This window comes from Somniosus microcephalus, chromosome 3 (genome assembly GCF_052327205.1).
Source record: "Somniosus microcephalus isolate GS21.2 chromosome 3, FLI_Smic_1.0, whole genome shotgun sequence".
Taxonomy (NCBI): domain Eukaryota; kingdom Metazoa; phylum Chordata; class Chondrichthyes; order Squaliformes; family Somniosidae; genus Somniosus; species Somniosus microcephalus.
The window spans coordinates 380,644,251-380,788,429 of NC_140989.1; the positions used below are offsets into that span (position 1 = coordinate 380,644,251).

At 51.0% G+C, this 144,179-nt stretch overlaps 1 protein-coding gene across 1 annotated transcript; it reads right to left on the minus strand.

The window, feature by feature from the left end:
* Positions 1–27,008: 27,008 nt before the first annotated feature.
* LOC147122466 (netrin-G1-like) lies at positions 27,009–103,275 on the minus strand. The gene is made up of 7 exons (XM_085983624.1): positions 101,918–103,275; positions 52,517–53,160; positions 41,371–41,543; positions 39,719–39,745; positions 35,462–35,629; positions 30,421–30,555; positions 27,009–28,272 (listed from the first exon to the last, which is right to left on the minus strand). The coding sequence occupies exons 1-7, from the start codon at positions 102,158–102,160 to the stop codon at positions 28,043–28,045; spliced, it is 1,620 nt and encodes a 539-aa protein (XP_085839750.1). The 5' UTR covers positions 102,161–103,275; the 3' UTR covers positions 27,009–28,042.
* Positions 103,276–144,179: the final 40,904 nt, after the last annotated feature.

A 144,179-nucleotide genomic window follows, 5' to 3' on the forward strand; every position in this document is an offset into this window, starting at 1 on the left:
AGATTACCCCAGACTGATATATTACTGGGACATGACAGAGATCAGATTACCCCAGACTGATATATTACTGGGACATGACAGAGATCAGATTACCCCAGACTGATATATTACTGGGACATGACAGAGATCAGATTACCCCAGACTGATATATTACTGGGACATGACAGAGATCAGATTACCCCAGACTGATATATTACTGGGACATGACAGAGATCAGATTACCCCAGACTGATATATTACTGGGACATGACAGAGATCAGATTACCCCAGACTGATATATTACTGGGACATGACAGAGATCAGATTACCCCAGACTGATATATTACTGGGACATGACAGAGATCAGATTACCCCAGACTGATATATTACTGGGACATGACAGAGATCAGATTACCCCAGACTGATATATTACTGGGACATGACAGAGATCAGATTACCCCAGACTGATATATTACTGGGACATGACAGAGATCAGATTACCCCAGACTGATATATTACTGGGACATGACAGAGATCAGATTACCCCAGACTGATATATTACTGGGACATGACAGAGATCAGATTACCCCAGACTGATATATTACTGGGACATGACAGAGATCAGATTACCCCAGACTGATATATTACTGGGACATGACAGAGATCAGATTACCCCAGACTGATATATTACTGGGACATGACAGAGATCAGATTACCCCAGACTGATATATTACTGGGACATGACAGAGATCAGATTACCCCAGACTGATATATTACTGGGACATGACAGAGATCAGATTACCCCAGACTGATATATTACTGGGACATGACAGAGATCAGATTACCCCAGACTGATATATTACTGGGACATGACAGAGATCAGATTACCCCAGACTGATATATTACTGGGACATGACAGAGATCAGATTACCCCAGACTGATATATTACTGGGACATGACAGAGATCAGATTACCCCAGACTGATATATTACTGGGACATGACAGAGATCAGATTACCCCAGACTGATATATTACTGGGACATGACAGAGATCAGATTACCCCAGACTGATATATTACTGGGACATGACAGAGATCAGATTACCCCAGACTGATATATTACTGGGACATGACAGAGATCAGATTACCCCAGACTGATATATTACTGGGACATGACAGAGATCAGATTACCCCAGACTGATATATTACTGGGACATGACAGAGATCAGATTACCCCAGACTGATATATTACTGGGACATGACAGAGATCAGATTACCCCAGACTGATATATTACTGGGACATGACAGAGATCAGATTACCCCAGACTGATATATTACTGGGACATGACAGAGATCAGATTACCCCAGACTGATATATTACTGGGACATGACAGAGATCAGATTACCCCAGACTGATATATTACTGGGACATGACAGAGATCAGATTACCCCAGACTGATATATTACTGGGACATGACAGAGATCAGATTACCCCAGACTGATATATTACTGGGACATGACAGAGATCAGATTACCCCAGACTGATATATTACTGGGACATGACAGAGATCAGATTACCCCAGACTGATATATTACTGGGACATGACAGAGATCAGATTACCCCAGACTGATATATTACTGGGACATGACAGAGATCAGATTACCCCAGACTGATATATTACTGGGACATGACAGAGATCAGATTACCCCAGACTGATATATTACTGGGACATGACAGAGATCAGATTACCCCAGACTGATATATTACTGGGACATGACAGAGATCAGATTACCCCAGACTGATATATTACTGGGACATGACAGAGATCAGATTACCCCAGACTGATATATTACTGGGACATGACAGAGATCAGATTACCCCAGACTGATATATTACTGGGACATGACAGAGATCAGATTACCCCAGACTGATATATTACTGGGACATGACAGAGATCAGATTACCCCAGACTGATATATTACTGGGACATGACAGAGATCAGATTACCCCAGACTGATATATTACTGGGACATGACAGAGATCAGATTACCCCAGACTGATATATTACTGGGACATGACAGAGATCAGATTACCCCAGACTGATATATTACTGGGACATGACAGAGATCAGATTACCCCAGACTGATATATTACTGGGACATGACAGAGATCAGATTACCCCAGACTGATATATTACTGGGACATGACAGAGATCAGATTACCCCAGACTGATATATTACTGGGACATGACAGAGATCAGATTACCCCAGACTGATATATTACTGGGACATGACAGAGATCAGATTACCCCAGACTGATATATTACTGGGACATGACAGAGATCAGATTACCCCAGACTGATATATTACTGGGACATGACAGAGATCAGATTACCCCAGACTGATATATTACTGGGACATGACAGAGATCAGATTACCCCAGACTGATATATTACTGGGACATGACAGAGATCAGATTACCCCAGACTGATATATTACTGGGACATGACAGAGATCAGATTACCCCAGACTGATATATTACTGGGACATGACAGAGATCAGATTACCCCAGACTGATATATTACTGGGACATGACAGAGATCAGATTACCCCAGACTGATATATTACTGGGACATGACAGAGATCAGATTACCCCAGACTGATATATTACTGGGACATGACAGAGATCAGATTACCCCAGACTGATATATTACTGGGACATGACAGAGATCAGATTACCCCAGACTGATATATTACTGGGACATGACAGAGATCAGATTACCCCAGACTGATATATTACTGGGACATGACAGAGATCAGATTACCCCAGACTGATATATTACTGGGACATGACAGAGATCAGATTACCCCAGACTGATATATTACTGGGACATGACAGAGATCAGATTACCCCAGACTGATATATTACTGGGACATGACAGAGATCAGATTACCCCAGACTGATATATTACTGGGACATGACAGAGATCAGATTACCCCAGACTGATATATTACTGGGACATGACAGAGATCAGATTACCCCAGACTGATATATTACTGGGACATGACAGAGATCAGATTACCCCAGACTGATATATTACTGGGACATGACAGAGATCAGATTACCCCAGACTGATATATTACTGGGACATGACAGAGATCAGATTACCCCAGACTGATATATTACTGGGACATGACAGAGATCAGATTACCCCAGACTGATATATTACTGGGACATGACAGAGATCAGATTACCCCAGACTGATATATTACTGGGACATGACAGAGATCAGATTACCCCAGACTGATATATTACTGGGACATGACAGAGATCAGATTACCCCAGACTGATATATTACTGGGACATGACAGAGATCAGATTACCCCAGACTGATATATTACTGGGACATGACAGAGATCAGATTACCCCAGACTGATATATTACTGGGACATGACAGAGATCAGATTACCCCAGACTGATATATTACTGGGACATGACAGAGATCAGATTACCCCAGACTGATATATTACTGGGACATGACAGAGATCAGATTACCCCAGACTGATATATTACTGGGACATGACAGAGATCAGATTACCCCAGACTGATATATTACTGGGACATGACAGAGATCAGATTACCCCAGACTGATATATTACTGGGACATGACAGAGATCAGATTACCCCAGACTGATATATTACTGGGACATGACAGAGATCAGATTACCCCAGACTGATATATTACTGGGACATGACAGAGATCAGATTACCCCAGACTGATATATTACTGGGACATGACAGAGATCAGATTACCCCAGACTGATATATTACTGGGACATGACAGAGATCAGATTACCCCAGACTGATATATTACTGGGACATGACAGAGATCAGATTACCCCAGACTGATATATTACTGGGACATGACAGAGATCAGATTACCCCAGACTGATATATTACTGGGACATGACAGAGATCAGATTACCCCAGACTGATATATTACTGGGACATGACAGAGATCAGATTACCCCAGACTGATATATTACTGGGACATGACAGAGATCAGATTACCCCAGACTGATATATTACTGGGACATGACAGAGATCAGATTACCCCAGACTGATATATTACTGGGACATGACAGAGATCAGATTACCCCAGACTGATATATTACTGGGACATGACAGAGATCAGATTACCCCAGACTGATATATTACTGGGACATGACAGAGATCAGATTACCCCAGACTGATATATTACTGGGACATGACAGAGATCAGATTACCCCAGACTGATATATTACTGGGACATGACAGAGATCAGATTACCCCAGACTGATATATTACTGGGACATGACAGAGATCAGATTACCCCAGACTGATATATTACTGGGACATGACAGAGATCAGATTACCCCAGACTGATATATTACTGGGACATGACAGAGATCAGATTACCCCAGACTGATATATTACTGGGACATGACAGAGATCAGATTACCCCAGACTGATATATTACTGGGACATGACAGAGATCAGATTACCCCAGACTGATATATTACTGGGACATGACAGAGATCAGATTACCCCAGACTGATATATTACTGGGACATGACAGAGATCAGATTACCCCAGACTGATATATTACTGGGACATGACAGAGATCAGATTACCCCAGACTGATATATTACTGGGACATGACAGAGATCAGATTACCCCAGACTGATATATTACTGGGACATGACAGAGATCAGATTACCCCAGACTGATATATTACTGGGACATGACAGAGATCAGATTACCCCAGACTGATATATTACTGGGACATGACAGAGATCAGATTACGGTGAACAGCCAGTGGTCGTGGTCCACATTGGTACCAACGACATAGGTAAAAAGAGGGATGAGGTCCTGCGGCAAGAATTTAGGGAGCCAGGTGAAGGATTAAAGAGCAGGACCTCAAAGGTTGTAATCTCTGGATTACTCCCGGTGCCACGTGCTAGTAAGTATAGGAATAGGAAGACAGAACAGATGAATGCGTGGCTAAAGGGATGGTGCAGGGGGGAGGGCTTTAGTTTCCTGGATCACTGGGTCTGCTTCTGGGAAAGGTGGGACTTGTACAAGTCGGACGGTTTACACCTGAACCAGAGGGGCACCAATATCCTTGCGGGGAGGTTTGCTAGCACTGCTGGGGAGGGTTTAAACTAACTTGGCAGGGGGTTGGGGTACAGAGTGGAGCTATAGTAGGGGGTGATTTACAGCCAAATACAGAGGGAAAAACAAGTCAGCTGGGAAGGCAGAGCAAATATGTGAAGGCAAAAGAGAATATGGCAGGGCTGGAAGGCATTTATTTTAATGCAAGGAGTCTTGCAAATAAGGTGGATGAACTGAAGTTGTTGTTGAACACATGGGAGTACGATATTGTTGCTATCACGGAGACATGGTTGAGGGAGGGTCAGGACTGGCAGCTCAATATTCCAGGGTATAGAATCTTCAGGCGAGACAGAGGGGGGTGTAAAAGGGGAGGGGGTGTTGCAATATTAATTAAGGAGTCAATTACTGCTGTAAGGAGGGATGATATATTAACGGGTTCCTCTAATGAGGCCATATGGGTAGAACTTAAAAACAAAAAGGGGGCAAGCACTTTGCTGGGAGTGTACTATAGGCCCCCAAACAGTCAGGGGGAGATAGAGGAACAGATATGTAGGCAAATATCAGAAAAGTGCGAAAATAATAGGGTAATAATAGTGGGGGATTTCAACTTCCCCAATATAAATTGGGACAGTAAGAGTGTGAAAGGCTTAGAGGGTGCAGAATTCTTAAAGTGCATCCAGGAGAGCTTTTTGAGCCAACATGTAGAAAGTCCTACAAGAGAGGGGGCGGGACTGGACCTAATTCTGGGGAATGTAGCCGGGCAAGTGGTGGAAGCGTCAGTAGGGGAGCATTTTGGCGACAGTGACCATAATTCGGTGAGATTTAAGGTGGTCATGGAAAAAGACAAAGACGGCCCGGAAATAAGGGTTCTAAGTTGGGGGAAGGCTGATTTTAATATGATAAGGCAGGATCTGGCCAAAGTGGACTGGGAGCAGCTGCTTATAGGAAAATCCACATCAAAACAGTGGGAGACTTTCAGAAGGGAAATAGAGAGAGTACAACGCCAACATGTTCCTGTAAAGGTCAAGGGTGGGACCAACAAGCAAAGGGAACCTTGGATGACAAGGGATATACAAAAATGCATTAGAAATAAAAGGGGGGCTTTTGGCAGTTACAAAAGACTAAAGACGGAAGAAGCCCTAGAGGAGTATAAAAAGTGCAGGGGCATAATTAAAAAAGAAATTAGGAGGGCGAGGAGGGGCCATGAAATAACACTGGCGAGCAAAATAAAGGAAAATCCTAAGATGTTTTATAAGTATATTAAGGGCAAGAGGATAACCAGGGAAAGGGTAGGGCCCATTAGGGACCAAAGTGGCAATCTGTGTGTAGAGCCAGAGGATGTAGGCGGGGTTTTAAATGAATTTTTTGCATCTGTGTTCACTATGGAGAAAGACGATGCAGACATAGAAATCGGGCAAGGGGACTGTGACATACTTGAACATATTAGCATCGAGAGGGAGGAGGTGCTAGCGGTTTTAGCAGGCCAAAAAGTGGATAAATCCCCAGGCCCGGACGAGATGTATCCCAGGCTGCTGTGGGAGGCAAAGGAGGAGATTGCAGGGGCTCTGACACAAATTTTCAGAACCTCTCTGGCCACAGGGGATGTACCAGAGGACTGGAGAACAGCTAATGTAGTACCATTATTCAAGAAGGGTAGCAGGGATAAACCAGGGAATTACAGGCCAGTGAGTCTAACATCTGTGGTGGGGAAATTATTGGAAAAAATTCTGAGGGACAAAATTAATCTCCACTTGGAGAGGCAAGGATTAATTGGGGATAGTCAGCATGGCTTTGTCAAAGGTAAATCATGTCTGACAAATCTGATTGAATTTTTCGAGGGGGTGACTACGGGGGTGGATGAGGGAAATGCTGTGGATGTGGTTTACATGGACTTCAGTAAAGCTTTTGACAAAGTCCCGCATAGGAGACTGGTCAAGAAGGTAAGAGCCCATGGGATCCAGGGTGCCTTGGCGCGTTGGATCCTAAACTGGCTGAGTGGCAGGAGGCAGAGGGTGATGGTCGAAGGTTGCTTTTGTGACTGGAAGCCTGTGTCCAGTGGGGTACCTCAGGGATCGGTGCTGGGTCCCTTGTTGTTTGTGATCTACATAAATGATTTGGATGAGAATGTAAAAGGTATGATCAGTAAGTTCGCAGATGACACGAAAATTGGTGGGGTGGTAAATTGCGAGGAGGAAAGCCTCAGGCTACAGGACGATATAAACGGGTTGGTCAGATGGGCGGAAAAGTGGCAAATGGAATTTAACCCTGAAAAGTGCGAGGTGATGCATTTTGGACGGACAAATAAGGCAAGGGAATACACAATGAGTGGTAGGACCCTAGGAAGTACAGAGGGTCAGAGGGACCTTGGTGTACATGTACATAGATCCCTGAAGGCAGCAGAACAGGTAGATAAGGTGGTTAAAAAGGCATATGGGATACTTGCCTTCATTAGCCGAGGCATAGAATATAAGAGCAGGGAGGTTATGATGGAGCTGTACAAAACACTGGTGAGGCCACAGCTGGAGTACTGTGTGCAGTTCTGGTCGCCTCACTATAGGAAGGATGTGATTGCTTTGGAGAGGGTGCAGAGAAGATTCACCAGGATGTTACCTGGGATGGAGCGCCTCAGCTATAAAAAGAGGCTGGACAGGCTGGGGTTGTTTTCCTTGGAGCAGAGAAGGCTGAGGGGGGACCTGATTGAGGTGTACAAAATGATGAGGGGCATAGATAGGGTAGATAAAGAGGAACTTTTCCCCTTAGTGGGGGGGTCAATAACAAGGGGGCATAGATTCAGGGTAAGGGGCAGGAGATTTAGAGGGGATTTGAGGAGGAACTTCTTCACCCAGAGGGTGGTTGGAATGTGGAATTCAATGCCTGAAAGGGTGGTAGAGGCAGGAACCCTCACAACATTCAAGAAGCATTTGGATGAGCACTTGAAATGCCATTGCATACAAGGCTATGGACCAAATGCTGGAAAATGGGATTAGACTGGACAGGGATGGATGGGCGGCGCAGACACGATGGGCCGAAGGGCCTCTTTCTGTGCTGTCAAACTCTATGACTCTATGACTCTATGATACATTACTGGGACATGACAGAAATCAGATTACCCCAGACTGATATATTACTGGGACATGACAGAGATCAGATTACCCCAGGCTGATATATTACTGGGACATGACAGAGATCAGATTACCCCAGACTGATATATTACTGGGACATGACAGAGATCAGATTACCCCAGGCTGATATATTACTGGGACATGACAGAGATCAGATTACCCCAGACTGATATATTACTGGGACATGACAGAGATCAGATTACCCCAGGCTGATATATTACTGGGACATGACAGAGATCAGATTACCCCAGACTGATATATTACTGGGACATGACAGAGATCGGATTGCCATCACCAGAAACTATTAACACAAAAACCATGAAGAGGCTTGTCTAATTTATACTGACAGTCCAGCCCATCACAGATGTGTGTGTCCATGACGGTATTAGTAGGAGTGACCACCGCACAGTCCTTGTGCAGACCAAGTCCCATCTTCACACTGAGGACCCCCTCCATCGTGTTGTGTGGCACTACCACCGTGCTAAATGGAATAGATTAAGGACATAGAAACATAGAAACATAGAAGATAGGAGCAGGAGTAGGCCATTCGGCCCCTCGAGCCTGCTCCGCCATTCAATGAGATCATGGCTGATCATCCAAATTCAGTACCCTGTCCCTGCCTTCTCCCCATATCCCTTGATCCCTTTAGCCTTAAGAAATATATCCAACTCCTTCTTAAATATATTTAATGAATTGGCCTCCACTGCCTTCTTTGGTAGAGAATTCCACAGATTCACCACTCTCTGGGTGAAGAAATTCCTCCTCATCTCTGTCCTAAATGGCTTACCCCTTATCCTTAGACTGTGACCCCTGGTTCTGGACTCCCCGACCATCGGGAACATCCTTCCAGCATCTAGTCTGTCTAGTCCTGTTAGAATTTTATAAGTTTCGATGAGATCCACTCTCATTCTTCTAAACTCCAGCGAGTACAAGCCCAATCGACCCAATCTCTCCTCATAACTCATTCCTGCCATCCCAGGTATCAGTCTGGTGAATCTTCGCTGAACTCCTTCCGTGGCAAGAACATCCTTCCTCAGATAAGGCGACCAAAACTGCACACAATACTCAAGATGTGGTCTCACCAAGGCCCTGTACAACTGCAGAAAGACATCCTTGTTCCTGTACTCAAACCCTCTCGCTACGAAGGCCAACATACCATTTGCCGCCTTAACTGCCTGCTGCACCTGCATGCTTACTTTCAGCGACTGGTGCACAAGGACGTACAGGTCTCGTTGCACGTCCCCTTATCCCAATCTATTGCCATTCAGATAATAATCTGCCTTCCTGTTTTTGACACCAAAGTTGATAACCTCGCATTTACCAACGTTATATTACATCTGCTATGCTTCTGCCCAATCACCCAACCTGTCCAAATCATCCTGGTATTTTTTCGGCATCCTCCTCACAGCACACACGCCCACCCAGCTTTGAGTCGTCTGCAAACTTGGAGATATTACATCTAATTCCCTCGTCCAGATCATTAATATATATTGTGAATAGCTGGAGTCCAAGGACCGATCCCTGCGGTACCCCACTAGTCACTGCCTGCCACTCGGAAAAAGACCCGTTTATTCCAACTCTTTGCTATCTGTCTGACAACCAGTTCTCTATCCAAGTCAATACCTTGTCCCCAATCCCATGTGCTTAACTTTACATGCTAATCTCTTATGCTGGACCTTATCGAAAACCTTTTGAAAATTCAAATACACCACAACCACTGGTTCTCCCTTATCTATTTTACCAGTTACATCCTCAAAAAACAGATCGAGCAGCTCAAAACTGGGCATCAGTGGGGCACTGTGGGCATTCATCAGCAGCAGAATTGTATTCCACTACAATCTGTAACCTCATGGCCTGGAATATCCCTCAGTCTTCCAACACCATCAAGCCAGGCGACCAACCCTGGTTCAATGGGGTGTGTAGAAGACCATGCCAGGACCAGCACCAGGCGTACCCAGAAATGAAGTGATTACATGCTAAACAGTGGTCTTATCTGATGAAGGAAGTTCTTGCCTTGGAGGGAGTGCAGCGAAGATTCACCAGGCTGATACCTGGGATGGCAGGAATGACGTATAAGTAGAGATTGGATCGACTGAGCTTATACTCGCTGGAGTTTAGAAGAATGAGAGGGGATCTCATTGAAACTTCTAAAAATCTAACAGGACTAGACAGACTAGATGCTGGAAGGATGTTCCCGATGGTCGGGGAGTCCAGAACCAGGGGTCACAGTCTCTAAGGATAAGGGGTAAGCCATTTAGGACAGAGATGAGGAGGAATTTCTTCACCCAGAGAGTGGTGAACCTGTGGAATTCTCTGCCACAGAAGGCGGTGGAGGCCAATTCATTAAATATATTCAAGAAGGAGTTAGATATATTTCTTAAGGCTAAAGGGATCAAGGGATATGGGGAGAAGGCAGGGACAGGGTACTGAATTTGGATGATCAGCCATGATCGCATTGAATGGCGGAGCAGGCTCGAGGGGCCGAATGGCCTACTCCTGCTCCTATCTTCTATGTTTCTATGTTTCTATGGAAGCAGCATGCTATAGACTGAGCTAAGCAATCCCACCACCAACAGATCAGATCAAAGCTCTGCAGTCCTGCCACATCCAGACGTGAATGGTAATGGACAATTAAACACCCAACGGGAGGGGGAGGCTCCATGAATATCCTCAGCTTATCAATGGCGGAGCCCAGCACGTGAGTGCAAAAGACAAGGCTGAAGCAAACATCTTTAGCCAGAAGTGCAGGGGGATACTTAAAAAAGAAATTAGGAGAGCGATGAGGGGCCATGAAATAACACTGGTGAGCAAAATAAAGTAAAATCCTAAGGTGTTTTATAAGTATATTAAGGGCAAGAGGATAACCAGGGAAAGGGTAGGGCCCATTAGGGGCCAAAGTGGCAATCTGTGTGTAGAGCCAGATGATGTAGGCGGGGTTTTAAATGATTTTTTTGCATCTGTGTTCACTATGGAGAAAGACGATGTGGACACAGAAATCGGGCAGGGGGACTGTGACATACTTGAACATATTAGCATTGAGAGGGAGGAGGTACTAGCGGTTTTAGCACGCTTAAAAGTGGATAAATCCCCAGGCCTGGACGAGATGTATCCCAGGCTGCTGTGTGAGGCAAAGGAGGAGATTGCAGGGGCTCTGACACAAATTTTCAGAACCTCTCTGGCCACAGGGGAGGTGCCAGAGGGCTGGAGAACAGCTAACGTAGTACCATTATTCAAGAAGGGTAGTAGGGATAAACCAGGGAATTACAGGCCAGTGAGCCTAACATCAGTGGTAGGGAAATTATTGGAAAAAATTCTGAGGACAGAATTTGTCTCCACTTGGAGAGGCAAAGATTAATTAGGGATAGCCAGCATGGCTTTGTCAAGGGAAGATCATGTCTGACCAATTTGATTGAATTTTTCGAGGGGGTGACTAGGTGTGTGGATGAGGGTAGTGCAGTGGATGTGGTATACATGGATTTCAGTAAGGCTTTTGATAAAGTCCCGCATAGGAGACTGGTCAGGAAGGTAAGAGCCCATGGGATCCAGGGTGCCTTGGCACATTGGATCCAAAACTGGCTTAGTGGCAGAAGGCAGAGGGTGATGGTGGAAGGTTGTTTTTGTGACTGAAAGCCTGTGTCCAGTGGGGTACCGCAGGGATCGGTGCTGGGTCCCTTGCTGTTTGTGGTCTACATTAATGATTTGGATGTGAATGTGAAAGGTATGATCGGTAAGTTTGCAGATGACACGAAAATTGGTGGGGTGGTAAATAGCGAGGTGGGAAGCCTCAGGCTGCAGGACGATATAGATGGGTTGGTCAGATGGGCAGAACAGTGGCAAATGGAATTTAACCCTGAAAAGTGTGAGGTGATGCATTTTGGACGGACTAACAAGGCAAGGGAATACACAATGAATGGTAAGACCCTAGGAAAGCCAGAGGATCAGAGGGACCTTGGTGTGCATGTACATAGATCCCTGAAGGCAGCAGAACAGGTGGATAATGTTGTGTATGTAACCTGTTCCACCTTAAGAGAGCTTAAGCCTGTTCCACCTTAAGAGATGTACTACTTTCTCAGGCTGCTGTAGACGTAATACCGGGGGTGAACACACCGGTATATAAGCACTGTGCAGTAATCTTGTATTCAGTGTAGTCCCTACCTCCAACCAGTAAAGACCTGTTTTATTGTTACTGATTAAGTCTGAGTATTAATTACTTGAACAACTCACAGACTTAACACTGGCGACGAGTCAGGTTCTTACCCTGCGGCAGTTATTCCACGGCAGTTGAAGAGAGGTTTCAAACCTCACCACTCACCACCCCACTGGAAGTGACAGGCATTAGGACCCTGAAGCCTCCATAAGCTTGTGAACCGGAGTAGAAGACAGAACTGGGGAAGACAGGTACAGGGCGATAGCGATCGGCAGATAAGGGCCGGGCCGCTTTCAAGTGCGAGGCACAGCCGGGCCATCGATCGCATCCGCTGATAAGGGCCGCACTCGGGCGATCGCGGCGAAGATAAGGGCCGCACTCGGGGGCTGAAGGGAGATGGCGTCGGGGGACGGGTGAAGACCGCCAAGCGCGGGAAAACCGCCATTTTGTGGGCGGAGGACGACGGCAAGAGCGGGAAGCCGCCATCTTTGATAACAAGTAAAGAAAAGAAAATCTGAGAAATTGCAAATCTACAATGCCTAAACACGGGAATATTAGCACCTTTGATAGTGACCTCGAAGATTGGGCCATATATGTTGAAAGAGTAAAAAATTATTGTAAGGCCAATAAAATTCGTGACCAAGATAAAGCTCTAACATTATTAAATTTAATGGGTGCGAAGACATACGGGCAATTGAAACACCTGTTATCACCAGATGAACCGGCGGATAAGACGTTCGATGAGATTGTTACTGTCCTGAAAGATCATCTAAACCCCACGCCGCTGATGCTAGCGGAATGATTTAAATTTTACGATAGAAGGCAGCTACAGCATGAAAGCAATGCTGAATATTTGCTGGAATTGCGTAAATTAGCGAAATATTGCCAGTTTGGAACGGGACTGACAGATGCACTACGAGACAAATTTGTGTGTGGTTTATTTAAACAGGATACACAAAAGCGACTGCTCGAGGAGAATGAGCTGACGCTTGAGAAGGCGGTCACTATGGCAGCAGCACACGAAGCCGCAGCGAGAGGCACGGCAGTAATGCAGCTACGGTCACCGGAGCTCAGTGCACACAAATTGGGTGTGAGTTCTGGCAAATGTTATCGTTGTGGAAAGACAACGCATGATCAGAACCAGTGTTGGTTTAAAAATCAAGAATGTAGAACTTGTGGTAGGCTTGGACATATAGCTAGAGTATGCAGGTCAGGGAAGAAGACCAGCAACAAGAAGTCACCGCAAGGAAAATACGCAAAAGTACACAAGGTGGCCAAACAGGAGTCCGATTCAGACGCTAGCAGTAATGAACTGGCTGGCTTAAGCAGTATTGAACTGGCTAGCTTAAGGGTACTCAATGTTGGTAAGGGTGCAGACCTCCAGACAATTTGGGTTACTCTTCAGATAGAAGGAGTCCAAGTAAAAATGGAATTGGACACTGGATCGGCATTGTCGGTCATGAATAAGAAAGATTACAGAAGGTTATTCCAACATATTCCCCTACAGGATACGGAGATTATATTGACAACCTACACGGGGCAGAGAGTGTACCCCATCGGGACAATAAAGGTTGCAGTGGCCAACAAGGGCGAAGGAAGTCAAATAATGGACTTATATGTGCTACCGGAGGGAGGTCCACCACTACTAGGCCGGGAGTGGTTTAGAAACATAAATATGGACTGGCATTCGCTAAAAGCCATAAAGAGTGAGAACTCGGTGCAGATAATCAGCCCAGACTCTAGAACTGATGATGGTAAGACCAACCCATGTGCAAAAGACAAAGTTCCAGCACAGAATTCCACTGAGCAACAACAACATAGTTTAACAGAGAATTCTGAGTCTGTCAAGTCTACTGATATGCACATTTTTGAGGGACACTGGGCTCGAACTCAACTCCATTTCAAACTACAACAGCAATTAGAACAAATGATTCACCGTTTTGAGCAAGAGATGAATGAAATAAAAAAGTTCTTTGTTACAGAGTGGGAGAATCTGGAAAGGCAACAGAAGCAACTGATGGAGAAAATGGAGCAGGAGCACACCAATCATCTGCGCGAGGAGGCCGAACGAATCAAAGCTGATTCAGGTTCTGAAGGTGCGTGCCATAATCTGGTGTCAGAAGAGTTAACGGTCAGCCAACTCCTTCATATGCTGAGGGACAAGACTCTGAAATGGGAAAAACTTGAACACGAGCTGCGATCTTCAAAGGAAAAGGGTTCGGAGCTCTCAAAAGTCATTGAGATGGCTGATGTGACGACACAGACTGAAACGACTGCAACAGAGCAGCCATTGGATGCCAAAAGTACGCTGACTCACGTCAATGTAGAACAACAGACCGCTGAAACAGCTGCTCCGGTAGAGGGATTGCATAGTCCGATCAATCAATCTCCAAAGGAAGTTGAAGTATTAAAATCACAAATGAGGTCACTAGTAAACGACTTGCTGAAAGCCCAGAAAAAGCTGGATGCAGAGGTACACATGAAGAAGTCTCTTCAGGAAAGATGTCTGGATTTGGAACAAGAGCTGGCTAACGTCCAGCTGGGTATGGAGGAAATAGACGACCCTCTCACTGGTCTAGCTCAGGACGACACCGAATATTACCATGACCTGGTGGACGACACCGAATATTACGATGTCCTGTCCTGCCCAGCTTGTAACTTCGACTCCCAAAGTGCAGAAATCATGGAGGAGCACCAAAAGTCTACGGAACATCGGGAGAAGCTGGCTCTACGACGGAAACAGGAGGAAGAGAAGGAGGAACTGCGCATGCAGCTGGCAGCTGTGGCAGCTGACAATGGAGCCCAGAGAGTCTCCAAGAAGCAGAAAAGGAAAAGTAAAAACAGAAGATGACCCATCTGAACCATTATCACCTCTACCAGATCACACATGTGGTCCCTCCGAACGGAGCCAAATCAGTTCGGAAGTTCAAGCTGTTAAATCCATGAAAGGACCATTGAATGAGTAACGTGAACCGACTACACCACAGAGATTGAATCTGTGAACTGTTTTCCGCAGAGACTGAATCTGTGATATGTTACGTTAAACATGAAGTTATATGTGTATATATGTTATTACGTTATGTTAAATGGGGGGATGACTATAAAGCTAAGAAGGGAGGAGTGTTGTGTATGTAACCTGTTCCACCTTAAGAGAGCTTAAGCCTGTTCCACCTTAAGAGATGTACTACTTTCTCAGGCTGCTGTAGACGTAATACCGGGGGTGAACACACCGGTATATAAGCACTGTGCAGTAATCTTGTATTCAGTGTAGTCCCTACCTCCAACCAGTAAAGACCTGTTTTATTGTTACTGATTAAGTCTGAGTATTAATTACTTGAACAACTCACAGACTTAACAGATAAGGTGGTTAAAAAGGCATATGGGATACTTGCCTTCATTAACCGAGGCATAGAATATAAGAGCAGGGAGGTTATGATGGAGCTGTGCAAAACGCTGGTTAGGCCACAGCTGGAATACTGTGTGCAGTTCTAGTCACCACACTATAGGAAGGATGTGATTGCTTTGGAGAGGGTGCAGAGGAGATTCACCAAGATATTACCTGGGCTGGAGCGCTTCAGCTATGAAGAAAGACTGGACAGGCTGGGGTTGTTTTCCTTGGAGCAGAGAAGGCTGAGGGGGGACCTGATTGAGGTATACAAAATTATGAGGTGCATAGATAGGGTGGATAGAAAGGAACTTTTCCCCTTAGTAGAGGGGTCAATAACAAGGCGGCATAGATTCAAGGTAAGGGGCAGGAGGTTTAGATGGGATTTGAGGAAAAACTTTTTCACCCAGAGGGTGGTTGGAATCTGGAACTCACTGCCTGAAAGGGTGGTAGAGGCAGGAACCCTCACAACATTCAAGAAGCATTTGGATGAGCACTTGAAATGCCATACAAGGCTATGGACCAAGTGCTGGAAAATGGGATGAGATTAGACAGGGCTTGATGGCCGGCGCGGACACGATGGGCCGAAGGGCCGCTTTCTGTGCTGTATAATTCTATGACTCTAAGTGCCGAGTGGATCATCCCTCTTGGCTTCATCCTGAGCTTCCGCTGACAGTGCGGTGCTCCCTCAGTACTGCTCCACAAAGAGTGCAGCGCTCCCTCAGTACTGCCCCTCTGACAGTGCAGCGCTCCCTCAGTACTGCCCCTACGACAGTGCAGCACTCCCTCAGTACTGCCCCTCCGACAGTGCAGCGCTCCCTCAGTACTGCCCCTTTGACAGTGCAGCACTCCCTCAGTACTGCCCCTCCGACAGTGCAGCGCTCCCTCAGTACTGCCCCTCTGGCAGTGCAGCGCTCCCTCAGTGCTGCCCCTCCGACAGTGCAGCGCTCCCTCAGTACTGCCCCTCCGACAGTGCAGCACTCCCTCAGTACTGCCCCTCTGACAGTGCAGCGCTCCCTCAGTACTGCCCCTCCGACAGTGCAGCACTCCCTCAGTACTGCCCCTCCGACAGTGCAGCGCTCCCTCAGTACTGCCCCTCCGACAGTGGAGCACTCCCTCAGTACTGCCCCTCCGACAGTGCAACGCTCCCTCAGTACTGCCCCTCCGACAGTGCAGCACTCCCTCAGTACTGCCCCTCCGACAGTGCAGTGCTCCCTCAGTACTGTCTGTCTGACAGTGCTGCGCTCCCTCAGTACTGACCCTCCGACAGTGCAGCGCTCCCTCAGTACTGCCCCTCCAACAGTGCAGCGCTCCCTCAGTACTGCCCCTTCGACAGTGCTGCACTCCCTCAGTACTGCCCGTCCGACAGTGCAGCGCTCCCTCAGTACTGCCCCTTCGACAGTGCTGCACTCCCTCAGTACTGCCTCTCCGACAGTGCAGCGCTCCCTCAGTACTGCACCTCCGACAGTGCAGACCTCCCTCTGTCCTGCCCCTCCGACAGTGCAGCACCCCCTCAGTACAGCCCCTTCTACAGTGCAGCACTCCCTCAGTACTGCCCCTCCTACAGTGCAGCGCTCCCTCAGTACTGCGCTCCCTCAGTACTGCCCCTCCGACAGTGCAGCACTCCCTCAGTACTGACCCTCCAACAGTGCTGTGCTCCCTCAGTACTGCCCCGCCGACAGTGCAGCGCTCCCTCAATACAGCGTTCCCTCAGTACTGCCCTTTGACAGTACAGCACTCCCTCAGTACTGCACCTCCGGCAGTGCAGCGTTCCCTCAATACTGCACCTCCGACAGTGCAGCATTCCCTCAGTACTGCCTCTCTGACAGTGCAGCACTCCCTCAGTACTGCCCCTCCAACAGTGCAGCACTCCCTCAGTACTGCCCCTCCAACAGTGCAGCGTTCCCTCTGTACTGCCCCTCCGACATTGCAGCGTTCCCTCAGTACTGCCCCTCCGACAGTGCAGCACTCCCTCAGTACTGCCCCTCCGACAGTGCAGCACTCCCTCAGTACTGCCCCTCCAACAGTGCAGCGTTCCCACAGTACTGCCCCTCCGACAGTGCGGCGCTCCCCTAGTACTGCTCCTCCGACAGTGCGGCGCTCCCCCAGTACTGCCCCCCGACAGTGCAGCGCTCCCTCAGTACTGCCCCTCCGACAGTGCAGCGCTCCCTCAGCACTGTCCCTCCGACAGTGCGGCGCTCCCTCAGTACTGTCCCTCTGACAGTGCAGCGCTCCCTCAGTACTGCCCTCCGACAGTGCGGCACTCCCTCAGTACTGCCCCTCCGACAGTGCGGCGCTGCCTCAGCACTGTCCCTCCGACAGTGCGGCGCTCCCTCAGTACTGTCCCTCTGACAGTGCAGCGCTCCCTCAGTACTGCCCTCCGACAGTGCGGCACTCCCTCAGTACTGCCCCTCCGACAGTGCGGCGCTGCCTCAGTACTGTCCCTCCGACAGTGCGGCGCTACCTCAGTACTGTCCCTCCGACAGTGCGGCGCTCCCTCAGTACTGCCCCTCCAACAGTGCGGCGCTCCCTCAGTACTGCCCCCCGACAGTGCGGCGCTCCCTCAGTACTGCCCCTCCGACAGTGCGGCACTCCCTCAGTACTGCCCCTCCGACAGTGCAGCGCTCCCTCAGTACTGCCCCTCCCACAGTGCAGCGCTCCCTCTGTACTGCCCCCTCGACAGTGCTGCGCTCCCTCAGTACTGCCCCTCCGACAGTGCAGCGCTCCCTCAGTACTGCAGTCCCTCAGTACTGCACCTCCGACAGTGCAGCGTTCCCTCAGTACAGGCCCTCCGACACTGCAGCTTTACCTCAGTACTGCCTCTCCGACAGTGCAGCGCTCCCTCAGTACTGCACCGCCGGAAAAACAGCACTCCCTCCGTTCTGCCCCTCCGACAGTACAGCACTCCCTCAGTACATCCCCTTCTACAGTGCAGCACTCCCTCAGTACAGCCCCTCCTACAGTGCAGCACTCCCTCAGTACTGCCCCTCCAACAGTGCTGTGCTCCCTCAGTACTGCGCCGCCGACAGTGCAGCGCTCCCTCAGTACAGCGTTCCCTCAGTACTGCCCTTCGACAGTACATCACTCCCTCAGTACTGCACCTCCGACAGTGCAGCATTCCCTCAATACTGCACCTCCGACAGTGCAGCGCTCCCTCAGTACTGCCTCTCCGACAGTGCAGCACTCCCTCAGTACTGCCTCTCCGACAGTGCAGCGCTCCCTCAGTACTGTCCCTCCGACAGTGCGGTGCTCCCTCAGTACTGCCCCTCCGACAGTGCGGCGCTCCCTCAGTACTGCCCCTCTGACAGTGCGGCGCTCTCTCAGTACTGCCCCTGCGACAGTACGGCGCTCCCTCAGTACTGCCCCTGCGACAGTGCGGCACTCCCTCAGTACTGCCCCTCCGACAGTGCGGCACTCCCTCAGTACTGCCCCTCCGACAGTGCAGCGCTCCCTCAGTACTGCACCTCCGACAGTGCGGCACTCCCTCAGTACTGCCTCTCCGACAGTGCGGCGCTCCCTCAGTACTGCCCCTCCGACAGTGCGGCACTCCCTCAGGACTGCACTGGGAGTCTCAGCCTGGATTTTGTGCTCGAGTCTTTGGAGTGGGACTTGAACCCACGACCTTCTAACTCGGAGGCGAGAGTGCTGCCCACTGAGCCACGGCTGACTCTGAGGAATGGAATCTTTCTCTGATGAAACATGATTATTTCAAACTCCGTGTGTCAGTCGGAACCAGCTGGAGTTAATCTAATCGTGTGGATGGTGGACAGAAACATCCCGGTTTATCTGTAATTGGGAATGAATTTAATTGCAGCAACTTCCTCCCCTTCTGCTCCCAAAGCGTGCTGTATTTGCAGAATATAATACTTGTATTAATCAGACTATTTGATCCCGACTGCACCAGCCAACTTATCCAATTAATCTCCCGCTCACTGTGAAAAGGCCCATTAACAGGTGTCCATTATTCTAATGGTGGAGGTTCCCCGGGGGGTTCGGGCGGGGGTTTTGGGGATTCCAGGAGTGGGTTTGAACCTCCCCCCACGGCCTCTTTCTCTGTCGGTTCCCCGGGGGGTTCGGGCGGGGGGTTTGGGGATTCCAGGAGTGGGTTTGAACCTCCCCCCACGGCCTCTTTCGCTGTCGGTTCCCCGGGGGGTTCAGGCGGGGTGTTTGGGGATTCCAGGAGTGGGTTTGAACCTCCCCCCGCGGCCTCTTTCTCTGTCGGTTCCCCGGGGGGTTCGGGCGGGGGGTTTGGGGATTCCAGGAGTGGGTTTGAACCTCCCCCCGCGGCCTCTTTCTCTGTCGGTTCCCCGGGGGGTTCGGGCGGGGTGTTTGGGGATTCCAGGAGTGGGTTTGAACCTCCCCCCGCGGCCTCTTTCTCTGTCGGTTCCCCGGGGGGTTCGGGCGGGGGGGTTTGGGGATTCCAGGAGTGGGTTTGAACCTCCCCCCGCGGCCTCTTTCTCTGTCAGTTCCCCGGGGGGTTCGGGCGGGGTGTTTGGGGATTCCAGGAGTGGGTTTGAACCTCCCCCCGCGGCCTCTTTCTCTGTCGGTTCCCCGGGGGGTTCGGGCGGGGGGGTTTGGGGATTCCAGGAGTGGGTTTGAACCTCCCCCCGCGGCCTCTTTCTCTGTCAGTTCCCCGGGGGGTTCGGGCGGGGGGTTTGGGGATTCCAGGAGTGGGTTTGAACCTCCCCCCGCGGCCTCTTTCTCTGTCGGTTCCCCGGGGGGTTCGGGCGGGGGGGTTTGGGGATTCCAGGAGTGGGTTTGAACCTCCCCCGCGGCCTCTTTCTCTGTCGGTTCCCCGGGGGGTTTGGGCGGGGGGTTGGGGATTCCAGGAGTGGGTTTGAACCTCCCCCCGCGGCCTCTTTCTCTGTCGGTTCCCCGGGGGGGTTCGGGCGGGGGGTTTGGGGATTCCAGGAGTGGGTTTGAACCTCCCCCCGTGGCCTCTTTCTCTGTCGGTTCCCCGGGGGGGTTCGGGCGGGGGGTTTGGGGATTCCAGGAGCGGGCTTGAACCTCCCCCCGCGGCCTCTTTCTCTGTCAGTTCCCCGGGGGGTTCGGGCGGGAGGTTTGAGGATTCCAGGAGCGGGCTTGAACCTCCCCCCGCGGCCTCTTTCTCTGTCAGTTCCCCGGGGGGTTCGGGCGGGGGGTTTGGGGATTCCAGGAGCGGGTTTGAACCTCCCCAGATGTTGTAGCATCTGTCAGGGGCCTGGGAGGGAGTTACAAGTCCAGCCTCCCATCCAGTCAATGTTGGGCAGTGAGAGGGAGGGAAAGGGAAGATGAAATGGTTGTAACAATGAAGGAGGAAGAAGGGAGAAGTTTACAAATAAACATCTGCAATGATAAAAAGGTCAGTGGAAAGTGAACACACAGAAACCCAAATACTGTCCACAGACTCTCCCTGTCCCGGGTGCCCGGGGCTGAGATTTATATTCCAGCTGACTTCAGTCAGAAATAAGAAACACATCTTTGAATTATTGATCTTTCCGGCCTGTTTATTCAACTTGTTTTAACTCTCACTCGACATCCTGTCAACAGAGGCAGTCAATATTTCATTGGGGAAGTCAGTTGGCCCCTATACCTCCCACCTCCCCACTGTCCAGGGCCCCAAACACCCCTTCCAGGTGAAACAGCGATTTACTTGTACTTCTCGCAATCTAGTATACTGTATTCGCTGCTCACGATGCGGTCTCCTCTACATTGGGGAGACCAAACGCAGATTGGGTGACCGCTTTGCGGAACACCTCCGTTCAGTCCGTAAGGGTGACCCCGAGCTTCCGGTCGCCTGTCATTTCAATTCACCGCTCCATTCCCACTCGGACCTCACCGTCCTTGGCCTCTTGTAGTGTTCCATGGAAGCTCAACGTAAACTCGAGGAACAGCACCTCATCTTCCGATTAGGCAGTCTGCAGCCTTCCGGACTCAATATCGAGTTCAACAATTTCAGATCATAACCTCGGCCCCTATTTCATTTTCACTTATATTTTTCCACTCCTTTCCTTTCCCCCCCCCCTTTCCTTTTGTTTCTCTCTCACACCTGGCAGCTATCTGTTGCCCTGCCAGTACACTTTACACCTAATCACAGCCTATTACCATCTCGTCTAGCTTCTAATCTCTTTTACTTCTTTTGGTTCTTTTATTCTTTTGTCCGATCGCAGCCCTGCCTTCGATTTAGTTCCTTTTCTCTCCAGTTTTGAAGAAGGGTCAAACCCGAAACGTCAACTCAAATTTCTCTCCACGGATGTTGCCTGAATTGCTGAGTTTTTCCAGCATTTTCTGTTGTTATTTCGGATTTCCAACATCTGCAGTATTTTGCTATCGTACTGGTGTCATTGTTTGCTCAGGTTTCTGGCTGATAGTCGATGAGAAACAGGTTCGGAGAAATTTGAAAGAGTTTTAAATGAAAGTTGAAAGTTAGGTGTCAGAGTGTCTCAGTGGGCAGCACTCTCGCCTCCGAGTCAGAAGGTCGAGGGTTCAAGTTCCACTCCAGAGACTCGAGCCCATAATCCAGGCTGACTCTCCCAGTGCAGTACTGAGGGAATGCTGCACTGTCAGAGGGGCAGTACTGAGGGAGTACCGCACTGTCGGAGGGGCAGAACTGAGGGAGTGCTGCACTGTCAGAGGGGCAGTACTGAGGGAGTGCTGCACTGTCGGAGGGGCAATACTGAGGGAGTGCTGCACTGTCGGAGGGGCAGTACTGAGGGAGTGCTGCACTGTCAGAGGGGCAGTACTGAGGGAGTGCCGCACTGTCGGAGTGGCAGTACTGAGGGTGTGCTGCACTGTCAGAGGGGCAGTACTGAGGGAGTGCTGCACTATCGGAGGGGCAGTACTGAGGGAGTGCTGCACTGTCGGAGGGGCAGTACTGAGGGAGTGCTGCACTGTCCGAGGGGCAGTACTGAGGGAGTGCTGCACTGTCGGAGGGGCAGTACTGAGGGAGCGCTGCACTGTCGGAGGGGCAGTACTGAGGGAGTGCTGCACTGTCCGAGGGGCAGTACTGAGGGAGTGCTGCACTGTCGGAGGGGCAGTACTGAGGGAGCGCTGCACTGTCGGAGGGGCAGTACTGAGGGAGCGCCGCACTGTCGGAGGGGCAGTACTGAGGGAGCGTCGCACTGTCAGAGGGGCAGTACTGAGGGAGTGCTGCACTGTCGGAGGGGCAGTACTGATGGAGCGATGCACTGTCGGAGGGACAGTACTGAGGGGGTGCTGCACTGTCGGAGGGACAGTACTGAGGGAGTGCTGCACTGTCAGAGGGGCAGTACTGAGGGAGTGCCGCACTGTCGGAGTGGCAGTACTGAGGGTGTGCTGCACTGTCAGAGGGGCAGTACTGAGGGAGTGCTGCACTATCGGAGGGGCAGTACTGAGGGAGTGCTGCACTGTCGGAGGGGCAGTACTGAGGGAGTGCTGCACTGTCCGAGGGGCAGTACTGAGGGAGTGCTGCACTGTCGGAGGGGCAGTACTGAGGGAGCGCTGCACTGTCGGAGGGGCAGTACTGAGGGAGTGCTGCACTGTCCGAGGGGCAGTACTGAGGGAGTGCTGCACTGTCGGAGGGGCAGTACTGAGGGAGCGCTGCACTGTCGGAGGGGCAGTACTGAGGGAGCGCCGCACTGTCGGAGGGGCAGTACTGAGGGAGCGTCGCACTGTCAGAGGGGCAGTACTGAGGGAGTGCTGCACTGTCGGAGGGGCAGTACTGATGGAGCGATGCACTGTCGGAGGGACAGTACTGAGGGGGTGCTGCACTGTCGGAGGGACAGTACTGAGGTAGTGCCGCACTGTCTGAGGGGCTGTACTGAGAGACCGCTGCTCTGTCAGAGGGGCAGTACTGAGGTAGTGCTGCACTGTCTGAGGGGCAGTGCTGAGAGAATGCTGCACTGTTGGAGGGCAGTACTGAGGGACTGCTGCACTGTCTGTGGTGCCGTGTTTCAGATGAGACGTTTAACCGATGCCTCTTCTGCCCTCTCAGGTGGGTGTAAATGAACCCACGCCTCCACTTTCCCCTTTAAGCTGCGAGGCCGCGCAGTGGTCTGGAGGTCCCGCGCAGTCCGCTTGCTGGGCATGCGCGGAAATTTGAATTGGTCGCACAAGCCCGTTAAAGGGACCGTGCACCCCCCAAAATATTAGCGGGACATTGCACGGCGATAATCTGAAGAGGAGCAGGGGAGTTCTCCCTGGTGTCCTGGCCAATATTTATCCCTCAATCCAGGACAATCTAAAACAGATTATCTGGTCATTGTCACATTGCTGTTTGTGGGATCTTGCTGTGTGCAAATTGGGTGCCGCGTTTCCTACATTACAACAGTGACTACACTTCAAGAAATGTACTTCATTGGCTGTGAAGCACTTTGGGCCGTCCTGAGGTGGTGAAAGGCGCTATAGAAATGCGAGTTCTTTCTATTGCCGGCGATCCAGGTCCTCGACACGGGCTGAATCTGTAAATGTCACGGCCTGGGTTTGGCTGCTCAGTTCTCACATCAGTGTCTTGGTTTCTGCCCCTGACAGAATGGACTGTTTCCATCACTCAGAGGCTCCTTCACTGACCCACAAATCATCATTTGACCGATAACACCGACACGCTGCCAGGAATTTAAAGGTTGAATCCGTCAGCTGTCGACTGTCTCAATCTGAGGAGAACAATCCCAGCTTCTCCAGTCTCTGCCCGCAACTGAACTCCCTCATCCCTGGTACCATTCTCGAAATCGCCCCTTAACCTTCCCTGATACATAGATACATAGATACATAGAAGATAGGAGCAGGAGTAGGCCATTCGGCCCTTCGTGCCTGCTCCGCCATTCGATGAGATCATGGCTGATCCTTTAATTCAGTATCCCGTCCCCGCCTTCTCTCCGTAACCCTTAACCCCTTTTGCCCGTAGAAATATATCTAATTCCCTCTTAAATATATTTAATGAGCTGGCGTACACTGCCCTCTGTGGCAATGAGTTCCATCGAAGGGAACAATCCCAGCTTCTCCAGTCTCTGCCCGCAACTGAACTCCCTCATCCCTGGTACCATTCTCGAAATCTCCCCTTAACCTTCCCTGGTCGAAGGGAACAATCCCAGCTTCTCCAGTCTCTCCCCGCAACTGAACTCCCTCATCCCTGGTACCATTCTCGAAATCTCTCCTTAACCTTCCCTGATCGAAGGGAACAATCCCAGCTTCTCCAGTCTCTCCACATAACTGAACTCCCTCATCACTGGCACCATTCTAGTAAATCTCCTCTGCACCCTCTCCAAGGCCTTGACATCCTTCCTAAAGTGTGGTGCCCAGAATTGGACACAATACTCCAATGGGGACGAACAATTGTTTTATAAATCTAATGTAGATCGAGTAAATAAGGAGAAACTGTTTCCAGTGGCAGGAGGGTCGGTAACCAGAGGACACAGAGTGAAGGGAATTGGCAAAAGAACCAGAGGGGAGATGAGGAGAATGTTTTTACAGCGAGTTGTTGTGATCTGGAATGCGCTGCCTGAAAGGGCGGTGGTAGCAGATTCAATAGGAACTTTCAAAAGGGAATTGGAGAAATACTTGAAGAGAAAGATTAGCAGGGCTGTGGGGAAAGAGCAGGGAGTGGGACTAATTGGAGAGCTCTTTCAAAGAGCCGGCACAGGCACGATGGGCCGAATGGCCTCCTTCTGTATAAAACATTATAACCCTTTATAAATAATTATGACCATTACTAAAACATTATAACCGGTTATAATTTATATGAACATTAATACAACATTAACACGAGGGTCTCGCTCTCCCTGGGGGCGTGAGGGGTGGGATTTTTCTCACATTCTCATTTGGTAAAGAACCGGTGATCAGACACACCGAGCCACATAGGGAGCTATTAGGACAGGTGACCAAAAGCTTGGCCAAAGAGGGAGGTTTTAAGGAGCGTCTTAAAGGAGGAGAGAGAGGCGGAGAGGTTTAGGGAGGGAATTCCAGAACTTAGGGCCCAGGCAGCTGAAGGCACGGCCACCAATGGTGGGGCGAAGGAATTGAACACAAGGCTTTACTCTATTTCTAACATTTCCTCTACCTGAACTAACACTCCTCACTTTGATAAATAAACCTTGAAATGTGTTTTGAAATCTTCACCTTTCCCTGAGCCACAGTGACTGTGTTTATTGTGTGTGTGGAGCTTTGAGACATTTCTGAGAGATGTGGTCAGGTTCTGTTTCAATACTCGTCACTCTGAAACCGGGAAATCCATTTAAATAGAGGACGGCAATCCATCTTTAAGAGACTTGGCCCAGATTTATCTTGAAGGTGAGTTACTGATAATGCTGAATACAAATTGATTCACAGATTCCTGAACTCTGAGTGAGCTGGTCTGAAATGAACAGGAGCCTCTCCAAATGAGAAGATGTCCCTTTAATTCATTACCAGGTGTTTTACCTTGAGTGTAAAGTTCAGAACAATTTATCTTTAAAGGTCAATTGGATTGTAACGTCTGTATAATAATTCAACCCATCTCCAAACCGCAGTTTGCTAATCTGGTGTAGAAATGTGACATTCCCAGATCTCCCGAATCCCTTCAGTGAATCTGCACACACGTTCCAAGATATCCACACATCACTTCACATTATTGCTAAACACACTGGAGCCCAATAAATAACTCATATCCAGAAATCTCTCCACGGTATTTTACTGAAATGATCACCGAGTGATTAAACCTCATTGAGAGATCGACCAATCATTTTGAGATGTTTTGAGAGGAGTTCCAGATCTTTCTCTATGATTGGCCTTTGTGCTGAAGTTGCCTGACTGTGAATCAGAACCAGTGATGTGTGTGTGGATCTAAGGGGCGATGCCAGTGGGGAGATATTCATGCCGGGGACAGGGCTCAGAGTTAATGCTACTCCCCGTACCCCCGATTCCCCACCACACCCTCCCTGGACTCGGGTCCCCAACCCTCCGGGATCGGCCTGGAGTCTCCAGTACTGAGGGAGCACTGCACTGTCGGAGGGGCAGTACTGAGGGAGCGCTGCACTGTCGGAGGGGCAGTACTGAGGGAGCGCTGCACTGTCGGAGGGGCAGTACTGAGGGAGCGCTGCACTGTCGGAGGGGCAGTACTGAGGGAGCGCTGCACTGTCGGAGGGGCAGTACTGAGGGAGCGCTGCACTGTCGGAGGGGCAGTACTGAGGGAGCGCTGCACTGTCGGAGGGGCAGTACTGAGGGAGTGCTGCGCTGTCGGAGGGGGCAGTACTGAGGGAGTGCTGCACTGTCGGAGGGGCAGTACTGAGGGACTGCTGCACTGTCGGAGGGGCAGTACTGAGGGAGTGCTGCACTGTCGGAAGTGCCGTCTTTCGGAGGAGATGTTAAACCGAGGCCCCGTCTGCACTGTCGGAGGGAGACAGAGAGAGAGAGAGAGAGGGAGGGTGAGAGACAGGGAGAGAGAGAGGGAGAGAGGGACAGCGGGACGGAGAGAGAGCAGGTGGGAGGGTGAGAGGCAGTGAGGAAGAGAGAGAGAGAAAGGGAGGGAGTAGGTGAGAAAGGGAGTGAAGGAGGGAGAGAGGGAGTGGATGGAATGAGAGTGATGGAGTGTAAGATGTCTGAATGAGCGAGAGAGTGCTGCACTGTCGGAGGGGCAGTACTGAGGGAGCGCTGCACTGTCGGAGGGGCAGTACTGAGGGAGTGCTGCACTGTCGGAGGGGCAGTACTGAGGGAGTGCTGCACTGTCGGAGGGGCGTACTGAGGGAGTGCTGCACTGTCGGAGGTGCCGTCTTTCGGATAAGCCGTTAAACCGAGGCCCCGTCTGCTCTCGGGGATGTAAAAGATCACAGGACACTATTTGGAAGAAGAGCAGGGGAGTTCTCCCCGGAGTCCTGGACAATATTTATTCCTCCAGCAACATCAGTAAAACAGATTGTCTGCTGATTCTCACATTGCTGTTTGCTGTAAAGTTCTTCATTGTCTGTGAAGCGCTTTGGGACGTCCTGAGGGGGTGAAAGGCTCTGTAGAAATCCAAGTCCTTTCTTTCTTTCTTTGTCCCAAAGCTGGACATGGGCCGAGCGGCTGGCGATTGCAGAATGAATATTAGCAGCTGCCTCGGGCCCGCGGGGCGGGGAGTCAGAGAGTCCAGTCCCCACTGACTGCCCATTCCTTCCGGGCTCTCAGATCCAGTCGGGCTGGGTGGGTGGCTGGGCTCCGGCCTCGGCTCCAGTTTGCCTTTCCCGGGGGGTCGGGGGAGGGGAGCGTGTTCTAACGGCGACGCAGTAAAGGCTGGATTCTCCTGCGCTCTTCGCACCTTCCTGTGAGCGGCCATGGCGCTGGAAGCGGGTCAGAGCGGCGGACGGCCATTAGCGGAGGTTAGCAGCGCAGTCAGCGACAGCAGCAGCCGGTGTAAGGTGGGCTCCCGCGGGGATTGGGAGACGCACCCTCCCGCTTCCTCCCCGCACTGGCCTTTCTCACACAGGAGCCCGGTGTAGGGAGCGAGGCACCGACACCTCCCATTGTCCTCACACACTCCTCCGTTCTGACACCGTGTCAGCAAGTTATCGCACACGCCCGCTGCAAGAGGCCAGAGAAAAGAAAGATCAGCTCATTGACCATCTCCCCACCTTACAGATTGGTTCAACTCTCGCCGCTCCCAGGCTCTCACTGTCACAACATTTTATTAGAGAAACATCTCGAAACCCAGAATATAATAAAGAATAGTCAGCCCGGATTGTAAAGTATTCTCCAGACACATAAATAACAAAATGAAAATCAGGATTGGGATCGGGCCACTGATGGATACACACGATAAACTGACAGGTAATGACAGCGAAATGGCAGCAATATTGAATAATGACTTTGCCTCGGTGTTTCCCAGGGAGATTAACATGGTGGACATGGCACTAGAGGAATAGAGCAAAAAAGATAGAAAGACATTGAAGATGGAAAGGGGGAGATAATTGATAAACTGATCAAACTCAGAGAGGATAAAAGCCCTGGTCCGGGTGGATTGTATCCGTGCATATTAAAAGAGGTTCGGGAAGAGATAGCAGGGGCACTGTTACATATATATATATAAAAGATTCATTAGAAAAGGGAACAGTGCCAGAGGACTGGCGGACAGCTGATGTGATTCCTAGATTTAAAAAGGGAGATAGAACAAGTCCAGGGAACTATAGACCAATTAGTCTATCGTCAGGGGTGGGAAAGATTCTTACTCAAAGACGTAATAGAAAACCATCTAGAATCTGAAAATATAATAAAGATTAGTCAGCAAGTATTCCAAAAGGGAAGGTCATGCTTGACCAGGCCAATTGAATTATTTGAAGAAGTAACAGAAAGGGTAGACAAGGGTAATGTAGTAGATGTAATATATTTGGATTTTCAAAAGGCCTTGGATAAAGTATCATGTAGTAGAGTCTTGACTAAGGTCAGAGCATGCGGAGTCCGGGGAGAAGTAGCCGAATGGATAGCAAGCTGGCTACAAAACAAAAAACAGAGAATTAAAGGTAATTACTCAGACTGGCAAAAGCTGGGAAGTGGTGTTCCAGAAGGATCGGTGCTGGGACCACCGTTGTTCACTATTTACAGAAACGATTTGGACTCGGGAATCGGAAGTATATTTTTAGAATTTGTGGATGACACCAGATTGTGGGGGTGTAGTTAATACAGAGAATGACTGCGACAAAATACAGGAAAACATGAATAAACTCGTAGAATGGGCGAGTAAATGGCCAATGAATTTCAATATCGATCAGAGAGCTGTAGATTCTATTTAACAACAACTTGCATTTATATAGCGCCTTTAACATAGTAAAACTTCCTAAGGTGCTTCACAGGAGCGTAAATAAGAGAAAAGTTGGCGCAGAGCCACATAAGGAGCCAATGTAGCTCAGCGAGCACAGGGGGGATGTGTGAAAGGTATTTAATCATTCATTTATTCCCAAAGGTGAGACTGAGGATTAAAGTCTGTGTCCAATTATTGTGGCCAATTCTGGGCACCACACTTTAGGAAGGGTGTCAGGGCCTTGGAGAGGGTGCAGAGGAGATTTACTAGAATGGTGCCAGGGATGAGGGACTTCAGTTATGTGGAGAGACTGGCGAAGCTGGGATTGTTCTCCTTAGAGCAGAGAAGGTTAAGGGGAGATTTGATAGAAGTGCTCAAAATTATGTTGAGTTTTGATCGAGTAAATAAGGAGAAACTGTTTCCAGTGGCAGGAGGGTCGGTAACCAGAGGACACAGAGTGAAGGGAATTGGCAAAAGAACCAGAGGGGAGATGAGGAGAATGTTTTTACAGCGAGTTGTTGTGATCTGGAATGTGCTGCCTGAAAGGGCGGTGGAAGCAGATTCAATAGGAACTTTCAAAAGGGAATTGGAGAAATACTTGAAAAGGGAAATTGTCAGGCTATGGGGAAATAGCAGGGAGTGGGACTAATTGGAGAGCTCTTTCAAAGAGCTGGCACAGGCACGATGGGCCGAATGGCCTCCTCCTGTGCTGTGTGATTCTATGAAACGCCCCTCACTGAACTCCAGACCTCCCTTTGCGAGGAGCTGTGCCACTAATTGTGTGGCGGGTGATGGGAGGGTCCAGGAGGGTTCACTCACTAAAAGCCTCTGTGATTCCCCCCACGGTATCTCTGCTATCGGATACTCTGCTGACCCTGACACACAGAAGCTGGGGCGGAGTGAGGGGAGGGGCTGGTGCTGGAACGGTTACTTACCTCGACAGCCCCTGTGCCAGTAATATCCGAGCAGGCACTTGTCACACTTGGGCCCTGTTGCCCCCTCCTTACAGTCACAATATCCCGTGTCATTACAGCGATGGTGGAGCGAGCCATCAGGGTGACACCTACAGTCTGCAGAAACAAGACAACACACACACTGCACACGGCTGTTCCCAATAAAACACATCGACACAACCTCAGCCACAGGAATGAGTGCGAGCCAGGACAAGGGAGGGTCAGACTCTGGGGGTGAAACAAGTCTCCAACACTTTACAAACAGCTTCAATCCCCCACACACTGACTGCACACGGCCCGTGTTCCACTCCCTGGGGCCACGGCACAGAATTAACACAGGTTAACAAGGCCCGAAAAAGCAAACCAAGCACTGGGTTCATCACTAGAGGGTAGAATTCACAAGCACAGAAGTGATGTTAAACTTGTATCGAACCTTGGTTTGACCGCACTTGGAGCACTCTGCACAGTTCTGGTCTCCATATTATAAAAAGGATATAGAGGCACTGGAGAAGGTGCAAAATAAGATTCACACGGATGATCCCAGAACTGCGAGGTTATAACTATCAGGAAAGACTGAACAGGCTGGGGCTCTTTTCTCCAGAAAAGAGAAGATTGAGGGGAGACCTGATTGAGGTCTTTAAGATTATGAAGGGGTTTGATCGGGTAGACGTAGAGAAGATGTTTCCATTTGTGGGGAGTCGAAAACTAGGGGCGATAAATATAAGATAGTCACTAATAAATCCCATCGGTAATTCAGGAGAACCTTCTTTACCCAGAGAGTGGTGAGAATGTGGAACTCGCTCCCACAGGGAGTGGTTGAGGAGAATAGCACAGATGTATTGAAGGGGAAGCTGGATAAACACATGAGGGAGAAGGGAATAGAAGGATATGGTGATAGGGTGAGATGAGGAAGGACGGGAGGAGGCTCGAGTGGAGCAGAAACACCGGCACGGACCAGTTGGGCTAAAAGCTCGTGGACAGGTACAAAAACTAATGAGAAAGGCTGATGGAATGTTGTCCTTTCTCTCGGGGGCTGGAACACAAAGGGGAGGAAGTTATGTTCCAGCTGCACAGAGCTCTGGATAGACTGCATCTGGACACTGCGTTCAGCTGTAGACTGCAGGAAGATATCAATAAATTGGTCAGGTGGGCAGAACAGTGGCAAATGGAATTCAGTCCGGAGAAGTGTGAGGTAATGCATTTGGGGAGGGCTAACAAGGAAAGGGAATACACGTTAAATGGTAGGACACTGAGTAGTGTAGAGGAACAAAGGGATCTTGGAGTGCATGTCCACAGATCACTGAGGGTAGCAGGCCAGGTAGATAAGGTGGTTAAGAAGGCATACGGAATGCTTGCCTTTATTAGCTGTGGCATAGAATACAAGAGCAGGGGAGTTATGCTTCAACTGTATGAAACACTGGTTAGGCCTCAGCTAGAGTACTGCGTGCAGTTCTGGTCACCACATTACAGGAAAGATGTGATTGCACTAGAGAGGGTACAGAGGAGATTTACAAGGATGTTGCTGGGAGTAGAGAATCTTAGCTATGAAGATTCCCTAGAAATAGTAGATGCATTGCTGATCATCTTCCAACATTCGATGGAATCTGGAACAGTACCCATGGATTGGAGGATAGCTAATGTTACCCCACTATTCAAAAAAGGTGGTAGAGAGAAAACGGGGAATTACAGACCGGTAAGCCTGACATTGGTAGTGGGGAAAATGCTAGAGTCCATCATAAAAGGTGTAATAGCAGAGCACTTGGAAAACAGTGACAGGATCGGACAAAGTCAACATGGATTTACAAAAGGTAAATCATGCTTGAATAATCTACTGGAATTTTTTGAGGATGTAGCTGGTAAAATAGATAAGGGAGAACCAGTGGATGTGGTGTATTTGGACTTTCAGAAGGCTTTTGATAAGGTCCCGCATAAGGGATTAGTGTGTAAAGTTAAGGCACATGGGATTGGGGGCAAGGCATTGACTTGGATAGAGAACTGGTTGGCAGACAGAAAGCAAAGATTTGGAATAAACGGGTCTTTTTCCGAGTGGCAGGCAGTGACTAGTGGGGTACCGCAGGGATCGGTCCTTGGACTCCAGCTATTCACAATATATATTAATGATCTAGACAAGGGAACAAGATGTAATATCTCCAAGTTTGCAGACGACACAAAGCTGGGTGGGCGTGTGTGCTGTGAGGAGGATGCCGAGAAACGCCAGGATGATTTGGACAGGTTGGGTGATTGGGCAGAAGCACGGCAGATACAATATAACATGGATAAATGTGAGGTTATCCACTTTGGTGTCAAAAATAGGAAGGCAGATTATTATCTGAATGGCAATAGATTGGGAGAAGGGGAAGTGCAACGAGACCTGGGCGTCCTTGTGCACCAGTCGCTGAAAGTAAGCACACAGGTGCAGCAGGCGGTTAAGAAGGCAAATGGTATGTTGGCCTTCGTAGCGAGAGGTTTTGAGTACAGGAACAAGGATGTCTTACTGCAGTTGTACAGGGCCTTGGTGAGACCACATCTTGAGTATTGTGTGCAGTTTTGGTCGCCTTATCTGAGGAAGGATGTTCTTGCCATGGAAGGAGTGCAGCGAAGATTCACCAGGCTGATACCTGGGATGGCAGGAATGACGTATGAGGAGAGATTGGGTCGATTGGGCTTGTACTCACTGGAGTTTCGAAGATTGAGAGGGGATCTCATTGAAAGTTATAAAATTCTGACAGGACTAGACAGACTAGATGCAGGAAGGACGTTCCGGATGGTCGGGGAGTCCAGAACCAGGGGTCACAGTCTAAGGATAAGGGGTAAGCCATTTAGGACAGAAATGAGGAGGAATTTCTTCACCCAGAGAGTGGTTAACCTGTGGAATTCTCTACCACAGAAGGCAGTAGAGGCCAATTCATTAAATATATTCAAGAAGGAGTTGGATATATTTCTTAAGGCTAAAGGGAGCAAGGGATATGGGGAGAAAGCAGGGACAGGGTACTGAATTTGGATGATCAGCCATGATCGCATTGAATGGCGGAGCAGGCTCGAGGGGCCGAATGGCCGACTCCTGCTCCTATCTTCTATGTTTTTATGTTTCTATGAGGAAAGACTGGATAGGCTGGGTCTGTTTTCCTTGGAACAGAGGAAGCTGAGGGGAGACCTTATTGAGGTGTATAAAATTATGAGGGGCATAGATAAAGTGGATAGAAAGGACCTGTTTCCCTTAGCAGAGGGGTCAAAAACCAGGGGGCACAGATTTAAAGTAATTGGTGGAAGATTTAGAGGGGATTTGAGGGGAAATTTCTTCACCCAGAGGGTTGTGGGGGTCTGGAACTCACTGCCTGAAAGGGTGGTAGAGGCAGGAACCCGAACCACATTTAAAAAGTACTTGGATGTGCACTTGGGATGTTCTAACCTGCAGGGCTATGGACCAAGAGCTGTGAAGTGGGATTAGGCTGGATAGCTCTCTGTTGGCCGGCGTGGACACGATGGGCCGAATGGCCTCCTTCCGTGCTGTAACTTTCTATGATTCTATGAGTTCAGGGCCCCGACCCTCAGGAAGGATAGACTGGCCTTGGAGGGGGAGCGGCCCAGATTCACCAGACTGACACCGGGGCTAAAAGGGTTAAATTCTGAGGCCAGGCTGCACAGACTGGGCTTGTATTCCCCGGAGTTAAAGGGTGATCTAATCGAGGTGTTTAAGATGATTAAAGGAGTTGATCGGGTCGATGGAGAGAAACTATTTCCTCTAGTGGGGGGAGTCCAGAACAAGGGGGCAGAACCTTAAAATTAGAGCCAGGCCGTTCAGGGGTGATGTCAGGAAGCACTTCTTCACACAAAGGGCAGTGGGAATCTGGAACTCTCTCCCCCAGAGAGCTGTTGAGGCTGGGGGTCAATCTGGGGGTCAATTGGAAATTTCAGAACTGAGATTGATGGATTTTTGTTTCTGTGTTCCTATGAATGGCCTGTTTCTGTGCTGTACATTCTGTGTAATTCTGTGTGGTCATTTACCGAGATTACAAACAACATACAAATTCCTGAAAAACACTGGAGACAGGGAGGCAACGATTATATCGGCAAAGCACAGGGCTTTCGATTCACCTCAACAAAGCAAGGGCCAGGCCTCATCGCTAGGGAAAGGCTGGACCAGGCCTCGTTGCTAGGGAAAGGCTGGACCAGGCCCCATCGCTGGGGAAAGGCTGGACCAGGCCTCGTCGCTAGGGAAAGGCTGGACCAGGCCTCATCGCTGGGGAAAGGCTGAACCAGGCCTCATCGCTGGGGAAAGGCTGGACCAGGCCTGGTCGCTAGGGAAAGGCTGGACCAGGCCTCATCACTAGGGAAAGCCTGGACCAGGCCTCATCGCTAGGGAAAGGTTGGGTTGGGGCCTAGTCACTGGGGAAAGACTGGACCAGGCCTCGTCGCTAGGGAAAGGCTGGACCAGGCCTCGTCGCTAGGGAAAGGCTGGACCAGGCCTCATCGCTGGGGAAAGGCTGGACCAGGCCTCATCGCTGGGGAAAGGCTGGACCAGGCCTCATCACTAGGGAAAGCCTGGACCAGGCCTCATCGCTAGGGAAAGGTTGGGTTGGGGCCTAGTCACTGGGGAAAGGCTGGACCAGGCCTCGTCGCTAGGGAAAGGCTGGACCAGGCCTCATCGCTGGGGAAAGGCTGGACCAGGCCTCATCGCTGGGGAAAGGCTGGACCAGGCCTCATCACTAGGGAAAGCCTGGACCAGGCCTCATCGCTAGGGAAAGGTTGGGTTGGGGCCTAGTCACTGGGGAAAGGCTGGACCAGGCCTCGTCGCTAGGGAAAGGCTGGACCAGGCCTCGTCGCTGGGGAAAGGCTGGACCAGGCCTCATCGCTAGGGAAAGGCTGTGTTGGGGCCTAGTCGCTGGGGAAAGGGGAGCTGATTTCCGACACCCTTTTGCTCAGCCCTATCGAAGGTATTTTCTTTGTTTCTTTATCTTGTTTCGGGCTGAAAGCAGAAGGGTGAAGGAAGGAGGCGAGAGCGGAGATTGTAACAGGAACTGACCGAGGCAAACGTTGTGGTGGTCCAGCTGTGCTGAAGGGTTTCGGTGGAAGCCCAGCTGGCATAACTGGCAGTGTCGCCCTCTAGTGTTGTGCTTACAGCTCACGCAAATGGCGGTGGAGAGCAGCTCGAGGTAACTGCACCGGTTCGAGTGGCCAAAGCATTCGCAGTCTTGCAAGGAAAAGACAGAGAGTGTAGACGGCACGTAGACAGGACGTAGATGGGTCGCAGACTGCAAGAGGGTCACATGCTGGAGGAATGAGAGGTGGGGAGGAAATGGCTGGAATGGGAGGGAGGGAACACTGAGGCTTTTAGCAGTGAGGGGAGAACATCAGACTCCCGGCTAGTTACGGTTTGCAGTGAATCAGACAGATGGCAATGGATGGTCCCAATCCCGGGTTTATAGGGTCCTGTGCCGGGTTTTATACAGTGCTGCCAAGTTAGGGGCCTTTCAGCCGTGGCTCAGTGGGCAGCATTCTCGCCTCGGAGTCAGAAGGTCATGGGTTCAAGTCCCACTCCAGAGACTCGAGCCCATAATCCAGACCAACACTAATGCAGTACTGAGGGAGTGCTGCACTGTCGGAGGGGCAGTACTGAGGGATCGTTGCACTGTCGGAGGGGCAGTACTGAGGGAACGCTGCACTGTCAGAGGGGCAGTACTGAGGGAGTGCTGCACTGTCGGAGGGGCAGTACTGAGGGAGTGCTGCACTGTCGGAGGGGCAGTACTGAGGGAGCACTGCACTGTCAGAGAGGCAGTACTGAGGGAGCGGTGCACTGTCGGAGGGGCTGTACGGAGGGAGTGCTGCGCTGTCAGAGGGGCAGTACTGAGGGAGCGCTGCACTGTCGGAGGGGTAGTACTGAGGGAGCGCTGCACTGTCAGAGGGGCAGTACTGAGGGAGCACTGCACTGTCGGAGGGGCAGTACTGAGGGAGTGCTGCACTGTCGGAGGGGCAGTACTGAGGGAGTGCTGCACTGTCGGAGGGAGTGCTGCACTGTCGGAGGGGCAGTACTGAGGGAGTGCTGCACTGTCGGAGGGGCTGTACGGAGGGAGTGCTGCACTGTCGGAGGGGCTGTACTGAGCGAACACTATATGAGAGCTCCTACCTTGCTCTGGGTTCACGACCTCTAGTGATGGGATTCTTGACCACTGGAACTTCTTATGGTTGGAGGAGTGAAGAGATCTCGGAGGGTTTTATGGCTGGAGGAGGTTACAGAGACAGGGAGGAGTGAGACCATGGAGGGATTTGAACGTGAGGATGAGAATTATAAATTGGAGGTGTTGCTGGACCGGGAGCCAATGTCGACTCAATCAGTCGCTTCTCCGGGTCTACTCACTGCCTGTGTTGTAGCTCGAAGCGGATCGATCACTAATTAGCGGGAATCTGGTCCGCGGAGCCGATGATTTAATGGGGTGAGTCCGGTGACGGGCTGTTATTATGGGATTTCGGTACATTCGAGTAGGTTGAGGGTTTGAAAGGCAAACTGTGTAATGCAGGATGTGTCTGAGTCTCCCTGTTATTATTCAGCGTGACCCAATCCAACAACAACACGCTCAGTAATTCAGCACAAAATGGAGATTCATCGCCAGACATTAGAACTAGTTTATCTTTAGTTAACTTTGTGTAGGTTCTGGCTGTCCCTGGGCAGGAAAGGGGCAGGTTTGGGGTCAAAGTGTAACGTTTCATAGATGCCCAAAGTGCCCCAGTCCCCCACTCCCGGTCAGTATGGGGAGTTATGGTCATTCCTGGTTAGTGTGGGGAGTTATGGTCACTCCCGGTCAATGTGGGGAGTTATGGTCACTCCCGGTCAGTATGGGGAGTTAAGGTCACTCCCGGTCAGTGTGGGGAGTTATGGTCACTCCCGGTCAGTATGGGGAGTTATGGTCACTCCAAGTCATTATGTGGAGTTATGGTCACTCCCGGTAAGTATGGGGAGTTATGGTCAGTATGGGGAGTTATGGTCACTCCAGGTCAGTATGGGGAGTTATGAGCACTCCCGGTCAGTATGAGGTGTTATGGTCACTCCCGGTCAGTATGGGGAGTTATGGTCACTCCCGGTCAGTATGTGGAGTTATGGTCACTCCCGCTCAATGTGGGGAGTTATGGTCACTCCCGGTCAGTATGGCGAGTTATGGTCACTCCCGGTCAGTGTGGGGAGTTATGGTCACTCAGCTCCCCGTCAGTATGGGGAGTTATGGTCACTCCCGGTCAGTGTGGGGAGTTATGGTCACTCCTGGTCAGTGTGGGGAGTTATGGTCACTCTGCTCCCCGTCAGTATGGGGAGTTATGGTCACTCCCGGTCAGTATGGGGAGTTATGGTCACTCCCGGTCAGTGTGGGGAGTTATGGTCACTCCTGGTCATTATGGGGAGTTATGGTCACTCCTGGTCAGTGTGGGGAGTTATGGTCGCTCCCGGTCAATGTGGGGAGTTATGGTCACTCCCGGTCTGTATGGGGAGTTATGGTCACTCCCGGTCAGTGTGGGGAGTTATGGTCACTCTGCTCCCGGTCAGTCTGGATGCTGGTTTGGGGGTTTACTGTGACGGATGGTTTGGAATGACATGGACAGCATGCGAACGAGTTGATGCAAAATCCAGGAACAAAGGGGAACAGATTGAGGCCGAGACACTCACCCAGCTCCCATTCCTGTATCTGGGATAACGGGATTACAACAGGTCCCCATTGATCTCAGTCTCAGCAACCAAACAGCTTTCTACAAATATACTTCCCACTGACTGTTCTCACTGACACAGAGTTAAGAAGCACTTTCCTCTCAGCTAAGATGTGTATCGTAAATATTACAACTTCCCTGCTTCGTATCTGCTGCACCGCTCGAGGAGATTATACTTTACTCCATAGATACAGGAACAAGCAGACTCCTGATCCTAGCCCCTGCTCACACTCAGACCCTGCTCACACTCAGACCCTGCTCACACTCAGACCCTGCTCACACCCAGACCCCGCTCACACTCAGACCCTGCTCACACTCAGACCCTGCTCACACTCAGCCCCTGCTCACACCCAGACCCTGCTCACACCCAGACCCCGCTCACACTCAGCCCCTGCTCACACTCAGCCCCTGCTCACACTCAGCCCCTGCTCACACCCACAGATGTTCACACCCAGCCCCTGCTCACACTCAGACCCTGCTCACACTCAGACCCTGCTCACACCTACAACTGCTCACACTCAGACCCTGCTCAAACCTACACCTGCTCACACTCAGACCCTGCTCACACCTACACCCGCTCACACTCAGACCCTGCTCACACCTACACCTGCTCACACTCAGACCCTGCTCACACCTACACCTGCTCACACTCAGACCCTGCTCACACCTACACCCGCTCACACTCAGACCCTGCTCACACCTACACCTGCTCACACTCAGACCCTGCTCACACCTACACCTGCTCACACTCAGACCCTGCTCACACCTACACCCGCTCACACTCAGACCCTGCTCACACCTACACCTGCTCACACCTACACCTGCTCACACTCAGACCCTGCTCAGATCCACCTGCTCACACTCAGACCTTGCTCACACCTACACCTGCTCACACCTACACCTGCTCACACTCAGACCCTGCTCACACCTAAACCTGCTCACACCTACACCTGCTCACACTCAGACCCTGCTCACACCTACAACTTTTCACACCTATACATGTTCACACCTACACCTGCTCACACTCAGCCCCTGCTCACACCTACACCTGTTCACACTCAGCACCTGTACACATCGACACCTGTTCACATGCAGTCCCTGCTCACACCTACACCTTTACACACCTATACATGTTCACACCTACACCTGTTCACACCTACATCTGTTCACACTCAATCCCTGTTCACACACACACCTGTTCACACTCAGCCCCTGTTCACACCTACACCTGCTCACATGCAGTCCCTGTTCACAACTACACCTGCTCACACTCAGCCCCTGTTCACACTCAGCCCCTGTTCACACCTACACCTGCTCACACTCAGCCCCTGCTCACACTCAGCCCCTGCTCACACCTACACCTGCTCACACTCAGCCCCTGTTAACACCTACACCTGTTCACACTCAGCCCCTGTTCACACCTACACCTGTTCACACTCAGCCCCTGCTCACACTCAGACCCTGCTCACACCTACACCTGTTCCTCGGTCAGTGAGACATGAGGGAGGTTTGAGGGGAAGGGTTTGTTCCAGATACTGAAATGGGCTCTGGGTCAGCAGGTCACAGGTCAGAGAGCGTAGGTCCTACTTACGGCCACTCACGACGGTGTCAGGGAGGCCTGGAGAGGGAAACAGAAACAAAGAGAGTTAGAGAGACGTCTGATTAACAATCTGTCTCCATAAACACACTAATCCAACCCATCACATGGAGTGTTGATGAGATGGACCTCACTCAAACTCAGGAACAATGAAGTGATGGGGATTGGCGGGCTGCATCCTCGGAGCGCTCACACCAGCCCTGGGTCACACCAGCTAGAGATGCTAAAGAGCTGACGGAAGGTGAGCCTGAGGTTAGTCCGTGGCTCCGTTCCCACTCCGTGTGATTAGTGTGTAAGTCCGCAGGGTTAATAGGTAAGGGTGTCAGTCATCACACAGACCCCTCGCTCACTGCCCAGTCCTCTCACTGCCTGTATATTGATCTCGGGACATTCCACACACAGCAATGGCCACAGATGTCCCTCACAACCTTCACTTCCTGATCTGCTTCAGATATTGTTACACAGAGGCTTATTCTCCTTTCACCCTCCCCAGCTGTTCCCCAGATGTTCATCCAGCCATTAACATTCCATTCTCACATCAGTCTACACCTCACTGCTGGCTCTGTATCTGTGTGTGTGTCCGGAGAGACATTTCAGCTAAAATCACCCATGGGCTATTATAACCTCACCCTCTACATAATGCCAGCGATTCCAGCTCGCTCACTGACTCCCACATCACATTGATAGAGGCGCTCGAAATCAGGAGGGGTTTGATCGAGTAAATAAGGAGAAACTGTTTCCAGTGGCAGGAGGGTCGGTAACCAGAGGACACAGAGTGAAGGGAATTGGCAAAAGAACCAGAGGGGAGATGAGGAGAATGTTTTTACAGCGAGTTGTTGTGATCTGGAATGCGCTGCCTGAAAGGGCGGTGGGAGCAGATTCAATAGGAACTTTCAAAAGGGAATTGGAGAAATACTTGGAGGGGAAGATTTGCAGGGCTGTGGGGAAAGAGCAGGGAGTGGGACTAATTGGAGAGCTGGTCTCTCTCTTTCTTTATTTCCTTCTCTTACTTTCTGTCTCTTTCTTACTCACTTTCTCTCTCTCTCCTACCCTCTTTCTATCTCCCTGTTTTTTCTCACTTTCTGTTTCTTGTTTCTTTACCTTCTCTTTCACTCTTTCCTTATCTTTCTTTCTCTGTTTCTCTTTTTCACTCTCCCCCTCACACTCTCTCTCCCTCCCTCTCACTCTCTCCCTCCTCTCTCCCTCCCTCTCTCACCCTCTCTCTCCCTCTCTCCACCTCCCTCTTTCCCCCTCCCTTCCCTCTCTCTCCCCCTCCCTCTCTCTCTCTCCCTCTCTCTCTCCCTCCCTCTCTCTCTCTCCCTCTTAACCTCTCTCCCTCTCTCACCCTCTCTCTCTCTCTCACCCTCTCTCCCTCTCTCTCCCTTACTCTCTCTCCCCCCCTCTCTCTCTCTCCCCCTCTCTCCCCCACTCTCCCTCTCTCAGTGGGCTGTGGGCTCGGACTCTGTTCCTCTTCCCTGGGTCTGGACAATCTCCCGCTGGGATCTCTCTTCCCACATTAACACAATCACAACCATCCATTGGGTTGTATTTTGGAGTCGATGCGTTGCGGGGAGTTGGGCTGAGAATGAAATCTGAAGCGATCTTGCGCCGGCACTGGGCCGGGCCGGGAAGCTCGGGTTACTCACACACATTGACCGTCCCTTTGGGGATTGGGAGGTACGAGCCCGCTCTCCACGCTCCGCCTTGAAAGCCTTTCTTGCATCTCCCGCAGTCCGGCCCCGTCGTGTTGTGCTCGCACTCGCAACTCAGCTTCCCCTTCTCCAAGATACAGTTGTTGGCGTGAAGATTGCACTTACACCTGGCAAAAAACAAGGGCAGCTGCTTTCAAATGGGCTGAGCAGCTGGGTTAGACTCGGGACTCTCCGCTCCGGGACTCCGCTCTCCCTTTCCCAGCTCAGCTCTCCCGACACCAACACTTTCTGACACTTATTGCATTTCAAACTGTTCCAGGCCCCTCAGAGCAAGAGCTTGCATTGATAGAGCGCCTCTCACCCTCAGCACATCCCACAAAAGCACCTCATTGGCTGTAAAGCGCTTTGGGACACCCTGAGGTCGTGAGAGGTGCTATAGAAATGCAAGTTCATTCACCCTTAACAACAACACCTGCAACTACAACAACAACACCTGCAACTACAACAACCTGTATTTATATAGCGCCCGTAACTAGTGAAACCTCCCAAGGTGCCTCACAGGAGTGTAAATCAGACAAACTGACCCCGAGCCCCATAAGGTGATATTAGGACAGGTGACCAAAGGCTGGGTCAAAGAGGGAGGTTTTAAGGAGCATCTTAAAGGAGGAGAGAGAGGCGGAGAGGTTTAGGGAGGGAATTCCAGAGCTTAGGGCCCAGGCAGCTGAAGGCACGGCCACCAATGGTGGGGCGAAGGGAGTGGGGGATGGACAAGAGGCCAGAATTGGAGGAGCGCAGAGATCTCGGAGGGTTGTGGGGCTGGAGGAGGTTACAGAGATAGGGACTGGTGAGGACATGGAGGGATTTGAAAACAAGGATGAGAATTTTTAAATCGAGGTGTTGTTGGACCGGGAGCCAATGTAGGTCAGTGTCAACAACAACTTGCATTTCTATAGTGCCTTTAATGTAGTAAAATGTCCCAAGGTGCTTCACAGGAGCGTAGCTCGGACAGAATGTGACACCGGGACACATGAGGAGGAGACACTCGGAGCGGAGACTGAAGATGAAGACTGAAAGACTGAAAATCTCCACCTTCCCTCTTCTCCTGGGTCAGTCCCCACTTTCCCCAATTTCACCCAAATACCAAACGGGCCGGATTGTCCCAGGGTTTGCTCAGAAAGGGTTAAACCTGGGAATCTCTTCAAAGGTTTAAACTGAGATCATTCAATTCCCGCTGGGTGAGGAGCAGCCGGAAGTCCAGGAGGTGTAAATGACCAGTAATTGATGATTGAGGAATCATTAAATATTAACTCTGTTACAACTCCACACTAAACTAATACCAGCCACATCTTTTGATGGATGTTTATAAACTATCATTAATTCATTCATCTGAAGATTGAATTCCCTGTCGTGGTTACAGTGCTAGTTAACAGAAGAACATAAGAAATAGGAGCAGGAGTCGGCCATTCGGCCCCTCGAACCTATTCCACCATTCATTAAGACCAGGCTGATCTTCTACCTCATCTCCACTTTCCTGCACTATCCCCATATCCCTTGATTCACTTAATATTCAAAAATCTATCGATCTCTGTCTTGAATCTACTCAATGACTGATCCTCCACAGCCCTCTGGGGCAGAGAATTCCAAAGATTCACCGCCCTCTGAGTGAAGAAATTTCTCCTCATCTCAGTCCTAAATGGCCGACCCCTTATTCTGAGACTGTGACCCCTGGTTCTAGACTCCCCAGCCAGGGGAAACATCCTCCCTGCATCTACCCTGTCAAGACCTGTAAGAATTTTTATGTTTCAATGAAATCCCCTCTCATTCTTGTAAACTCTAGAGAATATAGGCCCAGTCTACTCAACCTCTCCTCATAGGACAATCCCCCCATCCCAGGAACCAGTCTGGTGAACCTTCGTTGCACTCCCTCTATGGCAAGTATATCCTTCCTTAGGTAAGGAGACCAAAACTGTCCACAATACTCCAGGTGTGGTCTCACCAGGGCCCTGTATAATTGCAGTAAGATGTCTTTACTCTTATACTCAAATCCTCGTAATAAAGGCCAACATACCACTTGCTTTCCTAATTGCTTGCTGTTCCTGTATGTTAACTTTCAGTGATTCGTGTACAAGGACACCCAGGTCCCTCTGAACACCAACATTTCCCAATCTCTCATCATTTAATAAATACTCTGCTTTTCTATTTTTCCTGCCAAAGTGGATAACTTTACATTTCTCCACTTTGCCATGTTCTTGCCCACTCACTCGAACAGATTTGTCAAACATCATTTCCCTTTCATAAATCCGTGCTGACTCTGCCCAATCCTATTATTATTTTCTAACTGTCCTGTTACCACGTCCTTAATAATAGATTCGAGCAATTTCCCTACTACTGATGTCAGGCTAACTGGTCTGTAGTTCCCCATTTTCTCTCTCCCTCCTTTCTTAAATAGTGGGGTTACATTTGCTACCTTCCAATCCACGGGAACCGTTCTAGAATCTGGAATTTGGAAAATGACAACCAATGCATTCACTATCTCTATAACCACCTCCTTCAAAACCCCAGGATGTAGGCCATCAGGTCCAGCGGATTTATCGGCTTTTAGTCCCATTAATTTCTCCAGCACTATTTTTTTTACTGATACTAATTTCTTTCAGTTCCTCATTCTCGCTGGACCCTTGGTTCTCCACTATTTCCGGGAAGTTTTTTGTGTCTCCTTCTGTGAAGACAGACACAAAGGGGTCGATTTTCCCAAAGCTGTCGGGAAGAAGGCGGGACTACAACTTTCGGGTTTTAGACCCGCCTACATCGACGTCCGGCCAATCCGCACGAATTTCCCTTGATTGACCTTGTTGAGCCCGCCCAGCCAATTAAGGGCCACCCGGCAACAGGTGACGTCACAGACTTGACAGATGACAGTGTTTCACAGCTGTTTGAAGCTGCCAAACACTGACAGTCTGAGTTCTAACATGAGTCCTTCTGCACAGACTCAGTTAGAACTCTCAGCAGCACTCAAAGCTGAAGGCTGTCACTTTTCACAGATCGCAGCCATTCAGCTTTCAGTGCCGGCTGAGTGATGGGCTCCCGATGCCTACAGGAAGAAAGGCTGTTAAGGTAAGTACAGGTAAGTAAAAGTTCTTTACACACTTTAGACACACCAAACACACTTACCTTTGCACTCATGCACCCATCACCTGAACACCAACATCGCGACCCCTCCAATCCTTCAACCCGACGGCCCGCCTGCTCTAACCTGGCGTGGTTTGGAGCCGTCGGGAATCCCACACGAAACCCCTCAAAATAGGGATTAGGCTAAAAACTGCCTGTTAACTACCTGTTAACAGGCAGTTAATTGGCACTAATCCCTTCCCGCCGAGGGTCGACGGGTCCCAGTGCGGGGCGGGTACCCGCTGCCTCTGAAACTTGCGTGGAGCGGGGTTTTGGGCAGGATGGTGTCATGACCCCCGAATTCAGGATTTCCCCCCCCCCATACGCCTGAAACCCCGCCTGACGGCGCCAGGAAAATCGACCCCAAAGTATTTGTTTAATTTCTCTTCCATTTCCTTATTCCCCATTATAATTTCTCCTGTCTCAGCCTGTAAGGGACCCACATTTACTTTCACTAATCTTTTTCTTTTTACATACCTGTAGCTTTTACAGTCTGTTTTTATATCTCTCACTAGTTTACTCTCAGATTCTATTTTCACTTTCTTTATCAATTTCTTGGTCCTTCTTTGCTGAATTCTAAAATCCTCCCAATCCTCACACTTGTGGTAAACCACTGTTTGTATTCCACTGTGTACATGCCTGGACATGCCTCGGCTGACTCCTCCCACAAGTCCTAGTATAAAGGTGACTGCTCCCCAGCCCCTTTGTATTCTGGACCAGTCGACCACTCGAGGCACACCTTCATTCTTTTGTTAATAAAAGCCTTTAGTTACTCTCTTAACTCTCAGTCTTTTTTGAGTAATTGATAGCGCATCAATTTTATTAACAAAATTTTTATAATGGAGAAGATCCTCACACCAGCATGCCTGGACTTAGATCATCGGGAGGCGGACTCATCCACCAAGTTTACTCACTGGCTTAAGTGTTTCAAAAAATTCCTGACCGCCTCCGCAGCAATCAAATCGGACGAGGACAAACTGGATGTCCTGACCTCCAAAGTGAACCACCGAGTGTACTCGGTCATCCAAGACGCGACCTCGTACGCGGACGCTATCAAGCTCCTCAAGGACCAGTACACGCGCCCAGTGAACGAAGTGTACGCCAGGCACCTTCTGGGGAGTCGTAAACAACAACCTGGGGAATCGACCGTGGAATACCTTCAGGCACTGTCTGTGCTTGGCCGGGCCTGTGGTTGTAAGGATGTAAAGGCCGCCGTGTACACAGAGGAACTTATCCGGGACGCTTTTGTAGCGGGCCACAGATCCAATTACACCCGACAGCGACTGTTGGAGCAGAGTGACCTCGACCTCAACAAGGCCTCTGAACTCGCACTATCATTGGATGCAGCCTACCGGGGCATGGATGCCTACTCCTCTGCACCGTGGACGCCGCGGGGAATGACAGCCTGGGACACGGTAGGACCGCCTCATAGCGCCGTGCCACCCCAGCCACACCCCAGCAACGGCCCAACTACCGCAGCAGTGTCCCAAGGCCAGATAGCAGTGCCCCAAGGCCAGAAATGCTACTTCTGTGGCCAGGCAAAACACCCCAGAGCGCGCTGCCCGGCGAAAAACGCGATCTGCTCGGGCTGCGGGAAGAAGGGACACTACGCTAACGTCTGCAGGGCCAAAGCCACCCCGAACCCCAGCAGCGCCGCGTGTGGGCCATGCGGGCCGCCATCGTGGGCCTCCCCGGCCATGTGCGAACCACCGGTACAGCAGCCATTTTGGACGCCTCCAGCCACATGGGGATCATGGATGCCGCCATCTTGGACGACAGCCGGAACGCAGCAGGCCCCCAACACCGCCTCATCTGATACCCGCAGCGACACACCGACCCCTACGCTGGCATCCGTTACACTGGACCAAGCGAGACCGCACCAGCTGGCCAGTTCCACAATGGACATTAAGGTAAATGGCCACGATACAACCTGCCTTTTTGACTCTGGGAGCACAGAGGGCTTCATCCACCCCGACACAGTGCGGCGTTGCTCTCTCCCAGTCCTGCCTGCGCACCAGCGGATTTCTATGGCCTCTGAGTCCCAGTCGGCGGACATCGGCGGCTACTGCGTAGTGACACTCGTAGTAGACGGGACCGTGTACGATCATTTTAAACTTCTGGTCCTGCCCGACCTCTGCGCTGCCGTCCTGCTGGGGTTAGATTTTCAGTGCCACCTTAAAAGTGTTACGATGGCGTACGGTGGACCCCTACCCCCACACACAGTCCGCAGCCAGCAGCTCCCAAATTGCCCGCCGCGCACCAGGTGCAACCTCTCCACACTCAGAGTCACCCCCCCCCCCACTGTTTGCTAACCTCACCCCCGACTGTAAGCCCATCGCCACAAAGAGCAGGCGATACAGTGCCGGGGACAGGGTTTTCATTAAAACCGAAGTGGAGCGGCTCCTGAAGGAAGGGATTATTGAGGGCAGCACCAGCCCCTGGCGAGCCCAGGTTGTGGTCGTTAAGACCGGCGAGAAGCAGCGCCTGGTCATCGACTACAGCCAGACAATAAATCGCTACACCCTGCTGGACGCCTACCCACTCCCCCGCATAGCTGATATGGTCAACCAGATCGCGCAGTACCGCGTCTTCTCGACCATTGACCTGAAATCAGCGTACCACCAGCTCCCTATCCGCCCTGAGGACCGCCAGTATACTGCCTTTGAGGCAAACGGCCGCCTCTATCACTTCCTTAGGGTTCCCTTTGGCGTCACCAACGGGGTCTCCGTCTTCCAAAGGGAGATGGACCGGATGGTAGATCAAAATGCGTTGCAGGCCACTTTCCCATATCTGGACAATGTGACCATCTGCGGCCGTGACTTGCAGGACCATGACGCAAACCTCGAAAAATTCCTCCGCACCGCCCAACTCCTGAACCTGACATATAACAAGGAGAAGTGCATATTCCGCACAAACTGCCTCGCCATCCTTGGCTGTGTTGTGGAACACGGAGTCATCGGCCCCGACCCCGACCGGATGCGTCCCCTTATGGAACTCCCACTGCCCCACTGCCTCAAGGCCCTGAAGAGGTGCCTAGGGTTTTTCTCCTATTATGCCCAGTGGGTCCCCTACTATGCGGACAAGGCCCATCCGCTGATCAAGTCCACCTCTTTTCCCTTGACGGCAGAGGCCCGCTTAGCCTTCCACCGTATCAAGGAAGACATTGCCAAAGCCACCATGCACGCAGTGGACGAATCCATCCCCTTCCAGGTGGAAAGCGACGCGTCTGACTTTGCCCTGGCCGCTACCCTCAATCAGGCGGGGAGACCCGTGGCCTTCTTTTCATGAACCCTCCAAGGCCCGGAGACCAGACACTCCGCTGTTGAGAAGGAGGCCCAGGCGATTGTGGAGGCTGTGCGTCATTGGAGGCACTACCTGGCCGGAAAACGATTTACCCTGCTCACTGACCAACGTTCAGTTGCTTTCATGTTTAACAACAAGCAGAGGGGCAAAATCAAAAATGACAAGATCTTGAGGTGGAGAATCGAACTTTCCACCTACAATTACGAGATCTTGTACCGGCCCGGGAAGCTCAATGAACCCCCGGATGCGCTATCGCGTGGCACCTGCGCCAGCGCGCAGATCGATAGACTGCGGGCCCTCCACAATGACCTCTGCCACCCGGGGGTCACCAGGTTCTTCCACTTCATCAAGGCCCGCAACCTGCCTTACTCTATTGAGGAGGTCAGGACCATGACCAGGAACTGCCAAGTCTGCGCTGAGTGCAAACTGCACTTTTATAGACCAGACAGGGCCCACCTGATAAAAGCCACTCGCCCCTTCGAGCGCCTGAGCGTTGATTTTAAAGGGCCTCTCCCCTCCTCTGACCGCAATGTGTACTTCCTCAATATTATTGATGAGTACTCCCGTTTCCCGTTCGCCTTCCCCTGCCCGGACATGACAAGTGCCACGGTCATTAAATGTCTGAACGACCTCTTCACCCTGTTCGGTTTCCCCAGCTATATCCATAGCGACCAGGGCTCATCGTTTATGAGTGACGAACTCCGTCAGTACCTGCTAACTAGGGGTATTGCCACAAGCAGGACCACCAGTTACAACCCCCGGGGGAACGGACAGGTGGAAAGAGAAAATGCGACAGTTTGGAAGGCCGCCCTGCTAGCCTTAAAGTCTAGGGGCCTTCCGACCTCCCGCTGGCAGGGTGTGCTCCCCGATGCGCTCCACTCTATTCGGTCACTGCTCTGCACTGCCACTAACGCCACCCCTCATGAGAAAATGTTTGTCTTCCCAAGGAAGTCCACATCGGGGACATCGCTACCGCCATGGCTGACGTCCCCAGGGCCGGTCCTACTGAGAAGGCACGTGAGGACCCATAAAATGGACCCCCTGGTCGAGAGGGTCGACCTCCTCCACGCCAACCCCCAGTATGCTTACATTGCATACCCGGACGGGCGGGAGGACACAGTCTCCATAAGAGACCTTGCACCCTCGGGGGCCGCAGTAACCCACTACTCACTACCACCCCCCCCCACGATCCGATATCCAGCCCCGGCAGACGGCAGGCCTGGGCCCAGCGACCCGCTCGACATCTACGAGGACGACACGCCTGTGCCACAGCCTACGCGGGACTCGACACCGGAAGCTCCACTACCCCTGCCGTCGCCACGCCGATCACAGCGGCAGACAAGACCTCCGGAGAGACTCCAATACAATAACTTTTAATACACTTCACCCCGCCGGACTCAATTTTAAACAAGGGGTGAATGTGGTAAACCACTGTTTGTATTCCACTGTGTACATGCCTGGACATGCCTCGGCTGACTCCTCCCACAAGTCCTAGTATAAAGGTGACTGCTCCCCAGCCCCTTTGTATTCTGGACCGGCCAACCACTCGAGGCAGACCTTCATTCTTTTGTTAATAAAAGCCTTTAGTTACTCTCTTAACTCTCAGTCTTTTATGAGTAATTGATAGCACATCAACACTTACTACTCTTTTTGGCAACATTAAAAGCCTCTTCCTTTGATCTAATCCTAACTTTAACTTCTCTTGTTAGCCACGGTTGGACCACTTTTCCTGTGGGGTTTTTGTGCATTAAAGGAATGTATATTTGTTGTAAATTATGTATTAATTCTGTAAATACTAGTCATTGCTTGTCTACCGTCATGCCTTTTAATGTAGTTTCCCAATTGACCTTAGCCAACTCGCCCCTCATACCGACGTAGTTCACCGTGAGCTACAGGTTCCGATCAGGTGAATGAGCAACTTTCAGTGAGAGAGTGAGTGGTTTACACAACAAATTACTCTCCTTTCCCACACTAATCTCCAGGAAACGGGAGAGTAAAACTGACAGAAGCGGATATCAGTGATTCAGGATATAAAGAGGAAGCACAGGGTGAGATTTGGGATCAGTGGGATAGATTCGCTGATCTACTTTACTCCTGGACAATCCTACAATCCAAAAGATGAAAGGGTGGATTTTAACCCCACTCCACACAGTGAGAACTCTGTCCCGGGCTCCTCCACTCTCCCGATCACAAACTCCTCAAGCTCGGACCCTGGGAGTGAATCTCACAGCCTCACCACTCTCTGTGTGAAGACGTTTCTCCTGCCCTCTCTCCTCAATCTCTCACATTTAATCTTTCTCTGGCCCCTCATTCTAAGGAAGAATGACCTTACATTTCTACAGAGCATTTCACCACCTCAGGACGTCCCAAAGCGCTTCACAGCCAATGAAGTACTTCTGAAGTGTGCTCACTGTTGTAATGTTGGAAACGCAGCAGCCAATTTGTGCACAGCAAGATCCCACAAACAGCAATGTTTCCGTCCCTAAACCTCTCTACCTCTCTCTCCCCCTTTGAGACGCTGCTAAAAACCTCCCTCTTTGACCCAGCTTTTGGTCACCTGTCCTAATATCTCGTTATGTGTCTCGGTGTCAAAGTTCGCTCTGATTTACGCTCCTGTGAAGCACCATGGGATGTTTTACTACATTAAAGGCGCTATATAAATGCAGGTTGTTGTTCAGTAAATGCGGTTTGGAACGGCCCAAAGTGCTGTGACGGTCTCTGTGCCGTGAAGCGTGAGAACGCTGGTCTCGGTGACTCTGTGCTAACAGCATCGAGCCGCTGTTTAACTCACTGCGAAGGTGAAGCTTCACAATGCGCAGATTGTACCTTGCACAGTCAGCAAGTTGGCAGTTCTGGGCACTGTTTGCTAAACTAAGCAGAAACCCAGAGAGTTCCTTGGAGTCACATTAACAGCAGCGTAAACATTTCCCTGCTCCTGTTCTCCAATTAGTGTCTGAAGATTCTCCGCGACTAAAAGCTGGAGCGAGTCTCCCAGAAGCTGAGTGTAGAATAATGAGGGAATGGCTCCGAGCCCCGGAGATTGTGTGATGGGTGAATGGGAACTCACTGACCCAGACTGAATATAGATTGAACACGAAGGGAGCGTTCAGTCAGAATAATTCATCAAATCAGGAAGGGCTTTGATAGATTAAATAGGGAGAAACTGTTTCCAGTGGCAGGAGGGTCGGTAACCAGAGGACACAGAGTGAAGGGAATTGGCAAAAGAACCAGAGGGGAGATGAGGAGAATGTTTTTACAGCGAGTTGTTGTGATCTGGAATGCGCTGCCTGAAAGGGCGGTGGAAGCAGATTCAATAGGAACTTTCAAAAGGGAATTGGAGAAATACTTGGAGGGAAGAGATGAGCAGGGCTGTGGGGAAAGAGCAGGGAGTGGGACTAATTGGAGAGCTCTTTCAAAGAGCTGGCACAGGCACGATGGGCCGAATGGCCTCCTCCTGTGCTGTCTGATTCTCTGATTCTCTGAATCCTGATGAGACTGGAGGTCGGCAGTGTTGAGAGTAAAGGGACAGATTCTGCTCGCTCCGTGCTGCTCGATTGGCTGAACACTGAGCAGGAAATCGCTGCCTCATCAACAGCCAGCCAGCAGGACTCTGAAAGCTCGCTAACGAGCCCATCCCCAGGGGCACGGGGGGCTGTCACAGTGCTGGTCTGTGCACACTGTCACTGAGCCATTCAGGGAAGCTTTCACACCCGACACAGGGGCAGCTGATGGTGCCGAGTGGGCCGGGGGAGGGATCCCGATCTATCACTGGAAAACCTCCCCAGTTACCGAGCGCCCACATCAGCGACTCGGAGCAGAAGCGGTGAGGAGCTCTCACCCTCCGGGAATCTCCGATAGACTGAGAGCCACTCCAGATGTTAGACCCGATAGTGCCCCCAGATATTGGCCCTGATAGAGTGCCCTCCAGATGTTTGCCCTGATAAAGTGGCCCCCAGATGTTGCCCCTGTAGAACATAAGAACATAAGAATTAGGAGCAGAAGTCGGCCATACGGCCCCTCGAGCCTGCACGAACATTCAAGATCATGGCTGATCTTCGACGTCAACTCCACTTTCCCAACCGAAACCCATATCCCTCGATTCCCCGAGATTCCAGAAATCCTTTGATCTCAGCCTTGAATATACTCAACGACTCCGCATTCACAGCCCTCTCGGGTAGAGATTCCAAAGATTCACAACCCTCTGAGTGAAGAATTTCCTCCTCATCTCAGTCTTAAATGAAAGACACCTTATCCTGAGATTATGCCCCCCTAGCTCTAGACACTCCAGCTAGGGGAAACAACCTCTCAGTATCTGCCCTGTCAAAACCCTTAGCATCTTATATGTTTCAATGAGATCACCTCTCATTCTTCTAAACTCCAGAGATTATAGGCCCAATCTACACAATCTCTCCTCATAGGACAGCGCTCCAGAGTCAGCCCTGATAGATTGCCCCCAGATGTTGGCCCTGATAGAGAGCCCCCCAGATGTTGGCCCTGTGAGTGCCTTCCAGATGTTGACCCTGATACAGTACCCTCCAGATGTTGGCCCTGATAGAGTGCCCTCCCAGATGTTGGCCCTGTGAGTTTCCCCAGATGTTGGACTGACACGGCGCCCCCACGGTGTGAAATGTGGGGTCAGCGACTCTGGCCAGAAGGGTCGAGGAGCTCTCACCGCCCGCGAATGTCCAGGTTGGAGATGGCGTAGAAGTATTTGGAGAGGTTGTGCTGGTCAACACTGGTGGCCCCAGTGGCCGGCCGGAGCAGCCTGACCCGCAGGTCGGTCAAGGTGAAGAAGTCCCTCAGGTCCTTGGTGGTGTCCAGCTGGCCGTACAGCGAGGCCATGTCGCGGAGACGGGGCCCCCCGAACAGGGCGAAACGCTCCTGGATCTCGAAGCGAACCATCTTGTCCATCTTCCACACGTAGCCCCTGGAGTACTCCTCCGTGCAGATGATGTCCAGCACCGAGGCCGGGCTCAGATCCCGGGCCGTTCTCGGCTCCATCCCGAAGGAGGTGAGGCAGTCGGCCGCATAGAACTGGTAGGGCTGCCACGTCCGGCCGTGGTCCAGAGATTTCTCCAGGACCATCTGCTCCGGCCGGCCCGACTCAAAGGTGATGACGATGTCCTCGGTCAGCTCGATGCTCTTGCCCCAGGACAGAGTGATGTTGATCAGGAGGGGCTCGGGGAAACTCCTCCAGGAGACACTTTGCCAAAAGGTGTTGGGAATCCGCCCCTCGTCATCCAGCATCAGCTCGGGCGGGTGTGCGAGCTCGGGCGTGTGAGCGTCACACTCGTTGTTGCACATGTACGGGTTCTCCTGGAAACAGAGACGGGAACAACACGGGTTAGATACAGAGTAAAGCTCCCTCTACACTGTCCCATCGAACACTCCCAGGGCAGGTACAGCACGGGTTGATACAGAGTAAAGCTCCCTCTACACTGTCCCATCAAACACTCCCAGGGCAGGTACAGCATGGGTTAGATACAGAGTAAAGCTCCCTCTGCACTGTCCCATCAAACACTCCCAGGGCAGGTACAGCATGGGTTAGATACAGAGTAAAGCTCCCTCTGCACTGTCCCATCAAACACTCCCAGGGCAGGCACAGCACGGGTTAGATACAAAGTAAAGCTCCCTCTACACTGTCCCATCAAACACTCCCAGGGCAGGTACAGCACAGGTTAGATACAGAGTAAAGCTTCCTCTACACTGTCCCATCAAACACTCCCAGGGCAGGTGCAGCCCAGGTTAGATACAGAGTAAAGCTCCCTCTACAATGTCCCATCAAACACTCCCAGGGCAGGTACAGCCCGGGTTAGATACAGAGTAAAGCTCCCTCTACACTGTCCCATCAAACACTCCCAGGACAGGTACAGCATGGGTTAGATATAGAGTAAAGCTCCCTCTGCACTGTCCCATCAAACACTCCCAGGGCAGGTATAGCACGGGTTAGATTCAGAGTAAAGCTCCCTCTACACTGTCCCATCAAACACTCCCAGGGCAGGTACAGCACGGGTTAGATACAGAGTAAAGCTCCCTCTACACTGTCCCATCAAACACTCCCAGGGCAGGTACAGCACGGGTTAGATACAGAGTAAAGCTCCCTCTACACTGTCCCATCAAACACTCCCAGGGCAGGTACAGCACGGGGTTGGATACAGAGTAAAGGTTCCTCTACACTGTCCCATCAAACACTCCCAGGGCAGGTACAGCACAGGTTAGATACAGAGTAAAGCTTCCTCTACACTGTCTCATCAAACACTCCCAAGGCAGGTGCAGCACGGGTTAGATACAGAGTAAAGCTCCCTCTACATTGTCCCCATCAAACACTCCCACGGCAGGTACAGCACAGGTTAGATACAGAGTAAAGCTCCCTCAACACTTTCTTGGTGTGGTGTATGTGCCTTTAAGAGCAATTATGGTGTATGTGCCTTTAAGAGCCCCAGGTGTGCGTAATGCCGGTAATTGCCACTTGGGCTATATAAGCCTGTGTATTGTGTATATCCTTTAGAAACCCCCCCCCAGACTTGCTTAGTAGATACCTATGAACCAACTCTTGTCTTCAGTGTCTTTATCTACACACGGACACTACAGTGGCGACGAAGTGGAAACGGACTTACCTGCAATTCGGCAGCACCTCAAGGACATCGATTCCTCCAGCGTCCAGAAGACTCAAGGAAGTAAGAGAAACTGTGGTTTCACCAGCTGGCCAAGCTGGTGACAGGTACTGCGCTAATCCTTCCTGGGCGTCAGGCTGGAGCTCCAGCGGCGGGCTCTACAGCTGAGACAGGCAGCGAAATCGGAGGCAAGCAATAACGGACTGGGAGGGTGCACTCGAGAGACGGCCGGCACGGCAAGCAGGTCAGCGTTTAGACCTCCGTCGGGAACGAGTCTCCAACAGTGAATAAACGGAAACCACAGTAAAACAGCGTTGTTATCGGTAGCAGCGGCGGGAAAGCGCGGGAAGCGCCATATCGTTGCTACAGAGAGAGAAAAAAAAAAAGCGCGGGAAGCGCCATATCTTTTCTGAAATGCCTAAATCTGGTAATATTGAGGCTTTTGATGGCGAAATAGAAGATTGGACCACATATGTGGAAAGAGTAGAGGTTTATTGCACTGCAAATGGGATAACAGATGAAAAAAAAGCTTCAGTACTTCTGAACTTAATGGGCGCGAAGACATACGGGCTGTTACGAAATTTAATCACACCAGCCAAACCAAAGGACAAGACTTTTAAAGAAATTGTTGATACCCTGCAGGAGCATTTAAACCCAACACCGCTGCTGATCGCGGAACGATTCAAGTTCTTCAAGAGAAATCAACACAAGGATGAAAGTAACGCTGATTACCAAACCGAATTAAGAAAGCTATCAAAGTACTGCCAATTCGGAGCAGGACTATCGGATTATCTTCGAGACAAATTTGTTTGCGGTCTCTTAAGTGAAGGAACACAAAAAAGACTGCTTTCTGAAAAAGATTTAACATTGGACAAAGCTTTCAGTATGGCTGTATCATACGAAGCAGCAGCAAAAGGAGCTGCAGAGATACAACAAGAGACACAGGACTTCAGCACCCATAAAATGACACAGGAGTTCGGAAGATGTTATCGCTGCGGCAGATCCACCCATAACCAGAGGGACTGCTGGTTCAAGGGCAAAGCATGCAGGCAATGTGGTAAGATTGGACACATTGCACGGGTATGCCAATCTGGACAAAATAAATCCACTGACAGAAAACAAAAAATCAATAAAGAAAAGTACAGGAAGGTACAAATGATGACGGACAATAGCTCCGAAGACCAGAATAGCGATAGCGACTCCGGAAACAAGAGACTAAGCTGTCTCAAATTACATAATGTACTTGCCAAAGAGGATTACCAAACCATTTGGGTTACCCTCACAATAGCAGGGTCCCCAGTTAAAATGGAGCTAGATACAGGATCAGTTCTAACCGTAATAAATCGATGAGATTACGAGAGGCTATTTTCGCATATACCTCTAAAAGACACATCCATTATCTTAAAAACATATACGGGGCAGAAAGTCTACCCCAAAGGAAAAATAAGGGTGCCTGTGGTATACAACAGCAAAGAAATACAAAAGTTGTATTTATACATTCTACAAGATGGTGGTCCACCGTTGTTGGGACGTGAATGGATAAGGAAGATACGTTTAGACTGGCACTCCATTCAGGCACTGACGGTGACCAGTAAGGACAAAAACAATGATGACATCATACCTGAACGATTAAAAGACATCTTGGCCAACGCCAAAGAAGTGTTTCAAGAGAAACTAGGAACCTTGAAAGGCATCACCGCCTCAATAAAAGTGGAAGATACAGCAATTCCAAAATTTTTTAAGGCAAGACCGGTGCCATACGCAATACGTCCGGCAGTCGAGGCAGAGCTGAAGAATTTGGAAAAGGCAGGCGTATTATCCAAAATAGATTGGAGCGAATGGGCAACACCCACCGTTCCAGTCATGAAAAAAACATTGAAAAATAACTCTGAGGAACAGAGAAAAATTCGCATCTGTGGGGATTATAAGGTGACTGTAAACCCGGTCCTTCACACGGTACAGTATACTCTTCCGAGGATAGAAGATATTTTCGCCTCACTATCCGGAGGGAAACGTTTCACAAAAATTGATTTGGCACAGGCATATCTACAGATGGAGGTTGAGGAGACCTCTAAAAAGTATCTCACAATAAACACACACAAAGGTCTGTACCAGTATAATCGACTAGTTTTTGGAATAGCATCAGCTCCAGCTATCTGGCAAAGAGCTATGGAGCAAGTCCTGCAAGGGATTCCGGGGACTCAATGCTACCTAGACGACATCCTTATAACAGGAGAAAACGACAACGAGCACCTTGCCAATTTGGAGCAGGTGCTCACTAGGCTGAAAGAACGGGGCCTACGAGCAAATCGCCCCAAGTGCGAATTTTTCCAAAATCAGATATCATATTGTGGCCACATAATTAATAAGGAAGGGTTGCATAAGTCACCTGAAAAAATTGAAGCAGTTATAAAAGCCCCAGCACCTGAAAATGTTTCACAATTAAGGTCATTCCTGGGATTAATAAATTACTATCATAAATTTTTACCGAACTTATCAACTCTTCTACACCCTCTTAATGAACTTCTACAGACAGGAGTGATTTGGAAACGGAACGAAGACTGTAAACGTGCCTTCCATAAATGTAAAGACTTAATCACATCCGAGAAAATTTTGGCTCATTACAACCCATCACTACCAATCAGACTGGCGTGCGATGCATCCCCTTACGGCATAGGAGCGGTATTGTCCCATAGATTCCCTGATGGCTCGGAACGGCCGATAGCTTTTGCGTCACGCTCATTGAACTCAGCTGAGCGTAACTATGCCCAGATAGACAGGGAAGCACTCAGCCTGGTATGGGGAGTGAAGAAATTCAACCATTACCTACACGGACAAAAATTTACCTTGCTGACTGACCATCAACCCCTCATCTCCATATTCAACCCTAAAAAAGGTGTCCCCATTATGACGGCACAAAGACTACAGAGGTGGTCCCTTTTTCTAGGGGCACACCAATACAACATTGAATACAAAGGATCAAAACAGCATGGGAATGCTGATGGTTTATCACGCCTACCGTTGCCAACGATAGAAGAGGCACCTACAGTAGACCCAGTAGAGATATTCCACTCTACCATAGTGGAATGTCTACCGGTGACAAATTCTGCCATTGAAAGGGAGACAAGAAATGACCCTACTCTCTCACGGGTCTACGATTTAACAGTGAAGGGATGGCCAGCACATGGCGAACCACTGTTGCCAGCATTCTCGCAAAGAAGAGAACAGCTGTCAGTGTGCCGAGGAACCTTGATGTGTGGATCCAGAGTGGTGATTCCACCCAAACTCCAGGATAAAGTGCTAAAGGAGCTTCACGAGGGGCATCTGGGTGGAGTGAAAATGAAGAACCTAGCTAGGGCGTTTGTATGGTGGCCAGGTATCGATGGAGACATCGAAGACATGACCAAGAGCTGCCTAGGATGCCAGAAGGTCCAAAATGCTCCGCCACAGGCCCCTCTACATCCATGGGAGTGGCCCTCATCTCCCTGGCAAAGGGTGCACATCGACTTTGCTGGTCCATTTATGGACTCAATGTTCTTAATCGCAGTTGATGCACACTCCAAGTGGCCGGAGGTAATAAAGATGTCCTCCACCACCACGGAAAAAACCATCACAGTATTAAGGACCATATTTGCCAGGAATGGGCTGCCGGAGCAGATATGTTCTGATAATGGACCGCAATTTGTGTCCGAAGAATTCAGAAAGTTCTTAAAGAACAATGGGGTAAAGCACTACACGTCCGCCCCATACCATCCCACCACCAATGGATTGGCTGAAAGGTTTGTCCAGACCTTCAAGAAGGCCATCAAGGCCATGGGTAATGAAGACATAAAACTTCAGCACAAGGTGGATAACTTCTTATTTGCATATAGGAATGCAACGCATATGGTTACTAACCAAACTCCCGCCATGATGTTCTACAATAGAAACCTAAGATGCCGGCTGGATTTGGTCAAGCCCAACATCCGAAGGGACGTGGAGAACCGGCAGTTTCAGGGCATGAATGAAAGGCCAACTAGGGCCTTCCAGATAGGCCAACCGGTTTTGGCCCGGGACTACCGTACCGAGAAATGGCAGCCTGGAACTATCTGCACACGATTAGGACCACTGATGTATACCGTGGACATCGGAGACAGCATAATAAGGCGCCACGCTGACCAAATCATCAAGTCATCCGAAAAGGGACAACCTACACCACCACTCTATACATCTAACGATGAAGTAGAGATACCCATATCTACCTCCGATCCGGTGATACTGGAGCCCGATGAACCCGACACTGGCCTTCAAGCTGAATCAGCCTTGCCAGAAGAACCTACTACACCACCAGAAACTACTACACCCCTGAGGCGTTATCCGGACCGAGTCAGGAAGCCTCCTGAGAGACTAACTTATAATTAATTAATACAGCAATGTATATTATTTTGCATATAACATGTAATTAATAATTACTTAAAATATGATGTACTAGTTAGCTAGAAGGGGAGGAATTGTGATGTATGTGCCTTTAAGAGCAATTATGGTGTATGTGCCTTTAAGAGCCCCAGGTGTGCGTAATGCCGGTAATTGCCACTTGGGCTATATAAGCCTGTGTATTGTGTATATCCTTTAGAAACCCCCCCCCCCAGACTTGCTTAGTAAATACCTATGAACCAACTCCTGTCTTCAGTGTCTTTATCTACACACGGACACTACACTTGGAATCTAGGAATATCCACGCAGTCTACTTTTCTCAGGGATGTCTTAATAAAACTGTACTCGCTCCATCGCACTGCACTGTGTGCTGGAAAGTTAGAAAACTGGGTAATTATATCGCTGTAGTTTCGAAGAATGATGTTAGCTGTCTAACTAAAAATAGCTTCACGCCACTGAAATATTTAGAGACATGAATTATAAAACTGGACAGGATTTGGAAACAACTGCAAGAATCTCACCTCATCCTCCCTGGGAGCGATTCCCCCTCACTGGGAGCGATTCCCCGTCACTGGGAGCGATTCCCCGTCACTGGGAGAGATTCCCCGTCACTGGGAGAGACTCCCCGTCACTGGGAGAGATTCCCTGTCACTGGGACAGATTCCCCGTCACTGGGAGCGATTCCACGTCACTGGGAGCGATTCCACGTCACTGGGAGAGATTGCCTGTCACTGGAAGCGATTCCCCGTCACTGGGAGAGATTGCCCGTCACTGGGAGCGATTCCCCGTCACTGGGAGAGATTCCCCGTCACTGGGAGCGATTCCCCGTCACTGGGAGCGATTCCCCGTCACTGGGAGAGATTGCCCGCTACTGGGAGAGATTGCCCGTCACTGGGAGCGATTCCCTGTCACTGGGAGCGATTCCCTGTCACTGGGAATGATTTACCAATAGTTTTATATCTGTGTCCTTAGGTTACCGACCCTTGTGTCCCTGGAAACAGTTTTTCCTTATTTACTCAAAACCTTTAATGATTTTGAACACCTCTATGAAGACTCCTCTTAACCTTCTCTGCTCTAAGGCAGTATTTGACCCAGTGTGGTATCAAGGAGCCCGAGTATAATTGAAGTCAATGGGAATCGGGGGGAAAGCTCTCCACTGGCTGGAGTCATACCTAGCGCAAAGGAAGATGGCTTTGGTTGTTGGAGGCCAATCATGGCAGCCCGACAACATCACTGCAGGAGTTCCTCAGGGCAGTGTCCTTGGCCCAACCATCTTCAGCTGCTTCACCAATGAACTTCCCTCCATCATAAAATCAGAAGTGGGGGTGTTCACTGATGATTGCACAGTGTTCAGTTCCATTTGCAACTTCTTAGATAATGAAGCAGTCCGTACCCACATGCAGCAAGACCTGGACAACATTCAGGCTTTGGCTGATAAATGGCAGGTAACATTCGCTCATGATTTTGATCATCTCTATTAAATCTCCCCTTAACCTTCTCTGCTCTAAGGAGAACAATCTCAGCCTCTCCAGTCTCTCCACATAACTGAAGTCCCTCATCCCTGGTTCCAGAAACGAGCCCCAGCCTGTTCAGCCTTTCCCGATAGTTACAACCTCTCAGTTCTGGAATCATCCTCGTGAATATTTTTTGGGAAAATAAAATGGACTGTAAAGAGACAAGGGAGCTGACATTTGAAAGGATTTCTGACATGACGACATTTGCTTGTGAGGGAGCAGTCGGAGGTCACAGGGCTCCCTCGGGGTCACCCCTCCCTATCTCTGTAACCTCCTCCAGCCCCACAATCCTCCGAGATCTCTGCGCTCCTCCAATTCTGACCTCTTGTCCATCCCTGATTTTAATCGCTCCACCATTGGCGGCCGTGCCTTCAGCTGCCTGGGCCCTAAGCTCTGGAATTCCCTCCCTAAACCTCTCTGATTCTCTACCTCTCTCTCCTCCTTTAAGATGCTCCTTAAAACCTCCCTCTTTGACCAAGCTTTTGGTCACCTGTCCTAATATCTCCTTATGTGACCCGGTGTGTCTGATTCACGCTCCTGTGAAGCGCCTTGGGGGGATTTACTATGTTAAAGGCGCTATATAAATGCAAGTTGTTGTTGAAACAGGAATGAAACATCACCAGACAGCCCAGGGAGAGAGAGACACAACAGGCTCCTGCTGTGTGTGGCTGCATCAATGCGGGAAGGGAAGATATTTCAATAGAAGGATCATATATTGCAGAAACTGCTCCTGGGACACTGGAGCATAAACGGAGCATCTTATGAATCATTGTTACTTCTACAAATCCACTCACCCCTTGACATTGATTTGCCGGCTTTAAGTGTTGCTATCTCGGGTTTACACTGTGTCGTGTGACTAAGAGCCTGCCGTTCTCACTAACTAAACCACTCGCTATCAGCATGGTTCAGTCCCCTGGTTAAAGATGTTCATTCGTGTATTATTGAGCACAGAAGTTAGTGGCTCCAGAAAGTACAATCCCGCCGATTCCTGTCACTTCCCATCACCGAGTGATCAGGCCCTTTGTTAGAGTTAATTTTCGAGCAGAGTTGCTCAGTTAGGAGGTTAATTATTGGGCCAAGAATAAAATGAGCAGCATTTAGTGGGCCAGTGCTGAGCTGAAAGATTCTCCCGGAACGCCGACAGGACAGAGGCAGCGAGATGATAAAACGGGTCAGAGATTCACCCCGATACTCGATACTGTCTGAGGGTTAAAGAGACAATAAATCAGCTCCAAACCCCGAGACTTTTACACCAACTCATTGACAAAACCCCAACAGCAAATGGAAACCTGCTCAGAATTATGACGGATCTCTAACTTTTATCACAAACTCAACTATTTTGGGTGATGGTTTGTTTACATCATTAATACAGCTCGGAAAGTGAATAAAAAGGATAATTTAGAGGGTTTCTCGATCTTCTTTGCCTTATTTTAATGTCCTGCTGCAGTCAGACTATTGGCAATGAATCGTTCCCTCAGACACCAACACCAGGGGAACTTATCTCAATTCAACCTTCACTCATCAACTTATAGAAGGTCCATCTCCCCACGGCCCGCAGTGGGTCAGGGAGATGGTCCATCTCCCCACGGCCCGCAGTGGGTCAGGGAGAAGGTCCATCTCCCCACGGCCCGCAGTGGGTCAGGGAGAAGGTCCATCTCCCCACGGCCCGCAGTGGGTCAGGGAGAAGGTCCATCTCCCCACGGCCCGCAGTGGGTCAGGGAGAAGGTCCATCTCCCCACGGCCCGCAGTGGGTCAGCGAGAAGGTCCATCTCCCCACGGCCCGCAGTGGGTCAGGGAGAAGATCCATCTCCCCACGGCCCGCAGTGGGTCAGGGAGTAGATCCATCTCCCCACGGACCGCAGTGGGTCAGTGAGAAGGTCCATCTCCCCACGGCCCGCAGTGGGTCAGCGAGAAGGTCCAGCTCCGCAAGGCCCGCAGTGGGTCAGTGAGAAGGTCCATCTCCCCACGGCCCGCAGTGGGTCAGGGAGAAGATCCATCTCCCCACGGACCGCAGTGGGTCAGGGAGAAGGTCCATCTCCCCACGGCCCGCAGTGGGTCAGGGAGAAGGTCCGTCTCCCCACGGCCCGCAGTGGGTCAGTGAGAAGGTCCATCTCCCCACGGCCCAAAGTGGGTCAGGGAGAAGGTCCGTCTCCCCACGGCCCGCAGTGGGTCAGGGAGAAGGTCCATCTTCCCACGGCCCGCAGTGGGTCAGGAAGAAGGTCCGTCTCCCCACGGCCCGCAGTGGGTCAGGGAGAAGGTCCATCTCCCCACGGCCCGCAGTGGGTCAGGGAGAAGGTCCATCTCCCCACGGCCCACAGTGGGTCAGTGAGAAGGCCCATCTCCCCACAGCCCGCAGTGGGGCAGGGAGAAGGTCCATCTCCACACGGCCCGCAGTGGGTCAGGGAGAAGGTCCATCTCCCCACGGCCCGCAGTGGGTCAGTGAGAAGGTCCATCTCCCCACGGCCCGCAGGGGGTCAGGGAGAGGGTCCATCTCCCCACGGCCCGCAGTGGGTCAGTGAGAAGGTCCATCTCTCCACGGCCCGCAGGGGGTCAGGGAGAAGGTCCATCTCTCCACGGCCCGCAGTGGGTCAGGGAGAAGGTCCATCTCCCCACAGTGGGTCAGGGAGAATGTCCATCTCCCCACGGCCTGCAGTGGGTCAGGGAGAATGTCCATCTCCCCACGGCCCACAGTGGGTCAGGGAGAAGGTCCATCTCCACACGGCCCGCAGTGGGTCAGGGAGAAGGTCCATCTCCCCACGGCCCGCAGTGGGTCAGGGAGAAGGTCCATCTCCCCACGGCCCACAGTGGGTCAGGGAGAAGGTCCATCTCCCCACGGCCCGCAGTGGGTCAGTGAGAAGGTCCATCTCCCCACGGCCCGCAGTGGGTCAGGGAGAAGGTCCATCTCCCCACGGCCCGCCGTGGGTCAGGGAGAAGGTCCATCACCCCACGGCCCGCAGTGGGTCAGGGAGAAGGTCCATCTCCCCACGGCCCACAGTTGGTCAGGGAGAAGGTCCATCTCCCCACGGCCCGCAGTGGGTCAGTGAGAAGGTCCATCTCCCCACGGCCCGCAGTGGGTCAGGGAGAAGGCCCACCCCCACCTTCTCAGGGTAACTGGGGATGGGCAATAAATGCCGGCCGTGCCAGCGATGCCCACATCCCCAGAGTGAATTTAATAAAGGAATGGCGGTTTTAAGTCAACATCTTGCCAGGGAGCTCGATGGGATTCTACACGTTGGAATTTAATTACAGAGAATGTGAGCTGGCAGGAATGAATGTTTGTTCGAGTTAATGAAACCCAGAACTCTGCACCTGGTGTTTGTGTGGAAACATTTCAGTAATGAGAAGACCAGAGGGAGGTTTCAGAGAACGGAAACCAGACTGGTGAAAGAATGAGAATCTCCAGCCCATCTTCAACAAGCAGTGGTGTCGGCCCACATTATTGACAGGGCCCTGTGTCGATCGGTCCTTATAGACCACAGTCATCTTTCATTAAACACTGAGCTTCCAATTTTAAACCGTCCGTCCCCAATGGGTGACCTCCTTCTAATGAAAGGTCTCCAATAAAGGGCCTTCTCCCCAAACTAACCTCCCCAGAGCCCCAGCCTCACTGAGACTCAGGGCTGTGAGCAGGTGTTCAGGGAACCCACGGACTGTCTGTGAAACCAGATTTAAACAATCACTTTAATCCCAGGCTCATTTCAGCTCCATCAGTGAGCAGGTTACTGGGGGTGGAAAATAAAATAGGAGCTCACAGCGAGAACTGAACTCCATCAACAAAAGACAAAGGTGTTTCTGGTGAATGAGCCCAGGCAATGTGGGAGGAGGAGGAGGGTGGGAGAGGGAGAAAGAGAGAGGAGGGAGAGAGAGAGAGAGACGGAGGAGAAAGAGAGAGGAGGGAGAGAGAGAGAGAGACGGAGGAGAAAGAGAGAGGAGGGAGAGAGAGAGAGAGACGGAGGAGAAAGAGAGAGGAGGGAGAGAGAGAGAGAGAGACGGAGGAGAAAGAAAGACGGAGGAGAAAGAGAGAGGAGGGAAAGAAAGAAAGAGAATGTGAGGAAAGAGAAAAAGAGAGAGGAAGGAGGAAATATAGAAAGAAAGAGGAAAAAGAGAAGAGGAAAGAAAAAGAGAGACAGAAAGAGTGCGAGGGTGCCGGTCAGTTCCTTCAGTAACCCCTAGATGGCACCTTCACTGGTTTCCTCTTTGCGTGCAACCAAAACAAGTTAACAAATAAACTGTAACTAAAATCCAATAACCCTTCAAATAAACCTTAACCAATCAAATTAAAATTTGGTTGTTTAAACTAATTATGCACTCCAGTCCCCGCGGCGCCCACTGGTCACGAAAAAGCTCGAGCGCGCCGGCGGACACCGCGTGCTCCATCTCTAGGGCCACCCGGCCGCGAACGTGGCCGCGGAAGAGAGGGAGGCAATCCGGTCGGACGACCCCCTCGACCGCCCGCTGCCTGGACCAATTAATGGCTTTCTTGGCCAGGCCCAGGAGCAGGCCCACGAGGAGGTCCTCCAACCTGCCCGCTCCCCTCCGCACAGGGTGACCGTAGATCAGGAGCGTGGGACTGAAGTGCAACCAAAATTTGAGGAGCAGCCCCTTCAAAAAATGGAAGAGGGGCTGCAACCTCTCACACCCCATATATACGTGAAATACGGACTCCTCCAGACCGCAAAACAAACAGGCGGTCTGGGAGTCCGTAAACCTATTTAAAAATCTATTGCACGGAACTGCTCTGTGCAACACCCTCCAGGCCAAGTCCCCAATAGAACAAGGGAGGACTCCCGCATAGAGAGCCCCCCATTGGGGACCTCCGTCTCCGTCCGGAGGTAAAACGGCACGCCACGGCGTGTCCGGACGACAGGCGAAGATGGCAAAGTGGAAGGTGTGCAAGAGCAGCCCGTACAGGAAACCCCTCCGCGCAGAATGAAAAAGCACGGAGGGTATTTCCTCGAGACGGCTCAAGTTGTGAGGCGCCGATCCCCGAGGGGAGTCTCGGGGCAAGGCGCCGATAAGGAATTCCATCCGAACGGGAGTAAGCTCGGACGGGATCTCCCCACGTGCCCGAGCCGCCTCGACACACCTCGTGGCGCCGGGGGGCAACATCGCTTTCACCGCCCCGATGGCATTGACCGCGAGCCGGACGTTGTCCCATGACATGCGTCGCGCCAGCTCCTCTGGCGCCATCCAGCCCGCTCCTCCGCCATCGAGTAGGTCCCCGACTCTAGTCACCCTGCCAGGCACAGCCCTACGCTCCGCCAGCCACCCGAACTCGCGGACGTGGAGGTGCGGATTCCTGAACAGCGGCTCCTGGAGGACAGCCGCCGCTCCTGACGGGGGAGAGCTCCGCCTGGAGGCGACGTAATTCCAAACCCATAGTAGTTCCTGGTAAAAGACAGGCAGCTCCCGCAGGCTCTCACGCCTGCCGCTCACCTCCAAAAATAGGAGCTGCGTGTCGTAATTGAGGCCGTGCAGCTGGCGGAAAAAATACGTCGCCAGCGCACACCATCTTGGAGGATTCTCGACGTACAGGTATCTCTGCAGCGTCTGAAGATGGAAAGTCGCAGCCTGGGTGCGAAGGCACACCAACGCCTGACCGCCCTCCCTAAGCGGGAGACTCAGAACCGCGGCAGCGACCCAGTGTATCCTGTTGTTCCAGAAGAAGTCGATGAGCTTCTTCTGTATCTTGGCGACAAACGCAGGGGGGGGGATCAGAGTAACCAACCGGTACCACAACATGGCGGCCACCAGTTGGTTTATGACCAACGCCCGACCCCTGTAGGACAACACTCGGAGCAATCCTGTCCAGCGTCCTAAGCGAGCGGTGACTTTGGCCTCCAGCTCGTGCCAGTTCGCCGGCCAGGCGTCCTCGGCCGGGCTGAGGTAGACTCCCAAGTAGAGGAGGTGCGTAGTACTCCAGGCGAAGGGCCTGAACTTCTCCGGCAGAGAGTCCACCTGCCACCGACCCACCAGGAGTCCAGAACATTTCCCCCAGTTGATCCTGGCGGAGGATGCGTCCGAGTAAATCTGCTGGCATTCCCGCATCCTCCGCAAGTCAACGGGATCTGTGACCATGAGGAGCACGTCATCGGCGTAAGCCGAGAGGACCACCTCCATGCCCGGCCCTTGCAGAGCCAATCCCGCCAACCTCTTCCGCAAGAGGCGCAGGAAAGGCTCCACGCAAATGGCATATAACTGGCCGGACATGGGGCATCCCTGATGCACCTCACTCCCGAAGCGAAGGGGCGCCGTCAAGAACCCGTTAACTTTAATCAGACACTCCGTGGCAGCGTACAGAAGTCGGATCCGGGCGACAAAATGCGTCCCGAACCCGAATGCGCGCAGAGTCCCGAAAAGATACTCGTGATCCACCCTGTCGAACGCCTTCTCCTGATCCAGGGAAAGGAAGGCGACCGACAGACCAGCCCTCTGGGAATGGTGGACCAGGTCCCGGACCAGGTGGATGTTATCATGAATGGTCCGGCCCGGGACCGTGTAGGACTGGTCGGGATGGATCATGTGGGCCAGCACGGTGCCAAGGCGAACAGACATGGCCCTGGCAAAGATTTTGTAATCCGTGCTGAGGAGGGAGACCGGGCGCCAGTTCTTAAGGAGGCGGAGATCACCCCTCTTAGGCAGCAGGACAATCACCGCCCTGCGCCACGAGAGGGGCATCTCCCCGGTCGCCAAACATTCCCCCAGGACCCGCACGTAGTCGCCCCCCAGGACGCCCCAGAACGCCCTGTGGAACTCCACGGTCAGCCCGTCCAGCCCCGGGGACTTCCCCCTAGAGAGCTGGCGAAGGGCGCCGGACAGCTCCTCCAAACTCAGAGGAGCGTCCAATTTTTCAGCGCCCTCCAGGCCGACCTTCGGCAGGTCCTCCCACAAAACTCTGCGCGCATCCTCGCTGGACAGATCCGGAGAGAACAGAGCCCCGTAATAGGCGCGGGTCTCCGCGCGGATTCCCTCCGGATCCGAGACCAGAGATCCGTCGTCGGCCAGCAGCCCCAAGAGCTGCTTACGGACCCCCCGTCTTTTTTCCAGCGAGTAGAAGAAGGGGGAGCCGCGGTCCAGGTCCCGCAGGAACTGGATCCGCGACCTCACGTACGCGCCTCGGGACCCGACGAGCTGCAGGTCCTTCAGCGTGCCCTTCTTCTCTTCATACACCAGCCGCAGGGCCGGGTCCTCGGCGACTTGACCGAGACGGGACTCCAGGTCGAGCACCTCCTTCTCCAACTGCCCGACCCGGGCCTCCCGCCTCTTGGTCGACCCCTTCGCGTACTCCTGACAGAAGAGACGGATGTGAGCCTTGCCCACATCCCACCATAGCCTCAAGGAGGGGAAGCCCCCCTGCTTCCTTCTCCAGCCGGCCCAGAACCGACCGAACGAATCCCGGAACCGCGCGTCCTCCAGCAGCAGGTTGTTAAAGTGCCAGTACGCGGACCCCCCCCGGCGCGCAGCGGCACGAGCTCCGCCCACACCAGGTGGTGGTCCGTGCACGGCACCGGCCGCATGGAGGCCGTCGGAACGCAGGAGACGTATGCCCGGGAAATGTAGAGGCGGTCGATCCTGGACGCTCCTCCCCCAGACCTCACAAAAGTGAAGGCGCTGGAGTCGGGATGGAGATTACGCCAGACGTCCACCAAGTCGAGGGACCCGACCAGGTCCCTCAACTTCCCCACCAACGCCGGGCTCGGCTGGGTACCCGTGCGGTCCCTCGCCTCGAGGGTACAATTAAAATCCCCCCCGAGGATGACGCACTCGCCCGCGTCGATGGAGCCCAAAAGAGTGGACACTTCTTCAAAGAAGCGCGCTTGCTGCGCACCAGCCCGAGGGGCGTACACGTTCACTAGATGGAACGGCACGCCCCCCAGGCGAACGGTGACCTGGAGCAAGCGGCCCGGCACCAGCTCCTTGACCCCCAAGATCTCCGGCTGAAAATGCGGGGCCAACAAGATAGCCACCCCACTGGAAACACTGGAGAGGTGACTCATGTTGACCCCTCCTTGCCACTCCAGGAGCCACGTGGCCTCGTCTCCCGGAATGGTGTGGGTTTCTTGCAGGAAGCACACCGCATACTTCCCGTCCCGAAGGACCGAAAAGTTATTAAATCTGCGGCTAGCTTCCCTGCTGCCGTTGACGTTGAGGCTGGCTATGGTTATCTTCATTTCAGAAGCACAACCAACCCCTACTTAAACCTAACGGGGGAAGGGAGGGCGGCCGCTAGTCAACCGCCACTCCCTTAGCAGCCCGGTGAAGAATGTCCGGAACCGACGCAGCTCAGACGGGCTCACGCCCGCGACCGCACCCATGGTCTTATAGGCGACGCGGGCCGACCCGATGAGCAGCGCCAGCCCCGACCATCTGTCGAGGGCCTGCCGGGTCCTGCGGCGACCCTGGCTCGTGGCCACAAAATCCCGGAGCTCCCTGATGGGAATAAGAATGAGGGGGGTCCCGGCGAGGGGCGCGAGGTCATCCACCGCCTCATCGGCGATGGATTCTAAGTCTTCCTCCGCCCCCACCACCGAGTCCCCGTCCTCCTCCGGGGGATCGCCACTGGCGGCCGAACCGTCCGCCACGCAGTGCGCATCGGGCGGCTCGGCCGCGACAGCCGGCCCCGCCTCCGCCCGGATCCCACCCCCAGGATCGGTAGCGGAGGATTCCCCCCCGGGCTCCTCTAGGGGGGCCGGGCCAGAAGGCGGCGGCGGTCCGGAGACCCCCTCCGCCCCAGGCGTCGGAACGACCGGAGAGACCGGAGAGACGGGAGAATACGTGCAACCAATCTCCTCCAAGTCGCCCGGCGCCAGAGACACAGACAGAGGGCCCTCCTCTGCTACGCCACCGGCCTCCGACCCAGCAGATGGGGTGATTTTCCCGCAGACCTCGACGAAGTCGAGCAGCACCTGGGAAAGGTCCGGGCCACTCTGGGCGAGCTCATCATCGGATGACTCGCCCGGCCCGGTCCCCTGGCCGCCCGACCCGTCGAGGGGTAATGCCACCATTAGAGGGTCAATCCCCGCCGCGGGTTGTTCCGCGACCCCCCCCACGGGCAGGGTCTCGTCCCCGTCCCCGGGAGGCACGAGCTGGGCAGACGCTTCTGCCTCAGCCTCCCCGGGGACAGGCGACCCCTGCCATTCGCTCGCGATGGTGATAGCGGTGGGGTGGGGCGCAGCGCCCGCGGCGGGCGACGACTCCCCCTGACCGGAGGGACCTTCCACCTCCCGGTCCCCCCCCTCGTCCCGGGAGTCACACCTTCGCTTGAGTGCGGAGGGGTAGAGGGAGGCCTCCATGTCTTCAGGGGCCTCCCCTGCTCCCTCCAGAGGAGCAAGTTCTTTGGGTCCCCCGGACCCAAGCCCGGCCGTACGTTCCGGTGGTCCCGCCTCGGCGGTCGCGGCCACAGGCTCAGGCACGGGGTCCCCCCCAGCTCCGCACTCCACGAACAATGCCGCGATGCTCTCGGGCGTCAGGGGGTCCATATCAAAGGGTTCGCCCTCCATGGGGGGACCCACCCTACGGTGTTTGTTCTTGCCCAGCGCCTTCCTTCCGACCGGACCTCCCTCCTCCCCCCTGCCGGAGTCCTGGATGACGTTGGCCTCCGACGATGACCGCGCCCCGTTAGCTTTTGTTCGGGAGGGGGCGCGGCTAGACCCGGAGGGAGGAGCGGCGGCGGCGCCAGCCTTGGTCGCGCCAGTCACCCTGGCGGCTTTGGAGGTGGGGCAGTTTTTCCGAACGTGCCCCACCTCCCTACAGGCGTGGCACCGCACGCCGTCCGTGGTCCAAAAGACGCGGTACGGGGTCCCCCCGTGGAGGACCGTGAAAGCCCCGTCCATCTCCCCCTCCTGCGCCAGCTGGACAAAGGCCTGGCGCCGGAAGGAGAAGACATGGCGAAGGCTGCTTTCCCGGAGCCCGAGCGGGATCGGGGAAATCCCCGACCTCACCTCCCCAAGTTGACGAAGGTGGGGGAGGAGGAGCTCACCGGTGATAAAGGGCGGGACATTTGACAAGACGACCCTCTGCGCGGTGGCCTCCAGCGGGTCCACCGGCAGGAAAGTCCCACCCACGGTGAGCCCCTGGGCGATGGCCAGGGCCACCGCCCGCTCGGACTCCAGGAAGAAGACAGCCTTCCCGTACATTTTTGAGGCGGCGACTATGGCCGGAGGGCCGACAACCCCGGCCATAGCCTTCACGCACGCCTCAATAGTCATGTCGGGGTGGGTGTAGCTCTTCACCCCGAGCTTGATGGTCATCAAGCGGAACGGCGACGGGGCCGCAGCAGCAGCAGCAGCGGGAGCAGCCCCGGCCTTGGCCGCCGCCGCCGCATAGGTCATTGCTGACCCCGTCACCGCCGAAGAAGTGCTCGCCATCATGGGGCGGTTTTTAAGGAAGAGCTACACACACCCCAAAAGTCACAGGCCCCGAGATGTTAATGGCCTCGGTAAGTGTGTCTTTCCCAGAGCAGAGGGAGTGTAAATTAACTGGCCCGCCTCTCCCCCTGATGGTATTAATTGGGAGGGGGGCCCTTCCTTCCCTCTGCTCAATGGGTAATTAGAAAAAATAAAAGAGGTGCCTTTTGGAGAGGCAGAGAGAGGACAAGGAGAGAGAAAGAGGGGGATGGGAAGGAGGGGGGGCCGCAAAGGCAGGGTCCCCACTTAAGGTGTTGGTCGGTGGGTGGGCGTCGGCTGGGTGCACTCCCCCGATGGAATAAAAAAGTCTTTCCCGATGGTCTTCGGGCAGGGGGAGAAGATGTCTTCACCTGGGTAGGCTGGAAAAAAACCCAGGCTCAGCCCACACCAGGTCTTCTTGGTATGGAGGAAACAAAACTTCACTTGGGCAGGCTCCAGCCAACCCAGGCCAGGCTTTCGGCCCGTCTTCTTTCCTCCCCCCGCCTAGGATGTAAAGTCTTTAGGGGGGAATGCACATAGACACCCACCTGCAGATGTTTCGAGTTGCAGCTCCTCCCCTCCTTCCACGTGGAGCTGTTTGGTCACCTCTCTCCCTCTCCTGGGCTGGAGGCCGACTTGGGAGGCAGTGATGAAAAAAAGCCCCTCCTGTTGGAATGCTGGCCTCCTCCTCTGTCCTCTCCTCTGTCCTCTCCAGGCACCTCTGTAAATGATGTAGGCTGCTAGTAGTAGTGGTGTTCCCCACAGCAGCAGGAGCTCAGGAACAGCACAGCCTTCTCCTCTCACTGCTGCAACACAATGAGCTCCTCTGAGGGTGCCGGTCAGTTGCTTCACTAACCCCTAGATGGCACCTTCACTGGTTGGTTTCCTTTTGCTAAATTGTTACTTGTTTACTTAACTGCCTTTTATCAGGTTCATTGGTTTCACCTGGTTTTGCTTGTATTTAAGTTCAGTGGTTTCTTCCCTCTGGGCTCAGGCCTGAGAAGGTGCTCAGGCTTGACAAGCCATTTGCCTATGTGGTAGCTTGCCTTGACAAGCCGGTTGCCTTAGTGGTCGCTTGTCTTGAGCTCCTATGTCTATAACTGTTTATCTGTGTTATGTTTTGCTTGTATTAAGTTCTGTGGTTTTTCCCTTTGTTCTCGGTCTTGACAAGGTGCTGACAAGTTGCTCAGTCTTGATAAGGTGCTCTGTTTGGACAAGCCGGTTGCCCTGTGGCAGCTTGTCTCGAGCTCAGTCTTGACAAGCCGGTTACCTCACGGTAGCTTGTCTTGAGTTCCTATCTTGACTAGCCTTTTGCCTATGTGGTAGCTTGTCTAGAGCTCCTATGTTTTGTCACTGTTTACCTGTGTGATTCTAGTAAAGTACTGTTATTTAAGACTGCATATCTGCTTCTCGCCTCGTCTGTCTGCACTTGGGTCCAGAACCAGCCTCGCCCGGACAACACGGCCCCGTATCTATACGGCCCCGTGACACCAACCTTGACAAAGAGAGAGATAAAGGCAGGAAAGAGGAAAGAGAGAGAGAGACTGATTTCTGCAGCACCGTTCACCGTCTCAGGACGTCCTAAAGTGCTTCACAGCCAATTAAGTACTTTTTGAAGTGTAATCACTGTTGTCATAGAGTCATGGAGTTTTACAGCACAGAAAGAGGCCCTTCGGCCCATCGTGTCTACGCCGCCCATCCATCCCTGTCCAGTCTAATCCCATTTTCCAGCATTTGGTCCATAGCCTTGTATGCAATGGCATTTCAAGTGCTCATCCAAATGCTTCTTGAATGTTGTGAGGGTTCCTGCCTCTACCACCCTTTTAGGCATTGAGTTCCACATTCCAACCACCCTCTGGGTGAAAAAGTTCCTCCTCAAATCCCCTCTAAATCTCCTGCCCCTTACCCTGAATCTATGCCCCCTTGTTATTGACCCCCCTACTAAGGGGAAAAGTTCCTCTTTGTCTACCCTTTCTATGCCCCTCATCATTTTGTACACCTCAATCAGGTCCCCCCTCAGCCTTCTCTGCTCCAAGGAAAACAACCCCAGCCTGTTTAGTCTTTCTTCATAGCTGAGGCGCTCCATCCCAGGTAACATCCTGGTGAATCTTCTCTGCACCCTCTCCAAAGCAATCACATCCTTCCTATAGTGAGGCGACCAGAACTGCACACAGTACTCCAGCTGTAATGTGGGAAACACAGCAGCCAATTTTAGCACAGCAAGCTCCCACAAACAGCAATGTGATAATGAGCAGATCATCTGTTTAGTGATGTTGGTTGAGGAATAAATATTGGCCCCAGGACACCGGGGAGAACACACCTGCTCTTCTTCAAAATAGTGCCATGGGATCTTATACATCCAACTTAAAGCACAGACGGGGCCTCGGTTTAATGTCTTATCCAAAAAGACAGCTCCTCCGAAAATGTGGAATTCCCTCATTACTGCCCCTCCGACAGTACAGCGCTCCCTCAGTACAGCCCCTCCGACAGTGCAGCACCCCCTCAGTACTGCCCCTCTGACAGTGCAGCACTCCCTCAGTACTGACCCTCCGACAGTGCAGCGCTCCCTCAACACTGCCTCTCCGACAGTGCAGCGTTCCCTCAGTACTACCTCTCCGACAGTGCAGCATTCCCTCAGTACTGTCCCTGCGACAGTGCAGCACTCCCCCAGTACTACCCCTCCGACAGTGCAGTGCTCCCTCAGTACTGCCCCTCTGACAGTGCAGCGCTCACTCAGTACTGCCCCTTGGACAGGGCAGCACTTCCTCAGTACTGCCCCCCCAACAGTGCAATGCTCCCTCAGTACTGGCCCTCCAACAGTGCAGCGCTCCCTCAGTACTCCCCCTCCGACAGTGCAGCGCACCCTCAGTACTGCCTCTCCCGACAGTGCAGCGTTCCCTCAGTCCTGCCCCTCCGACAGTGCAGCGCTCCCTCAGTACTGCCCCTCCGACAGTGCAGCACTCCCTCAGTACTGCCCCTCCGACAGTGCGGCACTCCCTCAGTACTGCACTGGGAGTGTCGGCCTGGATTTTGTGCTCAAGTCTCTGGAGTGGGACTTGAACCCTCGACCTTGCCTGTCTGTCTCTATCTGTGTTTATAATGAAATCTGCGCCTGGGCAATACAGAGAATGGGAAACAGAGAATAACAGGAGACGGAACTGAGACTCCTCATCATTCAAACTGCTCGATAGTAAAACCCATCCGCTGGTGACAGGGTCAGGGGTCAGTCAGTCATCGCCACAACAACAGTAAATCGTTCTTCAAACATTCTCCTTTCTGAGCTGCTAAAGTGGGCAGAACATTGGCAGAGGGAACAGCGCAGTGAGGGAGCTCTGATCCAGGAATAAAGAGACTGGTGAAGTTTAATGTGCAGCCGGTTTACTGGGGACAGTGGGCAGTGAGTGAGATATTGGTCAGGGAGAGGATTAATGGGGATAAAGTCTATGGCCTCAGGTTTAATCCACTTACTGTCGCTTCTCCCGGGCTCTGGGTTTTCAGTCTGAGTATTAAAGGTTTAGTCCCAGACCCAATAGAACGGGCTGCGATATTACAGAGCGAATGTTTGGCTCGTTCAGACTGAGATCCCGTCTGCTGTTCGAACCTGCTTAAACTGAACTCCCTTAAAACAGGGAAAATATACTTGAAAAGGATAAATTGCAGGGCTGTGGGGAAAGAACATAAGAAATAGGAGCAGGAGTTGGCCAATCGGCCCCTCGAGCCTGCTCCGCCATTCAATAAGATCATGGCTGATCTGATCCTAACCTCAAATCTACTATCACTCTCCATCCCACCCGAACCTATGTGATCTCCCGGGAGAGGTGAAAAACCAGATAAAAACCCAATGGCCAATTTGGGAGAAAAAATCTGGGGAATTCCTCTCCGACCCATCTAAGCGATCGAAACTCATCCAGGAGATCACTCTGTCCCTGTATTTCCTACAGTACTTACCTTCTGTAAAAGGTGATCTCCACCCCAGCCAGGAACAGGCCCAATTTACTCTTGAAGGACTCCTAGCTGGCAGCCTGTTCCCAAGGTCTCCACTAATCCCTGTGAATAGAACCCTCTCCTGAAATCTAACACAGAATTAGAACACAAGAAGTATGAGCAGGACCAGGCTACACGGCCCCTGGGCCCGCTCCGCCACCCACAGGGCCATGACTGATCCGAACCTGGACTCATGTCCAATTTCCTGCCTGCTCCCCATAACCCCGGAGAGTGGGACTAATTGGAGCTCTTTCAAAGAGCCGGCACAGGCACGATGGGCCGAATGGCCTCTTGCCGTGCTCTGAGATTCTGTGAACAGCTGGCGGAGGGACAGATACAGATGTTCACAATCCCCAGAGTATCAGACACAATCCTCAGGCACCAGCTTAGAATCAGTTCAAACTCACATCTGTGAGGAGCCCCAATTATATCCTGGAGTCACATACCTGGGAAATGCCTCAAATGTTAGACTGTTAATGGGTTTCTGAACAGCACACGCAACAGCTTGTGAAAAGATCAATTTGTAAATGATAACATTTGTAACATGATGGAGAACATTCTAGAATTCCTGCTGGAAATCTCGGGTATTGGAGGAACGAGCGAAACATGATGTTCATCTCAATCCAACACTGCGGCAAAATCTCAGCTCCATCTCCCAGTGTCCCTCTAATGGAGAACCTGCGACCTCACATCCATCATCAGCTCTCTGTGTAGGACGGGTCAGCTCAGGAATTAATCCAAGGACACCATTAATGCAAGTCTGGCAGCTCTCAGCAAACAACAGCACATCTACACTGTCCCATCAAACACTCCCAGGGCAGGTACAGCACGGGTTAGATACAGAGTAAAGCTCCCTCCACACTGTCCCATTAAACACTCCCAGGGCAGGTACAACACGGGTTAGATACAGAGTAATGCTCCCTCTACACTGTCCCATCAAACACTCCCAGGGCAGGCACAGCACGGGTTAGATACAGAGCAAAGCTCCCTCTGCACTGTCCCATCAAACATTCCCAGGGCAGGTACAGCACGGGATTGGATACAGAGTAAAGCTCCCTCTACACTGTCCCATCAAACACTCTCATGGCAGGTACAGCACAGGTTAGATACAGATTAAAGCTCCCTCTACACTGTCCTATCAAACACTCCCAGGGCAGGTACAGCACGGGTTAGATACAGAGTAAAGCTCCCTCTACACTGTCCCATCAAACACTCCCAGGGCAGGTACAGCACGGGTTAGATACAGAGTAAAGCTCCCTCTACACTGTCCCATCAAACACTCCCAGGGCAGGTACAGCACGGGTTAGATACAGAGTAAAGCTCCCTCTACACTGTCCCATCAAACACTCCCAGGGCAGGTACAGCACGGGTTAGATACAGAGTAAAGCTCCCTCTACACTGCTCCATCAAACACTCCACGGGACATCGTGAGGTCATGAAAGGTGCTACAGAAATGCGAGTCTTTATTTTAAAATTGAGAAGCAGAAACTCCACGTTAACATTCACCAGCTGTCACGACCCACTGGGATTTCCTAATTGGTGCTCGGATTCAGAAATAATTGGCTGTCAGGCTTTTAGCCGAGCGAGGCCCAGACTGTGTTTCTACAGAAGTAGTGATGATCCTCCCTTTAATTCCACGGTTCGAGCGAAGCTCACAACACATGTAGTGAATTCACTGAGACAAGGATTTCTGGTTAACCACATCCTCCTTCAAACTGATGGACAGTGACTGAATATAAAGGAGTGAAATAGTGAGGTAATCCTGTCACTTTGTAAATCATTGGGGCAACCACACTCCGAATACGGTGTACGGTTCATAGAATACCGTGTACAGTTCTTCAATACTGTGTACAAAAGCAAGGAAGTTATGCTAAATCTTTATAAAACACTGGTGAGGCCCCAGCTGGAGTATTGTGTCCAGTTCTGGACACAACACTTTAGGAAGGATGTCAAGGCCTTGGAGAGGGTGCAGAGGAGATTTACTAGAATGGTGCCAGGGATGAGGGAGTTCAGTTATGTGGAGAGACTGGAGAAGCTGCGATTGTTCTCCTTAGAGCAGAGAAGATTAAGGGGAGATTTAATCGAGATGTTCAAAATAATGCGGAGTATTGATAGTGTAAATGAGGAGAAACTGTATCCAGTGGCAGGAGGGTCGGTAACCAGAGGACACAGAGTGAAGGGAATTGGCAAAAGAACCAGAGGGGAGATGAGGAGAATGTTTTTACAGCGAGTTGTTGTGATCTGGAACGCGCTGCCTGAAAGGGCGGTGGAAGCAGATTCAATAATTACTTTTAAAAGGGAATTGGAGAAATACTTGTCGGGGAAAATTGCCAGGACTCTGGGGAAAGAGCAGGGAGTGGGACTAATTGGAGAGCTCTTTCAAAGAGCCGGCACAGGCACGATGGGCCGAATGGCCTCCTCCTGTGCTGTGAGATTCTCTGATGCTTTGTTCTCTGGAATACAAACTTTACATCAATTATTCAAAGACTGTCCGGGCAGAGATTGCGAGCGATGTAATTAGTAACCAATGTCACGGCATCAGCTGGTCAATAGTCAGTGAGCCTCATGTCCTGGACACCCTGAAATATTGATCATGAGGCTGGGGGTCAATTGGAGTCTTTGGAGACTGAGATCGAGAGATTATTGTTGGGTAAGGGTATCAATGGATACGGAGACAAGGAGGGTAAATAGAGTGGAGATACAGATCAGCCATGATCTGATTAAATAGTAGAACAGGCTGGAGGGGCTGAATGGCCTCCTCCTGTCTCTGTGTTCCTATGAATGGTGGAACAGGCTGGAAGGGCTGAATGGCCTCCTCCTGTCCCTGTGTTCCTATGAATGGTGGAACAGGCTGGAGGGGCTGAATGGCCTCCTCCTGTCCCTGTGTTCCTATGAATGGTGGAACAGGCTGGAGGGGCTGAATGGCCTCCTCCTGTCCCTGTGTTCCTATGAATGGTGGAACAGGCTGGAGGGGCTGAATGGCCTCCTCCTGTCCCTGTGTTCCTATGAATGGTGGAACAGGCTGGAGGGGCTGAATGGCCTCCTCCTGTCCCTGTGTCCCTATGAGTGGTGGAACAGGCTGGAGGGGCTGAATGGCCTCCTCCTGTCCCTGTGTCCCTATGAGTGGTGGAACAGGCTGGAGGGGCTGAATGGCCTCCTCCTGTCCCTGTGTTCCTATGAATGGTGGAACAGGCTGGAGGGGCTGAATGGCCTCCTCCTGTCCCTGTGTCCCTATGAATGGTGGAACAGGCTGGAGGGGCTGAATGGCCTCCTCCTGTCCCTGTGTGAGCTATAACCAGGCTGGTCTCATTCCCCGACATGCTGCTGCCGAGAGACTTTGGTAAAATGAGTGATATTGAGGGAAGTGGAGCAGAGAATCCGAGTCAGACTCTGTGAAGCCGCGGCCTTTTTATATAAATAGAGCGCATTGTCTGAACTCTGACCTCGCTCCCACACTTCAGAGAAACTCGCCCATCACTGGATCTTTGTTCAGTCTGATTTTACAGCTCACAGCTAAAGATAAAACAGCAGAGATTTAAAAACCTGGACCCGTATTAAAGGGCCCTGTCCTCACGGACTGGAGTCACATATCGGCCCAGCCCGGGTAAGGACGGCAGGTTTCCTTCCCTAAAGGACATTGTGAACCAGTTGGGTTTTTACAACAATCCGACAGATTCATGGTCTCTGATCCCAGATTTTATTTCAATTTTTCAAACTGCCCCTCGGTGGGACTTGAACTCATGTTCTCAGGATTATTAGTCCGGGAACAGAATCCCTGCACCACCGTATCCCGGCACATCACATCGCCGCAACAACAACCTGCATTTATATAGTGCCTTTAACACAGTAAAACCTCCCAAGGTGCTTCACAGGAGCGTAAATCAGACAAACTGACCCCGAGACACATAAGGAGATATAAGAACATAAGAAATAGGAGCAGGAGTAGGCCAGTCGGCCCCTCGAGCCTGCTCCGCCATTCAATAAGATTATGGCTGATCTGATCCTAACCGCCAATCCACTATCACAGAACCATCTCCTGAATCTAACAGAATTAGACACACGAAATAGGAGCAGGATCAGGCTACACGGCCCCTGGGCCCGCTCCGCTACCCACAGGGCCATGACCGAACCGAACCTAGACTCATGTCCAAATTCCTGCCCGCTCCCCGTAACCCTTAATTCCCTTTACTTCTAGGAAACTGTCTATTTCTGTTATAAATTTATGTAATGATGTAGCTTCTACACCTTTTTGGGGCAGCATATTCCATGGACCAACCACCCTCTGAGTGAAGTAGTTCCTCCTCATCTCAGTTTTGAAAGAGCAGCCCCTTATTCTAAGACTATACCCCCTAGTTCTAGTTTCACCCATCATCGGGAACATCTTCCCTGCATCCACCCGATCCAACCCCTTCACAATCTTATATGTTTCAATAAGATCGCCTCTCATTCTTCTGAACTCCAATGAGTAGAGTCCCAATCTACTCAACCTCTCCTCATATGTCCATCCCCTCATCCCCGGGATTAACCGAGTGAACCTTCTTTGTACTGATTCGAGAGCAAGTATGTCCTTTCTTAAGTATGGACACCAAAACTGTATGCAGTATTCCAGGTGCGGTCTCACCAATACCTTGTACAACTGAAGCAATACCTCCCTATTTTTATATTCTATGCCCCTAGCAATGAAAGCCAACATTCCATTGGCCTTCTTAATCACTTGCTGCACCTGCATACTAACCTTTTGAGTTTCGTGCACCAGGACCCCCAGATCCCTTTGTACTTCAGTACTTTCCAGTTTCTTGCCATTAAGGTAATAACTTACTCTACGATTTTTCCTGCCAAAATGCATAACCCCTCACTTTCCAGTATTGTATACCATCTGCCAAATCTCTTCCCACTTACTTAGCCTGTCTATGTCCCTTTGCAGGTTTTTTATGTCCTCCTCACTCACTACTTTCCCCCCCATCTTAGTATCATCTGCAAACTTTGGTATGTTACACTCGGTCTCCTCCTCCAAATCGTTAATATAGATTGTAAAGAGTTGGGGACCCAGCACTGACCCCTGCGGAACACCACTAGTTACTGATTGCCAGTCTGAGAATGAACCATTTATCCCAACTCTCTGCCTTCTGTTAGATAGCCAATCCTCTATCCATGCCAGAATATTACCCCCAATCCCGTGATTTTTTATCTTAAGCAATAATCTTTTGTGTGGCACCTTGTCAAATGCCTTTTGGAAGTCTAAATACACTACGTCCACTGGTTCCCCTTTATCCACCCTATATGTTACTTCCTCAAAGAACTCCAGCAAATTTGTCAAACATGACTTCCCTTTCATAAAACCATGCTGACTTTGTCCTATTAAATTATGATTATCCAAATGTCCTGTTACTGTCTCCTTAATAATTGACTCCAATATTTTACATACCACAGATGTTAGGCTAACCGGTCTATAGTTTCCAGCCTTCTGTCTACTGCCCTTTTTAAATAAGGGTGTTACATTAGCAGTTTTCCAGTCTGCCGGGACCTTTGCTGAATTCAGGGAGTTTTGGAAAATTATTACCAATGCATCCACAATCCCTACCGCAACTTCCCTCAAGACCCTAGGATGTAAGCCATCCGGTCCAGGTGATTTATCCGCCTTGAGTCCCATTATTTTACTGAGTACCACTTCCTTAGTGATTTTGATCGTGTTTAGCGCCTCCCCCCCTATAGCCGCCTGTTTGTCCAGTGTTGGGATATTCTTAGTGTCCTCTACTGTAAAGACTGATACAAAATATTCATTCAGTGTTTTTGCCATCTCCATATTTCCCACCATTAATTTCCTGGTCTCATCCTCTAAGGGACCAACATTTACTTTAGCCACCCTTTTTCTTTTTATATTGCTATAAAAACTCTTACTATCTGTTTTTATATTTTTTGCTAATTTACTTTCATAATCTATCTTCCCTTTTTTAATTAATCTTTTTGTTATTTTTTGCTGTCTTTTAAAGTTTTCCCAATCCTCTATCCTCCCGCTAGATTTGGCTACCTTATATGCCCTTGTTTTTAGTCGAATACTATCCTTAATTTCTTTACTTAGCCACGGATGGCTGTCTTTTCTTTTACACCCTTTTCTTCTCAGTGGAATATATATTTTTTGGAAGTTGTAAAATAACTCCTTAAATGTACACCACTGATCATGTATCGTCTTACCCTTTAATCTATTTTCCCAATCCACTCTACTCAATTCCACTCTCATACCTTCATAGTCTCCTTTATTCAAGCTTAGCACGCTTGTTTGAGATCCAACCTTCTCACCCTCTAATTGAATATGGAATTCAACCATATTAGGACAGGTGACCAAAAGCTTGGTCAAAGAGGGAGGTTTTAAGGAGCATCTTAAAGGAGGAGAGAGAGGCGGAGAGGTTTAGGGAGGGAATTCCAGAGCTTAGGGCCCAGGCAGCTGAAGGCACGGCCGCCAATGGTGGAGCGATTAAAATCAGGGATGGACAAGAGGCCAGAATTGGAGGAGCGCAAAGATCTCAGAGGGTTGTAGGGCTGGAGGAAGTTACAGAGAGAGGGAGGGTTGTAGGGCTGGAGGAAGTTACAGAGAGAGGGAGGGTTGTAGGGCTGAAGGAGGTTACAGAGAGAGGGAGGGCTGTAGGCCTGGAGGAGGTTACAGAGAGAGGGAGGGTTGTAGGGCTGGAGGAAGTTACAGAGAGAGGGAGGGTTGTAGGGCTGGAGGAAGTTACAGAGAGAGGGAGGGTTGTAGGGCTGGAGGAGGTTACAGAGAGAGGGAGGGTTGTAGGGCTGGAGGAAGTTACAGAGAGAGGGAAGGTTGTAGGCCTGGAGGAAGTTACAGAGAGAGGGAGGGGTGTAGGGCTGGAGGAGGTTACAGAGAGAGGGAGGGTTGTAGGGCTGGAGGAGGTTACAGAGAGAGGGAGGGTTGTAGGGCTGGAGGAAGTTACAGAGAGAGGGAGGGTTGTAGGGCTGGAGGAGGTTACAGAGAGAGGGAGGGCTGTAGGCCTGGAGGAAGTTACAGAGAGAGGGAGGGCTGTAGGCCTGGAGGAAGTTACAGAGAGAGGGAGGGGTGTAGGGCTGGAGGAGGTTACAGAGAGAGGGAGGGTTGTAGGCCTGGAGGAAGTTACAGAGAGAGGGAGGGGTGGAGGGCTGGAGGAGGTTACAGAGAGAGGGAGGGTTGTAGGGCTGGAGGAAGTTACAGAGAGAGGGAGGGGTGTAGGGCTGGAGGAGGTTACAGAGATAGGGAGGGTTGTAGGGCTGGAGGAGGTTACAGAGAGAGGAAGGGTTGTAGGGCTGGAGGAGGTTACAGAGAGAGGGAGGGCTGTAGGCCTGGAGGAAGTTACAGAGAGAGGGAGGGGTGTAGGGCTGGAGGAGGTTACAGAGAGAGGGAGGGTTGTAGTGCTGGAGGAACTTACAGAGATAGGGAGGGTTGTAGGGCTGGAGGAGGTTACAGAGATAGGGAGGGTTGTAGGGCTGGAGGAGGTTACAGAGAGAGGAAGGGTTGTAGGGCTGGAGGAGGTTACAGAGAGAGGGAGGGTTGTAGGGCTGGAGGAGGTTACGGAGAGAGGGAGGGTTGTAGGGCTGGAGGAGGTTACAGAGAGAGGGAGGGGTGTAGCACTGGAGGAAGTTATAGAGAGAGGGAGGGTTGTAGGGCTGGAGGAGGTTACAGGGATAGGGAGGGTTGTAGGGCTGGAGGAGGTTACAGAGATAGGGAGGGTTGTAGGGCTGGAGGAGGTTACAGAGATAGGGAGGGTTGTAGGGCTGGAGGAGGTTACAGAGAGAGGGAGGGTTGTAGGGCTGGAGGAGGTTACAGAGAGAGGGAGGGGTGTAGGGCTGGAGGAGGTTACAGAGAGAGGGAGGGTTGTAGGGCTGGAGGAGGTTACAGAGAGAGGGAGGGTTGTAGGGCTGGAGGAGGTTACAGAGAGAGGGAGGGTTGTCGGGCTGGAGGAAGTTACAGAGAGAGGGAGGGCTGTGGGGCTGGAGGAGGTTACAGAGAGAGGGAGGGTTGTAGGGCTGGAGGAGGTTACAGAGAGAGGGAGGGTTGTCGGGCTGGAGGAAGTTACAGAGAGAGGGAGGGTTGTAGGGCAGGAGGAAGTTACAGAGATAGGGAGGGTTGTAGGGCAGGAGGAAGTTACAGAGATAGGGAGGGTTGTAGGGCTGGAGGGGGTTACAGAGAGAGGGAGGGTTGTCGGGCTGGAGGAAGTTACAGAGAGAGGGAGGGTTGTAGGGCAGGAGGAAGTTACAGAGATAGGGAGGGTTGTAGGGCAGGAGGAAGTTACAGAGATAGGGCAGGTTGTGGGGCTGGAGGAGGGTACAGAGAGAGGGAGGGTTGTAGGGCTGGAGGAGGTTACGGAGAGAGGGAGGGTTGTAGGGCTGGAGGAGGTTACAGAGAGAGGGAGGGGTGTAGCACTGGAGGAAGTTATAGAGAGAGGGAGGGTTGTAGGGCTGGAGGAGGTTACAGGGATAGGGAGGGTTGTAGGGCTGGAGGAGGTTACAGAGATAGGGAGGGTTGTAGGGCTGGAGGAGGTTACAGAGATAGGGAGGGTTGTAGGGCTGGAGGAGGTTACAGAGAGAGGGAGGGTTGTAGGGCTGGAGGAGGTTACAGAGAGAGGGAGGGGTGTAGGGCTGGAGGAGGTTACAGAGAGAGGGAGGGTTGTAGGGCTGGAGGAGGTTACAGAGAGAGGGAGGGTTGTAGGGCTGGAGGAGGTTACAGAGAGAGGGAGGGTTGTCGGGCTGGAGGAAGTTACAGAGAGAGGGAGGGCTGTGGGGCTGGAGGAGGTTACAGAGAGAGGGAGGGTTGTAGGGCTGGAGGAGGTTACAGAGAGAGGGAGGGTTGTCGGGCTGGAGGAAGTTACAGAGAGAGGGAGGGTTGTAGGGCAGGAGGAAGTTACAGAGATAGGGAGGGTTGTAGGGCAGGAGGAAGTTACAGAGATAGGGAGGGTTGTAGGGCTGGAGGGGGTTACAGAGAGAGGGAGGGTTGTCGGGCTGGAGGAAGTTACAGAGAGAGGGAGGGTTGTAGGGCAGGAGGAAGTTACAGAGATAGGGAGGGTTGTAGGGCTGGAGGGGGTTACAGAGATAGGGAGGGTTGTAGGGCAGGAGGAAGTTACAGAGATAGGGAGGGTTGTAGGGCAGGAGGAAGTTACAGAGATAGGGCAGGTTGTGGGGCTGGAGGAGGGTACAGAGAGAGGGAGGGTTGTGGGGCTGAAGCGGTTTGAACACAAGGATGAGAATTTTTAAATCTACAGATTGTGAGCAGGAATTAGAGTCTTTGCACCAACGTTCCAGCCAGAGTCTGAATACATTCTCACCCTGGAGTCTTTCCGTTTCACTCACCCACTCACAGTGAATACAGAATCAGAGAACAGAAGTTCAGGAGACGGAACAGATTGGGAAAGAAGGAGCGAGTACACGTGGAAAAAACTGTTCCATATTCAAACATGCAAACTACGGGATAAAGGCCGATAAATTCGATCGTGTTTTCCAGGCGCTAACCGGCCTACTAAGCCCCAATATGGCGACAGGGAGCCAATAATGATCCTCAACCAACATCACTAAAGGAGATGATCTGGTCCTGATCACATCGCTGTTTTCTACATTACAACAGTGACACATTTCAAACGTACTTAATCCTTTGAAGAAAGAAAGAACTTGCATTTCTAGAGCACCCGTCACCACCTCAGGATGTCCCAAAGTGTTTACAGACAATGAAGTGAGGTCACTGCTGAAATGTGGGAAACACGGCAGACAATTTGTGCACAGCAAGCTCCCACAAACAGCAATCAGATAATGACCAGATAATCTGTTTTATTGCTTTGGTTGAGAGTTAAATATTGGCCTCAGGACACTGGGGATAACTCTCCTGATCTTCTTTGAAATAGTTCCATGAGGTCTTTCTTATCCACCGTAGAGAGCAGATGGGGCCTGGCTTTAATGTCTCATCCAAGAGACAGCACCTCCGGCGGCGCTCCCTCAGTACTGCCCCTCCGACAGTGCAGCACTCCCTCAGTACTGCCCCTCCGACAGTGCAGCACTCCCTCAGTACTGCCCCTCCGACAGTGCAGCGCTCCCTCAGTACTGCCCCTCCGACAGTGCAGCGCTCCCTCAGTACTGCCCCTCTGACAGTGCAGCGCTCCCTCAGTACTGCCCCTCCGACAGTGCAGCGCTCCCTCAGGACTGCCCCTCCGAAAGTGCGGCACTCACTCAGTACTGCCCCTCCAACAGTGCAGCACTCCCTCAGTACTGCCCCTCCGACAGTGCAGCGCTCCCTCAGTACTGCCCCTCTGACAGTGCGGCGCTCCCTCAGTACTGCCCCTCTGACAGTGCAGCACTCCTCAGTACTGCCCCTCCAACAGTGCAGAACTCCCTCAGTACTGTCCCACCGACAGTGCAGCACTCCCTCAGAACTGGTCCTTCCGACAGTGCAGCACTCCCTCAGTACTGCCCCTCTGACGTTGCAGTGCTCCCTCAGTACTGCTCCTCCGACAGTGCAGCACTCCCTCAGTACTGCCCCTCCGACAGTGCAGCACTCCCTCAGTACTGCCCCTCCGACAGTGCAGCACTCCCTCAGTACTGCCCCTCCGACAGTGCAGTACTCCCTCAGTACTGCCTCTCCGACAGTGCAGTGCTCCCTCAGTACTGCCTCTCCGACAGTGCAGCGCTCCCTCAGGACTGCCCCTCCGACAGTGCAGCGCTGCCTCAGTACTGCACTAATGTGCCAACCTAGGTTTTGTGCTGAAGTCTCTGGAATAGGACTTAAATCCACAACATTCTGACTCAGAGGGGAGAGTGCTGCCCACTGAGCCACAGCCGACACCTGAAAAAACTGTTCCATATTAAAACATGCAAACTACGGGATAAAGGCCGATAAAGTGCAGCAGCTGCCATGTTGTTGACAGAAAAATGATTTACTTCAATAAGTACTTCATTGGCTTTGAAGCGCTTTGGGAGGTCCTGAGGAGGTGAAGCTGACACAGTGACACCGAGTCTGGTCTCACTGGGTCCGGGCAGTGTTTCACACACAGCTCCCACAGTGCAATGTGGAACTGCTGCAAGATTCACCTCAAACACTCCTAGTATTTATATAACAGATTACTAATTGAGCTGGAGAATAATTCCCTCTGATAAACTGCATGTTCTGCAATAAATTACACATTTTTAATTATTGGTGAAACATATGGCTGATGATTAAATCAGGAGTTTTGCCTCTAACAATGATGTAGGAACCAGTTATCCTGAGGAGATGACTAACTCAACGAGAGGATACTTAGAAACATAGAAACATAGAAGATAGGAGCAGGAGTCGGCCATTCGGCCCCTCGAGCCTGCTCCGCCATTCAATGAGATCATGGCTGATCATCCAAATTCAGTACCCTGTCCCTGCTTTCTCCCCATATCCCTTGATCCCTTTAGCTCTAAGAAATATATCTAACTCCTTCTTGAATATATTTAATGAATTGGCCTCAACCGCCTTCTGTGGTAGAGAATTCCACAGGTTCCCCACTCTCTGGGTGAAGAAATTGTTCCTCATCTCTGTCCTAAATGGCTTACCCCTTATCCTTAGACTGTGAGCCCTGGTTCTGGACTCCCCAACCATCGGAAACACCCTTCCAGCATCTAGTCTGTCTAGTCCTGTTAGAATTTTATAAGTTTCAATGAGATCCCCTCTCATTCTTCTAAACTCCAGCGAGCATAAGCCCAATCGACACAATCTCTCCTCATACGTCATTCCTGCCATCCCAGGGATCAGCCTTGTGAATCTTCGCTGAACTCCTTCCATGGCAAGAACATCCTTCCTCAGATAAGGTGACCAAAACTGCACACAGTACTCAAGGTGTGGTCTCACCAAGGCCCTGTACAACTGCAGCAGGACATCCTTGCTCCTGTACTCAAACCCTCTTGCTATGAAGGCCAACATACCATTTGCCTTCTTCACCGCCTGCTGCACCTGCATGCTTACCTTCAGCGACTGGTGCACAAGGACACCCAGGTCTCGTTGCACTTCCCCTTCTCCCAATCTATTGCCATTCAGATAATAGTCTGCCTTTCTGTTTTTGACACCAACGTGGATAACCTCGCATTTATCCACGTTATATTGCATCTGCCACGCTTCTGCCCAATCACCCAACCTGTCCAAATCATCCTGGATTTGCTCAGTATCCTCCTCGCAGCACACACGCCCACCCAGCTTTGTGTCGTCTGCAAACTTGGAGATATTACATCTAGTTCCCTTATCTAGATCATTAATGTATATTGTGAATAGCTGGGGTCCAAGGACCGATCCCTGCAGTACCCCACTAGTCACTGCCTGCCACTCGGAAAAAGACCCGTTTATTCCAACTCTTTGCTTTCTGTCCGCCAACCAGTTCTCTATCCAAGTCAACACCTTGCCCCCGATCCCATGTGCCTTAACTTTACACGCTAATCTCTTATGCGGGACCTTATCGAAAGCCTTTTCAAAGTCCAAATACACCATATCTACTATTTCTCCCTTATCTATTTTCCCAGTTACATCCTCAAAAAATTCCAGTAGATTAGTCAAGCACGATTTACCTTTTGTAAATCCATGTTGACTTTGTCCGATCCTGTCACTGTTTTCCAAGTGCTCAGCTATTACATCCTTTATAATAATGGACTCTAGCATTTTCCCCACTACCGATGTCAGGCTTACCGGTCTGTAATTCCCCGTTTTCTCTCTACCACCTTTTTTGAATAGTGGGGTAACATTAGCTACCCTCCAATCCATGGGTACTGTTCCAGATTCCATTGAATGTTGGAAGATGATCAGCAATGCATCTATTATTTCTAGGGCCACTTCCTTAAGTACCCTAGGATGGAGATTATCAGGCCCTGGGGATTTACCGGCCTTCAATCCCATCAATTTCCCCAACACCATTTCCCTACAAATACTGATTTCTTTCAGTTCCTCCCTCTCATCAGACCCTATGCTCTCCAACATCTCTGGGAGGTTATTTGTGTCCTCCTTTGTGAAGACAGAACCAAAATATGCATTTAATTGGTCTGCCATTTCTTTGTTCCCCATTATAATAGGATAATTAATATTTAGAAACAGTCCTGAATTTACATCTCAATGACTTCATTGCAGGACAGTTGATATCGGACTGAAACCCGCTCAGATCAGATTGTCAGGCATGGTGAGATTGCAGCAACACTAATTGGGATCCAGTCTGGTGTATTTTGGGCGAAATCGGATCCTCGGGTAATGAAAAGTCTCCCAGCAGCCCCAAAGAGATTGAACATTATAAACATCAGTGGCCAGAAACACAATTGGACATATTCCCCACTGGACATACTGGACAGGGTTCAGAGACACAATGGGACATATTCCCCACTGGAGATATTGGACAGGGTTCAGAGACAATTGGACATATTCCCCACTGGAGATATTGGACAGGGTTCAGACACAATTGGACATATTCCCGACTGGAGATATTGGACAGGGTTCAGAGACACAATTGGAAATATTCCGCACAAGAGATATTGGACAGGGTTCAGACACAATTGGACATATTCGCCACTGGAGATATTGGACAGGGTTCAGAGACACAATTGGACATTTTCCCCACCAGAAATATTGGACAGGGTTTAGACACAATTGAACATATTCCCCACTGGAGATATTGGACAGGGTTCAGAGACACAATTGGACATATTCCCACTGGAGATATTGGATAGAGTTCAGAGACACAATTGGACATATTCCCCACTGGAGATATTGGGCAGGGTTCAGACACAATTGGACATATACCCCACTGGAGATATTGGACAGGGTTCAGAGACACAATTGGACATATTCCCCACTGGAGATATTGGACAGGGTTCAGACACAATTGGCCATATTCCCCACTGGAGATATTGGACAGGGTTCAGAGACACAATTGGACATATTCCCCACTGCAGACATTGGACAGGGTTCAGAGACACAATTGGACATATTCCCCACTGGAGATACTGGACAGTGTTCAGAGACACAATTAGACATATTCCCCACTGGAGATTTTGGACAGGGTTCAGAGACACAATTGGACATATTCCCCACTGGAGATATTGGACAGGGTTCAGAGGCACAATTGGACATATTCCCCACTGGAGATATTGGACAGGGTTCAGACACAATTGGACATAGTCCCCACTGGAGATATTGGACAGAGTTCAGAGACACAATTGGACATATTGCCCACTGGAGATATTGGACAGGGTTCAGACACAATTGGACATATTCCCCACTGGAGATATTGGACAGGGTTCAGAGACACAATTGAACATATTCCCCACTGGAGATATTGGACAGGGTTCAAAGACACAATTGGACATATTCCCCACTGGAGATATTGGACAGGGTTCAGACACAATTGGACATATTCCACACTGGGGATATTGGACAGGGTTCAGAGACACAATTGGACATATTCCCCACTGGAGATATTGGACAGGGTTCAGACACAATTGGACATATTCCCCACTGGAGATTTTGGACAGGGTTCAGAGACAATTGGACATATTCCCCACTGGAGATATTGGACAGGGTTCAGACACAATTGGACATATTCCCGACTGGAGATATTGGACAGGGTTCAGAGACACAATTGGAAATATTCCGCACAAGAGATATTGGACAGGGTTCAGACACAATTGGACATATTCGCCACTGGAGATATTGGACAGGGTTCAGAGACACAATTGGACATTTTCCCCACCAGAAATATTGGACAGGGTTTAGACACAATTGAACATATTCCCCACTGGAGATATTGGACAGGGTTCAGAGACACAATTGGACAAATTCCCACTGGAGATATTGGACAGAGTTCAGAGACACAATTGGACATATTCCCCACTGGAGATATTGGGCAGGGTTCAGACACAATTGGACATATTCCCCACTGGAGATATTGGACAGGGTTCAGACACAATTGGACATATTCCCCACTGGAGATATTGGACAGGGTTCAGAGACAATTGGACATATTCCCCACTGGAGATATTGGACAGGGTTCAGAGACACAATTGGACATATTCCCCACTGGAGATATTGGACAGGGTTCAGAGACACAATTGGACATATTTCACACTGGAGATATTGGACAGAGTTCAGACACAATTGGACATATTCCCCACTGGAGATACTGGACAGGGTTCAGAGACACAATTGGACATATTCACCACTGGAGATATTGGACAGTGTTCAGACACAATTGGACATATTCCTCACTGGAGATATTGGACAGGGTTCAGAGACACAATTGGACATATTCCCCACGAGAGATATTGGACAGGGTTCAGACACAATTGGACATATTCCCCACTGGAGATATTGGACAGGGTTCAGACACAATTGGACATATTCCCCACTGGAGATATTGGACAGGGTTCAGAAACACAATTGGACATATTCCCCACTGGAGATATTGGACAGGGTTCAGAGACACAATTGGACATATTCCCCACTGGAGATATTGGACAGGGTTCAGACACAATTGGACATATTCCCCACTGGAGATATTGGACAGGGTTCAAAGACAATTGGACACATTCCCCACTGGAGATATTGGACAGGGTTCAGAGACAACTGGACATATTCCCCACTGGAGATATTGGACAGGGTTCAGACACAATTGGACATATTCCCCACTGGAGATATTGGACAGGGTTCAGACACAATTGGACATATTCCCCACTGGAGATATTGGACAGGGTTCAGAGACACAATTGGAAATATTCCCCACTGGAGATATTGAACAGGGTTCAGAGACAATTGGACATATTCCCCACTGGAGATATTGGACAGGGTTCAGACACAATTGGACATATTCCCCACTGGAGATATTGGACAGGGTTCAGAGACACAATTAGACATATTCCCCACTGGAGATATTGGACAGTGTTCACAGATACAATTGGACATATTCCCCACTGGAGATATTGGACAGGGTTCAGAGACACAATTGGACATATTCCCACTGGAGATATTGGACAGGATTCAGAGACACAATTGGACATATTCCCCACTGGAGATATTGGACAGGGTTCAGAGACACAATTGGACATATTCCCCACTGGAGATATTGGACAGGGTTCAGAGACACAATTGGACATATTCCTCACTGGAGATATTGGACAGGGTTCAGACACAATTGAACATATTCCCCACTGGACATATTGGACAGAGTTCAGAGACACAATTGGACATATTCCCCACTGGAGATATTGGACAGGGTTCAGAGACACAATTGGACATATTCACCACTGGAGATATTGGACAGGGTTCAGAGACACAATTGGACATATTCCCCACTAGAGATATTGGACAGGGTTCAGACACAATTGGACATATTCCCCACTGGAGATATTGGACAGGGTTCAGACACAATTGGACATATTCCCCACTGGAGATATTGGACAGGGTTCAGAAACACAATTGGACATATTCCCCACTGGAGATATTGGACAGGGTTCAGAGACACAATTGGACATATTCCCCACTGGAGATACTGGACAGGGTTCAGACACAATTGGACATATTCCCCACTGGAGATATTGGACAGGGTTCAGAGACAATTGGACACATTCCCCACTGGAGATATTGGACAGGGTTCAGAGACACAATTGGACATATTCCCCACTGGAGATATTGGACAGGGTTCAGAGACACAATTGGACATATTCCCCACTGGAGATATTGGACAGGGTTCAGACACAATTGAACATATTCCCCACTGGACATATTGGACAGAGTTCAGAGACACAATTGGACATATTCCTCACTGGAGATATTGGACAGGGTTCAGACACAATTGGACATATTCCCCACTGGAGATATTGGACAGGGTTCAGACACAATTGAACATATTCCCCACTGGACATATTGGACAGAGTTCAGAGACACAATTGGACATATTCCCCACTGGAGATATTGGACAGGGTTCAGAGACACAATTGGACATATTCACCACTGGAGATATTGGACAGGGTTCAGAGACACAATTGGACATATTCCCCACTAGAGATATTGGACAGGGTTCAGACACAATTGGACATATTCCCCACTGGAGATATTGGACAGGGTTCAGACACAATTGGACATATTTCCCACTGGAGATATTGGACAGGGTTCAGAAACACAATTGGACATATTCCCCACTGGAGATATTGGACAGGGTTCAGAGACACAATTGGACATATTCACCACTGGAGATATTGGACAGGGTTCAGAGACACAATTGGACATATTCCCCACTAGAGATATTGGACAGGGTTCAGACACAATTGGACATTTTCCCCACCAGAAATATTGGACAGGGTTTAGACACAATTGAACATATTCCCCACTGGAGATATTGGACAGGGTTCAGAGACACAATTGGACATATTCCCACTGGAGATATTGGATAGAGTTCAGAGACACAATTGGACATATTCCCCACTGGAGATATTGGGCAGGGTTCAGACACAATTGGACATATACCCCACTGGAGATATTGGACAGGGTTCAGAGACACAATTGGACATATTCCCCACTGGAGATATTGGACAGGGTTCAGACACAATTGGCCATATTCCCCACTGGAGATATTGGACAGGGTTCAGAGACACAATTGGACATATTCCCCACTGGAGACATTGGACAGGGTTCAGAGACACAATTGGACATATTCCCCACTGGAGATACTGGACAGTGTTCAGAGACACAATTAGACATATTCCCCACTGGAGATTTTGGACAGGGTTCAGAGACACAATTGGACATATTCCCCACTGGAGATATTGGACAGGGTTCAGAGGCACAATTGGACATATTCCCCACTGGAGATATTGGACAGGGTTCAGACACAATTGGACATAGTCCCCACTGGAGATATTGGACAGAGTTCAGAGACACAATTGGACATATTGCCCACTGGAGATATTGGACAGGGTTCAGACACAATTGGACATATTCCCCACTGGAGATATTGGACAGGGTTCAGAAACACAATTGGACATATTCCCCACTGGAGATATTGGACAGGGTTCAGAGACACAATTGGACATATTCCCCACTGGAGATATTGGACAGGGTTCAGACACAATTGGACATATTCCCCACTGGAGATATTGGACAGGGTTCAAAGACAATTGGACACATTCCCCACTGGAGATATTGGACAGGGTTCAGAGACAACTGGACATATTCCCCACTGGAGATATTGGACAGGGTTCAGACACAATTGGACATATTCCCCACTGGAGATATTGGACAGGGTTCAGACACAATTGGACATATTCCCCACTGGAGATATTGGACAGGGTTCAGAGACACAATTGGAAATATTCCCCACTGGAGATATTGAACAGGGTTCAGAGACAATTGGACATATTCCCCACTGGAGATATTGGACAGGGTTCAGACACAATTGGACATATTCCCCACTGGAGATATTGGACAGGGTTCAGAGACACAATTAGACATATTCCCCACTGGAGATATTGGACAGTGTTCACAGATACAATTGGACATATTCCCCACTGGAGATATTGGACAGGGTTCAGAGACACAATTGGACATATTCCCACTGGAGATATTGGACAGGATTCAGAGACACAATTGGACATATTCCCCACTGGAGATATTGGACAGGGTTCAGAGACACAATTGGACATATTCCCCACTGGAGATATTGGACAGGGTTCAGAGACACAATTGGACATATTCCTCACTGGAGATATTGGACAGGGTTCAGACACAATTGAACATATTCCCCACTGGACATATTGGACAGAGTTCAGAGACACAATTGGACATATTCCCCACTGGAGATATTGGACAGGGTTCAGAGACACAATTGGACATATTCACCACTGGAGATATTGGACAGGGTTCAGAGACACAATTGGACATATTCCCCACTAGAGATATTGGACAGGGTTCAGACACAATTGGACATATTCCCCACTGGAGATATTGGACAGGGTTCAGACACAATTGGACATATTCCCCACTGGAGATATTGGACAGGGTTCAGAAACACAATTGGACATATTCCCCACTGGAGATATTGGACAGGGTTCAGAGACACAATTGGACATATTCCCCACTGGAGATACTGGACAGGGTTCAGACACAATTGGACATATTCCCCACTGGAGATATTGGACAGGGTTCAGAGACAATTGGACACATTCCCCACTGGAGATATTGGACAGGGTTCAGAGACACAATTGGACATATTCCCCACTGGAGATATTGGACAGGGTTCAGAGACACAATTGGACATATTCCCCACTGGAGATATTGGACAGGGTTCAGACACAATTGAACATATTCCCCACTGGACATATTGGACAGAGTTCAGAGACACAATTGGACATATTCCTCACTGGAGATATTGGACAGGGTTCAGACACAATTGGACATATTCCCCACTGGAGATATTGGACAGGGTTCAGACACAATTGAACATATTCCCCACTGGACATATTGGACAGAGTTCAGAGACACAATTGGACATATTCCCCACTGGAGATATTGGACAGGGTTCAGAGACACAATTGGACATATTCACCACTGGAGATATTGGACAGGGTTCAGAGACACAATTGGACATATTCCCCACTAGAGATATTGGACAGGGTTCAGACACAATTGGACATATTCCCCACTGGAGATATTGGACAGGGTTCAGACACAATTGGACATATTCCCCACTGGAGATATTGGACAGGGTTCAGAAACACAATTGGACATATTCCCCACTGGAGATATTGGACAGGGTTCAGAGACACAATTGGACATATTCACCACTGGAGATATTGGACAGGGTTCAGAGACACAATTGGACATATTCCCCACTAGAGATATTGGACAGGGTTCAGACACAATTGGACATTTTCCCCACCAGAAATATTGGACAGGGTTTAGACACAATTGAACATATTCCCCACTGGAGATATTGGACAGGGTTCAGAGACACAATTGGACATATTCCCACTGGAGATATTGGATAGAGTTCAGAGACACAATTGGACATATTCCCCACTGGAGATATTGGGCAGGGTTCAGACACAATTGGACATATACCCCACTGGAGATATTGGACAGGGTTCAGAGACACAATTGGACATATTCCCCACTGGAGATATTGGACAGGGTTCAGACACAATTGGCCATATTCCCCACTGGAGATATTGGACAGGGTTCAGAGACACAATTGGACATATTCCCCACTGGAGACATTGGACAGGGTTCAGAGACACAATTGGACATATTCCCCACTGGAGATACTGGACAGTGTTCAGAGACACAATTAGACATATTCCCCACTGGAGATTTTGGACAGGGTTCAGAGACACAATTGGACATATTCCCCACTGGAGATATTGGACAGGGTTCAGAGGCACAATTGGACATATTCCCCACTGGAGATATTGGACAGGGTTCAGACACAATTGGACATAGTCCCCACTGGAGATATTGGACAGAGTTCAGAGACACAATTGGACATATTGCCCACTGGAGATATTGGACAGGGTTCAGACACAATTGGACATATTCCCCACTGGAGATATTGGACAGGGTTCAGAGACACAATTGAACATATTCCCCACTGGAGATATTGGACAGGGTTCAAAGACACAATTGGACATATTCCCCACTGGAGATATTGGACAGGGTTCAGACACAATTGGACATATTCCACACTGGGGATATTGGACAGGGTTCAGAGACACAATTGGACATATTCCCCACTGGAGATATTGGACAGGGTTCAGACACAATTGGACATATTCCCCACTGGAGATTTTGGACAGGGTTCAGAGACAATTGGACATATTCCCCACTGGAGATATTGGACAGGGTTCAGACACAATTGGACATATTCCCGACTGGAGATATTGGACAGGGTTCAGAGACACAATTGGAAATATTCCGCACAAGAGATATTGGACAGGGTTCAGACACAATTGGACATATTCGCCACTGGAGATATTGGACAGGGTTCAGAGACACAATTGGACATTTTCCCCACCAGAAATATTGGACAGGGTTTAGACACAATTGAACATATTCCCCACTGGAGATATTGGACAGGGTTCAGAGACACAATTGGACATATTCCCACTGGAGATATTGGACAGAGTTCAGAGACACAATTGGACATATTCCCCACTGGAGATATTGGGCAGGGTTCAGACACAATTGGACATATTCCCCACTGGAGATATTGGACAGGGTTCAGACACAATTGGACATATTCCCCACTGGAGATATTGGACAGGGTTCAGAGACAATTGGACATATTCCCCACTGGAGATATTGGACAGGGTTCAGAGACACAATTGGACATATTCCCCACTGGAGATATTGGACAGGGTTCAGAGACACAATTGGACATATTTCACACTGGAGATATTGGACAGAGTTCAGACACAATTGGACATATTCCCCACTGGAGATACTGGACAGGGTTCAGAGACACAATTGGACATATTCACCACTGGAGATATTGGACAGTGTTCAGACACAATTGGACATATTCCTCACTGGAGATATTGGACAGGGTTCAGAGACACAATTGGACATATTCCCCACGAGAGATATTGGACAGGGTTCAGACACAATTGGACATATTCCCCACTGGAGATATTGGACAGGGTTCAGACACAATTGGACATATTCCCCACTGGAGATATTGGACAGGGTTCAGAAACACAATTGGACATATTCCCCACTGGAGATATTGGACAGGGTTCAGAGACACAATTGGACATATTCCCCACTGGAGATATTGGACAGGGTTCAGACACAATTGGACATATTCCCCACTGGAGATATTGGACAGGGTTCAAAGACAATTGGACACATTCCCCACTGGAGATATTGGACAGGGTTCAGAGACAACTGGACATATTCCCCACTGGAGATATTGGACAGGGTTCAGACACAATTGGACATATTCCCCACTGGAGATATTGGACAGGGTTCAGACACAATTGGACATATTCCCCACTGGAGATATTGGACAGGGTTCAGAGACACAATTGGAAATATTCCCCACTGGAGATATTGAACAGGGTTCAGAGACAATTGGACATATTCCCCACTGGAGATATTGGACAGGGTTCAGACACAATTGGACATATTCCCCACTGGAGATATTGGACAGGGTTCAGAGACACAATTAGACATATTCCCCACTGGAGATATTGGACAGTGTTCACAGATACAATTGGACATATTCCCCACTGGAGATATTGGACAGGGTTCAGAGACACAATTGGACATATTCCCACTGGAGATATTGGACAGGATTCAGAGACACAATTGGACATATTCCCCACTGGAGATATTGGACAGGGTTCAGAGACACAATTGGACATATTCCCCACTGGAGATATTGGACAGGGTTCAGAGACACAATTGGACATATTCCTCACTGGAGATATTGGACAGGGTTCAGACACAATTGGACATATTCCCCACTGGAGATATTGGACAGGGTTCAGACACAATTGAACATATTCCCCACTGGACATATTGGACAGAGTTCAGAGACACAATTGGACATATTCCTCACTGGAGATATTGGACAGGGTTCAGACACAATTGGACATATTCCCCACTGGAGATATTGGACAGGGTTCAGACACAATTGAACATATTCCCCACTGGACATATTGGACAGAGTTCAGAGACACAATTGGACATATTCCCCACTGGAGATATTGGACAGGGTTCAGAGACACAATTGGACATATTCACCACTGGAGATATTGGACAGGGTTCAGAGACACAATTGGACATATTCCCCACTAGAGATATTGGACAGGGTTCAGACACAATTGGACATATTCCCCACTGGAGATATTGGACAGGGTTCAGAAACAATTGGACATATTCCCCACTGGAGATATTGGACAGGGTTCAGAAACACAATTGGACATATTCCCCACTGGAGATATTGGACAGGGTTCAGAGACACAATTGGACATATTCCCCACTGGAGATACTGGACAGGGTTCAGACACAATTGGACATATTCCCCACTGGAGATATTGGACAGGGTTCAGAGACAATTGGACACATTCCCCACTGGAGATATTGGACAGGGTTCAGAGACAATTGGACATATTCCCCACTGGAGATATTGGACAGGGTTCAGACACAATTGGACATATTCCCCACTGGAGATATTGGACAGGGTTCAGACACAATTGGACATATTCCCCACTGGAGATATTGGACAGGGTTCAGAGACACAATTGGAAATATTCCCCACTGGAGATATTGAACAGGGTTCAGACACAATTGGACATATTCCCCACTGGAGATATTGGACAGGGTTCAGAGACACAATTGGACATATTCCCCACTGGAGATATTGGACAGGGTTCAGAGACACAATTGGACATATTCCCCACTGGAGATATTGGACATGGTTCAGGGACACAATTGGACATATTCCCCACTGGAGATATTGGGCAGGGTTCAGAGACACAATTGGACATATTCCCCACTGGAGATATTGGACAGGGTTCAGACACAATTGGACATATTCCCCACTGGAGATATTAGACAGGGTTCAGAGACACAATTGGACATATTCCCCACTGGAGATATTGGACAGTGTTCACAGATACAATTGGACATATTCCCCACTGGAGATATTGGACAGGGTTCAGAGACACAATTGGACATATTCCCCACTGGAGATATTGGACAGGGTTCAGAGACACAATTGGACATATTCCCCACTGGAGATATTGGACAGGGTTCAGACACAATTGAACATATTCCCCACTGGACATATTGGACAGAGTTCAGAGACACAATTGGACATATTCCTCACTGGAGATATTGGACAGGGTTCAGACACAATTGGACATATTCCCCACTGGAGATATTGGACAGGGTTCAGACACAATTGAACATATTCCCCACTGGACATATTGGACAGAGTTCAGAGACACAATTGGACATATTCCCCACTGGAGATATTGGACAGGGTTCAGAGACACAATTGAACATATTCACCACTGGAGATATTGGACAGTGTTCAGACACAATTGGACATATTCCTCACTGGAGATATTGGACAGGGTTCAGAGACACAATTGGACATATTCCCCACTGGAGATGTTGGACAGGGTTCAGACACAATTGGACATATTCCCCACTGGAGATATTGGACAGGGTTCAGAGACAATTGGACACATTCCCCACTGGAGATATTGGACAGGGTTCAGAGACAATTGGACATATTCCCCACTGGAGATATTGGACAGGGTTCAGACACAATTGGACATATTCCCCACTGGAGATATTGGACAGGGTTCAGACACAATTGGACATATTCCCCACTGGAGATATTGGACAGGGTTCAGAGACACAATTGGAAATATTCCCCACTGGAGATATTGAACAGGGTTCAGAGACACAATTGGAAATATTCCCCACTGGAGATATTGAACAGGGTTCAGACACAATTGGACATATTCCCCACTGGAGATATTGGACAGGGTTCAGAGACACAATTGGACATATTCCCCACTGGAGATATTGGACAGGGTTCAGAGACACAATTGGACATATTCCCCACTGGAGATATTGGACAGGGTTCAGAGACACAATTGGAAATATTCCCCACTGGAGATATTGAACAGGGTTCAGACACAATTGGACATATTCCCCACTGGAGATATTGGACAGGGTTCAGAGACACAATTGGACATATTCCCCACTGGAGATATTGGACAGGGTTCAGAGACACAATTGGACATATTCCCCACTGGAGATATTGGACATGGTTCAGGGACACAATTGGACATATTCCCCACTGGAGATATTGGACAGGGTTCAGAGACAATTGGACATATTCCCCACTGGAGATATTGGACATGGTTCAGAGACACAATTGGACATATTCCCCACTGGAGATATTGGACAGGGTTCAGACACAATTGGACATATTCCCCACTGGAGATATTGGACAGGGTTCAGAGACACAATTGGACATATTCCCCACTGGAGATATTGGACAGTGTTCACAGATAATTGGACATATTCCCCACTGGAGATATTGGACAGGGTTCAGAGACACAATTGGACATATTCCCACTGGAGATATTGGACAGGATTCAGAGACACAATTGGACATATTCCTCACTGGAGATATTGGACAGGGTTCAGAGACACAATTGGACATATTCCCCACTGGAGATATTGGACAGGGTTCAGAGACACAATTGGACATATTCCCCACTGGAGATATTGGACAGGGTTCAGAGACACAATTGGACATATTCCCCACTGGAGATATTGGACAGGGTTCAGACACAATTGAACATATTCCCCACCGGACATATTGGACAGAGTTCAGAGACACAATTGGACATATTCCTCACTGGAGATATTGGACAGGGTTCAGACACACAATTGGACATATTCCCCACTGGAGATATTGGACAGGATTCAGACACAGCGTCAGGCGCTCCAGGGGGTGTTTATAAACATTCAACCTTCCTCCTCACATCTATTACTGTGTCTAATTTTACAAACGCTGCCACCCCTTATGCCGAGATGCTGTGAAGCAGCGAGTTTTGTGTTTTACGTGTCCTGACCTTTGCTGTTCAGTCCAGCAGGGTTACATATCCTCACAGTCTCACTAAATGCAACTTATCAGATTGTTATTCCGTCTCCATGTCCTCACCATCAACAAGACCGCCTACTTCCACCTCCGCAACATCGCCCGTCTCCAGCCGGCTCAGCTCAACTGCTGCTGAAACCCTCACCTTTCTCACCTCTATACTCGATTATTCCAACGCTCTCCCGGCCAGCCACCCACCTTGCACCCTCCGGTAGCTCATCCAAAACTCTGCTGCCCATATCCTAACTCACACCAAGTCCCATCCACCAATCACTCCTGTGCTCACTGAACTTCATTGGCTCCCAGTCCAGTAAAATTGCCCCTCTCTATCTCTGTAACCTCCTTCAGCCCTGTAACCCTCCGAGATCTCTGCGCTCCTCCAACTCTGACCTCTGTCCATCCCCCAATTCCTTCGCCCCACCATTGGCGGCCGTGCCTTCAGCTGCCTGGGCCCTAAGCTCTGGAATTCTCTCCCTAAACCACTCCGCCTCTCTACCTCTCCCTCCTCCTTACAGTCCTTCCTTAAAACCGACCTCTATGACCAAGATTTTGGTTACCTGTCGTAATGTCTCCTTCGGTTCAAGAGGAACGCCCAGCACCACTTTCTCAAGGGGCAACTAGGGATGGGCAGTAAATGCAGGTCTTGCTGACAATTCCCACACACCGAGAATGAATAAAAAAACTTTACCAAGATAATAATCCACAAGGGAGAATCGCCGGACTCCAAACGCTGCTCCGTTTAGGGCCTCGATATTTAAAGTCTGTTTGAAGGATTTATTCAAAAACCACACTGAATAGAATCATAGGATCAGACAGGACAGAAGATGGCCATTCGGCCCATCGTGCCTGTGCCGGCTCTTTGAAAGAGCACTCCAATTAGTCCCACTCCCTGCCCTTTCCCCACAGCCCTGCAAATCTTTCCTTTTCTAGCGTTTCTCCAAGTCCCTTTCGAAAGTTACTATTGAATCTGTTTCCACCGCCCTTTCAGGCAGAGTGTTCTAGATCACAACAACTCGCTGTAAAAACATTCTCCTCATCTCCCCTCTGACTCTTTTGCTAATTATCTTCACTCTGTGTCCTCTGGTTACCGACCCTCCTGCCACTAGAAACAGTTTCTCCTTATTTACTCGATCAAAACACTTCATGATTTTAAACATCTCTACTAAATCTCCTCCAAACCTTCTCTGCTCTAAGGAGAACAATCCCAGCTTCTCCAATCTCTCCACGTAACTGCAGTCCCTCATCCCTGGCACCATTCTAGTAAATCTCCTCTGCACCCTCTCCAAGGCCTTGACATCCTTCCTAAAGTGTGGTGCCCAGAATTGGCCACAATACTCCAGCTGGGGCCTCCCCAGTGATTTATAAAGGTTCACCATAACTCGCTTGCTTTTGGACTTGATGCCTCTGTTAATGAAGCAAATGTAGGAGTTTGGATGGAATTCCCTTTGATAACGGCCGTTCAGTGAGCGTCCATTCACAGCGCGACACACAACAGAGGCTGGCTCAGAAAGGCTTCTACTCACCAGCGTGCAGTACATCTCGGGGGTCTCTCCACACGTACTGTCGGAGGGATCCAACCTGACCTTCAGGAACCTAGTGAGCAGGGCGGCCTCGGGCTGGCAGGCCATGTAATCCCAACTCAGCCCCTGGTCCCAGTGAACCTGAGCCTTACACAGGTCGTAGTGACCCCAGGACGGGAAGTGCTGAGCGGCGAGAGACAGGGCCGTCCAAAGGGCCTGAAGGGGCAACAAACCGGACAGACGCATTGCTCCGACTGGACCCCGCACAGAGAGCGGTGATCTCGGTCCGTCTGGGGGTGATTCAGGGGGTCTCTGCTCCGACTGGACCCTGCACAGAGAGCGGTGATCTCGGTCCGTCTGGGGGAGATTCAGGGGGTCTCTGCTCCGACTGGACCCCGCACAGAGAGCGGTGATCTCGGACCGTCTGGGGGTGATTCAGGGGGTCCCTGCTCCGACTGGACCTCACACAGGGAGCAGTGATCTCGGTCCGTCTGGGCGTGATTCAGGGGGTCTCTGCTCCGACTGGACCCCACACAGAGAGCGGTGATCTCGGTCCGTCTGGGGGTGATTAAGGGGGTCTCTGCTCCGACTAGACCCTGCACAGAGAGCGGTGATCTCGGTCTGTCTGGGGGTGATTCAGGGGGTCTCTGCTCTAACTGGACCCCGGACAGAGAGCGGTGATCTCGGTCCGTCTGGGGGTGATTAAGGGGGTCTCTGCTCCGACTAGACCCTGCACAGAGAGCGGTGATCTCGGTCTGTCTGGGGGTGATTCAGGGGGTCTCTGCTCTAACTGGACCCCGGACAGAGAGTGGTGATCTCGGTGCCTGCAGATGTGCCAGGTGTTAGGATTCCAGCTATTTATCCCTGTTCCTGGTGGTAGGATTCCAGATGTTCTTCCAGTAACATGGAGCAATGTGTGCAGATGTTCCAAGTGTTTGGGTTCCAGCTGTTTTTCCAGTTTTGGTGCAGATGTGCCGGGTGTTGGGATTCCAGCTGTTTATCCCAGTGTTGGTGCAGATGTGCCGGGTGTTGGGATTCCAGCTGTTTTCCCAGTGTTGGTGCAGATGTTCCAGGTGTTGGGATTCCAGCTGTTTTCCCAGTGTTGGTGCAGATGTGCCGGGTGTTGGGATTCCAGCTGTTTTCTCAGTGTTGGTGCAGATGTTCTAGGTGTTGGGATTCCAGCTGTTTTCCCAGTGTTGGTGCAGATGTGCCGGGTGTTGGGATTCCAGCTGTTTTCCCCCAGCTGTTTGCTGTCAGACAGATGTTCTGATTGGCTGATCAGTCAGTACTGGGACCCAATGTGATGACTGTCTCCTGACCAGAGTCTGTTTCCCATCGATCATCTCTTCTTTCTGGCATCAGTTCCCTGTTAGGAGAGAAATAAAATCAATGAATTTTGGAATAGGTGCTGCTCCTGACCTTCGATCATCGACCTTCGGCCTCTGACCCCACCCTCAGACTCCGCCTCCCATTAGCTGCAGTGTTACAGAAATAATCACCAGTTGTGAATCACAGCAGCCAATAGGAGGCGGCTCAATGACTCTCGTTAAGATACCAAATGACATGAGTGGCCAATTATCCTTTATTTAATGATGTTGGTTGAGGGATAAATATTGGCCAGGACTCCGGGGAGAACTCCCCTGCTCTTCTTTGAATATGCGTGGTGGCATAGTGGTTAGCACTGTTGCCTCACAGCGCCAGGGACTCGGGTTCGAATCCAGCCTCGGGCGACTGTCTGTGTGGAGTTTACACATTCTCCCCGTGTTTGTGTGGGGGTGTTCCGGTTTCCTCCCACAGTCCAAAGATGTGCGAGTTAGGTTGATTGGCTATGATAAATTGACCCTTAGTGTTAGGGGGATTAAATACGTGGGGTTACAGGGATAGGGTGGGATATGTGTCGGTGCAGGCTCGATGGGGCGAAATGGCCTCTATCTGCACTGTGGGGTTTCTGTGATTCTGTAATATTGCCATGGGATCTTTTACATCCACCTGAGAGGATAGATGGGGTTTCAGCTCAAAGTCTCATCCAAAGGACAGCCCCTCTGACAGTGCAGCACTCCCTCAGTACTGCCCCTCCGACAGTGCAGCGCTCCCTCAGTACTGCCTCTCCGACAGTGCAGCACTCCCTCAGTACTGTCCCTCCGACAGTGCAGCACTCGCTCAGTACTGACCCTCCGACAGTGCAGCATTCCCTCAGGACTGCACCGGGAGTGTCAGCCTGGATTCTGTGCTCGAGACTCTGGACTGTGATTGAGTCAGTTCCTTCAGGAGAGGAGGGGAGGAACAGCAGAATCAAAATCTCTTCTCCTTCCTCCATCATCTCCCCTCAATCTCAGCTGCAGCTCACACTGGAAAAGCAAAATTATTCTGATACTTAATTTAAAATTTGCCTCTTTAAACACGGTCACACTCTGGGTTTGGTGAGCCTCCCACGGCCTGTTTCACGACACAAGGTGTTACTCTGGGCTGTGACTGATACACAGACTAGTAACGGGGATATTTATAACCCATTTTCTATAATAAATACTCCAGGATTTTATAAACTGCTGCACTGCGAGCAGAAATAGTCTCTGAATGTCTCACTTCCTCCCACGTAATGCTGTTCCACTTCAGCTCGAGCAGCACAATCCACCGTCACCTTCTGGGCCCAACGTCACTCCTCCTGCTCAAACCCCAACACACGCTCCCCATCTCCAGTCACACCCCCAACACACGCTCACCATCTCCAGTCACACCCCCAACACACGCTCCCCATCTCCAGTCACACCCCCAACACACGCTCACCATCTCCAGTCACACCCGCAACACACGCTCACCATCTCCAGTCACACCCCCAACACACACTCACCATCTCCAGTCACACCCCCAACACACGCTCACCATCTCCAGTCACACCCCCAACACACGCTCACCATCTCGTCACACCCCCAACACAAACTCACCATCTCCAGTCATAGCCCCAACACACACTCACCATCTCCAGTCACACCCCCAACACACACTCACCATCTCCAGTCACACCCCCAACACACACTCCCCATCTCCAGTCACACCCCCAACACACGCTCACCATCTCCAGTCACACCCCCAACACACACTCCCCATCTCCAGTCACACCCCCAACACACACTCACCATCTCCAGTCACACCCCCAACACACGCTCACCATCTCGTCACACCCCCAACACACGCTCACCATCTCCAGTCACACCCCCAACACACGCTCACCATCTCCAGTCACAACCCCAACACACGCTCACCATCTCCAATCACACCCCCAACACACGCTCACCATCTCGTCACACCCCCAACACACGCTCACCATCTCCAGTCACACCCCCAACACACGCTCACCATCTCGTCACACCCCCAACACACGCTCACCATCTCGTCACACCCCCAACACACACTCACCAACTCCAGTCACACCCCCAACACACGCTCACCATCTCCAGTCACACCCCCAACACACACTCACCATCTCCAGTCACACCCCCAACACACGCTCACCATCTCGTCACACCCCCAACACACGCTCACCATCTCCAGTCACACCCCCAACACACGCTCACCATCTCGTCACACCCCCAACAAACACTCACCATCTCGTCACACCCACAACACACACTCACCATCTCCAGTCAAACCCCGAACACACGCTCACCATCTCGTCACACCCCCAACACACACTCACCATCTCGTCACACCCCCAACACACGCTCACCATCTCGTCACACCCCCAACACACGCTCACCATCCCCAGTCACACCCCCAACACACGCTCACCATCTCCAGTCACACCCCCAACATACGCTCACCATCTCGTCACAGCCCCAACACACGCTCACCATCTCCAGTCACACCCCCAACACACGCTCACCATCTCCAGTCACACCCCCAACACACGCTCACCATCTCCAATCACACCAACACACTCACCATCTCCAGTCGCACCCCCAACACACACTCACCATCTCCAGTCGCACCCCTAACACACACTCACCATCTCGTCACACCCACAACAAACGCTCACCATCTCCAGTCACACCCCAACACACATTCACCATCTCGTCACACTCCAACACACACTCACCATCTCCAGTCACACCCCCAACACACGCCCACCATCTCCAGTCACACCCCCAACACACGCTCACCATCTCCAGTCACACCCCCAACACATGCTCACCATCCCCAGTCACACCCCCAACACACGCTCACCATCTCGTCACACCCCCAACACACACTCACCATCTCCAGTCACACCCCCAACACACGCTCACCATCTCGTCACACCCCCAACACACACTCACCATCTCCAGTCACACCCCCAACACACACTCACCATCTCCAGTCACACCACAACACACACTCACCATCTCCAGTCACACCCCAACACACACTCACCATCTCGTCACACCCCCAACACACGCTCACCATCTCGTCACACACCCAACACACACTCCACCTCATCACACCCCCAACACACGCTCACCATCTCGTCACACCCCCAACAAACGCTCACCATCTCCAGTCACACCCCCAACACACGCTCACCATCTCCAGTCACACCCCCAACAGACGCTCACCATCTCCAATCACACCCCCAACACACACTCACCATCTCGTCACACCCCTAACACACACTCACCATCTCCAGTCACACCCCCAACACACACTCACCATCTCGTCACACCCCCAACACACGCTCACCATCTCGTCACACCCCCAACACACGCTCACCATCTCCAGTCACACCTCCAACACACGCTCACCATCTCCAGTCACAACCCAACACACGCTCACCATCTCCAGTCACACCCCCAACACACACTCACCATCTCCAGTCACACCTCCAACACACGCTCACCATCTCCAGTCACACCCCCAGCACACTCTCACCATCTCCAGTCACACCCCCCACACACAATTCACAATTCAAATCGATTTATTGGCATTATAAGTTACATCTTATGTTGCCAAAGCATCAAAATACATTTATGGTTGAGCACATAAACGCAGTTCTATTCATACAGTGTATAAACAGGTATATCCCTGAGTGTATAAATATACATTCGCATTGTTTATATATATTCTTTTCTTAGTTTACTGGTTGTCCCTCTGTTCATGGCAAGCTGTAACATAGTGTGCCGCCAGTGTTACACAGCTTCTCTCCTCTCCCAGTAGGAATGGGAGTTTTTGGTTGTCATTCAGATTTCTGAATTCAGGGCATATTTGTGAGAATTTTTGGTAGAAATTCTCCCTGATGTCCCGATATTTTCCACAGGCTGTGAGGAAGTGCATCTCTGTCTCCACTACTCCCTGACTGCAGTGAGAGCATATCCTGTCTTTTCTTGGCAGCCTGGTCTGCCTGTGTCTGCCTTTTTCGATCGCTCGGCTATGTTCGCTAAGTCTGTACCTTGTCAAGGTTCTTCTCAGTTTGTTATCCTTTACCATGGTCAGGTAATCAGCTATGTTGTATTGTCTGTTTAGGGCCAAGTAGCAATTGAGTTTGCTTTGGGTTTTTGTTGTTTCTGCCCAATATGTCAGATATTTTTCCTTTTGCTTAGCGACGATTGTGTTGGGTCGAATTCTTTGTTTTACCCTGTCACTGTCCTGGGGCTGGTTATTGTTAGTATTGTTAGCAGTTACTTCACTGAGTCCCAGGACTAGTTGACTGAGGGTATTCTTCTTTATGGTCAGCTCTTGGCATTTCAGGGCGTCGTAGTGATAGCATTGGGGGTTGCTCATTTGTCGGTGATTCCAAAATTTGGTGGCTCTTTTTTGGATAGTGATTATTAATGGATATTGGCCTAGTTCCGCCCTGCATGCATTGTTTACTGTTTTCCTTTGAGTCCGGAGGATACTTTTACAGAATTCTGCATGTAGGATCTCAATTGGGTGTTTGTCCCATTTTGCGAATTCTTGTTGAGTTAGTGGTCCCCATTCCTCACTGCCATAGAGCGCAATTGGTTCAATTACTGATTTGAAAATTTTTAGCCAAATGTTAATTGGGATTTCTATTTGGATTGATTTTTTGATGGCATAGAAAGCCCTTCTTGCTTTCTTGCACACTCACCATCTCCAGTCACACCCCCAACACACACTGACCATCTCCAGTCACACCCCCAACACACACTCACCATCTCCAGTCACACCAACACAGACTCACCATTTCCAGTCACACCGCCAACACACACTCACCATCTCCAGTCACACCCCCAACACAGACTCACCATCTCCAGTCACACCCCCAACACACACTCACCATCTCCAGTCACACCCCAACACAATACAATACAAATCGCTTTATTGGCATGATAAGGTACATCTTATGTTGCCAAAGCATCAAAATACATTTATGGTTGAACACATAAACGCGGTTCCATTCATACAGTGTATAAACAGGTAGATCCCTGAGTTTATAAATATATTTTCGCCTTGTTTATATATACTCTTGTCTTAGTTTACTGGTTGTCCCTCTGTTCATGGCAAGCTGTAACATAGTGTGCCGCCAGTGTTACACAGCTTCTCTCCTCCCTCAGTAGGAATGGGAGTTTTTGGTTGTCAGTCAGATTTCTGAATTCAGGGCATATTTGTGAGAATTTTTGATAGAAATTCTCTCAACACACACTCACCATCTCCAGTCACACCCCCAACACACACTCACCATATCGTCACACCCCAAACAAACACTCACCATCTCCAGTCACACCCCCAACACACACTCACCATCTCCAGTCACACCCCAACACACACTCACCATCTCCAGTCACACACCCAACACACACTCACCATCTCCAGTCACACCAACACACACTCACCATCTCCAATCACACCCCCAACACACACTCACCATCTCCAGTCACACCAACACACACTCACCATCTCGTCACACTCCAACACACACTCACCATCTCCAGTCATACCCCCAACACACACTCACCATCTCCAGTCACACCCCCAACACACACTCACCATCTCCAGTCACACCCCCAACACACACTCACCATCTCCAGTCACACCCCAACACACGCTCACCATCTCGTCACACCCACAACACACGCTCACCATCTCCTCACACCCCCAACACACACTCACCATCTCCAGTCACACACCCAACACACGCTCACCATCTCCAGTCACACCCACAACACACACTCACCATCTCCAGTCACACCCCCAACACACACTCACCATCTCCAGTCACACCCCCAACACACGCTCACCATCTACAGTCACACCCCCAACACACACTCACCATCTCCAGTCACACCCCCAACACACACTCCCCATCTCGTCACACCCCCAACACACGCTCACCATCTCGTCACACCCACAACACACACTCACCATCTCCTCACACCCCCAACACACACTCACCATCTCCAGTCACACACCCAACACACGCTCACCATCTCCAGTCACACCAACACACACCATCTCCAGTCACACCCCAACACACGCTCACCATCTCAAGTCACACCCACAACACACACTCACCATCTCCAGTCACACCCCAACACACACTCACCATCTCCAGTCACACCAACACAGACTCACCATTTCCAGTCACACCGCCAACACACACTCACCATCTCGTCACACCCCAACACACACTCACCATCTCGTCACACCCCAACAAACACTCACCATCTCGTCACACCCCCAACACACACTCACCATCTCCAGTCACACCCCCAACACACACTCACCATCTCCAGTCACACCCCCAACACATGCTCACCATCTCCAGTCACACCCGCAACACAGACTCACCATCTCCAGTCACACCCCCAACACACACTCACCATCTCCAGTCACACCCCAACACACACTCACCATCTCCAGTCACACCCCCAACACACACTCACCATCTCCAGTCACACCCCCAACACACACTCACCATCTCGTCACACCAACACACTCACCATCTCCAGTCACACCCCCAACACACACTCACCATCTCCAGTCACACCCCAACACACACTCACCATCTCCAGTCACACACCCAACACACACTCACCATCTCCAGTCACACCAACACACACTCACCATCTCCAATCACACCCCCAACACACACTCACCATCTCCAGTCACACCAACACACACTCACCATCTCCAGTCACACTCCAACACACACTCACCATCTCCAGTCACACCCCCAACACACACTCACCATCTCCAGTCACGCCCCCAACACACACTCACCATCTCCAGTCACACCCCCAACACACACTCACCATCTCCAGTCACACCCCAACACACGCTCACCATCTCCAGTCACACCCACAACACACGCTCACCATCTCGTCACACCCCCAACACACACTCACCCGCTCCAGTCACACCCCCAACACACACTCACCATCTCCAGTCACACCCCCAACACACACTCACCATCTCCAGTCACACCCCCAACACACGCTCACCATCGACAGTCACACCCCCAACACACACTCACCATCTCCAGTCATACCCCCAACACACGCTCACCATCTCCAGTCACACCCACAACACACACTCACCATCTCCAGTCACACCCCAACACACGCTCACCATCTCCAGTCACACCCACAACACACACTCACCATCTCCAGTCACACCCCAACACACGCTCACCATCTCCAGTCACACCCACAACACACACTCACCATCTCGTCACACCCCAACACACACTCACCATCTCCAGTCACACCCCCAACACACACTCACCATCTCCAGTCACACCCCAACACACACTCACCATCTCCAATCACACCCCCAACAAAGACTCACCATCTGCAGTCACAACCCCAAAACACACTCACCATCTCCAGTCACACCAACACACACTCACCATCTCCAATCACACCCCCAACACACACTCACCATCTCCAGTCACACCCCCAACACACACTCACCATCTCCAGTCACACCCCCAACACACACTCACCATCTCCAGTCACTCCCCCAACACACACTCACCATCTCCAGTCACACCCCCAACACACACTCACCATCTCCAGTCACTCCCCAACACACGCTCACCATCTCGTCACACCCCCAACACACAATCCCCATCTCCAGTCACACCCCCAACACACTCACCATCTCCAGTCACACCCCCAACACACACACACCATCTCCAGTCACACCCCCAACACACACTCACCATCTCCAGTCACACCCCCAACACACTCACCATCTCCAGTCACACCCCCAACACACACACACCATCTCCAGTCACACCCCCAACACACGCTCACCATCTCCAGTCACACCCCCAACACACACTCACCAACCCCCTTCACACCCCGAACACACACTCACCATCTCCAGTCACACCCCCAACACACACTCACCATCTCCAGTCACACCCCAACACACAATCACCATCTCCAGTCACACCCCCAACACACACTCACCATCTCCAGTCACACCCCCACCACACGCTCACCATCTCCAGTCACACCCCCAACACACGCTCACCATCTCCAGTCACACCCCCAACACACACTCACCATCTCCAGTCACACCCCCAACACATGCTCACCATCTCCAGTCACACCCCCAACACACACTCACCATCTCCAGTCACATCCCCAACACACGCTCATCATCTCCAGTCACACCCCCAACACACACTCACCATCTCATCACACCCCCAACACACACTCACCATCTCCAGCCACACCCCCAACACACACTCACCATCTCCAGTCACACCCCCAACACACGCTCACCATCTGCAATCACACCCCCAACACTCACTCACCATCTCCAGTCACACCAACACACACTCACCATTTCCAGTCACACCCCCAACACACACTCACCATCTCCAGTCACACCAACACACACTCACCATCTCCAGTCACACCAACAGATGCTCACCATCTCGTCACACCCCAATACACACTCACCATCTCGTCACACCCCAACACACACTCACCATCTCGTCACACCCCCAACACACACTCACCATCTCGTCACAACCCCAACACACACTCACCATCTCCAGTCACACCCCCAACACATGCTCACCATCTCGTCACACCCCCAACACAGACTCACCATCTCCAGTCACACCCCCAACACACACTCACCATCTCCAGTCACACCCCCAACACACACTCACCATCTCCAGTCACACCCCCAACACACACTCACCATCTCCAGACACACCCCCAACACACAGTCACCATCTCCAGTCACACCCCCAACACACACTCACCATCTCCAGTCACTCCCCAACACACACTCACCATCTCCAGTCACACCCCCAACACACACTCACCATCTCGTCACACCAACACACACTCACCATCTCGTCACACCTCCAACACACACTCACCATCTCCAGTCACACCAACAGACACTCACCATCTCCAGTCACACCAACAGACACTCACCATCTCCAGTCACACTCCAACACACACTCACCATCTCCAGTCACACCCCCAACACACACTCACCATCTCCAGTCACACCCCCAACACACACTCACCATCTCCAGTCACTCCCCCAACACACACTCACCATCTCCAGTTACACCAACACACACTCACCATCTCCAATCACACCCCCAAGACACACTCACCATCTCCAGTCACACCCCCAACACACACTCACCATCTCGTCACACCCCCAACACACACTCACCATCTCGTCACTCCCCCAACACACAATCCCCATCTCCAGTCACACCCCCAACACACTCACCATCTCCAGTCACACCCCAACACACACACACCATCTCCAGTGACACCCCCAACACACACTCACCATCTCCAGTCACACCCCCAACACACTCACCATCTCCAGTCACACCCCCAACACACACACACCATCTCCAGTCACACCCCCAACACACGCTCACCATCTCGTCACACCCCCAACACACACTCACCAACCCCCTTCACACCCCGAACACACACTCACCATCTCGTCACACCCCCAACACACACTCACCATCTCCAGTCACACCCCAACACACACTCACCATCTCGTCACACCCCCAACACACACTCACCATCTCCAGTCACACCCCCAACACACGCTCACCATCTCCAGTCACACCCCCAACACACGCTCACCATCTCCAGTCACACCCCCAACACACACTCACCATCTCCAGTCACACCCCCAACACATGCTCACCATCTCCAGTCACACCCCCAACACACGCTCACCATCTCCAGTCACACCCCCAACACACGCTCATCATCTCCAGTCACACCCCCAACACACACTCACCATCTCATCACACCCCCAACACACACTCACCATCTCCAGTCACACCCCCAACACACGCTCACCATCTCCAGTCACACCCCCAACACACGCTCACCATCTCCAGTCACACCCCCAACACACACTCACCATCTCCAGTCACACCCCCAACACACACTCAGCATCTCCAGTCACACCCCCAACACACACTCACCATCTCCAGTCAAACCCCAACACACACTCACCATCTCCAGTCACACCCCCAACACACGCTCACCATCTGCAATCACACCCCCAACACTCACTCACCATCTCCAGTCACACCAACACACACTCACCATTTCCAGTCACACCCCCAACACACACTCACCATCTCCAGTCACACCAACACACACTCACCATCTCGTCACACCAACAGATGCTCACCATCTCCAGTCACACCCCAATACACACTCACCATCTCCAGTCACACCCCAACACACACTCACCATCTCGTCACACCCCCAACACACACTCACCATCTCCAGTCACAACCCCAACACACACTCACCATCTCCAGTCACACCCCCAACACATGCTCACCATCTCGTCACACCCCCAACACAGACTCACCATCTCCAGTCACACCCCCAACACACACTCACCATCTCCAGTCACACCCCCAACACACACTCACCATCTCCAGTCACACCCCCAACACACACTCACCATCTCCAGACACACCCCCAACACACAGTCACCATCTCCAGTCACACCCCCAACACACACTCACCATCTCGTCACTCCCCAACACACACTCACCATCTCCAGTCACACCCCCAACACACACTCACCATCTCGTCACACCAACACACACTCACCATCTCCAGTCACACCTCCAACACACACTCACCATCTCCAGTCACACCAACACACACTCACCATCTCGTCACACCAACAGACACTCACCATCTCCAGTCACACTCCAACACACACTCACCATCTCCAGTCACACCCCCAACACACACTCACCATCTCCAGTCACACCCCCAACACACACTCACCGTCTCGTCACACCCCCAACAGACACTCACCATCTCCAGTCACACCCGCAACACACGCTCACCATCTCGTCACACCCCCAACACACACTCACCATCTCGTCACACCCCCAACACACACTCACCATCTCGTCACACCCCCAACACACACTCACCATCTCCAGTCACACCCCCAACACACACTCACCATCTCGTCATACCCCCAACACACGCTCACCATCTCGTCACACCCCCAACACACACTCACCATCTCCAGTCACACCCCCAACACACGCTCAACATCTCGTCACACCCCAAACACATACTCACCATCTCCAGTCATACCCCCAACACACACTCACCATCTCCAGTCACACCCCCAACACACACTCACCGTCTCGTCACACCCCCAACAGACACTCACCATCTCCAGTCACACCCCCAACACACGCTCACCATCTTGTCACACCCCCAACACACACTCACCATCTCCAGTCACACCCCCAACACACGCTCACCATCTCATCACACCCCCAACACACGCTCACCATCTCCAGTCACACACCCAACACACACTCACCATCTCCAGTCACACCTCCAACACACGCTCACCATCTCCAGTCACACCCCCAACACACTCTCACCATGTCCAGTCACACCCCCAACACACACTGACCATCTCCAGTCACACCCCCAACACACACTGACCATCTCCAGTCACACCCCCAACACACGCTCAACATCTCCAGTCACACCCCCAACACTCACTCACCATCTCCAGTCACACCAACACACTCACCATTTCCAGTCACACCCCCAACACACACTCACCATCTCGTCACACCAACACACACTCACCATCTCCAGTCACACCAACAGACACTCACCATCTCCAGTCACACCCCAACACACACTCACCATCTCCAGTCACACCCCAACACACACTGACCATCTCCAATCACAGCCCCAACACACGCTCTCCATCTGCAGTCACACCCCCAACACTCACTCACCACCTCCAGTCACACCAACACACACTCACCATTTCCAGTCACACCCCCAACACACACTCACCATCTCGTGACACCAACACACACTCACCATCTCGTCACACCAACAGACACTCACCATCTCCAGTCACACCCCCAACACTCACTCACCATCTCCAGTCACACCAACACACTCACCATTTCCAGTCACACCCCCAACACACACTCACCATCTCGTCACACCAACACACACTCACCATCTCCAGTCACACCAACAGACACTCACCATCTCCAGTCACACCCCAACACACACTCACCATCTCCAGTCACACCCCAACACACACTGACCATCTCCAATCACAGCCCCAACACACGCTCTCCATCTGCAGTCACACCCCCAACACTCACTCACCACCTCCAGTCACACCAACACACACTCACCATTTCCAGTCACACCCCCAACACACACTCACCATCTCGTGACACCAACACACACTCACCATCTCGTCACACCAACAGACACTCACCATCTCCAGTCACACCCCAACACACACTCACCATCTCGTCACACCCCCAACACATGCTCACCATCTCGTCACACCCCCAACACAGACTCACCATCTCCAGTCACACCCCCAACACACACTCACCATCTCCAGTCACACCCCCAACACACACTCACCATCTCCAGTCACACCCCCAACACACACTCACCATCTCCAGACACACCCCCAACACACAGTCACCATCTCGTCACACCCCCAACACACACTCACCATCTCGTCACACCCCAAACACACACTCACCATCTCCAGTCACACCACCAACACACACTCACCATCTCCAGTCACACTCCCAGCACACGCTCACCATCTCGTCACACCAACACACACTCACCATCTCGTCACACCCCCAACACACACTCACCATCTCCAGTCACACTCCAACACACACACACCATCTCCAGTCACACCCCCAACACACACTCACCATCTCCAGTCACACCCCCAACACACACTCACAATCGCCAGTCACACCCCCAACACACACTCACCATCTCCAGTCACACCCCCAACACACAGTCACCATCTCCAGTCACACCCCCAACACACGCTCACCATCTCGTCACACCCCAACACACGCTCACCATCTCGTCACAGCCCCAACACACGCTCACCATCTCGTCACACCCCCAACACACACTCACCATCTCGTCACACCAACACACACTCACCATCTCGTCACACACCCAACACACGCTCACCATCTCCAGTCACACCCGCAACACACACTCACCATCTCGTCACACCCCCAACACACACTCACCATCTCGTCACACCCCCAACACACACTCACCATCTCGTCACACCCCCAACACATGCTCACCATCTACAGTCACACCCCCAACACACACTCACCATCTCCAGTCATACCCCCAACACACGCTCACCATCTCCAGTCACACCACCAACACACACTCACCATCTCCAGTCACACCCCCAACACACACTGACCATCTCCAGTCACACCCCCAACACACGCTCACCATCTCGTCACACCCTCAACACTCACTCACCATCTCCAGTCACACCAACACACACTCACCATTTCCAGTCACACCCCCAACACACACTCACCATCTCCAGTCACACCAACACACACTCACCATCTCCAGTCACACCAACAGACACTCACCATCTCGTCACACTCCAACACACACTCACCATCTCCTGTCACACCCCCAACACGCACTCACCATCTCCAGTCACACCCCCAACACACACTCACCATCTGCAGTCACACCAACACACACTCACCATCTCCAGTCACACCCTCAACAGACCCTCACCATCTCATCACACCCCCAACACACGCTCACCATCTCGTCACACCAACACACACACACCAACACCCGTCACACCCCCAACACACACTCACCCCCTCGTCACACCACCAACACACACTCACCATCTCCAGTCACACCGCCAACACACGCTCACCATCTCGTCACACCCCAAACACACACTCACCATCTCCAGTCACACCCCCAACACACACTCACCATCTCCAGTCACACCCCCAACACACGCTCATCATCTCGTCACACCCCCAACACACACTCACCATCTCGTCACACCCCCAACACACACTCACCATCTCCAGTCACACCCCCAACACACACTCACCATCTCCAGTCACACCCGCAACACACGCTCACCATCTCGTCACACCCCCAACACACACTCACCATCTCGTCACACCTCCAACACACGCTCACCATCTCCAGTCACACCCCCAACACACACTCACCATCTCCAGTCACACCCCCAACACACACTGACCATCTCCAGTCACACACCCAACACACACTCACCATCTCCAGTCACACCAACACACACTCACCATTTCCAGTCACACCTCCAACACACACTCACCATCTCCAGTCACACCAACACACACTCACCATCTCCAGTCACACCAACAGACACTCACCATCTCGTCACACCCCAACACACGCTCACCATCTCGTCACACCAACACACACTCACCATCTCGTCACACCCCCAACACACACTCACCATCTCGTCACACCAACACACACTCACCATCTCCAGTCACACCAACACACACTCACCATCTCCAGTCACTCCCCCAACACACGCTCACCATCTCCAGTCACACCCCCAACAGACACTCACCATCTCGTCACACCTCCAACACACGCTCACCATCTCGTCACACCCCCAACACACACTCAGCATCTCGTCACACCAACACACACTCACCATCTCGTCACACACCCAACACACGCTCACCATCTCCAGTCACACCAACACACACTCACCATCTCCAGTCACACTAACACACTCACCATCTCGTCACACCAACACACACTCACCATCTCCAGTCACACCAACACACGCTCACCATCTCGTCAGACCCCCAGCACACACTCACCATCTCCTCACGCCAACACACGCTCACCATCTCGTCACACCCCCAACACACACTCACCATCTCCAGTCACACCAACACACATTCACCATCTCCAGTCACACCCCCAACACACCCTCACCATCTCCAGTCACACACCAACACACGCTCACTATCTCCAGTCACACCAACACACACTTACCATCTCGTCACACCAACACACGCTCACCATCTCGTCACACCCCCAACACACACTCAGCATCTCCAGTCACACCCCCAACACACACTCACCATCTCCAGTCACACCCCCAACACACACTCACCATCTCGTCACACCCCAACACACGCTCACCATCTCCAGTCACACCCCCAACACACACTCACCATCTCCAGTCACACCCCCAACACACGCTCACCATCTCGTCACACCCCAACACACACTCACCATCTCCAGTCGCTCCAACACACACTCACCATCTCGTCACACCCCCAACACACACTCACCATCTGCAGTCACAGCCACAACACACACTCACCATCTCTTCACACCAACACACACTCACCATCTCCAGTCACACCCCCAACACACACTGACCATCTCCAGTCACACCAACACACACTCACCATCTCGACACACCAACACACACTCACTGTAAAGTCTGTGGGTTGTGCAGTTAATAAATACACAGACTTCAGAAGTAACAAACAAAACAGGTCTTTACTATTCGAAGGTCCGGGCGAATCTGCCCCAGCAATCCTGCTACAACACTTATATACTGGTGTGGTCACTATCAGTATTACAGTATACAGAAGCCAAACAAATAGTGCCACACCTGAAGTAGTTCCCTTAAAGGTGAACGGTTACATTCAATAGTTCCCTTAAAGATAGACGGGTACATACACTACAATCCTCCCTTTTTAGCTTATTACTTACAGAGTCCCTGTTAAACATACATATCTTCAACTTCCTATAAAACAAATTACAGATATAATCTCGGTGGAGTCAATGTCATACAAAACAATTTACAAATATAATCTCGGTGTAAACGGTTCACAGGTTCAGTCTCTGCGGAAACAGTTCATAGATTCAGTCTCTGATCTTGACTCGTTCCGAACAACATTTCTTTGGTGTAGCCGGTTCACCTGGCTAGCGTGACTCCTCCATAGCCTTTTTCTTGACCTAACAGCTTGAATGTTCGTCCTGTTGAACCAGCAGTGCGGACTTTTACAACCAACTGGCTGTCTTGACATTTTCCAGTTTTTCAACTAATTTAGCTCCTTTCGTAATGTCCCGCCTGGAATGGTAGAAGTGCTAATATTTTAGACAGTTATTATCTTCTGCTTCTTCTTTTTCTTTTCTGCCTTTTTGAAACTCTCGGAGCTCCTTTCTCGGCTGCCAGCTGTAGCGCCACCAACTCTCTATGTTCCTTAGACCTTAAGTGCTTCCTCCGGATTTCAGCACTTTTGAGAGTTTTCATCGCAAGCTGGGCAGACCACATCCTCGTAATATTCAGTGTCACTCAACAGGTCATGGTCATATTCGGGTTCGTCCTGAGTTAGGCCAGCGAGAGAGACTTCTTCTTCCTCCTCACCCGTCTGGACGTTAGCTGACGGTGGTTCCTTCCCTAAACATCTTTCTTGAAAAGCCTTCTTCATGCATTCATATTCATCCCGCTCTTCCTGGGTTATCTGCCATTCCTTCACGACGGACCTCATTTGTGAGTTCAATACCTTCCTTTCCATCGGTAATTGCGTTATCAGGCTATTTAACCCTTCTACTGAAGTAACGGTTTCCACATTCTTCTGTTCACCTTGACGTGATTCAACGTACTTTTGGCATCCTTGTAAAATTTGTGTTGCCACCTCAGCTATCTCCGTTACCTTTGAGAGCTCCGAACTCGTTCCCCCTGAAGATTGAAGCTCGTGTTCAGATTGTTCCACTTGCAGAGTCTTGTCCTTCAGCATATGAAGGAGTTGGCTGACCGTTAACTCTTCCCTGGGAACACGGTGGATCAGAGTCTTCTCCATTTCCTCCACCTCTTTCTCCAATACTTCCACCTTACGTTCCTCTTGAACTTTGGCTTTCATCGCTCGGAAAAGTTGCGCCCTGATGCTCTCTAGTTCATGTTCAGGGACCATTCTTACAGTGTCCTGTTCTTCCACTGAAAGGATTCCCAGTTGAATCTGTTCTTCAAGTTGTTGAACCTCGGTCATTGCCGCCTCATATTTGTCTTGGGTGTCCTTCAATGTTTTTATAAGTTCTTGGACATCCTGTCTTTCATGCTCTGCCATGAGTTTCACCTCTAATTTCTCATCTATGGATGGAGCTCCTACCGATGAGTCTGTCTTGGCCTTGAGCTCATCAAGAATTTCCTGCAGCCTTTGGACTTCTTGCTCATGTTCAACCTTTAGTTGTTCATATGCTTCTACTGAAACTAGCTTTTCGGAGGCTGCCGAGTTAACCCCCTCCAGAATTGTAGCCTGGGCCTGTTCATACTGTTCTTTCAACTTCTCACACTCTGCTTGTAAGGAGTCGTAGAGAAGAACTGGAATAAAATCCTGGCTCCCTGAAGATTCCTCTTCCTTTGGTTCATTCTGTAAATATTCTAGTTCCTGAACAGCATCAGGGGAATGTGATTGGTATTTGACCACGATGGCTCTATGGTCGCTCTCTGCTTGAGCTAGCTGTCTCTGTAGTCTTTCCAGGTTCTCCCATTCGGTGTCCCAGAACCTTTCCATATTTTTCATCTCTTGTACGAGACGGTCACTCAACTGTTCTAATTGTTGTCGTACTTTGACATAAGTTTGCGTCCGAGCTCGGTGTTCTTCCGTCATGGATGAATCCTTTGCTTGAACAGGCTCAGAATTCTCTGTCAACCTGGAGTTCTGCTCTGCAGCTTTACTCTTCTTGGTACCATAAGTCCTTCTGCATGTCTTCGTTTTCTTTCCCATCGTCGGCAAGTCCCTTTTAGCCTTGTCTTCCATATTCGACTTGGTCTTATCATCCATTTCAGAATCTGAGCTAATAGCTTGCACCGAGTCCTCCCTCATTATGGCTTTTAGGTAATGCCATTCCATGTCTATTTTCTTAATCCACTCCCGTCCTAGAAGTGGTGGTCCTCCCTCAGGTAATACGTACAAGTTCATTCTTGGGTGTTCTTTACCCCTATCTCTCACCTTGACTCTTATTTTCCCCACGGGGTGTACGTTATGCCCCGTGTATGTCTGTAATACGAACTTGGTATTTCTTAAAGGTATGTGAGAGAATAGCCGGTGGTAGTCCCTTCGGTTGATGACTGATAGAGCTGATCCAGTGTCCAGCTCCATTCTTACTTGGACTCCAGCTATTTTTAGTATGACCCAGATGGCCTGTAGATCCGTTTCTTTACCCACATTGTGGATTCTCAGCCTACCCAGCTCCTGGTTGTTTGGGTCTGAGTCTGAATTCTGTTCGTCTGAACTCTTCTCAGCCACCTTGTGTACCGTGTTGTACTTTTCTTGTGGTGGCTTCCTTTGATTATTGGTCTTTTTCCCGGACCGGCATACCTTCGCGATGTGACCCAGTTTGCCACATTTCCTACACTCTTGGTTCTTAAACCAGCATTGATTCTGGTCATGCGTTGTCTTCCCACAACGGTAGCATTTTGTTGTGCTTGAAGTAATTTGGTCCACCCCGAGTGCCGCTGCCTTTAGTTGCATTTCCGCCGTTCCTTTCGCTGCGGCTTCGCGCGATGCAGCTATAAGGACAGCCCTGTCCAGTGTGAGGTCGTTCTCTTCCAGTAGTCGCTTCTGCGTCCCTTCTTTGGACAATCCGCATACGAACTTGTCCCGCAGTGCTTCTGTCAGATTCCCTCCGAACTGGCAGTATTTCGCTAGCCTACGCAGTTCGACCAAGTATTCCGCATTGCTTTCGTCTTTCTTCTGCGTTCTTGCGTAGAATTTGAATCGTTCAGCCAGCATCAGCGGTGTGGGGTTCAAGTGGTCCTTCAGCACAGCCACAATCTCTTTGAAGGTCTGATCCACTGGTTTAGCTGGTGCTATTAGATGCTTCAAGAGCCCGTATGTTTTTGCCCCCATCGAGTTTAGCAATGTTATCGCCTTGTCGTCTTCCTCTATTTTGTTGGCTTCGCAATAGATCTCTATGCGTTCCACGTACGTGGCCCAGTCTTCTATTTCAGAATTAAAGTCGTTAATATTCCCTCGCTTAGGCATTTTTCTTCCCTTGGGAGCAGCACCAGTATTTCTTTAAGTATTCTTATTTATTTGTTTGTTTCTAAGATGGCGGTTTTCCCGCGAAATCGGCGGTTTCCCGCTCTTTCCTTCTCTCCCCGCCCACTTCAATGGCGGTATGTCAATCAAGATGGCGGTTTTCCCGCGAAAATGGCGGTTTCCCGCTCTTCCTTTCTCGCCCCGCCCACTTCAATGGCGGTTTCCTGCTTCTGGCGTCTTCTCCGCCTAATGGCGGCTTCCCGCGTTTCTTCCCGGTGGAAGGGGTACGCTTCCCCCACAGCGGACAGGTTCAGCCGCTGGCTGGCTTCCGCACAGCTCCCCTTACTCGGCAATGTCTTTTCCTCCCACCCGCACGGCTCTACCGGCGCTGGGTACACCCCGTTAACGGAGGACAGTTCAGCCGCTGGACTGGCTCTCGCGCAGTCTCTCTCTCCGTCCCCGGCTCTGTCTCTCTCTCTCCCGCACGTTCGGTGCTACCGGCCCTGGGTACCCCGTTGGTGGAGAACAGTTCAGCCGCTGGACTGGCTCTCGCGCAGTCTCTCTCCCCGTTCTCGGCTCCTGTTCGCTCTCCCACTCCCGCACGTTCGGTTTTGCCGGCTCTGAGTACCCCGTTGGTGGAGAACAGCTTAGCCGCTGGCCTGGCTCCTCGCAGTCTCTCTCTCCGCACCCGGCTCTCACCCGCACGGTTCCCGTTCGCCTCCCCAGCCCTCTCGCAGACCGGTGTTTCCCTCCCCGGCTGCGGCTGGGTTTCTCCTCCCGCGCCTACTCGCAGGCTCAGCGCTTCGTGGCTGCGGTCGCTGCCCGGATTTTTCCCGCCGATCACGGTCCGGCTGTCACCCGACGCCGTTGGACCCGACTTTTGGCCGGCACAGCTCCCCCTCGACCGAGGTCGAGTGCTCTGCCCTTATCCTCCGGATACTTCTACCCCTTCCCCTACTCACAGTCTCTTCGGCTGCCTTGTTTCCTGCTGATCGGCTCACTCCGCACCGTGGTAGAAGGGAAGTCAGTGCCTGTTGCAGACGGAAGCTTTTGTTGCTAAAGTCTTCCACCTTTCTCCTGCTGCAGCCTCGTGTTTTCTTCCAGCAGCACGACGAGGGCGGTTGCCTCTCTTCGACGCTCTTCTTGCTTTGGTAATCTTGCCGCAGGGTACGATCGGACTCGTCGCCACTGTAAAGTCTGTGGGTTGTGCAGTTAATAAATACACAGACTTCAGAAGTAACAAACAAAACAGGTCTTTACTATTCGAAGGTCCGGGCGAATCTGCCCCAGCAATCCTGCTACAACACTTATATACTGGTGTGGTCACTATCGGTATTACAGTATACAGAAGCCAAACAAATAGTGCCACACCTAAAGTAGTTCCCTTAAAGGTGAACAGTTACATTCAATAGTTCCCTTAAAGGTAGGCGGGTACATACACTACACTCACCATCTCCAGTCACACCCCAACACACACTCACCATCTCCAGTCACACCCCAACACACACTCACCATCTCCAGTCACACCAACACACACTCACCATCTCCAGTCACACCAACACACGCTCACCATCTCCAGTCACACCAACACACACTCACCATCTCCAGTGACACCAACACACTCACCATCTCGTCACACCCCCAACACACACTCACCATCTCGTCACACCAACACACACTCACCATCTCCAGTCACACCAACACACTCACCATCTCGTCACACACCAACACACACTCACCATCTCCAGTCACACCAACACATGGTCACCATCTCCAGTCACACCAACACACACTCACCATCTCCAGTCACACCAACAACAACAACTTGCGATTATATAGCACCTTTAATGTAGGAGAATGCCCCAAGGTGCTTCACAGCAGCGTAATCTGACAAACCTTGACATTGAGCCACATAAGGAGATATTCAGACAGGTGACCAAAAGCTTGGTCAAAGAAGTAGGTTTTAAGGAGGGTCTTAAAGCCGGAGAGAGTTCGAGAGGCGGAGATGGTTAGAGAGGGAATTCCAGCAATTGGGCCCCAGGCAGCTGAAGGCACGGCCGCCAATGGTGGGGCGAAGGGACTAGAGGCCAGAGTTGGAGGAGTGCCGAGATCTCGGAGGGTTGTAGGGCTGGATGTTCTCACAGTCAGGCATCACTAGAGTTTGATGAGGTTGTGATATTTTCTGCCTAGTTGAAGGGAGATTATTTTCAGTGATCACATTATCTTCACAAGCTGCAGATCAATATAAATAATTACACCTTGAGAACAGGCGAGTTGGGTTTGAATTTATCGAGAGCTCAGAGCTGAGGGGAGTTTGAATCTTGCCCAGTGTGTGGTTCTGGGATGTGGGCTGGTTTGATGCCCTCGCTCTGGAAACTCTATGATTTAGACATTAAATGAAATGTCGGGGAAAGTTAATCTGATGCCAGACAGGAGCATTAAACACACGGCGGGGAAACAGAACAAGTTCAGGATCAGGCTGTTCATCAAAATCTCATTTCCACCAACGCTGATTTAAGGCTCATCCAATCCCACTGTTGTGGGTTCAGGATTATTTCTTCATTAACCATTAAATAAAGAAAGCTCCTTCTGCATCTCTAATGGTTTCTAAAGTCAGACAATGTGGGAATGAGTGAGTGGGGAGATGCTCAGTGAAAGCCAATTGTCCCCAACACTGGGAGTGGTCCAGGGTGTGAGACTGGGCCGGAGCGGCAGGGGGCGCTGTTCAGTGTTCCAGCCGCTCCATCCCAGGGTGAATGGGAATGTGACTCTGGGAGTGTTGGAGATTGACAGATTGCAGGAAGCGGAGTAACTCACCCTGCACTGCACACAGTCCGCTATACAATGCACACAGACCCCTATACAATGCACACATCCTCCTATACAATGCACACAGCCCCCTATACAATGCACACAGCCTCCTATACAAGGCACACAGCCCCCTATACAATGCATACAGCCCCTATACAATGCACACAGCCCCTATACAATGCACACAGCCCCCTATACAATGCACACAGCCTCCTATACAATGCACACAGCCCCCTATACAATGCACACAGCCCCCTATTCAATGTACACATCCCATACACAGTGCACACAGCCCCCTATACAATGCACGCAGCCCCCTATACAATGCACACAGCCCCCTATACAATGCACACATCCTCCTATACAATACAAACAGCCTCCTATACAATGCACACAGCTCCCTATAGAATGCACACAGCCTCCTATACAATGCATACAGTCCCTATACAATGCACACAGTCCCTATACAATGCACACAGCCCCTATACAATGCAGTCCCTATATAATGCACACAGCCTCCTATACAATGCACACAGCCCTCTATACAATCCACACAGCCCCCTATACAGTGCACACATCGTCCTATACAATGCACACAGCCCCCCTATACAATGCACACAGCCCCCTATACAATGCACACAGCCCCTATGCACACAGCCCCCTATACAATGCACACAGCCCCCTATACAATGCACACTGCCCCCTATACAATGTACACATCCCATACACAGTGCACACAGCCCCCTATACAATGCACACAGCCCCCTATACAAAGCACACATCCTCCTATACAATACAAACAGCCTCCTCTACAATGCACACAGCTCCCTATAGAATGCACACAGCCTCCTATACAATGCACACAGTCCCTTTACAATGCACACAGCCCCCTATACAATGCACACAGCCCCTATGCACACAGACCCCTATACAATGCACACAGCCCCCCTATACAATGCACACAGCCCCCCTATACAATGCACACAGCCCCCTATACAATGCACACAGCCCCCCTATACAATGCACACAGCCCCCTATACAGTGCACACATCGTCCTATACAATGCACACAGCCCCCTATACAATGCACACAGCCCCCCCCTATACAATGCACACAGCCCCCTTTATACAATGCACACAGCCCCCTATACAATGCACACAGCCCCCCCTATACAATGCACACAGCCCCCTTTATACAATGCACACAGCCCCCTATACAATGCACACAGCCCCCTATACAATGCACACAGCCCCCTATACAGTGCACACATCGTCCTATACAATGCACACAGCCCCCCTATACAATGCACACAGCCCCCCTATACAATGCACACAGCCCCCTATACAATGCACACACCCCTCCTATACAATCCACACCTCTCTATACAATGCCTGCTATCCTCAGATACAATGCACAGAAGCCTCTTCTCCAATGGCCCATTGCTGCTGTAGAATGCACACAGAATCTTCCTCTCCAATTCTCCAGCCCTCCTGTACAATCCACACAGGAACCTGTCTGATCCCCGGGCCAAGCCGCCAATCGCTGCTGGAAACAGCAAGGCGATCCCGGGAGATCCCGGGACAGAGTCTGACTCACTCTGGGGGAGATCAGCGAGCTCCGGACGGGGCGAGATCCCGGAGCCAGCTCCGCATTGCTCAGCAACAAGTCCAGGAGCCTCTTCAATGGCATCGGAGGAGTTTAGCCCAGAATCCGCACTCAGGGGAGAGAGAGTGAGGGATAGAGAGAGAGGGATAGAGAGAGAGGGAGGGATAGAGAGAGAGAGAGAGAGGGAGGGAGAGAGGGCGGGAGAGAGAGAGAGAGGGAGAGGGAGGGAGAGAGGGAGGGAGAGAGGGAGGGAGAGGGAGAGAGGGAGAGAGGGAGGGAGGGAGAGAGGGAGGGAGGGGGAGAGGGAGGGAGGGAGGGAGAGAGGGAGGGAGGGGGAGAGGGAGGGAGGGAGAGAGGGAGGGAGGGAGAGGGAGGGAGGGGGAGGGAGGGAGAGGGAGGGAGGGGGAGAGAGGGAGGGAGGGGGAGAGAGGGAGGGAGGGGGAGAGAGGGAGGGAGGGGGAGGGAGGGGGAGAGAGGGAGGGAGGGGGAGGGAGGGGGAGAGAGGGAGGGAGGGGGAGGGAGGGGGAGAGAGGGAGGGAGGGAGGGGGAGGGAGGGGGAGAGAGAGGGAGAGGGAGAGAGGGAGGGAGGGGGAGAGAGGGAGAGAGGGAGAGAGGGAGGGAGGGGGAGAGAGGGAGGGAGGGAGAGAGAGGGAGAGAGAGAGAGAGGGAGAGAGGGAGAGAGAGAGAGAGGGAGGGAGAGAGGGAGAGAGAGGGAGGGAGAGAGGGAGGGAGAGTGAATACACACGCTGAAGATGGGCTGCTGAATTTTTCGTGTTTTTAGTGTTTAAAGTGGGGGAAAAAAAGGTTCATTTCAAGTTTAAAAAGGTTTTAAAGTTAAATTTAGTTCTAGTTAAGTTAGTTTAGTTTGTTTAGTTAAGTTTAAGTTTAGTTTAGTCTAGATTAAGTAAGGAAGGAAAAGACCACCAAAGAGACCACCAAAGGAAAAAAACCCAGAGGAAATTAGAAAAAAAAAGCCAAAGAAAAAAAAAAAAATATACAAACCAAAGAACAGCGGCCGCACGGGGCCACAGCAGCAGCAGAAGCGAGGTGACTCGGCCGCATCGGGAACCGAGGCGCGAAGGCCGCACGGAGACGCAGCGGCAGCCGGAGCGAGGAGACTCGGGGAGGCCGCTTCGGGAAACGAGGCGAATCGGGGAGGCCGCACGGAGACGCAGCGGCAGCCGGAACGAGGTGACTCGGGGAGCCCGAGCGGCGAACGAGACACGGCCCGATCGGCGGCCGCAGTCCAGCACCCGAGCGACGACCGCAGTCCAGCACCCGAGCGACGACCGCAGTCCAGCACCCGAGCGACGACCGCAGTCCAGCACCCGAGCGACGGCCGCAGTCCAGCACCCGAGCGACGACCGCAGTCCAGCACCCGAACGGCGAACGAGGCACAGCCCGAGCGGCGTCTGGGATAGAAAGCCCGGGAAAGGCCCGAGGAGCCAGGCCCAGAGACCTCTGAGGCGAAGGGGAGCAACCAGAAGGCTTCCAGAAGCAAACCAAGACTGTGAGTACAGGGCCCAGGGAGGGAGACTGAAGCCAGGGAAAGGCCCGAGGAGCCAGGCCGAGACAGAGGCACAGAGACCTCTGAGGGGGAGGGGAACAGCCCGAAGGCACCGGGAAACAGCGGCTCACAGACCCAGGCCTGAGAAGGGTGAACCCAGAAGCCGAGGCCCAGGGACCACGGGGTCGGAGAGGGGGACCGGGAAAGTTCGCGAACAGGGAGAGGGAAACACCAAACCCGGGGCCCCAGAAAAGCTTATTCTAAGATCAACAATACTTTACCAAAAATGAGCGAATCAGAAGATCCACAACAGCCCCGCTTCCAGATTCCCCCCAACACTGCAAAAAAAGCTATAAAAGCGATCAAGCATGAGCAGATGAGAGAAAAACCAGAAACACTTTTTGCTGACTGTTACAACAATGGGACAAAAAGTAACCTCATTTTCTACTCAGATCAGCCAGTGGCTTGGATCACAGCAATAAAATCACACTATACCAATGTTAAGCTAGAAAATACCGCAAATGGGTCCATAATGAAAATTAACACACCAGGAGACAGTTCAACTACGACGGTCAACGCGTACAATACCGGAACAATATTAGTGCAAGGCAACCTCGACAAATTTGCAACAGCCTTCAGGACACTGAAAAAATTAACTAAGGGGGGAAGGAACAGCCCCAGAGTGGCCCGCACTCCCCCCAACATTGACAACTTACCAGGAGAAAATCTGCCTGGTCAGGAGGTGAACGAGCCACACAGTTCAAACCAGACACCAACCCCGGGGAACCACAGCCACACGATACAACTGACAAACCCCAGCATAACTACCAGGGAGGAAGCCACACATAGTCCCCCTACCATTCCCAGCTCACCAAGAGAAGAGCAGCATAGCCAGGAAGTGAGTGAGCCCTCCAGGGCCGACCAGCCTAGCCAGGAAGTGAGTGAGCCTTCCAGGGCCGACCAGGCACATACCCCGGGATCACACAGCCAGATACAACCAAAAGATAAATTTAATCAATTAGAGATAGAGGTGGTTAAACTTAGAGAGGACTTCCTCAAAATGAATGACTATCAAAATCAGGAGAGGGAGAGACACAAGAGAGAGCTGAAGCTACTTGAGAACCAGGTGAATCTACTTAGGAATCAGGTGAAAGAGCTGCAGGAAAAAGAAGAGAGCCATAGAGGAGAGATAACACCATTAGACCAGCAACCAGAGGCTAGAGATAAGACAAGACAGAGCCGGACGGAACGGCTGCACTCCCACACGGAACAAAAGCAACAGACACACAATACAAGGGGTGCCACACAGACCGACCAGCATACTGATTCGCAATCTTCCCCCACCACCGTGGAACCACAAGCGGGCCGCTCACAAGAGGTACGCACACACCAGACACCCCAGCCCAGCACACACACTATGAGTCCAAGCGAAAGCCACCAGACAGTAAGCACAAACAAGGCTGACGTCGTAATACTCATAGACTCAAATGGGAAATTTCTATGGGAGAAAAAGCTATTCCCTAGAAGTAAAGTAGAAAAGATCTGGTGCCCAACAACAAACAGAGCCATGGGATGGCTGACCAAAGCCAGATTAGGCTCCCCCCAACACATAATAATACACACGGGCACAAATGACCTAAAGACCCAACAGAAAGAAGTAGCAACATCGCTCAGAGCAATGATTAGGAAAGCAAGCAGTACATTTCCAAACACTAGAATCACTGTTTCCACAATATTGCCGAGAACAGACTTCAACAACAACACAATTCATGAGATAAATGCCAGCATAGCAAGAGACTGCGAATCAAACCACAACGTACACCTGGCCCAACACCCCACCCTCGATGAGGAATGTCTTTACGACCACGTCCACATCCAAAGGCAAAGAATATCGATCTTTGCTAAAGCCCTGAAGGACGTCGCTTTTAACCGGGTCCATACCCAGACTCCAAGAGGACCCCCCCCCGACCACCAGAGATCAGCGGGGTACATATCACGAACACTACAAGGACCACCAACACACCAACCGAGACCAGAGAGGATCCCCATGCAAAACAACAATATCAGACCTGCACCACTCCTGTCCCACAGGGGAATAGGACTGCTCCCAGCCAGACAGAGGGAGAGATGCACAGGACGTACGCAATACCTCAGACAGAAACAATCCATTAAGAGACAATAAGCAGATGTGCAGCAGCATCTACTTCCGCCTTATGGATCAAGGACTAATTAATAGAAAGAACTGTAACCAAATTGTATTAACTTTTGTAGACAACTGATGTGATCTTTTTTTTCCCACACTTAGACACGACAAACACGTACCACTCTTTAACCTATCATAGTAAAAGATCAAACTTAACATGAAATCCTTATATATTTCGACCTGGAATATCCAAGGTCTACGCTCTTCACTGCGAGAAGTGAAAAGTAGGACCCCAGAGTTCATAGATGAAACTAAAGACCTAGATATTATCATTTTACAGGAAACTTGGTATAAAGGAAAAGGACACACTGGCTGTCCCCAAGGGTACACTGAGCTGGTGGTCCCCTCCAATAAATTACCAAATGTAACCCAAGGCAGAGACTCCGGAGGCATACTGATCTGGTTTAAAACAGAACTTAAGAATTACATCAAATTTATAAAAAAGGGCGAAAACCATATGTGGCTCAAACTTGAGAGGGAGATTATCTCAAACACCCAAGATGTTTACATTTGCGCACTTTATATCCCTCCAATCGATTCCCCGTACTTTAAAGAGGACACCTTCTCCAACATGGAGGGGGAAATTATCCAATACCAGGCCCAGGGGAACGTGTTGATCTGTGGGGACCTCAATTCAAGAACGGGCGAAGAACCAGACTTCACCAATAATCAGGGAAACAATTACGTTTTCGGGAATAACCACTTTGACATCCCTTCCCTTCCATACAGGCATAACTGTGACAAGCAGTCAAATACCAATGGAAAACAGCTACTACAGCTCTGTCGAAACCTGGGTCTGTACATTGTCAATGGTAGGTTCATAGGAGACCTCCTAGGAAGATCGACCTATTGCTCACCTCTTGGCTGCAGCACAGTAGACTATATGATTACAGACTTAGACCCATCCTCTTTCAGAGCATTCACAGTCAAACCACAAACAACACTGTCAGATCACAGTCAAATTACTATGTTCCTCAAAAAGACAGAAACAAACAACATAGAAACACAACCCAGTAAACTGTACAACACCAAAAAATCGTACAGATGGGCCAAAAACGACACGAAAAAATACCAGAAAACAATTAGCAATGCATCAACTCAAGCTCTCTTAGACACCTTTCTGGATAACATATACACTCACAATAAAGAAGGCGTAAACCGGGCAGTTAGTAAACTAAACAATATTTTTGATAATTTGGCAACAAATGCAAACTTGAAAGCTCGCAAGAACAAACCCAAAACAAAAAACTATGAAAAATGGTTTGACCGAGATTGCCATAACATGAGGAAAAAACTTAGAAAAATATCAAACCAAAAACACAGACATCCAGAAAACGAGGAATTACGCCTTACTTATTGTCAGACACTAACACAATACAGAAACACACTCAGAACCAAAAAAGAGCAATATATTAAGAATACACTCAGCTCCATGGAGGAATCCATAGATTCCAATTGTTTCTGGGAAAACTTGAAAACACTACACAAAAAACAACACGACGATTTGGCCATTCAAAATGGGGACACATGGGTAAACCACTTTGAAAAATTATACCAGAAAAACACACTAAGACCAGAGCAACACCAAATATGCAAAAAACTGGAAAAGCTAGAAATGGCCATAAAAGATAACCAAAACCCGCTGGACGCCATAATAACAGAAAAAGAACTTCTTGAAAAACTCAAGGACCTGCGACCAGGAAAAGCCTGCGGGACAGACGGCATACTAAACGAGATGATTAAACACACAGACAACAAAATGAAACTGGCTATCCTAAAACTCTTCAACTTGGTTCTGAGTGTCGGTTATTTCCCTGATATCTGGAACAAAGGACTCATAATGCCCATATACAAAAGTGGGGACAAAATCGACCCAAACAACTATCGAGGCATCTGTGTAAACAGTAACCTGGGGAAGGTATTCTGTAGCATCATAAACAAAAGACTTATAAACTTCCTTGAGGAGCACAATGTCTTGAGTAAAAGCCAAATTGGATTCCTGCCAAACTATAGAACATCCGATCATATCTTCACCCTACAGACCCTAATTGACAAACACGTTCACCATAACAAAAGCAAAATCTACGCATGCTTTGTAGATTTCCAGAAGGCTTTCGACTCCATCTGGCATGACGGTTTATTCCTGAAACTTATCGAAAGTGGGGTAGGAGGGAAAACATATGATGTAATTAAATCAATGTATACAAACAACAAATGTGCAGTTAAAATTGGAGACAAACAAACAAAATACTTCCCACAGGGGCGGGGGGTGACGCAGGGCTCGCCAATCTCACCGACACTCTTTAATATTTACATAAATGGATTGGCAAAACTACTTGAACAATCTACAGCACCCGGCCTCACCCTATATGAATCCAAGGTTAAATTCCTCCTCTATGCAGACGACCTGGTTCTGCTGTCACCTACTAAAGAGGGGATCCAGCAAAACCTGGACCTGCTGGAGTCGTACTGCCAGACTTGGGCCCTGACAATAAATCCCCAAAAAACCAAAGTCCTTGTGTTCCAGCAAAGATCCAAACATCAGGGACCCAAAATAAATTTCACAGTAGGAACAACCAAAATTGAACAAACCACTAACTACACATACTTGGGCTTAAAAATCAGTTCTACGGGAAACTTCAAACTGGCTGTGAATGAACTGAAAGAGAAAGCAAGAAGGGCTTTCTATGCCATCAAAAAATCAATCCAAATAGAAATCCCAATTAGCATTTGGCTCAAAATTTTCAAATCAGTAATTGAACCAATTGCACTCTATGGCAGTGAGGTATGGGGACCGCTAACTCAACAAGAATTTGCAAAATGGGACAAACACCCAATTGAGATCCTACATGCAGAATTCTGTAAAAGTATCCTCCGGACTCAAAGGAAAACAGTAAACAATGCATGCAGGGCGGAACTAGGCCAATATCCATTAATAATCACTATCCAAAAAAGAGCCACCAAATTTTGGAATCACCTACAAATGAGCAATCCCCAATGCTATCACTACGATGCCCTGAAATGCCAAGAGCTGACCATAAAGAAGAATACCCTCAGTCAACTAGTCCTGGGACTCAGTGAAGTAACTACTAACAATACTAACAATAACCAGCCCCAGGACAGTGACAGGGTAACACAAAGAATTCGACCCAACACAATCGTCGCTAAGCAAAAGGAAAAATATCTGACATATTGGGCAGAAACAACAAAAACCCAAAGCAAACTCAATTGCTACTTGGCCCTAAACAGACAATACAACATAGCTGATTACCTGACCATGGTAAAGGATAACAAACTGAGAAGAACCTTGACAAGGTACAGACTTAGCGAACATAGCCTAGCGATCGAAAAAGGCAGACACAGGCAGACCAGGCTGCCAAGAGAGGACAGGATATGCTCGCACTGCAGTCAGGGAGTGGTGGAGACAGAGATGCACTTCCTCACAGCTTGTGGAAAATATCAGGGCATCAGGGAGAATTTCTACCAAAAATTCTCACAAATATGCCCTGATTTCAGAAATCTGAATGACAACCAAAAACTCCCATTCCTACTGGGAGAGGAGAGAGGCTGTATAACACTGGCGGCACGCTATGTTACAGCTTGCCATGAACAGAGAGCCAACCAGTAAACTAAGAAAAGAATATATATAAACAATGCGAATGTATATTTATACACTCAGGGATATACCTGTTTATACACTGTATGAATAGAACTGCGTTTATGTGGTAAACCATAAATGTATTTTGATGCTTTGGCAACATAAGATGTAACTTATCATGCCAATAAAGCGATTTGAATTGAATTGAATTGAATTGAGAGAGGGAGGGAGAGGGAGAGAGGGAGGGAGAGGGAGAGAGGGAGGGAGAGGGAGAGAGAGGGAGAGGGAGGGAGGGAGAGGGAGAGGGAGGGAGAGGGAGGGAGAGAGGGGGAGGGAGAGAGAGGGGGAGAGAGAGAGAGTGAGAGAGAGATGGAGAGATGGAGCAAGAGAAGGAGAGGGAGGGAAGAGAGAAAATGGGAAAGGAGAAAGAGACAGAAGTGAGGAAAGGGAATGAGAAACAGAAAGAGAAAATTGATTGGGAGAGAAATAGAGAAATAAAGGAAAAGTGAAAGAGGAAGAGAGAGCGAGCGGGAGGCGGCCCGGAGCCGGAGACTCTCAGAGAGAAAAATGAAATCTGGATCCAGGAGCTCAGACTGGGAACCTGGCCCCAGCTCAGCATTCCGCGCGGTCCTAAAGCCCGCCCAGTTACACTCTCCAATTCCTTCAACACTCGTCTGCCCCAATCAACATCAATCGGATATTCAGCACGGTTTTGGGTTGTGAAAGTGGTCTGCGGTTATTTATATATAAAACCCACATGAAATGCGGTAATTACAGTGTTAATAATATGGGGAGGGGAGGGGAGAGTCCAGGGCGGGGGTCAGATGTCTGCACTGCTTCAGGGATCTGTCCTGTTGCTGTTCCCAATCTTCCCGGGACAGCTGACTAATGTCCCATCTGTACAGGGCTCTGGGGAAAGAGCAGGGAGTGGGACTGATTGGACAGCTCTTTCCAAGAGCTGGCACGGGCACGATGGGCCGAATGGTCTCCTCCTGTGCTGTGAGATTCTATGGAAGGATTAAACACATAAACCTTGGGGTGAGGGCTTCTTGGACCCCTCGTGCCTGCAGCATTTAACTCGAGAAATGAAGGCAAGTCCGGCAGCTTTAAGAGAGACACAGAGGGAGGCCGTTCAGCCCATCCAGCCCCACCTTTCCAAGAAATCCTACAACTCCCCCAGCCCCGCCCATGACAGCCTCCCACTGACCCTTGTGAATGGCCCAGAGGTTTCAATCCCACTCCCCTGCCCCGGGCCCATTTCACATATCGGTCACTCTCGGTGTGAAGTGTCTCCTGACACCAGCCCTGAACCTGCCTTTTCCCAGTCTGGACCTGTGTCTCCTTGTCCTGTAATCATGTATGGGGTGCGGTAACATAGTGGTTATGTTCCTGGACTAGTAATCCACAGGCCTGGACTAATGAGCTGATAAGGAAATCTGCCGTCCTTACCCAGTCTGGCCGATATGTGACTCCAGACCCACAGCAATGTGGTTGCCTGTTAACTGCCCCCTGAACTGGTGGCTCAGGGCAAATAGGGATGAGCAATAAATGCTGGCCCAGCCAGCGACACCAACATCACATGAAATGAATAAAAAAGTCTCTGTTTAACTTCAAATAGTGACGGGGGATTAACCTTAGTATCAATTCATTCACCCCCAGAGAGAGAGAGAAACAGACAGAGAGAGATACAGAGAAACAGAGAGACAGGGATAGAGAAACAGAGACCCATTTTTTCAAGTCTTTCTCCATATTTGTTTTCCCTCAAACCAGGCAGCATCCGAGTGAATCGGTGCTGTTGCCTCTCTGAAGCCTCAATATCCTCCCTATAGTGTGGAGCCCAATACTGCACACAGTGCTCCAACTGAGAGATTATTGAGGTTTGACATAAACTCATCATTACCTCAGGGCTTTTATATTCTATAACTCGAGATAAAACCTCGAATTCCATTAACTTATTTCACAGCCTTATCACCCTGCGGTGCTGCCTTTAATGACCTGTGACCCTGCCCCCAAATCCCTCTGCTCCCCCCTGGCCCGAGCCCACTCCCATTCCCAGTAAAATCACTGCTGGTGTTAATTTAACCAAAATATAACATAGAAACATAGAAGATAGGAGCAGGAGTAGGCCATTCGGCCCCTCGAGCCTGCTCCGCCATTCAATGAGATCATGGCTGATCATCCAAATTCAGTACCCTGTCCCTGCTTTCTCCCCATACCCCTTGATCCCTTTAGCCTTAAGAAATATATCCAACTCCTTCTTGAATATATTTAATGAATTGTCCTCTACTGCCTTCTGTGGTAGAGAATTCCACAGGTTCCCCACTCTCTGGGTGAAGAAATTCCTCCTCTTTTCTGTCCTAAATGGCTTACCCCTTATCCTTAGACTGTGACCCCTGGTTCTGGACTCCCCGACCATCGGGAACATCCTCCCTGCATCTAGTCTGTCCAGTCCTATCAGAATTTTATAAGTTTCAATGAGATCCCCTCTCATTCTTCTAAACTCCAGTGAGTGTAAGCCCAATCGACCCAATCTCTCCTCATACATCATTCCTGCCATCCCAGGTATCAGCCTGGTGAAACTTCGCTGAACTCCTTCCATGGCAAGAACATCCTTCCTCAGATAAGGCAACCAAAACTGCACACAATACTCAATATCACCTCACACTGACTGACACTGAATTCCCTCTGCCCCCGTCCAGCCCATTGCCCATCCCATAATATCCCTCTGCCCCTGTCCAGCCCATTGCCCATCCCATAATATCCCTCTGCCCCAATCCAGCCCATTGCCCATCCCATAATATCCCTCTGCCCCTGTCCAGCCCATTGCCCATCCCATAATATCCATCTGCCCCTGTCCAGCCCATTGCCCATCCCATAATATCCCTCTGCCCCTGTCCAGCCCATTGCCCATCCCATAATATCCCTCTGCCCCTGTCCAGCCCATTGGCCATCCCATAATATCCCTCTGCCCCGTCCAGCCCATTGCCCATCCCATAATATCGCTGTGCCCCTGTCCAGCCCATTGCCCATCCCATAATATCCCTCTGCCCCTGTCCAGCCCATTGCCCATCCCATAATACCCCTCTGCCCCTGTCCAGCCCATTGCCCATCCCATAATATCCCTCTGCCCCTGTCCAGCCCATTGGCCATCCCATAATATCCCTCTGCCCCTGTCCAGCCCATTGCCCATCCCATAATATCGCTGTGCCGGGTCCTTGAACCTTCTGCATCTCCCCCCGCCTCCTAATCTGGGCCCTCCGCAGATTTGGCGGTCCGGAGCCTCAGTAACCAACACGCCCAGAGCCCCGATCGCAGAGACTCGCGGAATAAACTTCTGTCCTTCAGGCATCTCAATTGTTGCAGCAGCAAATCCTCAGCCCGTTAATCCGGATCAGCGCGTCGCCACACACCCAGATCGAGCTGCTTCGGATCGCTGGCTGGACCATCGACTCCATCAAACCCTCGGCCGTGCGGTGAGAAACGGGGAAAGGAATTCTCTCCCAAACTCTGCTCCACACTGTTCTCCCCAGAAACAATCGACAACAATTCACGTGTCCGTTTGATAAACCTCAGAACAACACAAGCAATGACTGGGGATTTATTGGTATTTAGAAAGAGTTCTGTAAACTGAGCCTGAGATTAGATTTAAAAGATATCTGAGGACAAAGAAATCGATCCAAATATAAACAGAGCTTCGAAATTCCACACTCTGCTCTCACTGAAATAAAACCAGGATCTCTGCAACGCCTCGATTTTAAAAATCACATCCTTGTGTTCAAATCCCTCCAGGGCCTCGCCCCTCCCTATCTCTGTAACCTCCTCCAGCCCCACAACCAATGTTCCCTCTCATTTTCTCTCAGGCCGCGCGACCCATTCAAAATACAGCGTATGCGCAGTTTACCTATTGAAAAGACCACTGCGCGGGACCCCTGGAGCGCAGCACGGGACCCCTGGAGCACTGCACGGGACCCCTGGAGCACTGCGCGGGACCCCTGGAGCACTGCGCGGGACCCCTGGAGCACAGTGCGGGACCCCTGGAGCGCAGCACGGGACCCCTGGAGCACTGCACGGGACCCCTGGAGCACAGCACGGGACCCCTGGAGCACAGCACGGGACCCCTGGAGCACTGCACGGGACCCCTAGAGCACTGCGCGGGACCCCTGGAGCTCTGCACGGGACCCCTGGAGCACTGCGCGGGACCCCTGGAGCACTGCGCGGGACCCCTGGAGCACAGCGCGGGACCCCTGGAGCACTGCGCGGGACCCCTGGAGCACAGCGCGGGACCCCTGGAGCGCTGCGCGGGACCCCTGGAGCACTGCGCGGGACCCCTGGAGCACAGCGCGGGACCCCTGGAGTACAGCGCGGGACCCCTGGAGCACTGCGCGGGACCCCTGGAGTACAGCGCGGGACCCCTGGAGCACAGCGCGGGACCCCTGGAGCACTGCGTGGGACCCCTGGAGCACTGCGCGGGACCCCTGGAGCACAGCGCGGGACCCCTGGAGCACAGCGCGGGACCCCTGGAGCACAGCGCGGGACCCCTGGAGCGCTGCGCAGGACCCCTGGAGCGCTGCGCGGGACCCCTGGAGCACAGCGCGGGACCCCTGGAGCACTGCGCGGGACCCCTGGAGCACAGCACGGGACCCCTGGAGCACAGCGCGGGACCCCTGGAGCACAGCGCGGGACCCCTGGAGCACTGAGCGGGACCCCTGGAGCGCTGCGCAGGACCCCTGGAGCACTGCGCGGGACCCCTGGAGTGCTGTGCGGGACCCCTGGAGCACAGCACGGGACCCCTGGAGCACAGCGCGGGACCCCTGGAGCACTGCATGGGACCCCTGGAGTACAGCGCGGGACCCCTGGAGCACTGCGCGGGACCCCTGGGGCACTGCACGGGACCCCTGGGGCACTGCACGGGACCCCTGGGGCACTGCACGGGACCCCTGGAGCACTGCACGGGACCCCTGGAGCACTGCGCGGGACCCCTGGAGCGCTGCGCGGGACCCTTGGAGCACTGAGCGGGACCCCTGGAGCGCTGCATGGGACCCCTGGAGCACTGCGCGGGACCCTTGGAGCACTGCGTGGGACCCCTGGAGCGCTGCATGGGACCCCTGGAGCACTGCGTGGGACCCCTGGAGCGCTGCATGGGACCCCTGGAGCACTGCGCGGGACCCCTGGAGCGCTGCATGGGACCCCTGGAGCACAGCGCGGGACCCCTGGAGCACTGAGCGGGACCCCTGGAGCACTGCGCGGGACCCCTGGAGCGCTGCGCGGGACCCCTGGAGCACTGAGCGGGACCCCTGGAGCACAGCACGGGACCCCTGGAGCACTGCGCGGGACCCCTGGAGCACTGCGCGGGTCCCCTGGAGCACTGCGCGGGACACCTGGAGCACTGCGCGGGACCCCTGGAGCACTGCGCGGGACCCCTGGAGCACTGCACGGGATCCCTGCAGCACTGCGCGGGACACCTGGAGCACTGCGCGGGACCCCTGGAGCACTCTGCGGGACCCCTGGAGCGCTGTGCGGGACCCCTGGAGCACTGCACGGGATCCCTGCAGCACTGCGCGGGACCCCTGGAGCACTGCACGGGACCCCTGGAGCACTGCACGGGATCCCTGCAGCACTGCGCGGGACCCCTGGAGCACTCTGCGGGACCCCTGGAGCACTGCGCGGGACCCCTGGAGCACTCTGCGGGACCCCTGGAGCACTGCGCGGGACCCCTGGAGCTCTGCACGGGAACCCTGCAGCACTGCGCGGGACCCCTGGAGCACTCTGCGGGACCCCTGGAGCACTGCGTGGGACCCCTGGAGCACTCTGCGGGACCCCTGGAGCGCTGTGCGGGACCCCTGGAGTTTACGGGAACACTGCCCGCAACCCTCCGAGATCTCTGCGCTCCTCCAATTCCGGCCTCTTGTCCATCCCCCACTCCCTTCGCCCCACCATGGGTGGCCGTGCCTTCAGCTGCCTGGGTCCCAAGCTCTGGAATTCCCTCCCTAATCCTCTCCGCCTCTCTCTCCTCCTTTAAGATGCTCCTTAAAACCTCCCTCTTTGACCCAGCCTTTGGTCACCTGTCCTAATATCTCCTCATATGTCTCGGGGTCAGTTTGTCTGATTTCCGCTCCTGTGAAGCACCTTGGGAGGTTTCACGGGTTACAGGCGCTATATAAATGCAGGTTGTTGTTGTTGTTGATGTGGGTTGTACCCGGGCCACACTGTGTAATAAATTGATGATCTTGGGCTGCAATAGTCTAGATCCACCTGCCCGGAGCCCCGATTTCTCTCTCACTCACCGGCTCTTTCTGAAGGTTATTTCCTGCCCGGATTATTTCAGGGACTGATTGCACCGACCCAGCTCCACTTTAAAGCTCCCAGTTTGAGTCGGGTTGGTTTCTGAGAGTCGTGTGTTCACTGGAGACGGGCGAAGGTTCCCTTCTCTCGATAGCTCGACAAGTACAGCCCCCGGATCCACAGCAGCATCCGCACTGAATGAACCAACAGGGGAAGCTCATCACTCGGCAGATTGGAGCCGTGCAGCCCTTTAATTCAGGCTCAATGCTGGCTTGTGAAAGCTTTGCACACACTGCCTGTGGGCAGGTGGCTGGGAGACAGACAGTGATCTCTAACTGGAGCCTGGAATCAATGAGCAGCCCCTCACTCACCGCCACTGCTCGCAGTCTCCCTGCAAATCACCTTCCTCAGGCTGGATCCCCTCAGTGTTCCAGGGGAATGGGTGAGGGGCAGAGTCCTGTGTGTGGGCACAAGGGCGGCAGCATGGGCCTGAGACCCACACACACGGGTGTGAGAGTGTGAGGGTGTGTGTGTGTGTGTGTGTGAGTGTGTGTGAGTGTGTGAGAGTGTGAGTGTGAGAGTGTGTGAGTGAGTGAGTGTGAGAGTGTGTGAGTGAGTGAGAGTGTGTGTGAGTGTGAGTGTGTGTGAGTGTGTGTGTGTGTGTGTGAGTGAGTGTGTGTGTGTGTGAGTGAGGGAGAGTGAGTGTGTGAGTGTGTGTGAGTGAGTGTGAGTGAGTGTGAGTGAGTGAGAGTGTGTGTGTGAGAGAGAGTGTGAGTGTGTGTGAGTGTGTGTGTGAGAGAGTGTGAGTGTGAGTGGGTGTGAGAGTGTGAGTGTGAGAGTGTGTGAGTGAGTGAGTGTGAGAGTGTGTGAGTGAGTGAGAGTGTGTGAGTGTGTGTGTGTGTGAGTGAGTGTGTGTGTGTGTGAGTGAGGGAGAGTGTGTGTGTGAGAGAGTGTGAGTGTGAGTGTGTGTGAGTATGTGTGTGAGAGTGTGAGTGTGAGTGTGCGTGAGAGTGTGAGCGTGAGAGTGTGTGAGTGAGTGAGTGTGAGAGTGTGTGAGTGAGTGAGTGTGAGAGTGAGTGTGTGTGAGAGTGTGGGTGTCCACAAGGGAATGGGGGCTGTGCTGGGATACTGGGCTGTGTCCCACAGGGGAATGCGGTGAGAGAGGATTTAACATTAACACAGACATCCTGTAATAAGTGTGATCGAGAGTAACCAGGTTACCGTCAATCATCAGAGTCAGTGATCGAGAGTAACCAGGTTACCGTCAATCATCAGAGTCAGTGATCGAGAGTAACCAGGTTACCGTCAATCACCAGAGTCAGTGATCGAGAGTAACCAGGTTACCGTCAATCCGCAGAGTCAGTGATCGAGAGTAACCAGGTTACCGTCAATCTGCAGAGTCGGTGATCGAGAGTAACCAGGTTACCGTCAATCTGCAGTCAGTGATCGAAAGTAACCAGGTTACCGTCAATCTGCAGTCAGTGATCGAGAGTAACCAGGTTACCGTCAATCTGCAGTCAGTGATCGAGAGTAACCAGGTTACCGTCAACCTGCAGTCAGTGATCGAAAGTAACCAGGTTACCGTCAATCTGCAGTCAGTGATCGAGAGTAACCAGGTTACCGTCAATCTGCAGTCAGTGATCGAGAGTAACCAGGTTACCGTCAATATGCAGTCAGTGATCGAGAGTAACCAGGTTACCGTCAATCTGCAGAGTCAGTGATCGAGAGTAACCAGGTTACCGTCAATCTGCAGAGTCAGTGATCGAGAGTAACCAGGTTACCGTCAATCTGCAGAGTCAGTGATCGAGAGTAACCAGGTTACCGTCAATCTGCAGAGTCAGTGATCGAGAGTAACCAGGTTACCGTCAATCCGCAGTCAGTGATCGAGAGTAACCAGGTTACCGTCAATCCGCAGAGTCGGTGATCGAGAGTAACCAGGTTACCGTCAATCCGCAGAGTCAGTGATCGAGAGTAACCAGGTTACCATCAATCTGCAGAACTCCAGTCACAGGCTGAGCTCTCCCAAAATGAATATTTGCTGATACAGGATGAATTATTTATGGTCTGGGACTCTGAAAAAATGAACATTGCATTTTTATCACACGAGAACCTGGAGCTTTATTCATTCATTTTGTGCTCCTGAAGGTGAAGGATGTTGGTGCTGGGACAGGAACGCTTCCCCATTTCATCACCCAGTGTCGGCATCACACACTCCCAGGGCAGGAACAGCACGGGTTAGATACAGAGTAAAGCTCCCTCTACACTGTCCCATCAAACACTCCCAGGGCAGGAACAGCACGGGTTAGATACAGAGTAAAGCTCCCTCTACACTGTCCCATCAAACACTCCCAGGGCAGGAACAGCACGGGTTAGATACAGAGTAAAGCTCCCTCTACACTGTCCCGTCAAACACTCCCAGGGCAGGTACAGCACGGGTTAGATACAGAGTAAAGCTCCCTCTACACTGTCCCATCAAACACTCCCAGGGCAGGTACAGCACGGGTTAGATACAGAGTAAAGCTCCCTCTACACTGTCCCATCACACACTCCCAGGGCAGGTACAGCACGGGTTAGATACAGAGTAAAGCTCCCTCTACACTGTCCCATCAAACACTCCCAGGGCAGGTACAGCACGGGTTAGATACAGAGTAAAGCTCCCTCTACACTGTCCCATCAAACACTCCCAGGGCAGGTACAGCACGGGTTAGATACAGAGTAAAGCTCCCTCTACACTGTCCCATCAAACACTCCCAGGGCAGGTACAGCACGGGTTAGATACAGAGTAAAGCTCCCTCAACACTGTCCCATCAAACACTGCAAGGGCAGGTAGAGCATGGGTTAGATACAGAGTAAAGCTCCCTCTACACTGTCCCATCAAACACACCCAGGGCAGGTAGAGCATGGGTTAGATACAGAGTAAAGCTCCCTCTACACTGTCCCATCAAACACACCCAGGGCAGGTAGAGCATGGGTTAGATACAGAGTAAAGCTCCCTGTACACTGTCCCATCAAACACTCCCAGGGCAGGTAGAGCATGGGTTAGATACAGAGTAAAGCTCCCTCTACACTGTCCCATCAAACACTACAAGGGCAGGTACAGCACGGGTTAGATACAGAGTAAATCTCCCTCTACACTGTCCCATCAAACACTGCAAGGGCAGGTACAGCACGGGTTAGATACAGAGTAAAGCTACCTCTACACTGTCCCATCAAACACTCCCAGGGCAGGAACAGCACGTGTTAGATACAGAGTAAAGCTCCCTCGACACTGTCCCATCAAACACTCCCAGGGCAGGTGCAGCACGGGTTAGATACAGAGTAAAGCTCCCTCTACACTGTCCCATCAAACACTCCCAGGGCAGGTACAGCACGGGTTAGATACAGAGTAAAGCTCCCTCGACACTGTCCCATCAAACACTCGAAGGGCAGGTACAGCACGGGTTAGATACAGAGTAAAGCTCCCTCTAAACTGTCCCATCAAACACTCCCAGGACAGGAATAGCACGGGATAGATACAGAGAAAAGCTCCCACTACACTGTCCCATCACACACTCCCAGGGCAGGCACAGCACTTGTTAGATACAGAGTAAAGCTCCCTCTAAACTGTCCCATCAAACACACCCAGGGCAGGTAGAGCATGGGTTAGATACAGAGTAAAGCTGCCTCTACACTGTCCTATCACACACTCCCAGGGCAGGTATAGAAGGAATTAGATACAGAGTAAAGCTCCCTCTACACTGTCCCATCAAACACGACAAGGGCAGGTACAGCACGGGTTAGATACAGAGTAAATCTCCCTCCACACTGTCCCATCAAACACTCCCAGGGCAGGTACAGCATGGGTTAGATACAGAGTAAAGCTCCCTCTACACTGTCCCATCAAACACTCACAGA

Coding starts and splice junctions, on each gene's coding strand:
- LOC147122466 (XM_085983624.1), bottom strand. CDS start 102,160: ATGCGTCTGTCCGGTTTGTTGCCCCTTCAGGCCCTTTGGACGGCCCTG. Junction 35,630..39,718: donor TGACACCGTCGTGAGTGGCC/GTAAGTAGGACC, acceptor TTTCCTTGCAAG/ACTGCGAATGCTTTGGCCAC. Junction 28,273..30,420: donor CTGGCACAGGGGCTGTCGAG/GTAAGTAACCGT, acceptor GGCCTCTTGCAG/CGGGCGTGTGCGATAACTTG.